This window comes from Schistocerca cancellata, chromosome 2, assembly GCF_023864275.1.
Source record: "Schistocerca cancellata isolate TAMUIC-IGC-003103 chromosome 2, iqSchCanc2.1, whole genome shotgun sequence".
In the NCBI taxonomy this organism is placed as follows: domain Eukaryota; kingdom Metazoa; phylum Arthropoda; class Insecta; order Orthoptera; family Acrididae; genus Schistocerca; species Schistocerca cancellata.
The window spans coordinates 228401999-228546177 of NC_064627.1; the positions used below are offsets into that span (position 1 = coordinate 228401999).

Genomic DNA, 144179 nt, shown 5'->3' on the forward strand with positions numbered 1-144179 from the left:
CAGTTCCATGGTGGAACACAGCCTTTGCCACTAACATACATGATCGTCATCGCGCCTTGCAACATTTTAAGTGGCACTTGTCCTCTGCTGGACTTACTACCTCGAATGTCTTCATGTCAATGCCTGTTCCTAAATCAAACAGAGCAAGTGGGTGTGTTTGGAATGCTTTTTCTCCTCTCTAGGTTCTTTTGTTCCTTTGTCACAGGTGTGGGCTACACTCACAGGGTGTATACGTTGACAAGGAAAAAAAATTCCCGGATTTTTCCCGGTTAAAAATACACTTTCTCCCGGGTGAAAAAACACTTTTTCCGTGTTAAGTGAAATATTTTCCCTGTGAAACTTATCAGTCCTTTGAATGGTTATGATTTTATACACGGGCGTTGAATTTCCCGGCACTTTAGAAAACGAAACTCAGGGAATAAACCACGTTTTGGAAATATCTTTGATGTGCAACAAAATGTACGCTGCGTATTTTCGTATTACGAAAGTATACATTGCAATTGCACCAATCACCGCATGTGACTTTCCGAATCACTGAGATCGAGATTGAGATGCGCTTCTGTAAGCCAGTTATAGCTCATGTCACGTGATCTCGCCAGCCGATGACAGCGGATATTCAGAGCAAGGGACACGTGACGCAGTCAGCCAACAGCAAAATCACTGTTACGTAGCACGAACACACAAACAGGGAAAGTTAATGGTTTAAATTAGTATATATAGTGTTGCTACAAGAAAAACAAAGCGTTCACATATAATATTGGTCTCTAAGGTTAATAAGCTGCAAGAGAAGCTAAGCTTTTGCATATAATGTTGACCTTTTTTGCGTGCCAGTAAAATTTTTAATACTGACATAAATCTCTGATCTTCAGGGTTCGAAATTCTTCTAAATGGCTCGTCATCAAAGAGTTTTAAATGAGAGTCAAACGCTCTGTGATTTAAGAAATTCATGGTACATAGTTCACCTTACGTAAAAGGATATTTACTTTGAAAGTAACGCCTTTCAAACCACCATTCACAATATTTTCCCGCGACTTGTTAGAAGTAGGTTCGTTTCAGCAGTTGCCTGAGAGCGCAGATAACGTGACACCGCACTTGCGCAGCTACCATGACGTAGGAGGCCCGTATGTACGTACGTATAAAACATTGAAAGATAATACATTATGTCATAAAAGAAACAAGACATCAGAGGATACTCCAAGAGCATCGGAATTTCGTGAACCATACTTAAATGTGAACATTTAAAGTGCAAACTTAAAGTGCACATTCGTATGTCCAGATTCCCAGTGAAGTAGACCTCGACCTGATATTAAATTTTTCAGTGTGGTTTTCGGGATTTAAATTTTCTTGGAGCACCAGTACTGTATTACATCGTGTTTGGTTCTTTATTATGGCATAATGCCATACGTGCTAGAAGATGAAAACGTGCACTTGAAATGCAGCGAGCAGTTGAAACTAGCCAGTACTGTGGAATTAAATACTTCGTTTGAAATACATTGACTGCCTCTGCGGAAAAGGTTAATAAAAGTCAAATTTCTTTAGCAAACAGACAAAAATAACTTCACCGTCTGGAAAGGTGGAAATAAAATAAAATCTGAAACTAATAACGTATTTTAGCCTTCTATAATTATGTGAATGTATTTTAATTCACTTGATAGCTCCCGGCCACAGATATCCGTTTTGTTTTCATTTGACATGAGAGTAAACGTAGGAGAAACAGCAAAATCACTAAATGTAAACACCGGTCACTTGGAGACTACCCACTATACCGGTAACTCAGACTGCTCTGCGCATCAGCCCCGGATCTACGATATTTGCTAACCGGGTCAATACTAAAAAAAAACGAATTTTCAGAAATATTTTCATCTTGTAGCAGCACATTTTCCTGAAAAGTCTGAAACACAAAACATATGTGCTCGAGGACATGTAAGACATGTTGTTTGGTCGTAAGTGAGCCAAAGTGCAGTGCCATGCCTCTTCAGACAGCATTCTTCTATCGCACGCTAATGTATTTCGTTCTGCGCAATTGAAACGTGTATATTTTGTAATGGATGCGATCAAACTATATTCAGGACAGTGGAAATTGAAATGTCCTGTGATGCCTCTCCTGCTCCGAGTCAGCCGGTTTGACAGCCTGCCCTCTAAAAAAATCTCGCAAATAATAGCGAATGGGATTATTTGTAATCGGGAGAACAAGAACTGCTAATGTGTTCTAAAGTGATTTCGGATAATTTACCCGTTAATACGTTAATTTGGTGGTCTATAACGTCTTGACGCTCTGTCAGATGTTTAACGCTTTCCTTTAGGTTAGTCTGTGTACGTGCCAATTCAGGAAGTTGAACAATTGCATACGACATGGCGTCTTGCTTTTGTACTAACTGCGGAACCATTTCCACTTGTTCCCGTACAGTATCTATCTTAATAGACACATACTCCTTCATTGCGACACGTACGCGGTGAGTAGATTCCTCACATTGTGCTTCCACCAATTCTATTTGTGCAGTTAATTTTCGTTCCGTCTCTTCGGCCTGATCTTTGAGTTCCTTGGTCTTCGCCTCTATTCGCTGCTCTAATTCGGAAAAACTGTCTTGTAACTGCTGCTTAATCTCAGTCTGGACTAATTTCATCTCTTCTTGAGTTTGAGTGACTGTCACTAATTGTGCTTTAATATCGGTTTTCAGATTTTCCTGCCCTTCAGTAACTGAGGCTAATTTCGCGTTAATGTCGGTTTTCAGATTTTCCTGCCCTTCAGTAACTGAGGCTAATTTCGCGTTAATGTCGGTTTTCAGATTTTCCTGCCCTTCAGAAACTGAGGCTAATTTCGTATTCAAATCATTTTGCCCTTCAGTAACTGACGCAAATTTCGCATTAATGTCGGTTTTCAAAGTATTCATGCTCTCGGTTATCATCTGCATCTGTCTCATGATAATTACCAATGGATCTAATCCCTGCTGCGTACTTGCTGTTACACCTCCAGCAGTGTCTACAGAGCGATCTGTTGCGCTATCTGTAGCCATTGGTCCTACAACACTTCTTACTGCTTCATTAATATCAGTGCTAACAGCTGAAGGCTGGTGCGTGCTGCTTTGCTCTGCTTGACTCATCCTAAACATTGCCCTAGTTAAAACCATATAAATGTCATACTGTCACTGTATATATAACTCCCTTCTACAGTCTATATGTAACTCCCTTCACACAAGAGTACTTCTGTGTCTACTTTCTTAATGTACATATACAGATAAATGCAACTGGGACAGGTCAATCAAAACACTTCCTACATCTAACATGAACACAATTAAACAATGTTCGAATATCAAATAACACTAAACAGAAAAGCGTTTACTTCGACTGCACTAGCAAGCTTTAATATTAAGAGTATGGATTTGGCCTTTTCTCTGCGCCAAACGTGCTGTCTTTCGGCTTTATTTGTAGATCCAATTATATCACCTGCAAGTCTTTCCTCTCTTTTCCAAGCGTCAGTTAGGTTAGCTCGTCGTAGTTGACATGAAACAGAGAACAAAATTATTTTAGCAACGTCCAAAAACGTGTCCTGTCACGGATTGGCCATTTTAATATTTTAATGTTCGGATAATAAGTTGGCGTCTCTTTATCTAAGAATAGATGATGAATGCAGCTAGCCGCTATCTCTGTGTAATGTCTTATCTGTATAGACGTGTATCATCTGTTGCCTTTAAGATCCCTTCACACATAGATCTATACAGTAAAGTAAGGCCCTCCCAGTTCTTGGCTGATCCGTGATAAGACAGGCGAAAAATTGGACTAATGGAGGATTATTAGTATTATCTCTATTTTCATTCGCTCTCTTTCTCGCTCTCTCCTTTATCTATGTACAGTTTTTAATATAATATTTCATTACGTGAAATCAGCCAAATAGGATCTTTGGTGGAGTCCTCCGTCTTGGTAATCAGCGGCTGGCTTGCTGTAAGAGATCTTTACATTTATTATTACTGTTAAACACTGCAGTCAGTCGGGAGAATCAATCGTTTGGACAATTTGTTCCTTTTACGAAAGATTGCGAATTCCAGATGTGTACGAAGCCTTTTTGGACGATTTAACACAGACTCAGTGATTGCAGGCTCTCTTCGACACAGCTGAAACTTCCCCACTAATTATAGGGCCAACGTGATCATCAAATGATTCAGAAAAAACTCATTCGTTCATTCACTCCAGAACAAAAAAGTCACAAACCTTATTTATGGAGGAAATTGTGTATTAAATCCATCTCTATTACATGTCCAGATCTCCGGTGATTCCACGCCTTAATTATTTTCATTTTACAGTCTCTTTCTCTTCAAACAAACCGCTAGCGGCACAAATGTTAATTGGCTCGCTTTAGCGAGAAGAAAAGCAGAATATGTATCTCTCAGAAACACGTCAATCCCTCAACAGATACTCCAGAAGCTGTCCTAGTTACCCCTCTAACAACCATGGAGAATGCATATATGCATCTCTGTTATTTCAAAGAATAAACGCATTAGAAAATACTTTGGCGTCGTCGAGCTGTCGCCGCATATATTACGAGAAAATCAGATCAGATAACTTTTCCAAAGTGAATGAATGTGAATGGTTTGATTGAAAATGATTAATTGGTGCGTGGTAGAGGTTATTTTCTGTGGGGACATTACAAACTCTTCAGAAACTTTGCACTCTTTATTGGCTATTAGCTAACGACTTGCTGTTTTGTGTGGCATAAAATTAAATATAGGATACATAACACCAATAAAGACAAGAGCCTAACAATAAAGGACACATTTCCTCAATTAGCTCCTAGCATTTTTTTTTCTACCTAATCTTGCTACAGCTTTACATGGCGTGCTTTCCTTTCTGCGAAAGAATCAATTACCTCATCAAAGTTCATCAAACGTTTTGCTACATGAAAAATCGAAATGTAGTTATCTAATACTGAAAAAACTGTTAATACAAATAATTCCCAAGACTGGTGTGGTTTCTCGATCTGATTATGTCTATTTTGTCACTGTCTGCTAGATAAAACAAAATAGGCCTTTCTAATATTGCAGCAATTTTGTAACACACATCTAATAAAAGAAACTGTTTTGGCACAAATGGTCATTTTTATAACACGACAGAATATAATTCACAAAGTACCAATATCAAATGCCTATGAGGCCTACTACCGAGCGAGGTGGCGCAGTGGTTAGCACACTGGACTCGCATTCGGGAGGACGACGGTTCAATCCCGCGTCCGGCCATCCTGATTTAGGTTTTCCGTGATTTCCCTAGATCACTCCAGGCAAATGCCGGAATGGTTCCTTTGAAAGGGCACGGCCGACTTCCTTTCCCATCCTTCCCTAATCCGAGCTTGTGCTCCGTCTCTAATGACCTCGTTGTCGACGGGACGTTAAACACCAATATCCTCCTCCTCCTCCTATGAGGCCTACTACAAACAAAAAGCTTTATGTTAGGAAATAGTTTCACATTTCATTCATACGCACCAGTGTCTCAAGCATGAGTTCGAAAAGTAGTATTACGAAATTTTTATATAAATTTGGAATTGTCTTATTCTTCCATAATTTGTGTGATGTCCCCATTTCTTCTCCTTCCTCATTCTAACAAACAATCTTGTCATCACCAATTCTGTACCTATTCCTGCCACTGTCACAATCTATTCGCCGATTAACTTCACTAACCCGGCCAGAATCACAGGTTTAGTTATCCCGCGATTTTTCTCCGGTTAGGCGTTGTTACGTGTTCGTACAACACGTTTTCCGCGTTACTTCCAGAATAGAACTTAAACGGCTGCTAGCCGGGGCCTGTACAAATGGTCCTCACTAGTGTAGCGATCTGGCCAAAAATTTTGTCAAAATTTCATTTTCTTGGATACGCCGAAAAGATAATACGTAGTCTTTCTCACCTGTTATTCCTGTTAGTCGTTTATTTCCATTCTGGTAGTCTAATTCTATGGATTTCGCTAGTCATTATAACAACGCTGATCATTCGCAAACCCAATCAACCACATAATCAGACGGCGATTGGCATTCATCCGTTCGGCTTTACTCCGCTCAGCTCGTATAGCCCCGCCTCCTTTTGTCTGCGGAAAGTTTATTTCTAGATGCAACGAGGATTCTCCTGACAGAGACATCACGTACACTATGGATGCATTCAAAAGTCATCTTATGGTTCATTCAGAAATCAACTTAAAAGGTGTTCAAAAATGTTCAACATGGATGCGTTTCAAAATCAAATGAATAATCGATAGACCAACGTGCTCTGGGTGCTAAGCGCTTTGTGAATCAAGCTTTTTTTCCTTAAGAATATGAATTTGGCGCCCCCTTTTCCCGGTAGCATCTAGCTGCTTGCTGCGACAGCTTGCACAGCCAACAACTACATTCCTGTGCTAGAAGCGGGAGAATCTACTGCTCAAACGCGACTCAACTGCGCATGCGCAAGAGCCCGCTCGTAACTGCTAAAACGAATCTAATGTAAACAGTTGTGACTTCACGCTCATCGGAGGTAATTTGTTGTTATGAAGCATTGCATAGTCTTCCTAAAGCCTTTGACAGATTTTACTGCTGGCACACGCTTGCAAAAGCACTGTGTGTCGTCGTTGTATATGGCGCATTTCCTTTGCAATTTAAGTAATTTTCGTTTTTTTCTCTCGTTTATATTTTATTGTTGAAGTGTTATTCTGCAGTAGCGGGATACAGTAATATCCATTGTTAGAGTATCGGTTCTTACCAGTCAAAATAACAAAAATTTAACAGAAAACTAAAACAATTAAAAATTCCCAGAATTATAAAAAATTCCCGGGTTCTACCCGGTTTTCTCTCGGATGAAAAAATTCCCGGGTTTTTCCCGGATCTTCCGGTTGTCCCGGGTCATATACACGCTGACTCAGCATCTTCCAAGGTTGTTTTTTATTGGAAATTTGTGTTAAGTTCCTATGGGACCAAACTGCCAAGGTCATCGGTCACTAGGCCAACTTAATCTAACTTAAACTAACTTACACTAACGAAAACACACATACACCCATGCCCAAGGGAGGACTCGAACCTCCAACGGGAGCAGCTGCGCGAACCGTGGCAAGACCGCCCCACATGGTTTCCAAGGTTGTCAGCACAGTCTTCCATTCTGGGCATTATCCTTCCAGGTGCCCTTTGTATAGATCCATCAGTTCCTGTGGAACACCTCGTGAACCATTTTGGGATGGTATTGGCGTCAGTCTCCAATCTAGCAGTCTTCCTCCTCCAGAAGCATCTCTTATCAGGCAGAATCCTACAGTGAAGCTTTTATAGAATGGGAGCTTTTTCTGGCCCTTTCTTCTTCCCACGATTCAGCACATGGTCCTGATACCATCAATACCCAGTTGCTTCAACACCTCAAACTTCTACAACCACTGACCTACAGGTGTTTCACATTATTTGGCTCCAAGGCATTTTCTCTTCTCAATGGAGAGACATTGTTTGGTTCCTAACCTTAATCCTGGCTGGGATCTTGGTAGTTACCAGCCAGTCAGCCCTATCAGTGCCCCTACAAGTTACTACAATGGATAGTTGCTCATCAGCTCAATTGGGTCCTTGAATCTCCCATCCTTTTATCTCTTTACCAATACAGCTTTCTGATCAATCATCTGCTTCAATTGCAAACTGAAGATTACAGACCTTTTCTCAGTGCTGCCATCTTGTTCCAGTTTTCGTCGGGCTTCTTAAGGTCGATAACACAGTTTGGCGTCATCGCATCCTCCTTATGCTCTGTAGGTGGGGTCTTCAGGGCCCCTCCCAATTTTTATTCGCCAGGTCCTGTCCCATCAGTCATTCAGGGTTATGGTTGGCACCATTCTCAGCTCTCAGCAGACCCAGGAGAATGGGGTTCCACAGGAGTCTGTAGCAAGTTTCCTTCATTTTCTCATCGCTATTAGTGGACTTGTGGCCACTGCCAGACCGTTGGTTACCTGTGGTCTGTTTGTGGATGATGTTTGTGTTTGGGCTGGTTTCTACCTGGAGGACTCATGGCCTTTTTCGAACAACAACTCCAGGGTGCCATCTGGCGTGCTTCCACGTAGAAATTGTCGCATAGTTTTCAATTCTCTTCCCTTAAGTCGAGGGTGTTGCATTTCTGTCTCCATACTATGGTCCATCCTGATGCGGAACTCTACCTCGACGCCAAACACTTGAGTGTGGTCACCCAGTTCCATTTCTTGAGGCTTCTTTTTGACAGCAAACATATCTGGTTGCCCCATATCCCTCATCTGACGGTTGGCTGTTTGCATAAACTCAATATTCTTCACTTCATTGCCCATACCTCGTGGAGCATGGATCGTTCAACCTCTCTCCACCTTTACTGGGCATTAGTTCTGCCTCGTCTGGACTATGTTGTTAAGTTTATGGCTCAGCTGTGCCTTCCATGCTGCTCCTTTTGGATCCAGTTCACCATCATGTTATCCGTTTAGCCACTGGTGCCTTTCACACTAGCTCTACCAGTAGACTGCTGCTTGATACTTGGATCCCTCCCTTTTTGGTTCATCGGTCCCAGCTCCTGGTTTCCTATGCCTTCACTATCCACTCTTCCTCTGCTCACCCCTCCTATTCTATTCTTTTCGCAGCTTCAGGCTGTCGCCCATCCAATGCCCATCATAGGGTGGGCTTACCTATTGGGCTCTGTCTCACGTTTCTCTCCTGTGATTTCCATCTACCCTCTTTGTCCTTTTGACCACATCCTCTCTTGATCATCGACCCCCCCCCCCCCCCCACCCACCATTGGATATTTCCTCAGCCTCAGATTTAGATGGCTTCTGGGTTTTGAAAGCCTACATCACTCCAATGGTGTTCTATTGCTTGTTCTGAATGCTCTTATGAAAGTTTCAGGATGCTGTTTTCTTACACCAATCGCTCTCAGTCCACTGATCACATGGGTTATGCCTTCTCGTCTTCTGTTGACGTAGAACACCATCTCTTGCCTGCCACTTGTGGGATGTTTATAGCAGTGGAATTGGTTGACATCTACTGGACCATCTGCTTTATTAAATGATCCTTCCTCACCTAAGTTTTATTATGTATGGACTAAATGAGTGGCCTTCAAACTATTGCTTGCTGTTTTTCCTGCATGCCTTGGTCTCAGCCATCCACGACCTTCACGCCAATCTTGGCAATGCTGCTTGTTGAGTTGATTTACTTTGGGTTCCTTGCCACATAGTTATCCAAGGTAATGAACGTGCTGATCTTCTGACTGGGGGGGGGGGGGGGGGCACCTATCCCCCATTCCCCTTGACACCTCTGGGGGCAGATTTGCGGTTTTACATGAAATCCCTTTTTGATCATTCATATGCCGACTCTTGGGATGCTGATGCTACACCTCTGTCTAATAAACTTTCTGCAGTCAAGGGGACTCCCACCACATGGTGTTCTTCCCTCCACCTCTCCTGGTGGAACTCTACGATCCTCTGCCATCTTTTTGCAGCCACACCAGATTGACCCATGACTTTTTACCCCACAAATAGCTGCCCCCTCACAGTGATCCATATTGTGGATAGTCGCACTAAATATGACCACCCACCTTCCTTCTCCTGGGTGTTAGCAGATCACCCTTGCATGGTTATGTTTGTCTTTTGTTTTCTCTCTGAACATGATTCGTTCTCACAGGTTTAAATCCTTGAATTTTCTCTGAGAATTGGTGTCTCTCATCGTTGGCCTTGCTCCCACGGTCACTGGGTTCTCCCTCCCCTTTCTCTCCTACATTTTTCCTGTTTTTTTGTGTCTTCATCCCCTGGTGTTGTCCCTGTTGTGCCAGGACCATGGTATGGTGTGGGATCAGAAAGGGTCAGTGGCACTGCTGGTTCCCCAATGCATGTAGCGTTTCTGGGGCGCCCCTGGCCTCGCCGTTCCCTCCCCACCCCCTTCCCATTCTTTCCTCTTCCTGCTGCCCATCATTCCTTTTACCTCTTTGTCTGCCTGTTTTCCCTTCACCTTGACTAGATTCTGCTACTTGTATTGTTTCTCCCTTGGTTTCTGCCACCGATGACCTTTCTGTTTGGTCTCTTCCTCCCCATCCAATCAACCAACCAGCCACTTCTACACAGTCGAATTGCTCACCCACATTGTGTAATGTTATACTTACCTTCTAGGTACATTTTTCTTCTCCTTCTTCTTCTCTCTCTCTCTCTCTCTATTTCTGTGTGTGTGTGTGTGTGTGTGTGTGTGTGTGTGTGAAGGTACAATTTTCTTCTCCTTCTTCTTCTCTCTCTCTCTCTCTATTTCTGTGTGTGTGTGTGTGTGTGTGTGTGTGTGTGTGTGTATGAGAGAGTGAGTGAGTGAGTAAATGAAAGCTGCTGTTACGTCACTCTGGAGCCTCCATGACATAATAATTGAAAGGCACTAGTTTGCTTTTGGCTGACAAGACAACCAACAGGCAGAACGTGATTAGTGTTGGATATCTTCAGCTGTTTGACGACGGTTACTCCCATTTTGGTATCAGAGGAAGTGACTAACTAGCCTGTGGTAAGCTCCCAGAGACGTAACAGAAGCATCTGGAAAGGTTAACTGGAGAGTGTAATATGGCTGCATGAAAAAAATTACTAACCGTGCAAAGGGATTTTCATGATCAATTTAATTAATTGGTCAATCAATTTGATATCACTCATGTGCTGCCAGGCGGGTAGAAGTATGGGCGAGAGTAACACAGATATGATTCGCGAGTTGGAGTAGTAATCAGGCGTTTTTTCGTTGCTGTGAGATCTTTTTATCAAACTTCAACCTCCTACCTACAAAGGACAGATGACCATTATAATAAAATCAGCTATTTTACCGAATTTATAAAGCAATGCGTAGTATTAATCTGATATTTCCATCTCCTCCGCTTGCTTCCTTAAGAGACTCAGTAGATGATTAGGCATCTTCAGAACTTTAAGAGAGTTCGAAAGTGAGGACACATCCTGTTATAGAGGTAGAACATACTCTTAGCACTCCATCATTAGCCAAACCTGAGTTTAATATTCTAGTCATATGATACAGGACGTGACAGATTTTTTTTTTAATCTGGTGTGCGAATACTTAGAGGAATATAGCCTATCCCATCGACAAGAACATACCCATTTTGGGTTGGATAAAGTGGCTTTTCTAAACTGTGGAGTTTACGTCGAGGGCGGAAACCAAGCCACACCTGTTTTGTGCCGCAGTGTGCTGTAGCAAGCAGCAGGAGAGGGCACAAGGCTTTGGCTGACCAGAAGTTGTGGCTTAGCCTCATGTGACCATCTGTCACAATGACTGCTCTGACCTGTCAACTCCTGCCTGCAGCTGTAGGGACAAGTCATGGTGGTGGCACCCTCTGAATGGGTGAATAGCACAGTAACCAGTATGCTGATTGAGTGGCAACAGAAGCAGACGTATGTGTTGTGTGAGAAGATTCAATACAGTTTCCCAAGAGGGGGGCAAAAGACTCTGAACTAGTCAGTGGGTGACAAGAAAGTGTACATTTTCCCAGAGGGTTGGGGCGGGGAGGAGGGGAAGGGGAGGGGTGGAGGTCTCTCAGAAGGATGGACTATCCACAGGAAGTCATAAATCAATCTCAGGGAGTCATAAATCAAGTAGTATAACAGTAGGTTAAGCAGACAGGATATGCTTTTCCCTGGATGTATGCAACCCACACAAACAAAATAGCTCAGACTCAGCATTGTTCCAGTACTATTACAACATGAGACAGTATATGGCTGTGGCATGTGGTGTTCACCTGATTGTCAACTGATGTTCCTTTGTACACCCTGCCTACACTGCTCAGTTGATACTGGCACAAAATGCCTTTGTTGTTACTTGATTTCGATCTGATCCATTGTACTGTATGGCGCTGTTGTAGTGTAGTGTCACCAAAAGTACTATGTACATTCAATCTGTTGGCAGTCCATAGACTGCAGGTGTTGTGTACAGTTCAATGGTGTACTCAAAAGGTGAATACACAAATATACACCTCCTTTATGGTGCAGCAGCAGGTAATGCATGAGCAGCAAGAAGAAGGTATATGGAAATGTTTCCAAATAGAAGAGTACCAAACCATCAGACTTTCACATCTGTGAACAGGCGTTTTAGGGAATACTCTACTTGTGATGCACTACGGTAAGGCCATCCTCAACTGGATGGATGGAGTGTTGAGGATATCCTGAAAATGGTACATGATGTTCCGATCATAAATAACTGTCACATAACTGCCACAGCAGAGGTTCTTCAATCAACTGTATGGCACCTGCTTCAAAGACAACAATTTCACACATTTCACCTGCAGAATGTGCAGGAATTGACATTTGTCAACTAGTCTAGACATTGGAATTTCTGTCAGTGGTTTATCGAGCGCCATGCTCCTGATCCACTGTTCAGTTATTGAATTGTGTTTATGGATGACAGCCTCTTTACCCATGAAGGTATCATGAACGCTCATAACACGCATGTTTGGGTGGATGAGAATCTTGTGTAACTACAGTAGAGGGACATCAGCATCGCTTTACAGTGAACATTAGATATTGTAACCCAAAAGAAAAATAAATATAATATTCACATTTAGTGTAACCTCCCAACAGAAAGAATCTCGTTTAAGTTTCCAATAAACAATTTCTTTCCAATAATAAAATTTCAAGCTTTAATGTGACCTTCCATTAAAGACTGAATGCATATCGAGAATAATAAGTTTTGACTTCAGCAGTGCTGCATCATGGCCCTGTGAAATCATCCTGAATAAACTAAAAATTCTTACCTCACAATGATGTCGCTGGATAACGCTATCTATATATGTACTCCTATAAGAAATTTTTGGCACAGCCCAGTGCAATGCTGGCCACTAGATTTTCATTTGTAGGAAAACAACTGATTTTCTTTTGCTTAATCAACATGAGTATGCACAGGAAAAATACGTAAAATCTTTAAACTCAAATAAATGACTGGCAAAAGCTTTCTACAGAACAAAAATTATTATTGAAACATTTCTGCAAGGAATTACATGGGACTTTAACATTACAATTATGGTTAAATTAGTTGTGGCAATTAACATATGCGCGCGGCAACAAAGAACAATTATACTGTTTTTAACCTTATACTACATCGCTCAGGCACTGCCATCGTTCTGCACGACCGGCCCAACACAAGTCAACCGCTGGACTGCCCTGTCCGAACTCCGGAACTCAAGTGCTCCGTGCGAGCTACAAAACACGACTCCTTTCTGCGAGCTACTAAACTTGACTTACTGCCAACACTGCTCTGAGGTGCGATTCTATTGTAGCATAGATATTCCATATCGCAGGCAGCGCTTGAGCAATCCATCGAAATTACATCTGCTCAAGTGTGCTAGCGAATAGTAATGAACCCCTTAAAGTATGGAATAGTGAACAGTCAGTTACTCGGTTCACATTTTATTCCAAAGCGTCTAACTGGCAGAGTGTATCAACAGTTTTGGAACATGAATTGGATGGCCTGCTTCACGATGTCTCACTCGCTATACGAATCAACTTATGGTTTATGCACGATGGTGCCCCTGCACATATCAGTTGGGAGGCAAGTGTATCTGAATCTTGCTTATACTGGTAAGTGGGTAAGTCGTGCAGGACCATTTGCTTGTTCCATCACATCTCCAGATCTTGACTCCATGGTCTTTTACCTTTGGAACCATCTCAAGGAGGTTTTGCATAGTGCTGCAACTAAAAAGGGCTGTGCAACAGTACAGAATGAGATGAACGGAGCCTGAAACATTCCGGGAGCAGTAAGACGTCGAGCACCATACTGTCTTCATCTACATGGACATAATTTTGAACATGTTCTGCGGTAAATATACAGTACATAATTGTGTTGAATTTCGGGATCTTTCGTGTCATTGCTCTCTAAGAAGAATTAATTTTGTGTTCTTTGTGTTGCACTTGTGATCCTTACTCTACCACATAACTCTGAAATAAAGCAATTTCAGAGAAAACTTTATGTAACTTTTACGCTTATTTTGATGCATACGCCGGCCCTGGTGGCCGTGCGGTTCTGGCGCTGCAGTCCGGAACCGCGGGACTGCTACGGTCGCAGGTTCGAATCCTGCCTCGGGCATGGGTGTGTGTGATGTCCTTAGGTTAGTTAGGTTTAAGTAGTTCTAAGTTCTAGGGGACTTATGACCTAAGATGTTGAGTCCCATAGTGCTCAGAGCCATTTGAACCATTTTTTTGATGCATACACTACACTCACGAATTGTGTACAGTTACTTTTCAGTCACCCTGTATATGATTATACCTATTACTACACTGCCAGACATAAAAAGTGAAGCATCCAGAGGAAATGGCTGGATGTCAATGTAACTTCGGTCACGTACACACCACTGGCGGCTGCAATAGTCTGTGACAGGTAAAACGGCCACCAGAGTACCTCAGTGTTGTTCATGTTTAGTGCTGTTGCCAAATCTGGCAGGGTAGATAATGGGCGTGAACGGCGTCAGATGTTAAGTGATCACTGTGAAGGACACGGAGATGCAGCATACTCATGTGAGACAATGTTATCAGCATCTAACATAATTTCAAAGGTAATTCATTGTGGATGTCCATTTGGTCGGCTAGTGGAACTGTGCAATATCCAGATTTGTGCGGTATTCAGATGTGACAATGGTCTGATTATTTACTACAAGTGAACTTAAGGCCTGGCGTACGAACCATCAAGGTTTCAGTCGACCACGTCTGACCATCCTAAGGGAACCCCCTCACACCCGCGCCTGCCATTAATGAACAAGTAATGGACTGCCTATAGTAAGTTACTCTGTGTCACCCTGTACTTTGGTCGGAGACTAGCAACATCCGGACTATGGAACTACTGTTCCATGCTTACGCTGCCGTTAACACCGTTACGCAAACGGTTGCGTTTGCTTTGGTGATAGAATCCGGAAGAGTCGCCTGTAAACCGATGAATCACAGTTCTGCACTAACCTGACTGACCATCTTCGCCGAGTGTGGCGGTGACATGAGAAGAGGTTCCATTCTTCCAATCTTTTGGAGACGTACAAGTTTGTTACTTCTGACGTCAAGATGAGAGGAGGCGTCGGGTATGACTTTAAATCACGACTGTTAGTGACTGAGGGATCTCCGATGCCACAACGGTACGTTTCGGACATCCTTCGACCCCATGCGTTACCTCTCACGCGAGAGCACTGAGCTGCCAGTTTTCAGTAGGACAAGGCTCGTCCCTAACTGACACGTGTGCCTATGAATTAAAATGGTTCGAATGGCTCTGAGAACTATGGGACTTAACATCGGAGGTCATCAGTCCCCTCCCTATGAACGGTCTGCGAGATTTTGAGATACTCGCGTGCCCAGCAAGATCATCAGATCTGGCCCTGGTAGAATACGTGTGGGACAAATCGGACGTTTACTCTATCCCAGAGCGGTATCCAGGACATGACGGACCAGTTACAACAGTTGTGGACCAGCTTGGCTCAGGAGAGGATACAACAGCTATATGAAACCGTCCCAACCAAATCAGTGCGCGGCCAAAGGGGGTTCAGTATCACGCTTATAAGTTGGTTCATGCTCGCCAGTTCTTTGTAAATTTGGTTTGATTATGTAATCACTGAAATAACATCACGTACACCCTCAACCGCTGAAGTTTCATTTCACTTCCTCCTCCCGTTCTGACAGCTTTTTCTTTGGTCGGGAAATTTATGACGTAAATTTATGCCTGAGATGGGACCCGAAACCACAACCTCCTCTTTACCTGTCAATGACGCTGCCAAGACAACGAAAACCAACTTCCACAATACATGCAACAATAAACACATGGAAAGCTACCCAGAGTAACTGAACTGATTCTTTGCCGTCGGGAGAGACCTGGAGCTAAGGAGTAAAAAAGAATTTATGTACAATTTGCAAATAAAAATCGCCTTTTTCTTACTGCAATATATTTTACATGTTCCAGGCGCGTTTCACCTTTTACTTTAAGGCATCTTCAGTGGAATCTAGCAATGGTACAGTTCTGTTTGGATAAGCGATATTTGTAGATTATAAAATAGTTCACGTCTTATTTTTACGCAAATAAGCCATTACTTACAGTTATTCCACTTTTTGGTTGGCATCCGCTTTTCCTCTCATCTGGTCACATGCTGAATATCACTTTATAACTTCACTTATGAAACATAAGCATAATTTCATGTTACGTACTTTTTTTCTTCACAATTTTCAAGTTCTTTGCACTAATTTCTGTGGATCACTATTAGTTTTATGTCACTAGTTGTAGATACTTTACCGAAATATGTGATTTTAAGTCGTAACTACTATGTCTTCACTTTATGTCTCTTCCCGTTTGGTTAGTTTACGTACGTGTTGCCAACTTAACGAAGTGTACGCTGCAAACTAACGTCTGTTCATTTCTATTCTTTTTTATCTCTCTCTCTCTCTCAATTGGTGTGTGTGTGTGTGTGTGTGTTTTGGTGTTCAGCTCATTTGAGTTTAGGTTTAAATATTCTGTGAGGTGTTTATGGACGAATGAGTGGAAAGGGGTTAGGTAGTATTATTAGGATAATAATCCTTTGTTGGAGTGCTTTCTATTATTTTATCTATCAATATAAACAGTGACTTGCTTGTTATGCCTACTTGATCATTTAGCAGGGTTTCCTCTCCTGCTTTGGTTTTTTGCATGTGATAATTTTCTTACAGGGGTAGGAGGCGCTTTTTATTGTTGATTCTAATTATTTGCATGTATTCTTCTCCAGAGGTGTTTTTTTGATTGTATTGCCATAGGTGTTCGTAAAAGTGAAGTGATTTGTCCCATAGTTCCAGGTTGTATCTAACAATTTTAGTTACAATATCTACAACTAGTGACACAAGATGAATAGCGCTTCTCAGCAATTACAACATGAAAACTGAGAAGATAAAAGTCTGTAGCTTGAAAATGTTTCATAAGTGAAATTATACTACTGCGACCTCCAGCATGTGACCAGATTAGAGGAAACGTACATGCCAGATTAACTTCAAGTAACCACTTATTAACGTAAAAAACAAGAAGTGAACTGTTTTATAATCTACAAATATCGCATATCCAAACAAAACTGTATCATTCTAGTTTCCATTGAAGATACCCCAAAGTAAAAGGCGAAACACGTCTGGAACAGCCGGCCGCGGTGGTCTAGCGGTTCTGGCGCTGCAGTCCGGAACCGTGGGATTGCTACGGTCGCAGGTTCGAATCCTGCCTCGGGCATGGTTGTGTGTGATGTCCTTAGGTTAGTTAGGTTTAAGTAGTTCTAAGTTCTAGGGGACTTATGACCTAAGATGTTGAGTCCCATAGTGCTCAGAGCCATTCACCACGTCTGGAACAAATAAAATACACTGCAGCAAGAAAAAGGCAGTTTTTATTTACCAACCGGATATTTCTGTGCTTGCTGCGAATGATGGCCACACAAACAGACTTGTTAAACTTATGTTGATAAATTTCACGTTACGTCTGTTTGTGTGGAACTGAATAAAAGCAATTTTATTTTGCCATACGCGTTTCGCCTTTACTTACTGAAGGGCGTCTTCAGTGATAAGGTTTGTAGATGCGCTCTGCATGTGTGCTAGCTTGCTGGTACGCGTATAGCAGTATCTGCAAACCTTGCCACTGATGATGCCTTTCAGTAGGGAAATGCGAAACATGTATGGCATAATAAAAACAGTTTTATTCAGTTGCATGTAGAAAGACATAACCTGACAGTTATCAACGTTGTATTACGTGCAACTGAGCAAGGCAGGACAACTTAATTAGAGTGAAAGTAAAGTCTAAATAACTATCTAGCGGCAACCACTCATCGCATGCAGGACCCAAGCAGTTTTAACAGAGAAAGCTCTCGTCTCACCCTTTTTTAGGGACCGTGAAGAACATTTACAGACGCCACTGACAGATCGGAACATCTTGCTGCACTTAAGCAGAAGAGCTCTCACGATGATGATGCTTCTGAAACCCATCTCGAGTAGATGGTCGATTATGCGTGAAAAACATCCTCGACGTTAGCACTCAGGACCTTAATGACCTGTACGACAGATGGTGTGTCGTTAAGAGGTGATATTCGGCTTATTTTAGACTTCGATGTGGTAGGAGTAGAATACGTGAACAGTTATGCCACACAACTTCTCGAACCCCTCAGAGATTTGAAAGTGTGGTACCTTAAACTTATCTAGGTCACGCTCAGTAAATTCCACGCGCGTTTGCCGATAATGGCTGTTCGCTCTCGCCCAAAGGCGAGAAAGAAAAGTTTAAGAGTTTAACGTATTGTCGACGACCGTGTCATGAGAGACGAAACAGAAGCTCGGATTGAGTTACAACGAAGAAGGAAATGGGCTGTACCCTTTTCAACGCAACTGTCTTGACATTTATCCTTAAACAGTTTAGATAAACCGTGGGAAACCCAATTCTGAATCGCCGGAAGTGGAAATTAATCCTAGCTCTCCCGAATGCGAGTCCGGTGCCGTATCATTGCGACATCTCGCTCGGTGTCCAGGAAATACTGCCGGATGACGTGGCCTCTTGTACGATAAACACATTGTCTTGTCAGACGCGGGATAGCCAAACAGGTTACAGTGGTTCGACTCGACTGACGCTGTAAACAACCGGCACTTAATTGAATCGTATCCACACCTTCGAGTTCCTCGTACAACCCTGAACCCACTACGAAATTCGCTTGGTCATCGATCTCGATTTCATTCTGAAAATCTTCACCACTCGTCTCATCCAAAACGATGATGCGATTAAACCACTTCTGAATTTTTTGAACCACTCGAAACACCGTGTTTTGAGCACGTGTACTGCAAGCTTCGACAAGAATTCGATGCGCTTCTGCAGCAGTTTTCTTCAAACGATAACAGAAAACCATTGCTGTCCGCAAATTTAAGTTCGTAAGTCACAGGGTTTGAAACAGTTACCGATGTATGGAACTTGGGTTACTGTGTGTTGACATTCATCATCAGCCGTTACAGGAAGCAGATGGCGCTGCAGACGCGGCCTCACGAGCCCTGCACTGACGGCTAGCATCACCTACAGAGAAATTCCGGTTTCATACTTCTACACCTGATATTTGCTCGTTCTGGATGCATAAGGGGTGGCTTGTCTTAGGTACTCCATCCTGTGTAGCAGAATTGACATTTATTCAAGGTGTGACCGGAATTAATTTATTTTGAAGACTAACGATGAAAAGGTTCACTTAAATAATGAGATTTACGGAACACGACATATGAATAGATTGTAATCAACCACATTTGTTTTTAAACCAACAAACAAAAGGCTGTTGATATCATTCGTTTTATAACACGCCAGTCTTACTCATACGTGTCTAGGTTCTGCAAGGTCAGGTACGTATTGGCGGGAATCCAGAAATGGTTACAGATGATAGTACGGCGCTACGTCGTGTAAACAGGCTGGAATACATTATGGCCATTGTCTTTACGAATTGTCGGAATAACGATGTTTTTCGAGTCGCGTACAGTCCTTGCGACAAACAAGCACTGTCTTGAATGGTTCCGCTTTTGCACTGCTCGTCATCCGAAGCTCAAGAAATTCTGAACCCCTTTTTAACAGTGCGGCTAGTTTATTGGAACTTTTTCCGTTGTAGACTACTTAATATCAAACACTTATAGTTCTATATGAAGTCAAACGAACTTATGAACGGGGTCTTTCTGTTTACAGTTTGCTCACAAAAATGTGAATAAGACATAAACCTGCCTGTAGAAAATTCAATTTTTGATATCCTTACCTGTGAAATAACTACGACTGCATACCTGTACATACTGTGAATGGACAAATAGTCAGTTGAAAAAAATGGAGGAGGCAGGTATATTATAGAAATTTAATTTCATAAGTCGGTTTAGTGATTTTTATCCATGCCCCAGTGAAATAAATTCAGCAGTTAAAAAAACTGTGTTTGGTTACGAATGTTAATGTGACAGGAACATGCAATCTCTACTCGACCCACGTACGTAATGGTAAAAAAAATCACTTCGCATTTAAAAATTTAAAAAAGTGTTTTGTCAGTAACGAGGGTTGAAGTAATTCTGTAGCCATTACTGAAAAAAAAAAATAAAAATAAAAGATTTCCACTGCGCTGACAGATGAGCGCAGTGTACGTTGTAGTTGGTTTGTTTAACCAAACAAGAAATAATTTTCACCTGGCAAACGATTAATGAATGTGGCATATATGCTATTCATCACAAATGCGAAAGACATTTCATGCTGCCGGCAAGTGTTTGCCTTAGTCCTAACATACATACGTGCACTATACCGACTTCATTGTATGTTTTCCGTGTCTGTTGCAAAGGTTGTTGGAAAATTAACAAGACAGGCAGTTGTATGAACTATTTCTTGATCAGTGCATTACTAATTCCATTTAGGGTTGGGTAAGCCGCCTTCGAGCCAAGCTCAGATAATTCGAAATTGTTTTATCTGTTGTTACTCGGAAAACAGTTTTTTGGAGGATTGGGCCTTAGTTTATTGTAGATAAAAGCACTGCAAATATGGAAATCATCCACTTTGCCGGAATCTGAGGACTTTTTACTGTGGTGTGTGATTAAAGGTGACGTATAGCCACCAAAGATTTAACACATAAAAGTGACAATTGAGAACGCATGAAGCAGTTAACTTGCGACTACTATCCTTTTTACATTGAAGCGCCGAAGACACTGGTACAGGCATGCGTATTCAAATACAGAGATATGTAAACAGGCAGAAGACCGCGCTGTGGTCGACAACGCCTATATAAGACAAGATGTGTCTGGCGCAGTCGTTAGATCGATCACTGCTGCTATAATGGCAGCTTATCAAGATTTAAGTGAGGTTGAAAATGGTGTTATAGTCGGCGCACGAGCGATGGGACACAGCATCTCGGAGGTAGCGATGAATTGGGGATTTTCCCGGACGACCATTTTAGTAGTGTACCGTGAATATCAGGAATCCGGTAAAACATCAAATCTCCGACATCGCTGCGGCCGGAGAAAGATCCTGCAAGAACGGGACCAACGACGACTGATGAGAATCCTTCAACGTGACAAAAGTATAGCGCATCCGCAAATTGCTGCAGATTTCAATGCTGGGCCATCAACAAGTGTCAGCGTGCGAACCATTCAACGAAACATCATCGATATGGGCTTTCGGAGCCGAAGGCCCACTCGTATACCCTTGATGACTGCACGACGCGAAACTTTACGCCTAGCCTGGGCCCGTCAACACTTACTTTCGACTGTTGATGACTGGAAACATGTTGCCTGGTCGGACGAGCGTCGTTTCAAATTGTATCGAGCGGGTAGATGTGTGCTGGACGAATCCATGGACCCTAAATGTCGGCAGGGGACTGTTGAAGCTGGTGGAGGCTCTGTAATGGTGTGGAGCGTGTGTAGTTGGAGTGGTATTGGGACCCTTGATACGTCTAGATACCGCTCTGAAAGGCGACACGTAACGTAAGCATCGTGTATCGTGTCTGATCACCTGCATCCATTCATGTCCATTGTTCAAGCCGACAGACTTGGGCAATCCTAGCAGAACAATGCGACACCCCACACGCCCAGAATCGCTAGAGAATAGCTCCAGGAACACTCTTCTCAGTTTAAACATTCCCGCCTGCCACCAAACTCCACAAACATGAACATTATTGAGCATACGTGGGATGCCTTGCAACGTGCTGTTCAGAAGAGCTCTCCACCCCTCGTACTCTTACGGATTTACTGACAGCCCTGCAGGATTCATGGTGTCACTTCCCTCCAGCACTACTTCAGACATTAGTTGATTCCATGGTACGCCGTGTTGCGGCACTTCTGCGTGCTGGCGGGGGCGCTACACAATATTAGGCAGGTGCACCAGTTTCTTTGGCTGTTCAGTGTATATCTACACACATACTTTGAAAGCCATCATACACCGTATGGCATAGAATATTTGGTCCTATGTCTGCCACGAGATTCCATTCGTGTATAGAAGGAAGGAAACGTGACTGAAAATATGCATCCAAACATGTGTCCATCTCTAACATGGGACTTACGAGAGTCGTGCGACAGAGGAATAGGAATTGTTGCACTTTTTTTGTCTGAATATCTATTCATAAGCGACAGAGCTTCGCGGGAGCAATTTCTTCCTTTTGCCGAAGCTTCCCATTTAAGTTTTCTGATCATATTTGTTACATATCTGTGTGGGATATACCACCCTATTCCAATCTCAGCAACGCGTTTCCGACTTTATTCGACGTCTTCCGTCAGGCCCGCTTCATGGGGCACCGAACACTAGACGTTACTCTAGAATAGGTCGCAATAGAGCACTATATGCATTTCGTTTAGCAGATACGGAATAAATCTGTGTTTTATTCGCCGTTCCTATCACTGATTTCACGTGATTGTTCAATTTAAAAATGTTTTGTACTGTTACTTCAAAAACAAGAAACCTTTGAGAACCACGTCGCTGCTGCTACAATCTTACTATCGTATTATTGCGTTTGTATACTAGCACTGTCTTACATTTAACGACATTTGAAAAGAACTGCAAAGTGGAAATAATTTGTAAGTTGTTCTTTTTTTTCTCGTACCATAGAGCGACGTTACTTTCCTGTTGACAATTCCATCCTCACAATATAATTTAAAAGGGCTGCTCATCCAATCTAGTAACTTGTCTACGTACATATGTTTTGAGGGCATTATCAGTTACGTTACATTTCTTTGGGCCACGCCTGAAGTTACTTAAGCCTTCGTAGAACATTAGCCGTTCATTATAAGGCACTGCTGTTTATTAGTCAAAACGTTTTTCTTTTACGCGGTGTGAAATCGAACGTCTTTCGCAAATCTAGGAAGATGAGCACTTCCCAGGTTTTAAATAGTTACAGAATCTAAAGGTGTACTGATGAAGAAGGGGAACACGTTGAACATAAAAGGAAATGGAGTAAATGTGAAACCATCCAAGAAAGATGAATGTTTTTTTAACATATAATTTTGTTAGGGAAAACGGAATTGCCTGAGACTGCAAGTAAATGGTCTTCATTTTACTAAAGCATAATCGATTTGCAGATTTCTAGCATCATCACATATACCTGATACATACACATCGATGGACGTGCGGCATGTTCACTTTAGGATCAATTCTCACTGACATCAACTGCCATTCACTAAAGTGCACTGTTATGCTGGGGACTCACAGCACCACTCATGAAACATCACCCCAAGCGGTTTATGTGAGACTGGAATAGGCACAAGTGTGATTCAGCAGCCAGCCAAAAAAAAAAAAATGGCTCTGAGCACTTTGGGACTTAACTTCTGAGGTCATCAGTCCCCTAGAACTTAGAACTACTTAAACCTAACTAACCTAAGGACATCACACACATCCATGCCCGAGGCAGGATTCGAACCTGCGACCGTAGCGGTCGCGCGGTTCCAGACTGGAGCGCCTAGAACCGCTCGGCCATCTCGGCCGGCAGCAGCTAGCCAACTGGCATCTGGAAGAAATGGTCCTAGAATGAACATACTGAACACCGATGTATCAGGTACATCTGATGAGACTTGAACCATTGAAGTCGATCATGGTATAGTAAAATGAAGTCCATTTAATTGCAGTCTGCGACAACTTGTATTTTCCCCATTTGCCGTACGAACTGCGTTACTCATAGCCCCAATATAATTTTTTATTTTATAAATTTCTGCAACGCAAAATAAGACTGTATTAAGCAAAATTTTTACGTAGTGCCTCCTTGTCTATGAAGAAAATGACGGCTTTCTTTTCCCTCGCGCTCACGCACGTAGCCGGTTCGCACGGATTCCAGCTGCGTCGTCCTTCGGCGGCAGGGACGAGGCAGCTGTGACGTCAACGCAGAAGACACCGCCTTCGGCTCCAGTTGGCCACTGCGCCGTGAGATGTCGCCGCGGTCAGCAGCGGCTGCGTGGATGACCTGCCAACTTTTCCGCGTGTCCACACGCACCGTAGCGGCGAAGTGGTCTAGATCGTAGTGCTCTCTACACCCGCTGCAGCATGACGAAGTACTTTGCGGCGACATTCGACGTGGGTCAGCTGGTGATGATGTCGGTGCTGTTGCCCCTGTTTGCCGCTGCAGCCACGATTCCTGCTAGCAGTGAGTACTCGCTCATTCAACGGCTGATGCACCTGTTTTCGCTCGCTGCCTTTGTTCATCTCGCTTCATTGGCGGATATCCAGAACGTATATTCGGGAATAACCGTCCTGATCACAATCTTGTTCTGTTAAGAGTTATACGGCCATTGTACACCTTTCTTACTGAGAAAGGCCAGTTACTTGTAGCTGGTGCCCAGGCGAAATGCTGCTTCAATAAGCGGCGAGCAAACGAGATTTGATCTTAAGAAATATTTTCCTAAGAGATATTTACCTGTGTAGCTACAAAGATGCTGGTATCGGATCAAAGTGGCCTCGTGCCACCAAAAGTCACAGATTCATGACAATTTTTTCCTGTCATTCAAACAAAATATTTAGAATGAGGTTAAATTTCTGGAAATATTTACAGTTTTAAACGCTGACGATTGTGCAGTTTGCAACTGTAAGAAACAAATTAGATCTTGACTGCTGATTATCAGCTACCCTCAGTGTGGTGTCGTTGATATGAAGTGACGTACGGTACAAAAGGCATTCCCAAGCCAAGTCGCAAAAATTTAGTCTCCAGACTTTTCTTCCTCGGGTGCTACTACTTCATTCTCACCATTGCCTTGACCTAACAGAACTCAGATGAAAACGCAATCATCTGGTATCATATTTATTTTTTATTTACTTTACCTGGAAAGGTTAGTCACCAGGTTCTAACCTACGACTAACGCAAGTTTTCTTACGTGATACAAATAAAAATAGGTTTTTTTTTTAATGTGTTCAGTAACTGTATTTTGGACTTCATATTATTCATTGGCATTAACAATACTACAGTCAAGTCACTGACTACAATAAACACAAGAAAAGGCACTTTGTAGCTTTCCAAATGTCACGTCTGTAAAAAGGTGTACGCTAATATACGGACCACCTCTGTAAAGCTACATTTGTCTTAAAAAATCTTGGACTATTGTGAGATGAATTGGCATTAAGCTCTAAAGACATTACAGTATTTTCTGGCTTTAGAGCGACAAAGATCATACACAAACAAGGTGTTAAATCTACTTTTTGTGCTATCAGGACAGCTTAGTTAAAATCTCGCCTAAAACTGTACTTTTACGCAGTTCAAATAATCTAAATAGAATCTCATGTTAAAATTCATATTGTCAGGTCTTCGTTCAGTGTTATGGTAGGACTGAAATCCGACCGTTGCATGCGATACGTGTATTGTACCACGTAAACAGGAACTAAACACATCTCTAGTCCTCTGTAGGCATATACCGGTTTATCAATAGCTAATATTTGACGTTATTACTGTGTAGTTTTCAGTAGTAAATGAAGTGTACGACCCTCTTAGGAAAGTGTGAAACGGATAGAAATAACGTCCCTGACTTCGTTCGTTGCACGTCAGCAATGAGTTACACGTACACGACGGCAGATTTGGCACAGTAGCAGATAAAGGTGACGGAAATAGTGAAGAATATGGTAATCGAAAGTTTCCGCGGAAATGTCATTAACGATTTCAAACATATTACAGCCTTGAAAGCATCAGACCACTACGGGAAACAAGAACTTTCGTCAGGGACGTAAAATGTAACTGTGGAATTCTTATTGTGTTGAAAGAAATTGACAAATTTTTTTAGCTTCTACTCGAAACCAAACTATCACCTTTAATCTGACCTAATCTCACCTCTGATTATGCTATAGGTAAGTAATTCACGAAAAAGGTCTTTGCAAATATACGTGTTGACGGAACTTCTGGTCGTGCGGTAGCGTTCTCGCTTCCCGCGCCCGGGTTCCCGGGTTCGATTCCCGGCGGGGTCAGGGATTTTCCCTGCCTCGTGATGACTGGGTGTTGTGTGATGTCCTTAGGTTAGTTAGGTTTAAGTAGTTGTAAGTTCTAGGGGACTGATGACCATAGACATTAAGTCCCATAGTGCTCAGAGCCATTTGAACCATTTGAACGAAACTTCAGTACACCTTATATCTCCCATGTGGCAGGAGACACGCTCGAACTCCTGTCTGACAGTGAGCCATAAGCGTCCGCAGAAATTCTTTCAAGAGGGAGAATAACACTAAAATTGTTAATTTTGATATAACTGGATCGATGTGTTTGAAAACCTGTTGCTCAAATAATTGCATTTGACAAGAAGTACACAGAACTTTTACTACAATACTTTAAACGACTAACAGTTATCCACTTATAAAGGAAGTTTACATTGATCCTGACCGGTAAACATATTTCGATAGTATATGCGAAGTATATGTTTTTACGTTACTAATATGAATGTGGATGCTACATTTTAGATTCAACTATCTGAAATTACATACTCATACGATTACATTCAGGATCCCACAAGTTCTGAAATCAAGACACAAAATATTCACAACTTTGTTAAAATTCCGAATATAACCGGCATAAACTGGAAAAAATAAAAACCTGATGAAAAAACCACAACTGAGTAAATCCCGTTTGATGTCAACAAAAAATGGCAAATTAATACTCCCAGAAGTGGAGTAACAAGGAATACGCTTTGCAACAGGATTACTCAACATTTAAGGCATATGACAGTTTGTTTGCATGCAAAACTTCACATCTGATCATGTTAATGGATTTATTCTCTTATTTTTGTGCTTAATATTTGTCAGCGCTGACTGGCGTAGCTAGAGTCGAATAAAAGGTTTTGAAAGCTTTTTAAGTTGGTCAGGCAAAGTGTACCCTTGAGCCGGCATACGACTAGATCAGAGCAACCAAGATCTCGGCCTGCGGGCCGTGACAAGGAATCAGTGCCAAAGGCTCAGCCTTGTTGCATAATTCACCTACCGCCACGACATGCTGTCGGAGAACGAGGAGAGGGAAGAGGGGAAAACTGCAAACGCGCCGCATTTAAATGGCACAGCCCTTTGCTCGAGTATCATGTCGTTTTTGGAAACTCAGAATCTGCTATGTAGGAATCAACATGGATTCCGGAAACAGCGATCGTGTGAGACCCAACTCGCTGTATTTGTTCATGAGACCCAGAAAATATTAGATACAGGCTCCCAGGTAGATGCTATTTTTCTTGACTTCCGGAAGGCGTTCGATACAGTTCCGCACTGTCGCCTGATAAACAAAGTAAGAGCCTACGGAATATCAGACCAGCTGTGTGGCTGGATTGAAGAGTTTTTAGCAAACAGAACACAGCATGTTGTTATCAACGGATCGTTGCGTAGTTAGGATGCAAACAGTTCGGCTCTCGGAGCTGCTGCTGATCTCCGCAGCATTAAGAGACGAAGCGTTAGGCACATAAACGTGCATTAGGCCCTGACCTAGTGTATGTGACACAAATCATAACGGCCCGAAAATAAACCGCACTTTATATCCGCATTTCATCACCGAAAAGTTAAGGTGCAGCCTGTATCCGCTGTCTTGTCTATTCTGGTAACACTGCTGTAATATATAGTAGACATTCGCAACAACGCAAACAGCATCTGTAGCGGCAAGACATTTTATTGAGCAACAATGCAAAATTTTAGCGGTATTTGGGCATTACACTCGTATAAGTCTAACAACGCTATTTCAGTTGCATACTGGCAATAAAAGCCCGATTTACCTGATTATGCCGATATGAACAACCATTTCTGCTGAAGAGCATTATAAAGCCAGGAATTCGGCGCAGTTAGGATGCAAGCTTCAAACTTAGTTATGCGTTATGCCAAAACCACAGAGGCCGGAAGAAAGTGTGCACTAGTAGAAACTAATGTATGACGTACAGTTGCTTCAGAAGAAAACTGGAAGAAGGCAGTTTCAACGACCAAATAATTAAGGGAACGAATAGCGGCAAATATCCAAAACTCAGAGCTAAGGTTCTTACGTACAAAATCAGAAAACTGGGATGCCTAGCTCAAGAGAAACAATCCAGCTGAAGATCTTGGAAATAGCAAGAGTGTAAAACGTGCCACAAGGAGAATTCCGCGAATTTTGGTTGCTGTCGTCGATTTATGCGGAGAAGTGGCCTTGGTCTCAGGCGAAATAATACGCTAGCACGGAGAATTCCAGCAGATTTCGAGGAGAAACTGGTTAACTTCCAGCGGTATGCCATCCAGTAGCGAAAGTATTACTTTCATTAGTTTGGCAAAGCTAACGAGACGCCAGTATTTTTGAACAAGTCGAGCAGTAAGACAGTATCCATGAATGGGCTATAAAGTACCCCATTAAGAGAAATCGGCAATAAAAAAATGACTTCAGAACTGCAGGTGCTTGATGTGGTTATAAACACGTCATTAAAGGACAGCCTCCGAAACATGTATTAAACTTGAAAGAAGATAATTTACTTACACCATCTGGTAAGACTGGGAAGCTATGTCACCCATATGTACGAGGGGTCTTTGTTCGTGGTCCTCCATATCAGAGAAATGGTGTTTATTGAATGCGTTGGATGACAGAGAGGATGACGAACTATGGGAAGAGAATGACGAAAAGGATGAGACTGAAAGTGATAAGTGTACTCATAGTGATGAGTGAATAAGTGAAAATATGGTACGGTGCGTTAGGTACCAATGTGTTTTATCATGTTAGAACAAATGTTTTCTGTACATACCTGCGTCTTACACGCCAGTACAAGTAAATTTCTGACAATTACTCTCTCCCCAGTCAATGTGGGGCTTATTATCACGCAAAAAATTTTTGTCTTCCTCGAAAATTGGGATGGGGGGGAGGCGGACGGCGGCGGTTTACATGCGGTAGTGTCTTATGGGGCCACTATAGTAATGGAAGTATCAAAGGACCAACAGTGGCATATGAATCGTTGGGAATGATTTTCCCCCCTGTATTTTTCGTAGATTAGTTTCCAGTTTATTTTACGAATTAATGTTTGTAATATTATGTTATTACTTAATTTGTCATAATGTCATCAGTAGTTAACTATGAACTGTCTTGTTGGTTGGTTATTAACTACCATAGATGCTGTGGTTGAGCTTCTGGTGCTATAGATATATCACTGCTGGCTTACAGACATACAGAAGATGCTTTGTGAGCAAGTGGCTGTCCGACATATACGCCTACATTTTCGAATTGTAGGACGCTATAAGTAGTAAGAAATTTCACACACACTTTTACAGACTTAATCGTTGTGCGTTGACTTCTGAGGCAAGTAGGTGAATGTCTGATGTGCCACAGAATTTAGATTCAGACACTTTCCTAAGTTACTAATTCTACACAGTGCACGACTGAGATGCCGTATAGGACTGAAGTCTTCACCGTCTTTTAAGATAACGACGTGGCTACAGGAAGTACATCCGACCACAGAAAGGAAACATGTTCTGCGTCCAGGATGGATGTACGCAAAACACACACACACACACACACACACACACACACACACACACACACACACACACACACACGAAGCAGCAGGAATAAAACAAAATTAGAAAAAAACGCAATGAAAATTTGATAACCGCAAATCTGCGAAAAAATTTTATGGCATGAAAGTTCAAGGTATTAGCACCAGGACTGGAAACGTCATCAAGCACGTGAAAATTAAAGTTTGTATTTGGCGGCAGAAGACCGAAGATACTGCACTAGCGCAGTCCTGTCCTACAGGGTACAGTAGGATGACTTCAGAAGCAGTGTAACTGTGAACAACGGTAAAATTTAGTCCGCTTGTCGCCGTCTGCTTGGAGGGACTACTAAGTAATATCAGAAGGAACTAAACAAGAGTAATGTTGGTGGTTGACGCATTGAGACCCTGTGTGATGATCGTCCGTAGAAATTTATGCAATGGGAGAGGGATTGGTGGAAAGTGGCAAGACTGTAAAATTGCCACTTTTAGCTTCCAGACATGTCATCAGAATAATGTTTTGCAGGTAATGCAAACACCTTATTAGATCTGAGTTCATAATTATTGGTTACTCTTGGTGTATGAGAATTCTGTAATGACTAAGGCAGTGATGTAATACAGTCAACGAAGGAAAGTTACGTCAAAAATACGTGTAGTCGTAAATTTTTGTATAGTGGTAGAAGATTGCTATTAAACATCATAAGTCCTGATTGTTGTGGTGGGGTATGTATAAAGGTAATGTTTTACGTTTTTTAATATTTCTAAAATCGTGGTTTTTAGCGCCAAGGCGTCGTTTTTCCGGAGGTCGGCGTCGTTTTTCCGGAGGTCGGCGTCGTTTTTCCGGAGGTCGGCGTCGTTTTTCCGGAGGTCGGCGTCGTTTTTCCGGAGGTCGGCGTCGTTTTTCCGGAGGTCGGCGTCGTTTTTCCGGAGGTCGGCGTCGTTTTTCCGGAGGTCGGCGTCGTTTTTCCGGAGGTCGGCGTCGTTTTTCCGGAGGTCGGCGTCGTTTTTCCGGAGGTCGGCGTCGTTTTTCCGGAGGTCGGCGTCGTTTTTCCGGAGGTCGGCGTCGTTTTTCCGGAGGTCGGCGTCGTTTTTCCGGAGGTCGGCGTCGTTTTTCCGGAGGTCGGCGTCGTTTTTCCGGAGGTCGGCGTCGTTTTTCCGGAGGTCGGCGTCGTTTTTCCGGAGGTCGGCGTCGTTTTTCCGGAGGTCGGCGTCGTTTTTCCGGAGGTCGGCGTCGTTTTTCCGGAGGTCGGCGTCGTTTTTCCGGAGGTCGGCGTCGTTTTTCCGGAGGTCGGCGTCGTTTTTCCGGAGGTCGGCGTCGTTTTTCCGGAGGTCGGCGTCGTTTTTCCGGAGGTCGGCGTCGTTTTTCCGGAGGTCGGCGTCGTTTTTCCGGAGGTCGGCGTCGTTTTTCCGGAGGTCGGCGTCGTTTTTCCGGAGGTCGGCGTCGTTTTTCCGGAGGTCGGCGTCGTTTTTCCGGAGGTCGGCGTCGTTTTTCCGGAGGTCGGCGTCGTTTTTCCGGAGGTCGGCGTCGTTTTTCCGGAGGTCGGCGTCGTTTTTCCGGAGGTCGGCGTCGTTTTTCCGGAGGTCGGCGTCGTTTTTCCGGAGGTCGGCGTCGTTTTTCCGGAGGTCGGCGTCGTTTTTCCGGAGGTCGGCGTCGTTTTTCCGGAGGTCGGCGTCGTTTTTCCGGAGGTCGGCGTCGTTTTTCCGGAGGTCGGCGTCGTTTTTCCGGAGGTCGGCGTCGTTTTTCCGGAGGTCGGCGTCGTTTTTCCGGAGGTCGGCGTCGTTTTTCCGGAGGTCGGCGTCGTTTTTCCGGAGGTCGGCGTCGTTTTTCCGGAGGTCGGCGTCGTTTTTCCGGAGGTCGGCGTCGTTTTTCCGGAGGTCGGCGTCGTTTTTCCGGAGGTCGGCGTCGTTTTTCCGGAGGTCGGCGTCGTTTTTCCGGAGGTCGGCGTCGTTTTTCCGGAGGTCGGCGTCGTTTTTCCGGAGGTCGGCGTCGTTTTTCCGGAGGTCGGCGTCGTTTTTCCGGAGGTCGGCGTCGTTTTTCCGGAGGTCGGCGTCGTTTTTCCGGAGGTCGGCGTCGTTTGCAAAAAAACACCTCAGAGACCGACTTTTTTCGAGATGTCGATTTTTTCGATATTTTTCGATGCGTCGGTTTTTTTTCTTCCGCGACGACTTCCTGACACTTAACTCGGTGTTAACAAATTCGTCTTCTTCAGAAACGCTTTACTTGCCATTGCCAGTCTACATTTTATATCCTCTCTGCTTTGACCATCATCAATTATTTTGCTCCCCAAATAGCAAAACACCTTTACTACTTTGTGTCTCAATTCCTAATCTACTTCCTTCAGCATCACCCGACTGATAGAAGTCGACCTCTGGAAGATCTGTTTGGATTCAGTAGAAATATTGGAACGAGGCAATACTGACCCTACGACTTATCTTACAAGCTAGATTAAGGAAAGGCAAACCTACGTTTCTGGCATTTGTAGACTTCTAAGAGTAGAGGGGTATGAAAGGGAAGCAGTGGTTGGGAAGGGAGTGAGACAGGGTTGTAGCCTCTCCCCCATGTTGTTCAATCTGTATATTGAGCAAGCAATAAATGAAACAAAAAAAATTCGGAGTAGGTATTAAAATAAATACTTTTCAGACAATGTAAGAGGTTTACCAGCACAGTAATTCATAATTTTTTCGGAGGGGACGTTACACAAGGTGATTGTGAAGAACTAAGTCATTAAAATTGATAAATAAAAGTAAAGAAGAAATAAAATCTTTGAGGTTCGCCGATGACATTGTAATTCTGTCAGAGACAGCAGAGGACTTGGAAGAACAGTTCAACGGAATGGACAGTGTCCTGAAAGGAGGATGTAAGATGAACATCAACAAAAGCAAAAAGAGGATAATGGAATGTAGTCGAAATAAGTCGGGTGATGTTGAGGGTATTAGATTAGGTAATTAGACACTTAAAGTAGTAAAGTTTTGCTATTTGGGGAGCAAAATAACTGATGGTCGAAGTAGAGAGGATATAAAATGCAGACTGGCAGTGGCAAGGAAAGCGTTTCTGGACAAGAGTAGAATAGAAGCTTTCGAAATGTGGTGCTCCAGAAGAATTCTGAAGATTAGATGGGTAGATCACGTAACTGATGAGGAGGTATCGAATAGAATTGGGGAGAAGAGGAGCTTGTGGCACCACTTGACTAGAAGAAGGGGTCGGTTGGTAGGACATGTTCTCAGACATCGAGGGATCACCAATTTAGTATTGGAGGGCAGCGTAAAGGGAGACCGGGAGATGAATACACTAAGCAGATTCAGAAGGATGTAGGCTGCAGTAGGTACTGGGAGAATCTTGCACAGGATAGAGTAGCATGGAGAGCTGCATCAAACCAGTCTCAGAACTGAAGACAACAACAACAAGCGTCGTTACGAAGCAAGAATGATTTCAGTTTCTTAAAACTGTATTTATTGTGTGCTGGAACCATCGATTCACTAGGAAGATCTTAAAACAATTTTATGGTTTTACGTCTATACTATATTTTCCTCCTCTCAGTGAAAGAGTAAGGTCAAGCTACAGGTCGAAGAGCTTATTTTTGTTGGTCGTGTTATGTTTGTGATTGGTACTATTATTTACCAATTTTGACTTAATTCTTCACAACCACCTTGTGTAACGTCCCCTCCGAAAAATTATGAATTACTGTGCTGGTAAACCTCTTACATTGTCTGATTTTTAAACAGCTGAGCAAAACTGAACATACTCAGACATTTCTCTTTACTTATTCTGATCTTCACAAAACTGACACTATTTTTTGCGCAACGCAATCTGACTTTCAATAATCCCTAAAAAAGAATGACCCTGACTAACAGTAACCTATACCTTTCACGAATCACTTACCCACGCAACGCTACGCGCTGTTAACATCCAACTGCCCAACACCACACAAGCGGATGTTCCAAGAATGCCAACCAGTCACAGACTACACACAGCAGTCAGTGGATTTTCATACAGAGCGCTACGTGTCGTTACCAACATAAAAACCTAAACAGCCTACTTAGACTTTCTTTATAAAGTGTGTAATGATGCCGTTAGTAAGCCAGATTTTTTAAATAGTTGTATTCAAGAGATTAGACAGTGGACATTACATGTTATCCTTGCAGCACACTTCTGCGTAAGGCATACTTCAGTATGGGTGTGAAAAGTGACTCAAATTTAGATAATTGCTTCACAAAAATACACACACATACTGCTTAGCTCAAGCGTTAAAAAATATCTAAAATTAATCTGATAATTCAATCCTCGGAAAGGAATATAGTCTCCTTCGATGTGGGACTGGGTCGATTAGAGCCTTCCACAAAGATGAATGATGTCAAATAATACCATAAAAGCATTCTCCGATGCGGATGCCGCCATACCGCTCAATTTTTTCCAAGTAACGGCTTCAATTTTTATCGCAGTGCGCGGACACTTTCGTGCGTCTTAAAACTTAGCCTGTCAGCAGCAGTCAACTTCAGTTATTATACACTCCGTTCAGACACTGCGCTGTCGGTAGCACACGTATATACATCCTCATCTAGCGCTGCAGTATGACAGTAGGGTTAGATGATATGTTTCAGTACACATGCATCTTGTCCCACCAACACCACTTCCGCCACGAATTGTAAACTAGTTTAGAGGACTACAGGAAGAGTCTGACTATAATTTCAATGTCTTGTTGTTTGGTCTTCTTCCAGCCCGGTTAGACTTCTTGACTGTGTGTGTGTGTGTGTGTGTGTGTGTGTGTGTGTGTGTGTCGTGTCTGATGCCCGTCGAATTACTGGTACTGGACCCGCTTTCAGACAGTGAATACTTACCAACATTAGTGACATAATTACTTTCACTTGCATTTAAATTCTGAAAACAGAAGCTTTCATAGTCTTTCATCTTGAAATCTTGAATCGTAATGAAAAGGGGTTTGATTTGGGAAAAAGTGTGTACTGTCTGTGCGTTGCTAAAACACAACTGCAGTCATTTACTAGTTTTCTGGCAGCGAAAATTTTCAAAATACTCTTCTGTGGAAGCTTGTTAATACCTAAAACAGTTCATTGCTTCCCACTTACTAACCTGTTGAATGGTTACCTCGTGGCTGGCACCTGTTGAGAGATTTCACCGTACCTGTAACAATGAGCGTGCAAGAAGGCACCAATAATTGATTTATATTATCGCTCTATTGCTGGAAATCAGTTAGCATGTACGTAACTATTTTGTTCGAAAAGCAACAGAGAAATAAAGTAAATATTAAGCTACAATTAAGAGAGAGATAGCAACTATTTAGTGTGTCTGCGGAGGCAACTTTTTACTTTCCTTTCCGTAGCATCGTTCTTTCTACTTTGTTGAATGTAACTATCTACAGTATGAACACGATTAAGCAATGTAACGATATTCTGTTAATAAAGTATACAAATCATATTTCTAATTTACTTGTCTTTTCTTGGTGAATACGTTTCCTTGTTGAATATTCGTGTTTCCCGTTCTTTATTGTATCCACGGAAATGAATGAATGAATGAGGTGTTTTCACTCGTAGCAGCGGAAATTTCACGCCTGGAATTCAGATGCACAAGAACGCACGTTCGTAACGATATTGTCGCAGTACTACGAAATAACTGTTTGACATTGTGAAGCCACAGAAATACACTTCAGTTTACCCATGGCAGCTTTTCTTTACATTTCACTCCCCTCACCTATTCTGCCGGACAACAGAATTTCGTTTATATGAGAAACACACATTCTGTACAGTGCTAAGCAATGAAACATTGACTGTATACTATCCAGCTAACAACGCAAGACTTACACCAGAGAGATAGTTACTTTCTCAGGTAATAATATGAGTAACAAAGTCGTATGCAACGAGAGGCAGGGGAAGGCAGTTGCTGGCATTCCCTCCTCCCTCCCTGCCCCCAGGGAAAGAAAGGTCTTCGCCAAACAAACTCACACCCTGCGCCAACATACAGACAGAAGAATCAGTTCTGCTTCAGTCTGAAGAAAACCAGAACACGGATACTGAATTGCAGCAACTGTACCCAGACCCAAGTGTCGTAAACTCTCAAATATTTCACTGTTCGCCGCCATTCTCTTGGCAACTGAAAATGCCAGATTGCCTTCGGTTCTGAAACCTTCGTTATCTTTTTCTAATGTTACCAGCCAATGTCAAACATTTCTAAAAAAAAATGTGAATTCAGTAAGTATTTCCTTGTAACTAAACTTCATCTTTCAGTTCACAGCGTCCTACTTAGTAGGTACCTATTATGAACTGCAAGTATTTGCATGTTCGTTGATTAATAAACAAATTTCTCAAAATTTGATTTTGTAAGAAATACTGCTTTGTTTCCGGAAACTAATGATAAATGCAACCCCTCCCATAGAAATCCTCATAGTTCAGATTCTGGATACAATTTATTCATAAACTTTCAGTTAAGATAGCAATTTCGTTACACGTTTACTTTTGGCTTCCATAAAATGTGGTGTCTTTGAATAACGAGGTGACTTAACAATAATTTAGCACCTGTAACTCACTGCATGAAATGTATTCGCAGTTGCGAATATGAACAAACTCCAGCTGTATAATGGAATGACGACATCGAAAACTGGTGCTGGACTGGGACTCGAACCCAGATTTCCCACTTGTCGCGAGCGATCGCCTTAATGACTACGGTTCTTAGAGGACGCATCAGTCACACTGATTTCCATATGTCGTCGTCCATGTGTCTACAACCTGGAATCGTATATTCAATGTGTTCTTTTCCTGTAGAGGGGAAACATTTTAACTGATCGGCGGATATCGTCCTCTATTATTGTAATAACTAATAGCACTTGCTTCTAAAATATCAAGTAATCATTTCCTTGAAACTATATGTGTCAAAATGTGATATACTACGACGTCGTGATTATGTAAAAAAAGGAAAGAGTTCTTCCCCGAAACAATTTTTTCTAAATGTGAAAATATTTACGTACTGTATGAAACAGTTCATATAAAACATCGTAAACGAGCCTTTATTGGCAAAGTGCAGATCTGAATTAATTGTACTGAAAGACTAAGTGCTGAACATTGGCATCCTTGCTGATACCTGTGCTCAGACAGACGAGCTGATCAGTTACAATAATTTCTCAGCCGTTTGTGCAGTATAATTTTTGATCTTATTGTTCATCAACTACGTTCAATTAAACTTGTTTACCTATTCATTAGCTTGCATGTAATCATATTTAATATCAATCCCTTATTATTACAGTTATTCTTTCCATTTCTGTGGATAAGGGGAGAGAAAACAGTGGCGCCCCTGTCTTCTAGTGTTGGATTTAATGGTTATGATCTCTGTAATCATTTTCTATACAATATTTGATACCTTTCGCTGTATGAGGTTAAGTAATATTATTGAAGTTCGTTCCTAATGTCGTGATTTGAAATTTTATCATTAATAAATCCAACACATTTTCCATAATAACATGATGAAATCATAAAGGTGTAAATATTTTATGCTATCGAAGGAAATAACAAAAATAGTTTTGTGTATTTGCACTGGCGTGACAAACCGTCCTGTTGACACAGACGTGACTATTGTCGACAATGTATGCTCCACTGGGAAACTGGGAGCTGAAACCCGGAAGGGAGAGAACTCGAAGTGCGTGTCAAACTACGGGGAGCGGAGAATCTACACCACGGAGTCTAGCACGGCGAGAGCACAAGCGCGACTGATGGAAACTAGCACGGGGAACCATGAGCGCAGCGCGCTGCGAAAGCAGAGTCCGCTTTTGCCAGTCTCAGCATAAGTAGCCCGACCTATTGCCGCCGGCAAGTACGGGTAAACACCTGGGTCAGTGGGTCTGCCCATATTACGCTCCGCGCGCCACCCGTGGCAGGTTTCCGTGTTACTCTGCCGCGAGACAAGGCAGCTCATCTGTGTGCATATGTACAGGGTTAATACAAATGATTGAAGCGATTTCACAGCTCTACAATAACTTTATAATTTGAGATATTTTCACAATGCTTTGCACACACATACAAAAAGTTTTTTTAGGCATTCACAAATGTTCGATATGTGCTCTTTTAGTGATTCGGCAGACATCAAGCCGATAATCAAGTTCCTCCCATACTCGGCGCAGCATGTCCCCATCAATGAGTTCGAAAGCATCGTTGATGCGAGCTCGCAGTTCTGGCACGTTTCTTGGTAGAGGAGGTTTAAACACTGAATCTTTCACATAACCCCACAGAAAGAAATCGCATGGGGTTAAGTCGGGAGAGCGTGGAGGCAATGACATGAATTGCTGATCATGATCACCACGACCGATCCATCGGTTTTCCAATCTCCTGTTTAAGAAATGCCGAACATCATGATGGAAGTGCGGTGGAGCACCATCCTGTTGAAAGATGAAGTCGGCGCTGTCGGTCTCCAGTTGTGGCATGAGCCACGCGTGAAACTTGCCCGCTCGCGTTCAACCGTTTCTTCGCTCACTGCAGGCCGACCCGTTGATTTCCCCTTACAGAGGCATCCAGAAGCTTTAAACTGCGCATACCATCGCCGAATGGAGTTAGCAGTTGGTGGATCTTTGTTAAACTTCGTCCTGAAGTGTCATTGCACTGTTAGGACTGGCTGATGTGAGTGCGTTTCAAGCACGACATACGCTTTCTCGGCTCCTGTCGCCATTTTGTCTCACTGCGCTCTCGAGCGCTCTGGCGGCAGAAACCTGAAGTGCGGCTTCAGCCGAACAAAACTTTAAGTTTTTCTACGTGTCTGTAGTGTGTCGTGACCATATGTCAATGAATGGAGCTACAGTGAATTTATGAAATCGCTTCAATCATTTGTAATAGCCCTGTCTGCCGCTGGAGGGAATGCGGAATACTCCCCAGTATTAGTAAAGTTACTGTAAAAACTGCTTTCATGCCCAACAAAATAGGTTCTTGCCTATGATAAGAGTATCGTGCAACAACAGATGCTAGGACATGCAGAGAATAGGAAAATAATTTCATGTTCACAGGGACCACAATCAGTGTGTGACTTTGAATACCGAAAAAATAAAGATATAAAAATATTACTTCATATGATTTTTATGATCTGTGACACTTACTAACTTACAAAAAAGTTTATAAAATAATAACGTAGGTTTGGTGTAATTTTAAGAAAAAGAAAGTGGTTAAGTCCTCCTTTTATGCTTCCCTTATTAAAAATGTTTACCATATAATCTCTTATAACATTGTTCTTCCTTCTCGATTTCACGTAAGTCTCTGTACCATCCCCATTTCTGAAATCTCTTTCTTATTCTTCGTAGAGCCTTAGAAATAGGTTAACATGAACCCACTGACGTAATTTTTATAGAAGTGCATATCTGTTTCTATTCAAATACATTAATTTCGAATTGACGCTAATAATCTACTGGTAGCTATTAGACACTCTTTCTTCAAATCGGGCGAAGGAAATGTATCTGTGTACAGCAGACTGTTCTAACCGAGCTCAGGGAGCCGGAGCGCTCACTGCGGCACCTCGGAGCCCGCGTGGAGGGGGAAAGCGAACTCACTGCCCCCTGGCCGCATGCAGCCGCAACTGACGCAATAATCCGTGTTCAGTGACAGCTATGACTAGCCGCGGGAGCCCTGTACCTCTATTGGAAGATACTTTTCTATTCATTGAGAGGGATGGTCGTCCTCAGTGTCTTGTATGTCATAAGTATTTAATTCTGCGAAGAGGTACAATATACAACGACTTTATACACGTCTTCACGCAGCGTACTACGATCAGGTAGGAGTTGCACGCAGAGAACTGGTAGCCGGGCTTAAGAACGACATACCAGGAGACGTCAGATTAAAAACGGTTTCGTAATACAGATGGTATCAAAACATGCAACATAGTTCGTGTTCTGTAATGCGTTTATAATTTTCAGGTGAATGAGAGCGGAGAAAACACTACTGAATCTGCTAAATAACCCTTTAGCAATTTCGATCAGTTCAACACACGCTGATACGTCAGTGATGAGTGTCTGTGGAACATTGAAATAGAAGGGTTATGAGTAGTGACGAGCAACTGCTTGAAAAGTGTAATAACAAAGCACAGGATTGTTGCCATCTTGACCTCATGGCCGTAATGGATAGTACAGCTTGGCTTCCATTGTCCCAAAATCAGAACCACCCGTTACAGAAACTAGCACGAGAACTACTCGAGGGTGGCGGCCTCCTCCTAGCTCCAGAGCTGTCACCTGGGATCTCTTTGCGACATACCTTAACAATGTCTGACCGACCCAAGCAGTCTCGACAATTCCGGAAATTGACATCGCTGTGGCAACTTTGACAGCTAAAATCCAACAGGCAACAATATGTGCAGCGACTGATGTGTTTCGTCATGAGCATCAATTTGAAACATTGCCTCCTCAACTCACCGACTTCAAGCATCGCCTGAATACTCAAAGAAAACTATGGCAACGATATAGAAATCCAGAAGGTAGACGGCTACGCCGCCGAGCTGAAGAATGGCGCCAAGACCTCTGGGAAACAGATAACCGAGACCACCAAAGGAGCAATACGAGGCCCGATGGACTCTTAAACGACTCTCTTGGCCAAGCTGAATTGTATGTCGATGTAAATGAACACCACATGACCGCTCCGTCCCCACAGGATGCAGAGCATGCAAGGGAAGAGCACCGTATCAGACAGCGACGATGCGGGTACTCACGCCGTTTTTTCACGATCAGGAATCTAAACCCGTAAACTAAATTAAAACTTATAGGGCAACGGTACAACCCTCTCTGCCGTACGGCTCGACGTCTTGGGGAACAACGTGTGACTAATGTACGTAGTTTGCAACCATTACAAAACATATGTTTGAAGTGGAGTCTAGGCGCCCCACGGTGGGGCAGCACGAGAGAAATACAGGAGCTGACTGGAGAAAAATACGTCGCTGAGAAGATAAAAGACCAGGCAACTCGTCTTTCACAAATTAGACGAGTAACGGGGAAATGTCCGCCAACTTGCGAATGTAGGCCAGGCCCTACCACAACGTTGGCACAAATACAAGGTGCCTCGAGCCATTATTGCACCCCCACAGGACCATCAATGATGATGCAATCTTAAGTTATTCGTGGCAGTTATTGTCCATCACTCGCACGACTACCCCCAGAGGACTCAAGGACGTACAGAGAGCCCAAGCCCCTTTGCAAGCGAATACGCAGTAAAGTAAACCAATACTCACACCTTGCAACTCCAGAAGCAAAAATTGCCAAAGGCGATCACTCATTGGACAAAACATAAAAAAAGTCCTCTGTACAGAAGCAGTAACACCAGAGTAGGTATGTCAGGAGAGCTCAGTGACTTCGAACGTGGACTAGTCATTGGAAGTCACCTGAACAACGAATCCATAGGGGACATTTCAGCACTTCCAAAGCATATACAGCCGACAGCTGGTAGTGCGATTGTGAAGTAGAAACGCGATGGAAAAGCAGCAGCTAAACCCAGAGCAGGCGGATCTCATGTACTGACAGTCGGCGACCGTCAAGCTTGCGAAGAGTGGTTGGAAAAAAAAGTCGCATGTCATGAACGGAAAAATCATTAGACTCCCAAAGTGCTACCGGCAGTGTAGCTAGCACAATGACTGTGAGTGGGAAGTTAGTGGTGAAACGTCCCCTTAGAAAAATTATAGATGACTGTGCTTAAACTAACACAATATTTTTAGCGCAACGCAATCTGACTTTCAATAATCCGTAAAAAAGAATGGCCCTGACTAACAATAACCCATACCTTTCGTGAATCACTTACCTCACAAAAATCTTCGTTACTCGAACTACTGCAATACAGCGAGCACCAATACTGCCAGCTACATAAAATATTCTAACTACTGAAGGCACTAACTACTGATAGGCATAGTTAGCAAATGAAAGATTTTGATAGAGAACAAACAATGTATTTACGTTAATAGTGTTCAAAAGTCATAATATATATATCAGTTCATGACATCCAGTCTCACAAATTTACTGTCTCTGAAGAACACACGTCCAGATCATCCGCTCTAAAAACTCCATTTCTCTCCCCACATCCATCACTGCTGGCGGCTCACCTCCAACTGCGCAACGCTACGCGCTGTTAACAGCCAACTGCCCAACACTACAATAGCGGATATTACGATAATGCCACTCAGCCACAGACTGCACACAGCACAGCCAGTGATTTTCATACAGAGCGCTACTTGGCGTTACCAATATAAAAACCTAAACAGTCTACTTACATAGCTCTCATGCTCCCCATAAAAATTTTACAAAATGTTTTGGGCAATGGCCAATACAAATTTGTTAAAAATTTATATTAACGCTAACAAACATATAAAATGCACACACTTATCGATACAGTGTTGGTCAAAACCTAAGATTTTCTCAGCCTATAAAGACAGTCCTGATCATTCACCACAGTAAAATTGCAGTGTTTTTCTCAAAGTCTGAGCAGTAAAAGAAAATGCACTCGAAAGTAGTGGATTTCCATGCAGTCTTGAAGTAGTAGTGTAGTCTTGTTCTTCCAACAGAATGACAGTGCTAACTCTTGACATGCAGACATTTAATGGGCCACAACAGAGCAAACCCACAGCAGAGTCAGTCGAAGTTGAAGAATATTGGTAGGTAGGTCATCACAGACCAGACCCACTGTAGTCCTGGTAGAGAGTATGGTATTGGTGGGCCACCAGAGGTGCAGACACACTGCAGTTGTAGAAATAATGGTATTGGTGGGTCATCAAAGGTGTAGACCCACTGTAGTCCTTGTAGAGATGGCCAGCAGCCATCTGTTGCGACGTTGCGGGTGCACAGTCACCATTAAAGAGTCTTGCAGAAAATATAGCAAGTTACATAAACTACCACTTGTACACTCACAAACTTAGTGGGGATAGACGGATCGAGAAGCTTTTCGTAAGCCGCACATTTCTGTAATCAGCGCTAAGTGACGCTTGAGGTGGCCTAAAGTGCGCCCCCACTGTGCCATGGATGCACGAGAAAGAGTGAGAGTCGGATGTAAGGATTTGGGTTGGGCGAAAGCCTGCAGAAAGTTACCTGCCGTCTTGTGTGGAGCCACAGTGAAATACGGGAAAGGTGAAGTTATAGCAGGGGGTGTTTCTCGTGGTTCTATGTGATCCCCTTACTGCGCTTTAAAATTTCCTGCCTGCGAAAGGATATGAGCACATTTTACAGCAGTTGAGGGACAGTTCAGAGACTATGATCATTAGTCTGGCTAAGACGATGTGCCCTGCAATAAAGCAGCAACTGTGAGGCAGTAGTTGGTGGACAGTTACATCATTGAAATTGGCTGACCTCCCCGGAGTTCCGACCTGAACCCAACGGAACACCCTTGGATGAGTTACGACGTCGGCTTCGCTCCCGACTTCAGCGTCCAATATCACTACTTTCTCTGGGTTCGATTACTGAAGACGAAGAATGGCCTGCCATTCCTCCAGACATACTCATATATTACATTCACAACAGAATTAAAGCCGCTTAAAGGCGAGGGGTACATGGACCTCATATTAATATCAACAAACGGACGACAGTATTACCCGTCGTCTGAGGGTAGCGTCTGTTATTGCTAAGTGCAAGTCCACGGTCCAGGGTTCGAACCTACCCATCGCTTAAATTTTGGATAAAAATCACGAGCTCTGGCGGCCGAAGACTTCCGGCATAAGGAGTCGCATTCTGCCAATGGCATCGTCAAAGACCGTGATGGAACTACTGAGATTTGGAGCACTCTCTTGCCCTTGGGATGGGAAACTGTCCATAAAGGCGGAAGAATCAGCAGTGCTGAACGACATGAGGATACGGAAGGCAATGCAAACCATTCCATTAAAAACATAGTGTGTATCAACTTGACAAGTGGCCTGTAACTGTCAAAATGTCATGTTGATGACTCCATTGGTAAAAAATTCTGGAATAGTTCCCGAATCGGATCTCCGGGAAGGGAGTGCCAAGGGGGACGTGGCCATGAGAAAAAGAGTGAATAACGAACGAAAAAATAACGGTCAAAGAGTCGGTGGTGGAATGTCGGAAGCCTGAACGTGTTAGAAAAGCAAGAAAATCCGAAATGGGATATGTTAAGGCTCGACCTAGACATACTGGGCGGTTCAGTGAAGTGGAATAGAAAGAAGACAAGTATCTCTGGTCAGATGAGTACATCGTAATACCAACAGAAGTAGAAATTGGTATAACGGGAGGAGAGCGCTTTACGAATAGGAAGGCAGGGCAGTGTGTGTGTTACTGCCAACAGTTTAGTGACGGGTTGTTTTCATCAGAATCGACAGCAAACACCGACAACGGTATTTCAGGTATACGTGCCGACGTTGCAAGCCGAAGAGATAAAGTATATGAGGATACTGAACGCGTAATTCAGTACTTACAGGGAGATGAGGATATAATAGTTACAGGGGACTGTACTACTACTACTACTACTACTACTACTACTACAGTAGTAGTAGTAGTAGTAGTAGTAGTAGTAGTAGTAGTAGCTTTATTCATCCGTAGATATCTTGGTACAAGGATACAGGACATGTCAAAGTATTTACAAGTTACGACCAATTTAAAATAAGCTAATTCGTATGCGCATACATTTACAGACTTCTAGTTAGACAATCATTCGTTTGACTTCTACTATACAATACTTTTTTTACAAGTAAGTTATTAAATAATGTATTGCCACACTGTTCACTCATATCTCACTATCAGTCACTGCACACACTATACACACTATACACACAGTTGCATAACGACACACACACACACACACACACACACACACACACACACACACACACACACGCACTGGTGATCTCTGGGGCATTTCCTGTACCGCATCTTCCCATTTGCAATTCTGAAAAACTGAGTCAGCATCCCTCTGTAATGAGTGAGATGTTGGTACTGTGCTATCCATAGTTTATGGGTAAGTATTTCTACAAAAGGAAAAAGAAGGGGAAAAAACCTAGTGTGAAGTTACGTGCAATATTGGACGTTTTATAATCATTATTGTTATTTATTTGTATGACATTTTTACCAAACCCCTACTGTTTTCTCTAAGTAATTCTTCAATGCATAAAATGTGTTGCATAATAGGTACTTTTAAGCTGCATTTTTAAATAAGTGTATTTTTGCATTTTCTTTAATCTCTTTCGGTATTTTGTTGTACAGTTTTATTCCTTGGTAGAAAATGCTGTTTTGAGTTTTATGTTTACTTTTTCTTGGTAAATGTAAGTTGAGTTCAGCTCTTGTTCCATGATCATGAACAAAGCTGTTCGTGCAGTAATTACCAATGTTTTTTTGATGTCTACAACTGACTGGTAAATGTATTCACATGGATCGGTTAAAATTCCCAGTGGTTTGAACTGATCTTTACAGTGAGATAGACTACTATATTTCGTTATTACTCTTATGGCTCTTTTCTGGAGTTTGAAAATTGTGTTCATATTTTGTGCATTTCTTTCCTATAGTATGCCATAGCTAAGAATTGAGTGTACATATGATTAGTATGTAACTAAAGACACAGCATGTTACACGCTGATGATAGGATTCTAAGGGCGTAACATGCTGATGACATTCAGTTTGCAAGTACCTTTGTGTATTCACACCACTTCAACTGAGAATCAATATTCATTCCTAGAAATTTTGCGTTTGTTACAGTCTCTAGCGGTGCCATCTGCATTTAATTTAACATTGTTAATTTTCCTCTTCAAACTGAAATTCATGGCATTAGTTTTCTTTATGTTCAATGTTACTTTGTTTATTGATCAATCATAAACTTCGTTGAGAGTTTCATTTGCTTTCTCTGCAAGTTCTCTTGTTTTCTCAGTGACCATAAGGTTGCTGTCATCAGTGCATAGAATTTTTTCACCATGAGTAACACTAATGAGAAAGCCATTGATGCATATCAGGAATAGTATTAGTCCTAATATACTACCTTGCAGAACCCCTATATTAATGTATTTTGGTTCTGATAAATGTTTTAGTAAATGTTTAGATCTATTTGAAGTATGTGTTATCTCTACTATTTGTACCCTATCTGCTAGGTATGATCGAAACCAGTCATTAGGAACCCCTCTTATTCCTAATGCTTCTAATTTATTTAATAGAATCTTGTGGTCGACTGTATCAAAGGCCTTAGAAAGATCCAAAAATATACCTGTGATACTCTCATCTTTATCAAGAGCATCAAGTACAACTTTTGTGAATTCTGCTATAGCTCACTCCGTATTTTTGCCTCTTTGGAAACCAAACTGTGATTCGCTTAAAAGATTGTTTTTATTCAGGTAATTCATTAATCTGTCTTTCATAATTGCTTCTACTATTTTTGAAAATGGTGACAGCAGGGAAATGGGCCAGTAATTTTCTATGTATTCTGCATTACCTTTCTTAAGCAAAGGTACAACTCTTGCCTGTTTTAATTGATATGTACATGTCCCTGATGATGTGAAGGATTCATTTATTATATTTGTTAAGGGGCCTTGTGTAATCCATATGCATCGTTTCAGTACACACATTGGTACGTCTAAGCATACGGACTTTTTATTTTTTAGTTTATGAACAGTTTTATTGACTTCATTCCGTGTGGTTCGAAGAACATTATTTTACTTAGTGCAACGTTATTTACAGGAGTTAAATTTGTTTTGGGGAATCTTTGCTGCAACTCCTCTGCAATACTTGAAAAATGCTCGTTTACATAGTTTTCTAAGTGTTGTGGATCATTTATCACCTTATCCTCCTCCCTTAGTAATATGTTACTCTGCGTTTTTTGCCTCTCCCCGTTTCCTTTTTTAGAACATCCCAGACGCTTTTATTCTCTGCATTATATATTATTGTCATTAAATGACTTTCTTGCAGCAATCAGCACCTTCCTGTAGATCTTTTTGTATTTGATAGAAAATTAATAAATCCGGATCATTGCGACACTTTTTCATTGAACCGAGTTCTTTAAGTGTTTGGGAGGACTTAATACCTGCTGTTATCCATCTGTTTTTGTGAGATGCTGATATAGACATGCATACATTCGGAAATGCCTTTTTAAAGTTGAATTGAATGTAGAGTGACAATATAATTTTTTAATGTTTTATGCTGCCACTTGACACCTTTGTACAATTTCCAGGTCAAGACATCCTATAGGGCAAAAGTAAATGCAAAATATCTGTTTGAAAAACAGATAAAAAGTCCCTTGAGGTCTTCGTAAGTGTCAGCATTCCTTCCCAACTACGTCACTGTACACCGGATGTGGCTTGAATTCAAAGAAATAGTACCTGAGGCAATCGACATATTTATACCGAGAAAATCAATAACATGATGCTGATCTCCCATGGTCATAAAATAGGTCGGAACACTGCTGCTGAAGCAACGAAAAAATCATACCACATCTAAAAGGGGCACAAAATCTCAAAGATTAGCAATGTTTCACTGGAGCTCGAAACTTTGTGCCGATTCAGTACGGGATGCTTTTAAAAGCTTCAGCAACAAAGCTCTGTCTCGAAACTTGCTCGTATGTAAAGTACAGTGACGGCTAGGCACTATGGGCTGCCCATTGCGACTCCATCCGTTTGCTCATAGTATTCCCCATTAAGCAGAAAATACGTTGAGGTCAAGACATGCCTAAAGAGTTCGGTGGTCTTCTCGTCAATTTTCTGCCCAATAAGCTCGACTGACTCTCGTAGAGGCACCCTGGTAAATAGTGAAACCACGTCGAAGCTCACTAGGATATCAGTGTCTTTCAGTCTGAAGTTGTCGAAACGTTTCACGAAATCCACGGAATTACGGATATGGTGACGGCATTTACCTGCATAGGCGCTAAATAATTCAGTCAGATATTTTGCCAGCAAGTAAGTAGGTGCCCTAATGTTGCTGACAATCGGACGCATAGGTACCCCCTCTTTGTGGACCTAAGGGAGTCCATAGTCTTGGTGGTACAGGTCCTTGAGGTGACAATTTCTTGTCTCCCTCTTTAGGCATGTCTTGATCTCAACGTATTTTCTGTTTAATTGGGAATACTATGAGCAAACGGATGGAGTCGCAATGGGCAGCCCACTCTCGCCGTTAGTCGGGAATTTGTACATGGAGTACTTCGAGGAGGAAGCCTTGGCGTCATCCAATTGGAAACCTACTTGTTTCTTCCGTTATGTCGATGACACTTTCGTCATCTGGCCCCATGGTAGGGACAAGCTCCTGGATATCCTTACACACCTAACTCCATACATCCAAACATCAAATTCACTATGGAGAACGAAGCAGAAAGAAGATAACCATTTCTGGACGTCATGGTCAAGAGAAGAGCTGATGGTACCCTGAGCCACGGTGTGTACAGGAAGAAAACGCGCACTGACATGTACCTGCATGCAGAGAGCAGCCACCACCCTGCTCAGAGGAATGGAGTACTAAAAACACTGGTACACAGGGCTTGCAGTATCACAGACGCAGAGAATCTGACCCAGGAATTGGAACACCTCAAAACCGTGTTCCGAAAAAAAGGGGTACTCGGAATGACAGATTAGACGCGCTCTCCGTTCCACCACCACAGCACAACCTGTGGAGACGGATGAAGTCACGGAAGAAGAGGCCCCCCAGGGGGTCCACAACTCTTTTGTGGATACGTGCGTGGCGAGCACGGGACCCCGAGCTAATGTGGCCTTCCTTCCTTTCCGGGCTGCATACCTTCCCATTCCGCATCCTTCCCCATCCCTATCTTCGCCCCTCCTCCCCTCACCTCTGGCTCTTAAATTCTCTTTCTCCCCATCTGGGAGTATGGTTTGTGCCTACGTCCGGAGACGGACGCTCGTAAATGTACTGCATTCCTTGCCTTCCTTGCTTTTATGTCTTCTTCCTTCCTTTGTCCTTGTCTTTTCCTTACCTCTTCTCTTTCTCTTTTCTCCGCTGCGGCGTTTGAGACCTCTCTTCCTTCCTTTCCCTTTCTCTTTCTTCCTCCCTGTGCGTGTCTGAAGGCCGACCCACGCCCTTCGTGCGTAGCCGGTGACGGGGTAACGCGTAATTCCCCGCCCCGGGTAGACAGGTAGGACACGTACGTACCCCCTGGTAACGGCCAGGCCCAGGGAGGGGTGATTACCCGAGCTGATACCTTCCGAAAATGCCGATTGGTCCCTCCGTCCGTTTGTCGGGAGGTGTGACCTGAGGTGTGAACAATCACCTAAGGCGGAAGTGCCCTCAGAGAGGGCCCCCACAAGGGAGGAGCGCGCCATCGGAGACGCCGGTAATCATGGGGGATTCTTCCGCAATGGTTTCCTCACCTTCCACTAAGTCTAGTCACAAACGTAAGCATACTGAGTCTCAGCCACAGACGATTCTTCCATCGTTGCCACAGTTCCTTGTTGTTTCTCGGTCTGATGAAGGTCACGACTTCTCCACGGTCAACCCTTTCATTATTCAGAAAGGAGTCGACGCAATAGCAGGTCCTGTAAAGTCTTGTTCCAGATTACGGAATGGCACCCTGTTGTTAGAAACACACAGTGCCCTCCAGACACAAAAATTGCTGCGTACTTCTCTGCTCCACACCTTCCCTGTCCGGGTGGAACCGCACCGTACCTTGAATTCCTCGCGTGGAGTCGTTTATACACGCTCCCTCGATGGATTGTCTGACGAAGAAATTCAGCACTATCTGTCTGACCAGGGCGTAACGGCAGTTCATAGAGTAATGAAACGGGTTGACACGAACATCATTCCAACCCGCACTGTCTTCTTGACATTTGACACAGTTCAACTCCCATCGAAAATCAAAGCAGGCTATGAGATAATTTCCGTTCGCCCTTACGTCCCAAACCCTACGCGTTGCTATCGATGTCAGCGGTTCAATCACACCAGCCAGTCCTGTTCCAATCCAGCCAAATGTGTTACGTGTGGCACGGATGCCCAAGAGGGTGCTTGTCCACCTCCATCCCCTCGCTGCATCAACTGTATGGGTGACCACTCTGCTTCCTCTCGAGATTGCCCCGTTTTTAAGGATGAGAAGCTCATCCAGGAAATAAGGGTGAAGGAAAAGGTGTCGACCTTTGCTGCTCGAAAATTATTCGCCAGTCGCAAGCCCACCGTGCCTCAGACAGGAAAATACAGCACTGTCCTTGCTTCTCCTCGGCCAACAAAGGAGGCGGCCACGCAGACTTGCAACCTCACCTTTAGTACCACGGTCGTCAGATCGGCCAGCGCAAAGATCGCTCGTTCAACCTCACCACTTTCGCCTGCCCACTCTATGGCTCACCCTTCGTCGGGTTCTGCTACATCTCGAGCCCAAAAGTCGGACGCCAAGTCTTCGAAAAAAGAGCATACTCGTGAAGAGTTTTTACGTACCGCAGCTTCACAACCATCGGTTCCTCCTTCATCTAAACAACATTCTTCCAAGAAGGCTACAAAGAAACCCAGTTCCTCTCCTTCTCCGCCAAGGCGTGTCCCATCTACAGCACCACCTGGCGGAAATCGCCCTCGGCCATCTTCTGTGTCGCCGAGGCGCACTGCTGGTGGCCGGTCAACCGGCCGATCGCTGGTGGCAGGGACTGCTCCTGACCAACTTATGGATCAGGATCTTCTGCCTTCGGCTGAATGCCATTCCATGCTGTCGGTTGCTAGCTCCGAGCAGTCTTTGAGTTGACAGCGACTTTGGTCACATTCCTCCATTCTCTTTTCACCCCATGTCCATTATCCACTGGAATATCCGCGGCATTCGAGCCAATAGGGATGAATTGTCGGTCCTCTTACGCTCCTACTCGCCGGTCATCTTCTGTCTTCAGGAAACAAAGCTGCGTCCCCATGACCGCCTTGTTCTCCCTCATTTTCAGTCTGTCCGATATGATCTCCCCTCTGTTGAAGGCTCTCCAGCCCATGGAGATGATTCTTCTCCGTGATACTCTCCATTATCACCCAATCCCCTTAAACACTTCCTTCCAAGCTGTCGCCGTCCGTCTTTCACTTTCCGGATACACGTTCTCTCTTTGTACTGTATACATTCCATCGTCCACACCAATGGCACGAGCTGATCTCCTTCATCTTCTTGGTCAGCTTCCACCCCCCTATTTGCTGGTTGGGGACTTCAATGCCCACCACCCGCTTTGGGGATCTCCACACCCTTGTCCCCGTGGCTCCGTATTGCTAGACGTCTTCCACCAAGCGGATCTAGTTTGCCTCAACACTGGGGTCCCCACATTTTTGTCTGCCTCCACGACTGCCTTATCTCATTTGGACCTTGCGATCGGTACTGTTCCGCTAGCTCGGCGCTTCGAATGGTTCGCCCTTGATGATACACACTCGAGTGACCACTTTCCATGTGTCCTCAGACTGCAGCCTCAACTGCCATATATGCGCCCGCGACGCTGGAAGTTTGCCCAAGCCGATTGGACACTTTTTTCGTCTCTCGCGACATTCGATGACCGTCGCTTTCCCAGCGTCGACGATGAGGTCACACACATTACCGACGTTATCCTTACAGCTGCGGAACGTTCAATACCACGCACCTCCGAATTGCCCCGGCGCACCCCAGTTCCTTGGTGGAACGAGGCATGCCGTGACGCAATACGTGAGCGGCGACGTGCTCTTCGCATTTTCCGTCACCATCCTACTTTGGCCAACTGTATCCGCTATAAGCAGCTCCGTGCGCGATGCCGTCGCGTCATCCGCGATAGCAAGAAGGCAAGCTGGAAATTCTTTATTAGCTCATTTAACACCTTCACTCCCTCCTCTGAAGTTTGGAGTCGGCTTCGACGGTTCTCAGGCGCGCCTAGTTTCTCCCCGGTTTCTGGGCTCACTGTCGCGCATGATACCTTAGTGGACCCCGTCGCAATTTCTAACTCGTTGGGTCAGCACTTTGCTGAGATTTCGAGCTCTTTAAATTACCCGCCAGCGTTTCTCCCGAAGAAACGTGCAGCGGAAGTGCGACCTCTTGCTTTCTCCTCCCAAAATCTCGAAAGCTACAATACTGTTTTCTCCATGCGGGAACTCCAACATGCCCTCTCATCTTCTCGCTCCTCCGCCCCAGGACCGGATGGTATCCATGTCCAAATGTTGCTGCATTTATCCACCCATAGTCTGCGTTACCTCCTTCGCCTTTATAATCGGATTTGGACCGACAGCACCTTTCCCAGACGGTGGCGGGAAGCTATTGTCGTTCCCGTTCCGAAACCTGGAACGGACAAACATCTCCCCTCTAGCTATCGCCCCATTTCTCTCACGAGTAGTGTCTGTAAGGTTTTGGAGCGTATGGTGAATTACCGTTTAGCTTGGTGGCTGGAATCCCGCAGTCTTTTAACACCAGCCCAATGCGGATTTCGGAAGCATCGTTCTGCAGTTGACCATCTTGTCGCTCTCTCCACTTATATCATGAACAATTTTCTCCGGCAACGCCAAACGGTAGCAATATTTTTTGATCTGGAGAGAGCATACGATACCTGCTGGAGGACAGGCATCCTCCGCACACTGTTCTCTTGGCGCTTTCGCGGCCGGCTGCCCCTTTTTCTTCGCGAATTTATGGCAGAGCGCACTTTTCGGGTGCGGGTGAACACTACTCTCTCCCGTACTTTCTCCCAAGAAAACGGGGTACCCCAGGGATCCGTGCTGAGTGTTGTACTGTTTGCCATCGCCATAAATCCAATTATGGATTGTCTCCCTCCTGATGTCTCGGGCTCCCTCTTTGTGGACGATTTTGCGATCTACTACAGCTCTCAACGGACCAGCCTTCTTGAACGACGTCTTCAAGGATGTCTCGATCGCCTCCACTCGTGGAGCATCGAAACTGGCTTCCGTTTTTCACCCAGTAAGACCGTTTGTGTCAATTTTTGGCGACGTACGGAGTTTCTTCCGCCCTCCTTACATCTAGGTCCTATCAATCTTCCGTTTTCAGACGTCGCTAAATTCTTGGGTCTTATGTTTGACAGAAAACTATGCTGGTCCTCCCACGTTTCCTATCTTTCGGCTCGCTGTCTGCGATCGCTTAACACCCTCCGTGTTCTGAATGGTACCTCCTGGGGAGCGGACCGAGTGGTCCTTCTCCGCCTCTATCGCGCCTTAGTGCGCTCGAAATTGGATTATGGAAGCATAGTCTACTCCTCTGCTCGGCCGTCTATTCTTCGGCGTCTCGACTCTATCCACCACCGTGGATTACGTTTAGTGTCTGGAGCTTTTTACACTAGCCCTGTGGAAAGCCTTTATGCTGAGACTGCTGAACCTCCGCTGTCCAATCGGCGAGCAGTCCTCCTGAGTCGTTATGCTAGCCGTCTGTCTTCCATGCCTGATAATCCAGCCCACGACCTTTTTTTCGACGCCTCCTTTGATGTAGGGTATGCAGGCCGCCCCTCCTCCCTACTACCCCCGGGAGTCCGCTTCCGTCAACTGCTCCATTCTCTTTCCTTCCGCTTTCCTAAAACCTTCCTGACAACTTGGGGTACAGCACCGCCTTGGCTCCGTCCCCGGAACTGCCTACTCCGTGACCTTTGTCAATTTCCCAAGGATAGTACCCCTACACTTGTTTATCGTCGGGCATTTGCTGCTCTATGTGCAGAAATGACGGACGCCACATTTATTTACACCGACGGCTCGAAAACATCGTTAGGTGTAGGGAGTGCCTATATTGTTGGCGACACCCCAAATCGCTTTCGGCTTCCCGACCAGTGTTCGGTTTATACTGCGGAGCTTTACGCTGTTCTCCAGGCTGTCCACTACATCCGCCGCCATCAGCGGATACAGTACGTTATCTGCTCAGATTCTCTCAGCTCTCTCCTCAGTCTCCAAGCTCTTTACCCTGTGCACCCTCTGGTCCACCGGATTCAGGACTGTCTGCGCTTGCTTCACCTGAGGGGCGTCTCGGTGGCGTTCCTCTGGCTCCCGGGACACGCTGGTATCTGTGGGAATGAGGCGGCCGATATAGCGGCCAAGGCCGCAGTCTCTCTTCCTCGGCCAGCTATTCAGTCGCTTCCCTTCACCGATCTTCGGAACGATTTATGTCGCCATGTTGCGCATTTATGGCATGCCCATTGGTCGGCACTTCCCTGTAATAAATTGCGGGAAGTGAAAGCCCTTCCTTGCGCTTGGACCTCTTCCTCCCGAACGCGTCGTCGGGAGGAGGTAATTTTAGCTAGACTCCGGATAGGGCATTGTCGTTTTAGCCATCGACATCTTTTAAGCGGCGATCCTCCCCCACTCTGTCCCCATTGCTCTCAGCTGTGGACGGTAAGACACCTTTTAATTGAATGCCCCTATTTTAATCCGTTACGCTCCCGTCTACAGCTATCGCCTGATTTATCGTCGATTTTAGCAGATGACACGCGCTCCGCCGACCGCGTTCTACAGTTTATTAGTGACAGTGAAATGACGTCAGTCATTTGAAGCTTTTTTGGGGACAATCACCCCCTTTCTGTAGTGGATTTTTAAGCAGTCTTCTATTTTTAGTTTCTCCAATTTTCTGACTTTGTTCCCATTGCTGCTGGTTTTAAATTTCGGTTTTTTACTGTCTTAAGTCACGGGCTGGGCGCTAATGACCATAGAAGTTTTGCGCCCTAAAACCACAACAACCACCACCACGGAAGAAGAGGTAGCCACTGCCTTTATTCCGTACAATGGCGCACTATCGGGGAAAATCGGCCGTATATTAAAGAAACACCGAGTTAAAACAGTCTTTTGCCCGCCCAATAAAACACGGGCATTACTGGGAAGTGTGAAAGATGACCTCGTTTGAGGAAGGCCGGCATATACCAAATTCCCTGTGAGTGTGTGAAGACTTACATTGGACAAACAGTACGCACCATCGAAGATCGTTACCGAGAACATCAAAGGTACACTCGACTGAAATATCCGAATAAGTCGTCGGTAGCAGAGCACTGTTTGTCCGAGAAACACTAGATGGGTTATGAACGTACCAAGATCCTGCCTCAGACCTCTAAATATTGGGACAGCGTTATAAGGGAGGCTATCGAAATTCGCACCAGGGAAGATCCTACCAACCGAGATTGCGGCTACAATCTCAACAAGGCTTTGGACTCGGCGTTGAATGTAATTAAGAAGACTCTCAGCAAGAAGTACGAACTGTCGACCAGGGCCGACGTAGCAAGCATATCGACGCTACGACAGATTCCGACGCCCACGTCTTCGTGACCGCCGGCGCGCGGGCGCGGACGGCGAAGAGAGTGGCCCGCGGGGGAAGGGGATTTAAATCGGTCGCCCGCCCTCAGGAGCTCAGTTCGTCAGCGCACCTGACGATGGCGACATGTCTGATCGTCGAAAAATTGGTGCCCGTGGGACACCATGAACCGGCAGTATACCCGTGGACTGTTTGAGCAAGGTTCCTGTCTGTTCGCTGGTCTAAAGCATTGTTGGATGGTAGCACTGTTGTTGTGCTATCCTATCGAGACAATATTTATAATCAGCGGCGCAAACAGTATCAAAGCCACATAATTTGAAAATGAAAAGCGTGAAAGATGGTTGGAAGTGTCCACTGACCGCCGAAGAACCGTGGAAGGCATTACCGTATCCGATCAGTAGGCCACTAAATACAAAACGATTTTGAAAGAACGAGATTAAAATGAACGGTGTTCAAACTATTACAGAAACACTAGATATCGATTTATATTAAACTTTCTGTTTGTACTTCAGCTGTTCACTGTAATTCTTCCGTTGAATTTCATATTTATCTTTATTACATATCTTTCTACTAACTTGAGTATGTTGTCGCAGAGTTGCATAATGCAAAGTGCTTCACAGTGATGCGAGCTCCTTAAAAGAAACGGCGCTGCTCGTCTCTTACCGTTTGTCCTGAAAAACAATGTGAACCAAATCGGAAATTGTCATTATATTTATCAGTGTGTTAGAAAAAGGTAGGATGATCCAGTTAAAAGAATACCGTTCAACGACAACGGACCGTAATTGCACGTATAACTGAGAAATTCACATATGTGTACTTCACAGCAGGAGTCCAGATTGCTGCCCTTGTCCACATGGACAATTGCAACGCTTTCCATCATCTGGATTCACCAGTTCGGTTTCTCCCAGGATCACTAATTGTAATTGTTCTAAAATTCTAGTGATCGAAAAAAATAGGAGAATTAAGATGTACAGCTTTTTCGTTGGTGAAATTCATTTGGCCTGCAGTTCGCATTATGATAGCAGAATGGTGAAAGATGTAATAGGTTGTTGTAGATCGTAAATTATTATTGTTCTTGTTGTTACACACAAATTACATCTTATGTCTTTTAATGGAACGAAGGTCTCTGGGCGGCGTAAAATACTGAATCGTGTATTAGATCTACAACTTTGCCTCCACCGTTTTTCTCGAAGTTCGACGATTTATTGCGAAGAACTTAAAAAAAAAAATTACGATTAGCTTTCGGCTCGCATACGAAAACCACGGCGGAAGAACTGGACGTCTTCTGAGGAGATCCACGAATCGATCAAATTTTGCACTTGTTCATATGACAGGAAATTCTGGTCAACTGGGCTGTGTGCCTTTGATCGAAAAAGGCAGTAGTCAGAGCGAGTGAGCTATGTCTGGACAACACGGCGGGTAAGCTAGGACTTGTAATTTCAACGTCTCCAAGTACGTTCTGACGATTTTTGCGTCATGTGGTCGAACACTGTCATGCTGCAAAATCACCTTCTCATGTCTATCGGTGGACTCTAGCCCTTTGTCTTTCAGTGCTCAGCTCAAACTCAACAGTTTCTTGGATAACGATCTCCTGTGATTGGTTCCGTCGGTTTCAGTAGCTTTAGAAACGTTCTCTTTGACCGCCATGCCTCTTTTAGATACGAAGATCGCCGTTCTTGAAGCGCTGAAACCATTCTCTGCACGCTTCTTCACTAACAGGTTCCTCACCAGAGGGCTTACCCAGCATTTTATGAGCCTCAGGCGAAGATTTCTTCATGTTTAAGCAGAAAATTGAAGCTTCCCGCAAATAAGTACGGGGCTTGTCCGTTGACGCACCTGCATCACCACTTGCCGCTACTGCCATCTATTGGAAAACGGCGGAAGCAAAGATTCAGGTCAAATTTACACACAGATTAAAAGAAAGTGGAAACCCCTGGAGACGGTACACTTAGATACAACATTGAGTATCTGTCTAAATGTCCCGTTCTTCACAAAGTAAAATGTTTCGTACTACGTTGGGTTTTTATCTCACCGGTATTGTCACAGTAACATAGTACAGAATGAGTAGCGCCTATGTAGAGGGGCTGACAGAGGAAACACGCCCAGTCGTTGGCAGGATGTGGTCCCAAACAGCGGATGTGGCAACAGTGATTGCAATGAAGAAACAGACAGCGCTCACAGAAAACGGACAACGTTTCAGACACAGATATTTAATCAACCACCATTCCCGAGGACATGCAGCTTTACTGTATGGATAAATGGTGATGGCGTCCTCTTGGGTAAAATATTCCGGAGGTAAAATAGTCCCCCATTTGGATCTCCGGGCGAGTTCTACTCAGGAGGACGTTGTTATCAGGAGAAAGAAAACTGGCGTTCTACGGATCGGAGCGTGGAATGTCAGATCCCTTAATCGGGCAGGTAGGTTAGAAAATTCAAAAAGGGAAACAGATAGGTTAAAGTTGGATATAGTGGGAATTAGTGAAGTTAGGTGGCAGGGGGAACAAGACTTTTGGACAGGTGAATACAGGGTTATAAATACAAAATAAAATAGGGGTCATGCAGACGTAGGTTCAATAATGAATAAAACAATAGGAATGCGGGTAAGCTACTACAAACAGCACAGCGAACGCATTGTTGTGGCCAAGATAGACACGAAGCCCACGCCTACGACATCAGTAAAAGTCTGAATGCAAACTAGCTCTTCAGATGACGAAGAAATTGAAGAAATGTATGATGAGATAAAAGAAATTATTCAGTTAGTGAAAGAAGACGAAAATTTAATAGTCATGGGTGACTGGAATTCGATAGTAGGAAAAGGAAGAGAAGGAAATGTAGTAGGTGAATATGGACTGGGGTAAGAAATGAAAGAGGAAGCCACCTGGTGGAATTTTGCACAGAGCACAACTTAATCATAGCTAACACTTGGTTCAAGAATGATAACGGAAGGTTCTGTACATGGAAGAAGCCTGGAGTAACTGACAGGTTTCAGATACATTATATAGACAGAGATTTAGGAACCAGGTTTTAAATTGTAAGACATTTCTAGGGGCAGATGTGGACTCGGACCACAATCTATTTGTTATGAACTGTGGATTAAAACTGAAGAAACTGCCAAAAGGTGGGAATTCGAGAAGATGGGACCTGGATAAAATGAAAGAATCAGAGGTTGTACAGAGTTTCAGGGAGAGCATAAGGGAACAATTGACAGGAATGGGGGAAAGAAATACTGTAGAAGAAGAATGGGTAGCTTTGAGGAATGAAATAGCGAAGGCAGCAGAGAATCAAGTAGGTAAAAAGACGAGGGTTAGTAGAAATCCTTGGGTAACAGAAGAAATATTGAATTTAATTGATGAAAGGAGAAAATATAAAAATGCAGTAAATGAAGCAGGCAAAAAGGAATACAAACGTCTCAAAAATGAGATCGACAGGAAGTGCAAAATGGCTAAGCAGGGATGGCTAGAGGACAAATGTGAGGATGTAGAGGCTTATTTCATGAGGGATAAGATCGATACTGCTTACAGGAAAATTAGAGACCTTTGGAGAAAAGAGAACCACTTGTATGAACATCAAGAGCTCAGATGGAAACCCAGTTCTAAGCAAAGCAGGGAAAGCAGAAAGGTGGAAGGAGTATATAGAGGGTCTATACAAGGGCGATGTACTTGAGGACAATATTATGGAAATGGAAGAGGATGTAGATGAAGATGAAATGGGAGATATGATACTGCGTGAAGAGTTTGACAGAGCTCTGAAAGACCCAAGTCGAAACAAGTCCCTGGGAGTAGACAATATTCCATTAGAACTACTGAAAGCCTTGGGAGATCCAGTCCTGACAAAACTCTACTATCTGGTGGGCAAGATGTATGAGACAGGCGAAATACCCTCATACTTCAAGAAGAATATAATAATTCCAATCCCAAAGAAAGCAGGCGTTGACAGATGTGAAAGTTACCGAACTATCAGGTTAATAATCACGGCTTCAGAATACAACGCGAATTCTTTACAGCCGAATGGAAAAACTCATAGAAGTCGACTTTGGGGAAGATTAGTTTGGATTCCGTAGAAATACTGGACCACGCGAGGCAATACTGACCCTACGACTTATCTTAAAAGCTAGGTTAAGACAAGGCAAGCCTACGTTTCTAGCATTTGTAGACTTAGAGAAAGCTTTTGACAATGTTTACTGGAATACTCCCTTTCAAATTCTAAAGGTGGGTGGGGTAAAATACAGGGAGCGAAAGGCTATTTACAATTTGTACAGAAACCAGATGGCAGTTATAAGAGTCGAGGGACATGAAAGGGAAGCAGCGGTTGGGAAGGGAGTGAGACAGGGCTGTAGCCTATCCCCGATGTTATTCAATCTGTATATTGAGCAAGCTGTGAAGGAAACAAAAGAAAAATTTGGAGTAGGTATTAAAATCCATGGAGAAGAAATAAAAACTTTGAGGTTCGCCGACGACATTGTAATTCTGTCAGAGACAGCAAAGGACTTGGAAGAGCAGTTGAACGGAATGGACAGTGTCTTGAAAGGAGGATATAAGATGAACATCAACAAAAGCAAAACGAGGATAATGGAATGTAGTCGAATTAAATCAGGTGATGCTGAGGGAATTAGATTAGGAAATACGACACTTAAAGTAGTAAATGAGTATTTCTATTTGGGGAGCAAAATAACTGATGATGGTCGAAGTAGAGAGGATATAAAATGTAGACTGGCAATGGCAAGGAAAGCGTTTCTGAAGAAGAGAAATTTGTTAACATCGAGTATTGATTTAAGTGTCAGGAAGTCGTTTCTGAAAGTATTTGTATGGAGTGTAGCCATGTATGGAAGTGAAACGTGGACGATAAATAGTTTGGACACGAAGAGAATAAAAGCTTACGAAATGTGGTGCTACAGAAGAATGCTGATGATTAGATGGGTAGATCACATAACTAATTAGGTATTGAATAGAATTGGGGAGAAGAGGAGTTTGTGGCACAACTTGAGTAGAAGAAGGGATCGGTTGGTCGGACATGTTCTGAGGCATCAAGGTATCACCAATTTAGTACTGGAGGGTAAAAATCGCAGAGGGAGACCAAAAGAGGAATACACTAAGCAGATTCAGAAGGATGTAGGCTGCAGTACATACTGGGAGATGCAGTGTGCACAGGATACAGTAGCATGGAGAGCTGCATGAAACCAGTCTCAGGACTGAAGGCAACAACAACAACACATCAACTGTAGACGCACGCCGGCCTGTGTGGCCGAGCGGTTCTAGGCGCGTCAGTCAGGAACCGCGCGACCGCTTCGTTCGCAGGTTCGAATCCTGCCTCGGGCATGGATGTGTGTGATGCCCTTAGGGTAGTTAGGTTTAAGTAGTTCTGAGTTCTAGGGGACTGATGACCTCATATGTGAAATCCCATAGTGCTCAGAGCCATTTGTAGACGCAGGCGCACGTTTCGGTGACGGCTAGTCAGGTCCACATTCTAGTCTTCAGTCGGCCCTAGGATTTCTTCTTCCATTTATCACTTCATTTCATCTCTAGCAATGATTTGCTCGCAATACCAAGGGGCAAGAGGTATTGGGGCGGGGGGGGGGGGGGGGGGGTGAAAGTAGAGTACTCCATGCCCAGCTTGTGAAAACTCTTTTGTGATCACGAAGTCGCTAGCAAGGCCTACACGTTATTGAAATTGCTTTCATATTGCTAAGAGCGTGCTAAGAGGTATTTTCAGGTTCTGGACCATATTTCGACATCAGTACCTTTTTAAAAATATTATTTTGATAATAGAATTCAAAAGTAGTTAACGAATTTCTTCTTTTCTTTTTTCGGGTGGACACAAACTACCACATATTCCTCCCCTCTCTGATACTGCGCAAAAAAATTCGCCCGTAGCTACACATCTCAAAAGCTTCGATTCTCTTATATTCCGGTTTTACCACAGTCCATATTTCACTACCATACAATGCTGTGCTCCAAACGTACATTCTCAGAGATTTCTTCCTCAAATTAAAGCCTATGTTTAAAACTAGCAGACTCCTATTGGCCAAGAATGTCCTCTTTGCCGATGCCAGACTGCTTTTGATGTCCTCCTTGCTCCGTTCGTCATTGGTTGTTTTGCTGACTTGGCAGTAGAATTCCTTAACTTCCTCTAGTTTTTGAGCATCAATCCTGACATTATGTTCCTCGCCGTTCTCATATCTGCTACTTCTCAGTATTTTTGTCTTTCTTCGATTTACTCTAAATCCATACTCTGTACTCGTTAGACTGTTCATTCCATTCAGCAAATCATGTGATTCTTCTCCACTTTCACTCTCGATAACAGTGTCATCAGCGAATCGTATCATTTACATCCTTCCTTTTTGTTTCCGTCATGGCTGCTTCGATGTACAAATAAAACAGTGGGGCGAAAGGCTACATCCTTGTCTCCCGCTGTTTAATCCGAGCACTTCGTTTTGGTCGTCCACTCCTATTACTCCCTCTTGGCTCTTGTACATATTGTGTATTGCCCTTCTCTCCCTACAGCTTAATCCTATTTTTCTCAGAATTTCGAACATCTTGCACCATTTTACATTGTCGAACGCTTTTTACAGGTCGAAAAATCCTATGAACGTATCCTGATTTTTCTTTGGCCTTGCTTTCATTATCAATCGCAACGTCAGAATTGTCTCTCGGCTGCCTTCACCTTTCCTAAAGCCAAACTGATCGTCATGTAACACATCCTGAATTTTCTTTTCCATTCTTCTGTTTATTATTCGTGTCAGCAATTTGGATGCATGATCTGTTAAGCTGATTGTAAGATAATTCTCCGCACTTGTGATCTCTTGCAGTCTTCGTAATTGTGGGGATATTTTTCCTAGTCAGATGGTATGTCGCCAGTTTCATACATTCTACACACTAACGTGAATAGTTGTTTTGTTGCGACCTCCCCCAATTATTTTAGAAATTCTGATGGAATGTTATCCATCCCTTCTGCTTTATTTTTGATCGTACGTCCTCCAAAGCTTTGTAAAATTCTGATTCTAATAGTGGGTGCCCTATCTCTTCTAAATAGGCTCCAGTGTCTTCTTCTATCACACCTGACAAAGCTTTCCCCTCTTAGAGCCTTTCAAAGTACTCTTTCCACCAATCCCCTCTGTCCTCTGCATTTAACAGTGGAATTCCCGTTGCACTCTTAATGTTACCACACTTGCTTTTGGTTTCATCGAAAGTTGTTTTGACTTTCGTTTATGTTCAGTCAATCTTTCCGACGATAATTTGTTTTTCAGTTTGCTCAAATTTTTTATGCAGCCATTTCGCCTTAGCTTTCCTGCACTTCCTTTTATTTCATTCCTCAGGGACTTTTATTTCTGTATTCCTGAATTTCCTTGAAAGTTATTGTACTTTCTTCTTTCATCGATGAACTGAAGTATGTTTTCTGTTATCCACTGTTTCTTCGCAGATACCTTCTTTGTAGCTATTTTCTTCATTCCAACTTCTGTGATTGCCTTTTTAGAGATGTCTCTCTTCAGTTGTACTGCCTACAGAGCTATTCCTTATTGCTGTGCCTATCGTCTTAGAGAACTCAAAGTATATTTCGTCATTCCTTAGTACTTCCGTATCCTATTTCTTTGAGTATTGATTCTTGGTCGCTAATTTCTTAAACTTCAGCCTACTCTGTACCACTACTAAATTATGATTCGAGTCTATATCTGCTCCTGGGTACGCCTTAGAATCCAATATCTGATTCCAGAATCTGTCTGACAATGATGTAATATAACTGAAACCTTCCCGTACCACCCGGCATTTTCCACGTATTTTTTCTCCTCGTGTGATTCTTGAACAGAGTATTCGCTATTACTGGCTGAAATTTATTACAGAATCAATTAGTCATCCTCCTCTCCCATTCGTTGTCCTAAACCCATATTCTACTGTAGCCGTTTCTGCTGCTCCTTCCCCTAGAATTGCATTCCAGTCATCCATGACTATCAGATTTTCATTTCTCTTTACGTACTGTTACCCTTTCAGTATCCTCATATATGTTTTCTATCTCTTCACCGGCATGTATACCTGAAATATCGTTGTCGGTGTTGGTTTCCTGTAGAGTCTGATAAAAACAACGCTATCACTGAACTATTCATAGTAACACTCCCTGCCCTACCTTTCTATTCATAACGAGTCCTACTCCCGTTGAAACCTTCCCGTCTCCTCTCTTTTTTTGTTACGCAACGTCCCCTTCTACAGTAACCTATGAAACCTTCCCTTAGGATTTCTATATCTTTCTTAATAACAACAAATGAAATCTTCCCTTTGAAATTAATTCTCTTGATCAATTTTCGCATACAAATTTAAATGCTGCTTATTAAAAGTGATTTGCTGATTATTTCGACGAAACATAGAATGTGTCGTCGTCGCGTGGCCCTCAGTCGTTACCTGCAATAACGCAAAACTGTTCCTTACCGTTTTTTACTGTTACTGGATCGCCATCTGTCTGCTACATAGAACTTAGTCATGAATATAATTACTCTGTTTTGCTATATTCTATTAGCTGCTGGTGGGTTTTCATAATAAGTGGCTGTATTTATTACGAAAGCTGACGTTATTCTTTAATTAATTTGAAGTTACGTAATTCATATTTAAACTTCTCTTGACAACAATAAAATTTTTCAAAGTTTTACGTTGATGGTTTTTGGGATTGATTATAATCAGTAATGCAATATTGCTGGCAAAAATTATTCTGAATGAAATGATTTTACAAACGTTCGAATGGGACGTACTTTTTACAATAATCTTACAACTAACATTGCGCAAACGCTCGTGGTCGTGCGGTAGCGTTCTCGTTTCCCGCCCCCCCGGGTTTCCGGGTTCGATTCCCGGCGGGGTCACGGGATTTTCTCTGCCTCGTGATGACTGGGTGTTGTGTGATGTCCTTAGGTTAGTTAGGTTTAAGTAGTTCTAAGTTCTAGGGGACTGATGACCATAGCTGTTAAGTCCCATAGTGCTCAGAGCCATTTGAACCATTGCGCAAACATACCTTCAATAGTCTTGAGTTTCTCAAAAAATAATTCAATAATATTAGTTCCTCTTATGATAATAGTTATCTGATGTCTCCGTACATCCGTTTATAATCTCTTCTTAATCATAGCTGGTGGCTGGCAGGCACACCGCTCCTCCCAACCTCTCGCTTCAGACCTGCTACCGATTTTCTTCACTTCTCCCTGCCGCCGTTGGATAAGCAGCTGCAGCAGCAAGTCGTATACTCCTAGCTCACTCATTTGTTACATAGTTTTTCTTAATTTCTTTGCGTATTTTTCGTACTTGCATTATTTAATTCATAAAATTCGGGCGTATTATAGTATTTGAGAGTTGTAGCATCGCGTTTTAGTACCTGAATAGTGTAAATTCGCGTAGTCTCCTTCCGCCGCCGAGCAGTGTGTCAGCAGTGCACAAGTGGCAGCATTCCCCCCAGGGGGTCCACAACTCTTTTGTGGATACGTGCGTAGCGAGCACGGGACCCCGAGCTAATGTGGCCTTCCTTCCTTTCCGGGCTGCATACCTTCCCATTCCGCATCCTTCCCCATCCCTATCTTCGCCCCTCCTCCCCTCACCTCTGGCTCTTTCCTTCCCTTTCTCCCCATCTGGGAGTATGGTTTGTGCCTACGTCCGGAGACGGACGCTCGTAAATGTACTGCATTCTTTGCCTTCCTTGCTTTTATGTCTTCTTCCTTCCTTTGTCCTTCTGTCTTCTTCCTTCCTTTGTCCTTCTGTCTTCTTCCTTCCTTTGTCCTTCTGTCTTCTTCCTTCCTTTGTCCTTCTGTCTTCTTCCTTCCTTTGTCCTTCTCTGTCTTCTTCCTTCCTTTGTCCTTCTCTGTCTTCTTCCTTCCTTTGTCCTTCCCTGTCTTCTTCCTTCCTTTGTCCTTCCCTGTCTTCTTCCTTCCTTTGTCCTTCTCTGTCTTCTTCCTTCCTTTGTCCTTCTCTTTTCCTTACCTCTTCTCTTTCCCTTTTCTCCGCTGCGGCGTTTGAGACCTCTCTTCCTTCCTTTCCCTTTCTCTTTCTTCCTCCCTGTGCGTGTCTGAAGGCCGACCCACGCCCTTCGTGCGTAGCCGGTGACGGGGTAACGCGTAATTCCCCGCCCCGGGTAGACAGGTAGGACACGTACGTACCCCCTGGTAACGGCCAGGCCCAGGGAGGGGTGATTACCCGAGCTGATACCTTCCGAAAATGCCGATTGGTCCCTCCGTCCGTTTGTCGGGAGGTGTGACCTGAGGTGTGAACAATCACCTAAGGCGGGAGTGCCCTCAGAGAGGGCCCCCACAAGGGAGGAGCGCGCCATCGGAGACGCCGGTAATCATGGGGGATTCTTCCGCAATGGTTTCCTCACCTTCCACTAAGTCTGCTCACAAACGTAAGTATACTGAGTCTCAGCCACAGACGATTCTTCCATCGTTGCCACAGTTCCTTGTTGTTTCTCGGTCTGATGAAGGTCACGACTTCTCCACGGTCAACCCTTTCATTATTCAGAAAGGTGTCGACGCAATAGCAGGTCCTGTAAAGTCTTGTTCCAGATTACGAAATGGCACCCTGTTGTTAGAAACACACAGTGCCCTCCAGGCGCAAAAATTGCTACGTACTTCTCTGCTCCACACCTTCCCTGTCCGGGTGGAACTGCACCGTACCTTAAATTTCTCGCGTGGAGTCGTTTATACACGCTCCCTCGATGGATTGTCTGACGAAGAAATTCAGCACTATCTGTCTGACCAGGGCGTAACGGCAGTTCATAGAGTAATGAAACGGGTTGACACAAACATCATTCCAACCCGCACTGTCTTCTTGACATTTGACACAGTTCAACTCCCATCGAAAATCAAAGCAGGCTATGAGATAATTTCCGTTCGCCCTTACGTCCCAAACCCTACGCGTTGCTATCGATGTCAGCGGTTCAATCACACCAGCCAGTCCTGTTCCAATCCAGCCAAATGTGTTACGTGTGGCAAGGATGCCCATGAGGGTGCTTGTCCACCTCCATCCCCTCGCTGCATCAACTGTACGGGTGACCACGCTGCTTCCTCTCGAGATTGCCCCGTTTTTAAGGACGAGAAGCTCATCCAGGAAATAAGGGTGAAGGAAAAGGTGTCGACCTTTGCTGCTCGAAAATTATTCGCCAGTCGCAAGCCCACCGTGCCTCAGACAGGAAAATACAGCACTGTCCTTGCTTCTCCTCGGCCAACAAAGGAGGCGGCCACGCAGACTTGCGACCTCACCTTTAGTACCACGGCTGTCAGATCGGCCAGCGCAAAGATCGCTCGTTCAACCTCACCACTTTCGCCTGCCCACTCTGTGGCTCACCCTTCGTCGGGTTCTGCTACATCTAGAGCCCAAAAGTCGGACGCCAAGTCTTCGAAAAAAGAGCATACTCGTGAAGAGTTTTTACGTACCACAACTTCACAACCATCGGTTCCTTCTTCATCTAAACCACATTCTTCCAAGAAGGCTACAAAGAAACCCAGTTCCTCTCCTTCTCCGCCAAGGCGTGTCCCCTCTACAGCACCACCTGGCGGAAATCGCCCTCGGCCATCTTCTGTGTCGCCGAGGCGCACTGCTGGTGGCCGGTCAACCGGCCGATCGCTGGTGGCAGGGACTGCTCCTGACCAACCTATGGATCAGGATCTTCTGCCTTCGGCTGAATGCCATTCCATGCTGTCGGATGCTAGCTCCGAGCAGTCCTTGAGTTGACAGCAACTTGGGTCACATTTCTCCATTTTCCTTTCACCCCATGTCCATTATCCACTGGAATATCCGCGGCATTCGAGCCAATCGGGATGAATTGTCGGTCCTCTTACGCTCCTACTCGCCGGTCATCTTCTGTCTTCAGGAAACAAAGCTGCGTCCCCATGACCGCTTTGTTCTCCCTCACTTTCAGTCCGTCCGATATGACCTCCCCTCTGTTGAAGGCACTCCAGCCCATGGAGGAGTCATGATTCTTCTCCATGATTCTTCTCCATGATACTCTCCATTATCACCCAATCCCCTTAAACAGTTCCTTCCAAGCTGTCGCCGTCCGTCTTTCCCTTTCTGGATACACGTTCTCTCTTTGTACTGTATACATTCCATCATCCACACCAATGGCACGAGCTGATCTCCTTCATCTTCTTGGTCAGCTTCCACCCCCCTATTTGCTGGTTGGGGACTTCAATGCCCACCACCCGCTTTGGGGATCTCCTCATCCTTGTCCACGTGGCTCTCTATTGCTAGACGTCTTCCACCAAGCGGATCTAGTTTGCCTCAACACTGGGGTCCCCACATTTTTGTCTGCCTCCACGACAAATTTATCTCATTTGGACCTTGCGGTCGGCACTGTTCCGCTAGCTCGGCGCTTCGAATGGTTCGCCCTTGATGATACACACTCGAGTGACCACTTTCCATGTGCCCTTAGACTGCAGTCTCCACTGCCATATATGCGCTCGCGACGCTGGAAATTTGCCCAAGCCGATTAGACACTTTTTTCGTCTCTCGCGACATTCGATGACCGTCGCTTTCCCAGCGTCGACGATGAGGTCACACATATTCCCGACGTTATTCTTACAGCTGCGGAACGTTCAATACCACGCACCTCCGAATTGCCCCGGCGCCCCCCAGTTCCTTGGTGGAACGAGGCATGCCGTGACGCACTACGTGAGCGGCGACGTGCTCTACGCAATTTCCGTCACCATCCTACTTTGGCCAACTGTATCCGCTATAAGCAGCTCCGTGCGCGATGCCGTCGCGTCATCCGCGATAGCAAGAAGGCAAGCTGGAAATTCTTTATTAGCTCATTTAACACCTTCACTCCCTCCTCTGAAGTTTGGAGTCGGCTTCGACGGTTCTCAGGCGCGCCTAGTTTCTCCCCGGTCTGTGGGCTCACTGTCGCGCATGATACCTTAGTGGACCCCGTCGCAATTTGTAACTCATTGGGTCAGCACTTTGCTGAGATTTCGAGCTCTTCAAATTACCCGCCAGCGTTTCTCCCGAAGAAACGTGCAGCAGAAGTGCGACATCTTGCTTTCTCCTCTCCAAATCACGAAAGCTACAATACTGTTTTCTCCATGCGGGATCTCCAACATGCCCTCTCTTCTTCTCGCTCCTCCGCCCCAGGACCGGATGGAATCCATGTCCAGATGTTGCTGCATTTATCAACCCATAATCTGCGTTACCTCCTTCGCCTTTATAATCGAATTTGGACCGACAGTACCTTTCCCAGACGGTGGCGGGAAGCTATTGTCGTTCCCGTTCCGAAACCTGGAAAGGACAAACATCTCCCCTCTAGCTATCGTCCCATTTCTCTCACGAGTAGTGTCTGTAAGGTTTTGGAGCGTATGGTGAATTACCGTTTAGCTTGGTGGCTGGAATCCCGCAGTCTTTTAACACCTGCCCAATGCGGATTCCGAAAGCATCGTTCTGCAGTTGACCATCTTGTTGCTCTCTCCACTTACATCATGAACAATTTTCTCCGGAAACGCAAAACGGTAGCAATATTTTTTGATCTAGAGCGCGCATACGATACCTGTTGGAGGACAGGCAACCTCCGCACACTGTTCTCTTGGGGCTTTCGAGGCCGGCTGCCCCTTTTTCTTCGCGAATTTATGGCAGAGCGCACATTTAGGGTGCGGGTGAACACTACTCTCTCCCGTACTTTCTCCCAAGAAAACGGGGTATCCCAGGGTTCCGTGCTGAGTGTTGTACTGTTTGCCATCGCCATAAATCCAATTATGGATTGTCTCCCTCATGATGTCTCGGGCTCCCTCTTTGTGGACGATTTTGCGATCTACTACAGCGCTCAACGGACCAGCCTTCTTGAACGACGTCTTCAAGGATGTCTCGATCGCCTCCACTCGTGGAGCATCGAAACTGGCTTCCGTTTCTCACCCAGTAAGACCGTTTGTGTCAATTTTTGTTGACGTAAGGAGTTTCTTCCGCCCTCCTTACATCTAGGTCCTGTCAACCTTCCGTTTTCAGACGTCGCTAAATTCTTGGGTCTTATGTTTGACAGAAAACTATGCTGGTCCTCCCAGGTTTCCTATCTTTCGGCTCGCTGTCTGCGATCGCTTAACACCCTCCGTGTCTTGAATGGTACCTCCTGGGGAGCGGACAGAGTGGTCCTTCTCCGCCTCTATCGCGCCTTAGTGCGCTCGAAATTGGATTATGGAAGCATAGTCTACTCCTCTACTCGGCCGTCTATTCTTCGGCGTCTCGATTCTATCCACCACCGTGGATTACGTTTAGTGTCTGGAGCTTTTTACACTAGCCCTGTGGAAAGCCTTTATGCTGAGACTGCTGAACCTCCGCTGTCCAATCGGCGAGCAGTCCTCCTGAGTCGTTATGCTAGCCATCTGTCTTCCATGCCTGCTAATCCAGCCCACGACCTTTTTTTCGACGCCTCCTTTGATGTAGGGTATGCAGGCCGCTCCTCCTCCCTACTACCCCCGGGAGTCCGCTTCCGTCAACTGCTCCATTCTCTTTCCTTCCGCTTTCCTAAAACCTTCTTGACAACTTGGGGTACAGCACCGCCTTGGCTCCGTCCCCGGATCTGCCTGCTCCGTGACCTTTGTCAATTTCCCAAGGATGGTACCCCTACACTTATTTATCGTCGGGCATTTGCTGCTCTATGTTCACAAATGACGGACGCCACATTTATTTACACCGACGGCTCGAAAACATCGTTAGGTGTAGGGAGTGCCTATATTGTTGGCGACACCCCAAATCGCTTTCGGCTTCCCGACCAGTGTTCGGTTTATACTGCGGAGCTTTACGCTGTTCTCCAGGCTGTCCACTACATCCGCCGCCATCAGCGGATACAGTACGTTATCTGCTCAGATTCTCTCAGCTCTCTCCTCAGTCTCCAAGCTCTTTACCCTGTGCACCCTCTGGTCCACCGGATTCAGGACTGTCTGCGCTTGCTCCACCTGGGGGGCGTCTCGGTGGCGTTCCTCTGGCTCCCGGGACACGCTGGTATCTGTGGGAATGAGGCGGCCGATATAGCGGCCAAGGCTGCAGTCTCTCTTCCTCGGCCAGCTATTCAGTCGCTTCCCTTCACCGATCTTCGGAACGATTTATGTCGCCATGTTGCGCATTTATGGCATGCCCATTGGTCGGCACTTCCCTGTAATAAATTGCGGGAAGTGAAAGCCCTTCCTTGCGCTTGGACCTCTTCCTCCCGAACGCGTCGTCGGGAGGAGGTAATTTTAGCTAGACTCCGGATAGGGCATTGTCGTTTTAGCCATCGACATCTTTTAAGCGGCGATCCTCCCCCACTCTGTCCCCATTGCTCTCAGCTGTGGACGGTAAGACACCTTTTAATTGAATGCCCCTATTTTAATCCGTTACGCTCCCGTCTACAGCTATCGCCTGATTTATCGTCGATTTTAGCAGATGACACGCGCTCAGCCGACCGCGTTCTCCAGTTTATTAGTGACAGTGAAATGACGTCAGTCATTTGAAGCTTTTTTTGGGGACAACCACCCCCTTTCTGTAGCAGATTTTTAAGCATTCTTTTATTTTTAGTTTCTCCAATTTTCTGACTTTGTTCCCATTGCTGCTGGTTTTCAGTTTCGGTTTTTTACTGTCTTAAGTCACGGGCTGGGCGCTAATGACCATAGAAGTTTTGCGCCCTAAAACCACAAACAAAAAAAAAAAGTGGCAGCGTTACTGCATTTACTAGGCAATCTTGTATTTTAATAACCGTTTAAATTTTGTGTCGATTTGTTGGCGCTCTCTGTAGATTAGTTCAGACGTTCTTTGCACAACAGTTTTTAGCATGGATAAGGATTGCAACTGCTGTGTTCGGATGCAGGCTGAGTTGGCAGCTTCAGGCAGTGTTGGCTTCGGTCACACAGCTTGAGGCTGTTGCCAATGGGCATCACTGTGGGGGTCCGGATGGGGGTTTGTCGGGGACGGCCAGCTCGTCCCACGCATTCCCCGATCGGACTACGGCTGTGGTTGCCTGGGATACTGCCCGCATTGAGGCTGATCCCTCACCTGTGGTAGAGTGGGAGGTCGTCTCAAGGTGTGGCAGGGGGCGAAAGACATCCCGGAGGGCTGAACGGAAGGCCTCTCCAGTTTGTCTGACGAACCGGTGTCAGGCTCTGTCTCAGGCTGATACTGATCTTCGGCCTGACATGGCTGCTTGTCCTGTTCCAGAGGTTGCCCCTCAGTCTGCAAGATCTGGGCGGTCGCAGAGGGTGGGATTACTGGTAGTTGGGAGCTCCAACGTCAGGCACGTAATAGGGCCCCTTAGGGATATGGCAGCAAGCGAGGGGAAGAAAACCAAAGTGCACCCCGTGTGCATACCGGGGGGGAGTCATTCCAGATGTGGAAAGGGTGCTTCCGGATGCCATGAAGGGTACAGGGTGCACCCATCTGCAGATGGTCGCTCATGTCGGCACCAATGATGTGTGTTGCTATGGATCGGAGGAAATCCTCTCTGGCTTCCGGCGGCTATCTGATTTGGTGAAGACTGCCAGTCTTGCTAGCGGGATGAAAGCAGAGCTCACCATCTGCAGCATCGTCGACAGGACTGACTGCGGACCTGTGGTACAGAGCCGAGTGGAGGGTCTGAATCAGAGGCTGAGACGGTTCTGCGACCGTGTGGGCTGCAGATTCCTCGACTTGCGCCATAGGGTGGTGGGGTTTCGGGTTCCGCTGGATAGGTCAGGAGTCCACTACACGCAACAAGCGGCTACACGGGTAGCAGGGGTGTGTGGCGTGGGCTGGGCGGTTTTTTAGGTTAGATGGCCTCTGGCAAGTACAGAAAGGGCAACAGCCTCAACGGGTGCGGGGCAAAGTCAGGACATGCGGGGACCAAGCAGCAATCGGTACTGTAATTTTAAACTGTCGAAGCTGCGTTGTTAAAGTACCGGAACTTCAAGCGCTGATAGAAAGCACCGAAGCTGAAATCGTTATAGGTACAGAAAGCTGGCTGAAGCCAGAGATAAATTCTGCCGAAATTTTTACAAAGGCACAGACGGTGTTTAGAAAGGATAGATTGCATGCAACTGGTGGTGGAGTGTTCGTCGCTGTTAGTAGTATTTTATCCTGTAGTGAAGTAGAAGTGGATAGTTCCTGTGAATTATTATGGGTGGAGGTTACACTCAACAACCGAGCTAGGTTAATAATTGGCTCCTTTTACCGACCCCCCGACTCAGCAGCATTAGTGGCAGAACAACTGAGAGAAAATTTGGAATACATTTCACATAAATTTTCTCAGCATGTTATAGTCTTAGGTGGAGATTTCAATTTACCAGATATAGACTGGGACACTCAGATGTTTAGGACGGGTGGTAGGGACAGAGCATCGAGTGACATAATACTGAGTGCACTATCCGAAAATTACCTCGAGCAATTAAACAGAGAACCGACTCGTGGAGATAACATCTTGGACCTACTGATAACAAACAGACCCGAACTTTTCGACTCTTAAGTGCAGAACAGGGAATCAGTGATCATAAGGCCGTTGCAGCATCCCTGAATATGGAAGTTAATAGGAATATAAAAAAAAGGGAGGAAGGTTTATCTGTTTAGCAAGAGTAATAGAAGGCAGATTTCAGACTACCTAACAGATCAAAACGAAAATTTCTGTTCCGACACTGACAATGTTGAGTGTTTATGGAAAAAGTTCAAGGCAATCGTAAAATTCGTTTTAGACAGGTACGTGCCGAGTAAAACTGTGAGGGACGGGAAAAACCCACCGTGGTACAACAACAAACTTAGGAAACTACTGCGAAAGCAAAGAGCTTCACTCCAAGTTTAAACGCAGCCAAAACCTCTCAGACAAACAGAAGCTAAACGATGTCAAAGTTAGCGTAAGGAGGGCTATGCGTCAAGCGTTCAGTGAATTCGAAAGTAAAATTCTATGTACCGACTTGACAGAAAATCCTAGGAAGTTCTGGTCTTACGTTAAATCATTAAGTGGCTCGAAACAGCATATCCAGACACTCCGGGATGATGATGGCATTGAAACAGAGGATGACAAGCGTAAAGCTGAAATACTAAACACCTTTCTCCAAAGCTGTTTCACAGAGGAAGACCGCACTGCAGTTCCTTCTCTAAATCCTCGCACAAACGAAAAAATGGCTGACATCGAAATAAGTGTCCAAGGAATAGAAAAGCAACTGGAATCACTCAACAGAGGAAAGTCCACTGGACCTGACGGGATACCAATTCGATTCTACACAGAGTACGCGAAAGAACTTGCTCCCCCCCCCCTCTTCTAACAGCCGTGTACCGCAAGTCTCTAGAGGAACGGAAGGTTCCAAATGATTGGAAAAGAGCACAGGTAGTCCCAGTCTTCAAGAAGGGTCGTCGAGTAGATGCGCAAAACTATAGACCTATATCTCTGACGTCGATCTGTTGTAGAATTTTTAGAACATGTTTTTTGCTCGAGTATCATGTCGTTTTTGGAAACTCAGAATCTACTATGCAGGGATCAACAAGGATTCCGGAAACAGCGATCGTGTGAGACCCAACTCGCTGTATTTGTTCATGAGACCCAGAAAATATTAGATACAGGCTCCCAGGTAGATGCTATTTTTTTTCTTGACTTCCGGAAGGCGTTAGATACAGTTCCGCACTGTCGCCTGATAAACAAAGTAAGAGCCTACGGAATATCAGACCAGCTGTGTGGCTGGATTGAAGAGTTTTTAGCAAACAGAACATAGCATGTTGTTATCAACGGAGAGACGTCTACAGACGTTAAAGTAACCTCTGGCGTGCCACAGGGGAGTGTTATGGGACCATTGCTTTTCACAATATATATAAATGACCCAGTAGATAGTGTCGGAAGTTCCATGCGGCTTTTCGCGGATGATGCTGTAGTATACAGAGAAGTTGCAGCATAAGAAAATTGTAGCGAAATGCAGGAAGATCTGCAGCGGATAGGCACTTGGTGCAGGGAGTGGCAACTGACACTTAACATAGACAAATGTAATGTATTGCGAATACATAGAAAGAAGGATCCTTTATTGTATCATTATATGATAGCGGAACAAACACTGGTAGCAGTTACTTCTGTAAAATATCTGGGAGTATGCGTGCGGAACGATTTTAAGTGGAATGATCATATAAAATTAATGGTTGGTAAGGCGGGTACCAAGTTGAGATTCATTGGGAGAGTCCTTAGAAAATGTAGTCCATCAACAAAGGAGGTGGCTTACAAAACACTTGTTCGACCTATACTTGAGTATTGCGCATCAGTGTGGGATCCGTACCAGATCGGGTTGACGGAGGAGATAGAGAAGATCTAAATAAGAGCGGCGCGTTTCGTCACAGGGTTATTTGGTAATCGTGATAGCGTTACGGAGATGTTTAACAAACTCAAGTGGCAGACTCTGCAAGAGAGGCGCTCTGCATCGCGATGTAGCTTGCTTGTCAGGTTTCGAGAGGGTGCGTTTCTGGATGAGGTATCGAATATATTGCTTCCCCCTACTTATACCTCCCGAGGAGATCACGAATGTAAAATTAGAGAGATTAGAGCGCGCACAGAGGCTTTCAGACAGTCGTTCTTCCCGCGAACCATACGCGACTGGAACAGGAAAGGGATGTAATGACAGTTGCACGTAAAGTGCCCTCCGCCACACACCGTTGGGTGGCTTGCGGAGTATAAATGTAGATGTAGACCACTGACTTCCTACGAACGCTAAAGTGCGGTCTCTACCGCCAACAACGTTTTCTGGTGCAGACAATCCCTGCTACCATTACAAAACGTATCAGTGCCCGGTCTTTGCCGCTCTTTTTTAAAATGTATCCATACACGGTCTTTCCCGCGCTTTTTAAAATTATATCTATGTGCGGTCTCCTGTCAACAATACCTTGGTGCAGACATCCCCTGCTACCACAATTATTTCGAACTTGACAAATATTAATTATTCCTACTTAACCTATTAATAAAATATAAAAATCTTTCATAAATTGTCTTGACAATAGACAATAGAAATATACACGTCTTACACCGTTATACCATTTTCTGCTGCCGTCGATATCATTCCCGTACTCATCCGATCTGAAGTCCTTGTCTTCTTTCCATTTCATTTCACTGACCCCTAGAAAATCTAGATTGGGCCTTTGCATTTCCCTTTTCAGATTTTCTGGCTTCCCTACCCTGTTCAGACTTCTGACATTCCACGCCCCGAGTTTTAGAACGTTATCCTTTCGTTGGTTATTCAGTCTTTTTTTCATGTTAACCTCCCACTTGGCAGTACCCTCCCAGAGATCCGAATGGGGGAGCATTACGGAATCTTTCGCCAATGGAGAGATCATCATGACACTTTCTCAATTACAGGTCACATGTCCTGTGGCTAAAAGCTATGTCTCTTTAGTGCAGGGGTTTCCACTGCCTTCTAAATCCTCATGCCGTTGATCATTGCTGATTCTTCTGTCTATAGGGCAGTTTCCCACCCCAAGGACAAGTGTGCCCTGAACCTCTGTCTGCTCCTCCACCGTCTTTGACAAGGCCGTTGGCAGAATGAGAGTGACTTCTTATGCCGGAAGGCTTCGGCCACCAATGTTGATCATTAATCAAAATTTAAGCGCTAGGGGGTTTAGAACCCGGTAGCGAGGACGTTTTTGTGATTACTAAGAATCTGCCCCTCGACCGTGGTATACCACACAGATATAGGTGCTTTAATCTAATTTAGGGGGAGTACCAATTCGGCTTAGGAGTGAATGGTAATTTGGATTGAGGAGGAAGGCATGCTAGGGTAGTTCTTGTACTTGTGCAAAGTCACTGTGCCAGGCTGGCATAGTGGGTGGCACATCTGCCTAGTCAGTGGGAGACCTGGTTTCGAATCCCGGGCTTGGTACAAATTTTGGTTTTAGTCGCTTCAGTCTGCAAATATACAGATGTTTGTTCCTCTGTATGAGATACCACTGATGAGTTATAAACCCGAAAACCGGTTTAGGTAAATAAAGCTTCTAGTACAATTCAAAAGACATAGAAGACATCCTTCGAGAAACAGACCATTCGCCTTTCTTACTACCGACCTTGGTTGCTATCTGAATTTCATGTCTCTTTGGTACGTTACGCCTATACATTTCATTGACGTAACTGTCAAACAGTACACCACTAGAAATGTATTGGGACATTACACGACTGTCTCCCTTACTCATGTGAATTAACTCACGTTTCTCTACATTTTGAGCAAGCTGCACATTCTTCACGCCAAACAGAAATTCAAAGTCACCCTGTATCATACTACGGTCACTCAACGATGACACTTTGCTATACACTACAGAGTCATCAGTGAACAGTGGTAGATTGCGTAAAGAAAGTTGCTTGATGTAGATACTTACACTCCTTCAGAAAAGCAGTTTTCGAGCACGGCAAATGCTGAGAGCGCCCATATTCATAATTACTTTCCACTGCCAGGTACCAACGTGACTCGCCCGACGTTCGACTCGTGCTTCGGTTGCATCTGTGAGGCGTCTTCGCAGTGCAACCCGAAGCTGGGCTGCAACAACGGCGTGTGCGGCCTGTTCCAGATCACCAAGCCGTACTGGCTCGACGCTGGCTCACCCATTGTTCCGGGGACCTCGCCGGATGCCGAAGATGGTGAGTTACTCAAAAGTTCTTTTTTACTTCCGGTACGTGAAGTTCAGTTCTTAAATATCATTCCTGAAGCAGGCCCATTCGACTCTCAAAATTCTCGAGAAACAGTGCTTCCAGAGTGTCATTACTTACGCAAAGCAAGTTTCTGTTTTCGATATTGTGTATGGTTCTGTCGCAGAATGTTCGCCTGAAAAGTGAACTGCTAGGATTAAATTCCTGGCTGTCGTAAATTAACTTCAATAAATTTATTAAATTATTTTTAATTAAATATTCTACGACCCTTCTCTTGAGACATCGTGGGTCAGCTATCTACAGAACGTGAACTGCATTTAATTGCAGTGTTGCACCAGTAGCACAGGAAGATTGTAGGCACCTTTGAGCCAAATTTCAAACTTTGACGTCGCATTTGGGGACGAATTACGGGTTTCCTAAAAAGTAATCCTTTGTGTTGCACAGTGTACATTGATCGGTGCAGAAGGAAGTCCTCTTTTTATCAGGATAGTGCACCTGCCCACTCGGGGCTTTGGCTGTGGGGAAGACATTTACCACATCCAGCATGTATATCACTGTGCCATTCCCCCTATCCTATCTTCTAAGGAAATCATGCGTGGTAAATGTGTAGACCACAGAAGAGGATAATCGCACTGCTAGTATCGAATATACTCACTGGAAAACGTTATACAGAATGTGTCGAACCAAACGATACTAACAATATGTACATGACAACTCTGCAATTCACACTTAAGTGGTTAGCAGAGGGTTCATAGTGCCATTTTCAGAGCGTTTCGATTGCTACACTTGGAATAAATCTGTTCGTGCAAGATCTGATTTCTCTAATTATATTACTATTATTATTTAGGTGGGATTTAAAAAAATTCATTCGGAGGAGAAAGCTGGTTACGGAAATTTCGTGAAAGGATGTCGCTGCAAAGAAAAAAAGGCCATTGTTTTAATGATTTCCACCTCAGCTAGCGTATCATGTCCGTAACACTATCCCCGATTTCGCGATAGTACAAAGCGTGATGCTATTTAGAGTTTTCCGATGTCCTTCGTCAATCCTACCTGGTAAGGGCCCCATATCGCGCAACAATCCTCAGAAGAGAACGGCCAAGCGTAGTATAGGCAGTTTCTTTAGTACATATGTAGTCTCTAAGTTCTCTACCTGTAATAAAGTCTTCGGTTCGCCTTCCCCACAACATTTTCTATGTGATGCTTTAAATTTAAATTGTTTGTAATTGTAATTCCCAGGCATTTAGTTGACTCGGCAACCTTCATTTATGTTTGATTTACCGGGTAACCTAAGTTTAATGGATTTTTTTAATGCTTTCCTCACTCTATATAGTTCGGGTGCAATAGCCACCGTTCGTACCATACAGATGTTACGTCTAAATCATTTTGCAATTTGTTTTGATCTTCTAATGACTTTATTAGATAGTAAAGGAAAGCGTCATTTGCAAACAGACTGCGGTCTGCTCAGATTGTCTCCTAGCTCATTTATACAGATGGAGTGCAAAAAGTGCTTGTAACGCTTTCTTGGAACGCCAGATATCAAGTCTGGCCGAGTCGATGACTCAATCAGTTACTACTAACTTGGATCTTTCTGACAAGATATCACAAACGCAGACGCACAACTGAGACGATACCCAATAGTCGTGCTATTTTATTACAAGCCGCTTGGCAAGGTAAAGTTTCGATACCATAACGGAAATCTAGAAATGGAGAGCCAATTTGAGATACCCTGTCGATAGCGCTCATAAAGAGCCAAAGAACGGTATTTTTTGAATACGTGCTGGCTATGTATCAACAGATTGTTTTCTTGTAAGTGTTAACGATGTTAGAACGCAATGTGCTCCAAAATCCTATTGCAAATGTATGTCAGTGACATGGGTCTGTAACTCAGATGATTACTCCTATTTCCTTTCTTGTGTGCTGATGTGACCCGGGGTACAATGAAGTCTGCGTTAAATTTAGAGCTTCTGTAAAACGTCGGCCATATTGGAGATTCTGCTTTTCTCTTTTGTTTTAAACAGGACATCTCTTTCTTCTGTGGTATTGTTCTGACGTGTTTTGTATACCATGGAGAATCTGCTCCGATTCTCAATATTTGATTGGCATGAAACTCACATTTTCTGTCAATTCTATTTCTTTGAATTTAAGCCACATATGATCTACGCCTACATAGTTTGAAAGAAACAAACTGTGTGTTAGGAAGGCGTCCGGCATATTTTTATCAGATTTCTTATGCAGTTGTATTTGCATTTATTTTGGGTGAATTTGAATGTTATGGTATTAGGTCTAGCTACAATCAGCATGTTGTCACCAATCTCTGTACCTATTATGATGATCTGTATTTCATCAGGATTGTTTGTTAACAGGTAGAGGATGTTACGGCAACCACGTAAACGTCGTATGGGGTCCTGTTCGAAACAATTTTTGGAGAAAGTACTTAGTAAAATTTCAGACGATGTTCATGCCTACCACCTGTTTTAAACATGTAGTCGCGTCAACATATCGAAAGCAGATGGGTTTCACAACAAACTATAGCTGTCTCGTATGAGTCTGTACATATTCGAAATGACTCAAATTTTCCTTGAACCATTGAGCATCTATATCACCTGAGTCGGGGTGGTCGTAATTCTATTTCTAATTTGTTGTTGTCGTTGTTGTTGGATATAACCTCTGCCCATACTAAGTCTTGTTTGACATGCACGCTTCGAGGCTGAACCCCTCTCTTTTAAGTTCCGAGGACCTAAAAGCTAAAAGTCTACAAATACATCCATTTACGACCTGGAAACTGTCTTTCTGTGCCATACAGCTATATTTTGAACTTTCCTTCGATACAGTTCAACAACCAAGATAAATGTACATTGTTTATCAAACATTTCCTGTGATCGACGTCATATGACGACTGCTTCAGTGACCACTGACTACTGAAAAAGAAATCCACGTCTATAGATAGTAAATCAGACGTAAAAATATTGTTTCAGTAGTTGTATTTTCTTGTTAACTGAAAGAAAACCGTTACAGAGAAACGTGAATCGTTCCAGTTCCTTGAAGAACGTTTTCATTTCAACCAACAGTCGGTGTTCTACCACATCCACTATCAACAAAAAACTGTTATATTTGCTTTACCTGAAAGTATTGCTAAGATGGATGACGCAGTGGCAGACACCCAGGACACACGTTCAATAAAAATTGGGCTCGCATTTCCCTCCGGCTGTCCGCATTTCCCTCTTCCCTTAGTTCCTGAGGGCGGAACTCTGGCGTGGTTCCTTGGAAATGGCGACAGCTTCTTCCTTACTCCATTCTCCTCAAGCTAAGCTGATGCTCTGCCTCCGAAGAAGAGACATTAAACTTCATACACACGAAATATAGTTCTGATGCTTTGTAGAAAAAGTGGAATTCGGTACCCTACGTAAGATGTTTTTTTTTCTATAAACATTTATAGCATATGGAGTACCCAGTTAAGATAATTTGAGGGAAGAACTATCAGTCCGTAACTTCACATTACAAATTAAAATCGAAGCATTTATAAGATGAGGATTATGTTGATCAGTAATGTGCTAACCAGATATGATCTAGATGGTAGTGGTACATCATTACTTCCCTAGGGCATGTGAACCAACTTAAACAGAAAGTCCTTCTGATAACGAAGGCTTCTTATGGAAGCTGAAACACGCTACAGCTTTACAGTGCATTTTTACGATTCCAGTTAGATTACAGATGCACGGCATGCCGAATATAACCTATGACACGTGGCATGGGACAGACACAGGAGACCCCTTCTACGTATGTTTACAATTTTAATGAAATTTTTCATGAACATAACAATATGGCTATAATTACAGATGGGTAGCAGAGGGACTGACTTCGCTGTTCAGTATGCGTTTATCGTACAGATTTGTTTAACAATTTACCATACTACCTGCGGAATCGCTTGCAATCAAGATATTAATAAATTACCTTGATTGTATTGTAAACTTCTTGAAGGGGTTTGATAGGAAAAGTAACATAAAGGTCCAGTTAGCTACCTATAATGTAGCATCATTAGTAAATTGGCAGTCTTAAGTTTCTCAAGATGGCAGTACCATTATAAATATTCGCACAACGCGCGAAAGTAAAAAACGTTAGACTGTACTGTGGTAAACTGATTGTCAGCTCACGATGCACAATTAGTCACATTAGCTAACATAGCCACATGTACAGCCAGAAACAGTAAAAGAAAACAATGAGGCTGATTAAAAATAATACTACTCAAGATTTTAAAGAAAGCTTAAAAAGTGGCGACCAAGGTGAAGTTCACAATGAGCCTGTTGCTAGCTCTAAGTTAAAGACATTTCTTAAACATTTTGTATCAGTATTTGAAAGTAGTTTCCCTAAAAAGAATATTAAATGTCATAATGGGAATTCATTAAGGAAACCATGGGTCACTATCGGTATCAGACTCCTCACAACGAAAAAAACGCTTGCACAAAACGCCCATAAATAGTTGCGTAATGCAAACAGTACTGTAACATCAAGAAATTGTTGCAAATCCTGTACCATGCACATCCTTGTTGGAAACTGATTGATCGGCAATAAAATCAAATCTTTACATAATATGGTCAAGAGAGGGACAAAAAAAGAAGCCATAGAATATTACATTATTTCTGTTAATGCTGATGGGATCATTGTAAAAGTCATTTCATGTTTAGAAAATTATTAACATTTACTTCTAAAAAGATTGGTGTGCAAATAGTTCGGAACAGATAGCAGGACATTAAACTGAAGCAATACAGAAATTATTCAGTGAAATAAAAATTAATCTCACATCCTCATCTGAAATAAGGAAGATCATCATGTCTCTAAAATGTAAATTGTCCTGTACTCTTACATGATTTATTTTCGCTGTTGAGGTATGCTTAGATAAGAGTAGATGGAAGTGACAGACAGTAAGTTTCGGTTAAATCAACATCGACGCTGTTCGGCCACTGGGACGAGATGTACTGCACTTGCCTTGGAATAGGGCGCAGCAGAATGACCAGTGGTTCCTTCCTTTGGCAGAAGGCCCCTCAAAAGTGTGGTACTACTGGCATACAGATTTCATTTCGCCACAGTTCACCTAAATGTGTGTTGTGTTCGTAGGAGGAGGGCAGAGATTAGTGTCAGTTTATATACCGTCTGTTTCAGCAGACGATAAGAAATTGTGGTAAGACTTAGATATTGTGTGGGCTCTGACTTCTTCGATAAACTATTAGGAAGGGTAGTAGAGGAGGTAATGGCAGAAGTGAAGCTGTGATGGTGGGTTGTGAGTCGTACTTAGATAGTTCAGTCGACAGTGCACTTTCCCGCGAAAGGCGAAGGTCCCAGGGTCTAGTCCCGGTCTGGTACATAGTTTTAATCTGCCACAAAGTTTCATATAAGGGAGGTGGTTTTAATGTACTGTCAGGAAGGCTGATTCATTGTGGTATTTTGTAAGTGATGATCCAGCCACTTCAGTGAGCTTTTCTTTTTCTTTTTAGCCTTTATTCTAATCTCCCAGCTGGGAGATACTGGTATATCAACTACATATTTGGCCGTTTCGTGGGCTCAGAAACGCCTGTGATGACATCATCGTGCTCTGCAGAAACACACAGCAGTGCAGCGCATTTGACGAGGGAAATACCAGGTACCGAAATCTGGATACAAACCTCGGGAAACCGTATATGATTCATACTGATGACGACTTTATATACATATTTATCTGAACTATATCAAGCGATTTTTTAAACAAAAATTTTGCGTCCATTCGTTTGGCTGCACTCACCGTTGTTGTTGCAGATGTCTTACTTCTATATAGGTAACTCAATAGCTGTCAAAGAGAACCATTGTTGATAGGCACGATATTGTATACTGCTCATAACTCATACTTTGCGTCTTTGAAAATAGTCTCTTCCCTAGGAGATCAGTGGAAATCACATTTTTACTTTTGTTATTGATAAGCGACGTGTAATAAGTGTGCTTCGTGTTCCAGCTTTCGAGCGCTGCACCACACACACTTTCTGCGCCCTAGAGACCGTGCAGCTCTACATGGCGCGGTACGGCAAGGTACGTCGCTCTATTATCAAAATAAATGAAAAATGCAGCTTTGTGTGTGTGTGTGTGTGTGTGTGTGTGTGTGTGTCAAAGGAATTACAGACATTGGCAGCGAGCAGGCATTGATGGAAATAAATGGAAAAAGTTGAAAATTTGTACCGTACCGGGAGATCCGGGTTCGAACCCTTGTCCGGCAGAAATTTTCAACTTTCCCCATTTCTCCCCAGGGGGCCCACAGTTCCTTTTGTGGGTACGTGTGTGGCGCGCATGGCGCCCCGAGCTATTGCAGTCTCCTTCCTTTTTCCAGACTGCATTACCGTCCCTGTTCCTCTCCTTACCTGTCCTTGCTCCTTTCTCCCTACCCCCTCCTTTCCCTCTTGGTGGACTTCTTTATATCGCCCTGCCTATCCTCCCAGCTTTGTTTTTATATGAGCTATTGTTTAGTTTGCTGTTTCCATCTCCTTTTCGACGTTTTTGCTCCCCTTGGGGTTTGAGATCTATTTCCAACGTTTTCTGTTCAGTGTGAGCCATTTGGGGATGAACTCCCAGCCTAGATTCCATGGTAAAGGCTCCTCACTCCCCCTCCCCTTCCCTCCCCTTGTACCCTAGCCCTCTTCCTGCTAGGTCACCAGCACAGTAGCCATTCCATGTGGTGGGGCTGTTAAGTACCCACTTGGCTGAGCCCCCTGACAACACAGGGATCACACTGCTAGTACCTGAGCTGTTAATGCCTCGTGTATGCCAAGGTGTTGCTCATCAACTTGGGGCGTCAGAACTCCTGGAACATCCATTCTCTGGCCGTCTCTAAGAGTGATAGAAGACATGGCACTCCATCTGCTCCTTTGGCCTTCCCCTCCCTGGCCACCCCCTGGGAAGAGGGTCAAGCTCGCCGGCTTGGGTTGAAACCTTTCCCTCAGTACCTGGCTTGTACCAGGACAGATTGCGAAAGTTTTGCCATGACCAAGCCTTTGTTTTTCGTGGAGACGATTGAAGATAAGTATGGGCGAAGTGGAATCCATGAGTAAAATGCGGTCCAGTTCTTTGCTCATAAAGACATCTTCTGCTGCCCAATCTGTAGCACTGCATACTTGTGACCATCTCGGTGATATCCCAGTCTCTGTCGCTCCCCACCAATCTTTGAACTCGGTACAGGGCATCATTTTCCACCAGGATCTTCTTCTCCAAACTGACGAGGAGCTCCACAAAAACCTCGAGTGGCGAGGAGTCCAATTTATCCACCGTGTACAGTGAGCCCCTAAAAGCAATCACACAGATACAGGCGCCTTAATCCTCGCCTTCGAGAGGGATACCCTCCCAGAGAAGGTAAAGGCGACGGTATATCGATGTGATGTAAAACCCTACATTCCACCACCGATGAGATGCTTTAAATGCTTACGGTTTGGACACAAGTTTTCCCCCTGCACCAATGATCCCCTCTACTGTGACTGTGGGCACCCCCTCCATGGGGGGGAGTGCCTGTGCTCCCCTGCCAGTGTGCATAAATTGTAATGCACAGCATCCTCAATGCTCGCCAGCATGCCCAGTCTCCGTGAAAGAAAGACAGATTTAAGAGTAAAAGATCTTAGATCGACTTGCCTACAACGAGGCTTGTCGAAAGTATGACCAGCTCCACTCCATGCCTATAACTTCTACTTTTGCTTCAGTTACATCCATTCCCCCTTCTCTTCCCAGCCCTGCCCATTCGCCCCACACCTTCCGCCTCAACCTCACTCTCCTACTCTCCCTCCACATCAGTACTCACACCCACCCCTTAGAGTGCTGCTCCCCCTCCACTGCTGGAGAAGTGCTCCCCTTCTTCGGCAGCCACTGGTACTGGAGCTCCCTCCTGGGACTCCTCTTCCCAGCACCCCCCCTCCCCCTGAAAGGCGATCTGCAGCCCCACATTGGCCACACGACTGCAGCTAGTGGGCGCCAAGGTCGCCAGGTGTAATTCCGTGCCAGACGTAGCTGCAGTCTGCCCTTCTCATCCTTCATAAGGGAAGAAGCAGAAACACAAGAACAAAGGCAATGCCTGTCTGGTACCCCCTGAGGTGCTGCCTTCCCCTCCTCCAGCCAGTGAACCAACAGAGTCGGAACCCAACTGTATGGACATTACCCCATCCTTATCAGTGATGAATGAATGGTGACTCAGCGGCATGACCAGCTCTGGTCCATTCGCTTCCCATTTGGACCCCACCTTGAGAATCTTCCAGTGGAATTGTAATGGCTATTTGTCACCTCCCAGAGTTGCAGCCCCTTCTTTCCTCCTACTCTGCTGCTTCCATTGCTCTCCAGGAGACCCATTTTATCAATTCTTACTCATCCACCCTTCGTGGGTTCCACACTTCCTGTCGAAAATGAATTGGCCCCTTGCAGGCTTCTGGTGGTGTTTGCACCTTGGTCTGCAGGGATAGTAAATGGGTTCCCCTCCATACCACTCTGGAAGCAATTGCTGTCAGGGTCCATCTGGCCACCCCAATCACAGTCTGTAATCTCTGCCACCCACCTGACAGGCTGCCCACATCCCTTGCCCTAACCACCCTTCAACTACTCCCTTCTCCCTTCCTGCTTCTAGGGGACTTCAATGCCCGCAACCCTCTTTGGGGTAGTCACACAACTACTGCCCTGGGCAGGACAGTTGAAGCTGTTCTGACTGGCCTTTACCACTATCTCCTAAACACCGGCACTTCCACACACTTTAGTGTGGCACACAGCACTTTCTCTGCCATAGACCTCTCTATCTGCAGTCCCGGCCTTCTTCTCTCCATTCATTGGGGTGTCCATGATGATTTAGGTGACAGCGATCATTACCCAATTGTTTTGATCTTCCTTCAGTATATCTTGCTCAGTCACCCTCCCAGGTGGGCTTTCTCTAAAGCTGATTGGGGTGCCTTCTCCTCTGCTACCCCTGTACTAACACAGTACTATTGATGAGTCTACAGACTTTTGACTGCCGCCATTGTTTTCGCAGCTGTTTCAGCCATCCCTTCTCCATCAGGTTCCTCTCATCGGAAGATGGTGCCTTGGTGGACCCCGGAAATTCCTACAGCCATAAGACCACCACTGTGCTCTTCAGTGCTTCAAATGGCACCCTTATACTGCTCTCCTTCTGGTCTTTAAACGATTCCTCGCCTGGGCCCATTACCTTATCAAATTTCAGAAACGGATTTGCTAGGAACAGTATGTGGCTGCCATAGGTCCGCACACCCCCTATTCACAAGTCTGGGCGAAACTCAGGCGAATTTTTGGCCATTGTCCTCCCACTGGCATTGCAGGAATCTCTGTGCATGGTGTTGTCCTTACCCATCCGGACTTTGTCGCAGAGCATTCCGCTGAACACTTTGCCCAATCATCTGCATCGACTGCATACCTTCCTTTTCCACATCCTTCCCCACCCCATCTTCCCTCCCCTCGCATCTGCCTCTTCCCTTCCCTTTCTTCCCCCCCCACCAGGGGGTCCACAACTCTTTTGTGGATACGTACGTGGCGAGCACGGGGCCCTGAGCTATTGCAGCCCTCTTTCTCTCCAGGGCTGCATTTCCTTCCCCTTCCCCTCCTTTCCCATCGCCCTCTCCTCTCCTCTCCTCTCCTCTCCTCTCCTCTCCTCTCCTCTCCCTCTCTTGGTGTCCTTGCTTATGTTGGCCCCTGCTATCCTCCTGGTTCTGTTGGTTTTACAATTCGGCTTTGTTGCATAATCATCTCCTCCTTTTGGCATTCCCTGATCCCCCTCTGGGGTTTGACCTCCATTACAAAATTTCTCCTCCGTAGTGTGAGCCATTTGGGGAAGAGCACCTTACCTAGTGTCTCCGATGTGCACCCTCCTAGTCCATTCCACCTTTTCTTTCACGTCATTGTCTGATGCTAGGGTGCATAGCCAGCTCGGTAGCCAGCCCGTGTGGTGGGGTCGCTATGTACCCTTGTGGTTGAGCGCCCTGAACACACAGGGATCACACTTATGATACGCCAGACGGCCCTTGCTGTGGCTGGGTGGCGCCCGTTAGGAGAGCCCCTGATTGGAATGGGTGGTATCAGGGCAGACGCTATGCAAATGAAACGTATACGGGTCCAGAACTCTGGCCGTTCTTCTGCGGCCGTCTCTCTGTGTGGAACTGATTCTTTGAGTACTGCTTCTCTTGCCCCTTCAGCCTTCCCTTCCATGGCTACCCCCTGGGAAGAGGGTCAGGCCTGTCGGCTAGGGGCGAAACCTTTCCCCCGTTACCTAGTTTGCACCAGGACTGATAGAGATACTTTCACCAACCAAACCTTTATTCTTTGTGGAACATATTGAAGACAAGTTTGGCGAAGTGGACTCCCTGAGCAAGATGCGGTCTGGTTCATTGCTGATCAAAACTGCTTCAGATACCCAATCTGCGGCCCTTCATGCCTGTACCCATTTTGGCACAATTCCTGTGTCAATTACCCCCCACCAGTCTCTAAATATGGTACAAGGTGTGATTTTTCACTGGGACCTGATCCTTCAAACTGATAAGGAACTTGGGGACAATCTCGGACGGCGGGGTGTTCACTTTGTTCGGCGTGTTCAGAAGGGTCCTAAAGACAATCGCATTGATACTGGTGCCTTTATTCTGGCCTTTGAAGGGGATACCCTCCCTGAGAAAGTTAAGATTATGGTTTATCGGTGTGATGTGAAGCCATACATCCCACCTCCTATGAGGTGTTTTAAGTGCTTGCGTTTTGGACAAGTCTTCCCGCTGTTCACAGTCCCCTCTCTGTGGTGACTATGGACGTCCACTCCATGAGGGGAGTCCCTGTGTTCCCCCTCCAGTATGTGTAAATTGTCATGGTAGTAATTCTCCACGTTTTTCCAGATTGTCCAGTATATAAGAAGGAAAAGAAGATACAGGAGTACAAGTCCCTCGATCGTTTAACCTACACAGAGGCCTGTAGGAAGTATACCCATCTTCACCCTGTGTCCATGACATCTAGTTATGCTTTGGTTACATCTTCACCCCTTACCCCCATTCCGGACCCCTCTCCTCCCCCCTCCCCTGCGGCTCCCACACCACCTCTGGGCGCTGCTCCCCCTCCCCAGCCAGAGAAGTGCCCCACTCCTTCAGCGTCTGCCTGTCAAGGGCGCCTCTCCTGGGATGCCCCTCCCCGGCACCTTCCAGGCCAAAGGTCTGCTGCCTCGCGACGACCGCGAGAGCCGCAGTCTGTCAGCCTCCAGGTCGCCCGGTCTCTTTCTGTTCCTGATCTTGCTGCAGCTGGCTCATTTATGCCACACAGCCCTCCTCGATCTCAGCCTGAAAAGAAGAAGAAACGTAAGTCCCGGGACAAAGAGCCTCTGGTGTCACTGGAGGTCCCAGCCCCGACTTCACAACTGGATTCTGACCTGTCGTTCATGGATGTCGCCCCCTCCTTGTCGGTGATGGGTGGGGACCCGGCGGTATGACTGGCTTTAGCGTGTTCAGTCCCCATTTAAATCATCGTTCTGTGGTTCTCCAATGGAATTGTAATGGATACTATCGTCACCTTCCGGAATTGAAATCCCTTCTTTCGTCTTACTCTGCAGCTTTGTGTGGTTCTCCAGGAATCTCATTTTACTGACGCTCACTCACCGACCCTCTGTGGGTTCCGTGTTTTCTGTCGAAATCAGGTCGGACCCCTGCGGGCTTCTGGTGGCGTTTGTACGTTGGTCTGTACAGACATTGCTAGCATGTGGATTCCTCTTCAAACTCCATTGGAAGCGGTTGCTGTTAGGGTCCACCTAGACTCTGCAGTCACGGTTTGCAATCTTTATCTCCCTCCTGACAGGACTCTTACACCAGCTGCCTTAACTGCCCTTCGTAAACAACTTCCTCCTCCTTGGGGATTTTAATGCTCATCATCCCTTGTGGGGCAGTGCCGTGCCTTTCCATCTAGACGAGGTCTTCTCATAGGCCAGTTTATTGCAGACCACGACTTGTGCCTTCTTAATGATGCCCCCCTACTCATTTCAGTGCTGGTCATGGTACCTTTTCTGCCATTGATCTGTCTCTTTCTTCTCCCTCTCTCCTCCCTTCATTACACCGGTCGCCACACGACGACCTTTGTGATAGTGACCATTTCACGTTGATTATCTCGCTCCCTTCCCGCTCCCTGGTGGACAGGTTACCTCGTTGGTCTTTCCAACGCGCCGATTGGCCTCTATACACTGCACAGGTCGTGTTTTCTCCTTCTTTGTCGGGTTGTATTGATGACGTCCTACGTGACGTGTCTGACGCGATTGTTCGCGCTGCTAGCATTGCTGTCCGGCACTCATCTGGACCATTTCGTCGCCGGCATGTCCCGTGGTGGAGTACGGCCATTGCCATTGCCATCACCATCACCATCCGTGATCGCCGTCGCCATCCGTGATCGCCGTCGAGCTTTACAACACTTTAAGAGGCACCTATCCATAGCCAGCCTTACTACCTTTAAACGCCTCCGCGCTAAAGCCTGTTATTTAATCAAACAGAGCAAGCGGATATGTTGAACGATTCGTTTCTCCCCTTGGTTCTACTGTCCCTCTGTCACGGGTATGGGCTACACTTCGCTCTCTCCAAGGTTGCCATCGGCAGTCCACCCTCCCAGGCCTTCACCTCCCAGATGGCCTTTGTACGGACCCATTAGTTCTTGCAGAACATCTTGCGACCCATTTTGCCGTGGCATCAGCCTCCTATCCAGCTGCTTTCCTTCACCAGAAACAGCGGGCTGAAGCTTGCACCTTATATTTTACCCCTTGTGAGTCAGAATCTTAAAACGAACCTTTTACTGAATGGGAATTTCTTTCTGCTCTATCTTCTTCTCATGATGCGGCCCCTGGCCCAGATTCCATTCATAACCAACTGCTTCAACATCTCAGTGCTCCACAATGGCAACATGTTCTTCGGGTGTTTAACCGTATGTGGCTCCAGGGTGACTTTCCTTCTCAGTGGAGGGATAGCATCGTGGTTCCTGTCCTTAGGCCTGGTAAGAACCCCCTATCTGTTGACAGCTATCGGCCAATTGGTTTGACCAATGTTGTTTGTAAGTTACTTGAACAGATGGTAGCCCGTCGGCTCAATTGGGTCCTCGAATCTCGGGATCTGTTGTTCCCTTACCAGTGTGGCTTTCGAGAGGGACGGTCTCCAATCGATCATTTACTTCACTTGGAATCCGCAGTTAGGCAGGTTTTTTCCCAGCGCTGCCATTTGGTTGCAGTGTTTTTTGACCTTCGAAAGGCCTATGACACGGCCTGGCGTCATCACATCTTACTTACCCTTCATCAGTGGGGTCTTCGGGGCCCACTCCCGATTTTTATCCGCCAGTTCCTGTTCCATCAGTCATTCAGAGTCCGAGTTGGTACTGTTTTTAGTTCTCCATGGACCCAGGAGACAGGCATCCCACAGGGTTCTGACAAGTGTGTCCTTTTCCTCATTGCTATCGATGGACTTGTGGTCTCTGTCGGTCCTTTGGTCGCCCCTGCCCTGTATGTGGATGATTTCTGCATTTGGTTTAGTTCCTCCTCGATGGCATCTGCAGAATGGCAGCTCCAGGGAACTATACGGCGTGCCTCTGCATGGACCCTCCCATACGGGTTTCAATTCTCTCCTTCACAATCGCGGGTGGTCCACTTCTGTCGCCGTACTACGATCCACCCTGATCTAGAGCTCTATCTCAATGCACGACGATTGCCTGTGGACCCGCAGTTTCGTTTCCTGTGTCTTCTTTTTGACAACAAGCTCACTTGGCGCTCGCATATCAGACATCTGAAGGTAGGATGTTTCTGTAAACTCAATGTCCTTCGCTTCCTTGCCCACTCCTCTTGGGGTGCGGACTGTTCCCTCCTTCTCCGTCTTTATCGTGCTCTAGTTCTGTCTCGCTGGGACTATGGTTATCAAGTTTATGGTTCAGCTGCTCCTTCCACACTGCACATGCTGGATCCAGTCCACCATCGTGGTATCCGTTTGGCCACCGGTGCCTTTCTTACTAGCCCTGTTGATAGTCTCCTGGTTGAAGCTGGGATCCCCACCTTTTCAGTTCGGCGGTCCCAGCTTCTGGTGTCTTATGCAATCACTATCCGTTCCTCTCCACTCATCCTTCCTATTCTATCATGTTCCCAGACCATGGACGTCGCCCACCCGACTCCCGCCCTCGGGCGGGTTTACCGGTTGGGCTCCGCCTTGCGTCTCTTTGCCGTGATTTTCAGCTTCCTTCTTTGTCCTGTCTTCCTCACTCCCTCCCCTCCACCCCTCCTTGGTTAGTTCCTCGGCCTCGAATTCGGATGGATCTTCGCCGAGGTCCGAAAGATTCCATTCAGCCCAAGGGTGTTCTGTTCCTTTTTCCGCCAAATTTTATGGTAGTTTCTGGATGCTGTTGTTTTTACACTGATGGCTCTAAATCTGCTAATCATGTGGGGTATGCCTTCACGTCCTCTGTTGGAACGGAAAATCATCTGCTGCCACCTACATGTGGGGTGTTTACTGTGGAATTGATGGCAATTTCCCAGGCCCTTACCTTTATTAAACAGTCCCAACACAGCCGCGTTTTGTTATGTATGGACTCGATGAGTGGCCTTCTTACTATTGACCGGTGTTTTTCGCACCATAGCTTGGTCTCTGCCATCCATGACCATCTTGCTGATATTCACCGTGCTGCTTGTTCCATTGACTTCCTTTCGGTCCCTGGCCATGTGGGTATCCCGGGTAATGAGCTCGCTGATAGTTTGGCTGGGGGAGCAGTCACTTACCCCCTGTTTTCTGTAACCCCTCCTGCAGCGGATTTATGGCTTGACATCAAATCCCACTTCGCACAGTCATGGGCCAATTCTTGGGAGGCTACTCCCCTCTCTAATAAACTTCATGCAATTAAGGTGACACCAGGCCCGTGGCATCCTTCCTTTCACCTCTCCGAAAGGACTCGACCACACTGTGTCATCTCCGCATTGGCCATACCAGGCTGACCCATGGTTTTCTTTTGCGTGATGAACCACCCCCACTTTGTGGTTGTGGAGCCTTCGTCAGTCGCCCACATTTTGGTTGACTGCCCCTTTCTTTTGGCTCTGCGTGCTAAGTACAGACTCCCCCAAACTTTACCTTTGATGTTGGCTGACGATTCCCGGTTGGTCTCTCTGGTTCTTGGTTTCCTCTGGGAAAGTGGTTTTTATTCTCAGTTTTAAGGTTTTTAATCTCTCTGGTGTTCGGACAGGGCGGTGAGTGTTTGGGTGTCTCCCACTATAAGCCGTGTTTGGAGATTCCCGACTCACCTCCCTGACAGATCCTCTTTTCTTCCGCTTTTAGTCTGTTTTTACCCCCTTTTTTTAAGGATTGGTTAGTCTCCTTTTCCCATATGTACTTCTACATTCTAGCGGTTGCACCTTCTAAGTCACAGGTGGTCTTGCCTATACTGCTTCAGCATAGTGCTGGGTTCGTTCTTTCGCTGACTTCCCTCATTTTGTTTTTGCCATTGACAACATGACTGCCCTTTTACGTTTTTAGCCTTTTCCCTTTTATTGTTCTGACTTTCCTGAGATGTCACATTAGCGGAATGGACCACATTTGAAACAAGGGACTGATGATCTCGCTGTTTGGTCCCTTAAACCCCAACCAGCCCACCAACCTTTCTCCCCATCTGGGAGTGCCTACGTCTGGAGAAGGACGCTCGAAACTGTAAATCGGTCTCTCTTCTATGCTTTCTCTGCTGGCAAGTCTGTCCTTCCTTTGTCCTTCCATTTTTCCTTACCTCTTCTCTTTACCCTTTTCTCCGCTGTGGCGTTTAAGACCTCTATTCTTTCCTTTCTTTTCCTTTTCTTTGTTCCTCCCTTTCTCTTTTTATCCTCCCTGTGCATGTCTGAAGGCCGACCCACGCATTTCTATGTGTAGCCGGTGACAGGGTAACGCGTAATTCCCCACCCCGGGTAGACAGGTAGGACACGTACGTACCCCCTGGTAACGGCCATGCCCAGGGACGGGTGATTACCCGAGCTGATACCTTCTGAAAGTGCCGATTGGTCCCTCCATCCGTTTCTCGGGAGGTGTGACCTGAGGTGTGAACAATCACCTAAGGCGGGAGTGCCCTCAGAGAGGGCCCCCACAAGGAAGGAGCGCGCCATCGGAGACGCCGGTAATCATGGGGGATACTTCTGCAATGGTTTCCTCATCATCTACTGTGTCTGCTCACAAGCGTAAGTTCAATGAGTCTCAGCCACAGACAGTTCTTCCATCGTTGCCACAGTTCCTTGTTGTTTCTCGGTCGGACGAAGGTAAAGAGTTCTCCACAGTCAACCCTTTCATTATTCAGAAAGGTGTCTACGCAATTGCAGGTCCTGTAAAGTCTTGTTCCCGTTTACGAAATGGCACCTTGTTAGAAACAGTCAGTGCCCTCCAGGCACAAAAATTGCTGCGTGCTTTACTGCTACACACCTTCCCTGTCCGGGTGGAAGCACACCGCACCTTAAATTCATCACGTGGGGTCGTTTATACACGCTCCCTCGACGGATTGTCCAACGAGGAAATTCAAAACTACCTGTCTGACCAGGGTGTAACATCGTTCCAACCCGAACTGTCTTCTTGACATTTGACAGAGTTAAACTTCCATCGAACATAAAAGCAGGCTATGAGATAATTTCCGTTCGCCCTTACATCCCAAACCCTACACGTTGCTATTGGTGTCAGCAGTTCAGTCATACCAGCCAGCCTGTGTGGCAAGGATGCCCATGAGGTTGCTTGTCCACCTCCATCCCCTCATTGCATCACCTGTGTGGGTGACCACGCTGCTTCCTCTTGGAATTGCCCCATTTTTAAAGACGAACGGCTCATTCAGGAAATCAGAGTGAAGGAAAAGGTGTCAACCTTTGCTGCTCGAAAATTATTCGCCAGTCGAAAGCCCACTGTGCCTCAGACAGGAAAATACAGCACTGTCCTTGCCTCTCCTCGACCAACAAAGGAGGCGGCCACGCAGACTTGTAATCTCACCTTTAGTGCCACGGTCGTCAGATTGGCCAGTGCAAAGATTGCCCGTTCAACGTCCCCTCTCACCTGCTCACTCCATGGCTCACCCTTCATCGGGTTTTGCTAAATCTCAAGCCCCAAAATCAGACACCCGGAGTTCCAAAAACGAGCCTACTCGTGAAGATTTTTTACGTACACCAACATCACAACCATCGGTTCCTCCTTCATCTCAACGTCCAGTTTCCAAGAAGGCTAATAAGAAACCCAGTTCCTGTCCTTCTCCGCCACGGCGTGTCTCATCTACAGCACCACATGGCGGTAACTGCCCTCGACTGTCTTCCGTGTCGCCGAGGCGCACTGCTGGCGGCCGATCAACAGGCCGATCGCTGGTGGCAGGAACTGCTCCCGGACAACCTATGGATGAGGATCTTCTGTCTTCAGCTGATAGCCGTTCCACGCTGTCGGTCGCAAGGTCTGAGCAGTCGTTGAGTTGAGGGCAACCTTGGTCACATTCTTCTCTTTTCTGTCCACCCAATGTCCATTATCCATTGGAATATCCGCGGCATTCGAGCCAATCGGGATGAATTGTCGATCATCTTACGATCCTACTCGCCGGTCATCTTCTGTCTTCAGGAAACAAAGCTGTGTCCCGACAATCGCTTTGGTTTTCCCCCCATTTTCAGTCAGTCTGATTTGACCTCCCCTCTGTTGAAGGCACTCCAGCCCATGGAGGAGTCATGATTCTTCTCCATGATTCTTCTCCATGATACTCTCCATTATCACCCAATCCCCTTAAACAGTTCCTTCCAAGCTGTCTCTGTCCGTCTTTCCCTTTCTGGATACACGTTCTCTCTTTGTACTGTATACATTCCATCGTCCACAGCAATGGCAAGAGCTGATCTTCATCTTCTTGGTCAGCTTCCGCCTCCCTATTTGCTGGTTGGGGACTTCAATGCCCACCACCCACTTTGGGGATCTCCGCGTCCTTATCCGCGTGGCTCACTATTGCTAGACGTCTTCCACCAAGCGGATCTTGTTTGCCTCAGCACTGGGGACCATACATTTTAGTCTGTCACCACGACAAATTTCTCTCATTTGGACCTTTCGGTCGGTACTGTTTCGCTAGCTCGGCGCTTCTAATGGTTCGCTCTTGCTGATACACACTCCAGTGACCACTTTCCATGTGTCCTTAGATTGCAGCCACAACTGCTATACATACGCCCGAGGCGCTGAAAGTTTGCCCAAGCCGATTGAACACTCTTTTCGTCTCTAGCGACATTCGATGACCGTCACTTTCCTAGCGTCGACGATGAGGTCACTCATATTACAGAAGTTACTCTTACAGCTGCGGAACGTTCAATACCTTGCACCTCCGAATTGCCCCGGCGCCCCCCAGTTCCTTGGTGGAACGAGGCATGCCGAGACGCAATACGTGAGCGGCGACGTGCTCTTCGCGTTTTCAGACACCATCCTACTTTGGCCAACTGTAACCGTAAGATGCCGTCGCGTCATCCGCGATAGCAAGAAGGCAAGCTGGGTCTTCTTTACTAGCTCCTTTAACACCTTCACTCCCTCCTCGGAAGTTTGGAGTCAGATTCGGCGGTTATCTGGAGCGTCTAGTTTCTCTGCGGTCTCTGGGCTCACTGTCGCGCATGATAAATTAGTGGACCCCGTCGAAATTTCTAACTCATTGGGTCAACACTTTGCTGAGATTCGAACTCTTCAAATTACCCGCCAGCTTTTCTCCCGAAGAAACGTGCAGCGGAAGTGCGACCTCTAGCTTTCTCCTCTCAAAATCGCGAAAGCTACAATACTGTTTTCTCTATGCGGGAACTCCAACATGCACTCTCTTTTTCTCGCTCTTCCGCCCCAGGACCGGATAGTATTCACATCCAAATGTTGCTGCATTTATCATACCATAGTTTGCGTTACCTCCTTCGCCTTTATAATCGAATTTGGACCGACAGTACTTTCCCCAGACGATGGCGGGAAGCTATCGTCGTTCCTTTTCCGAAACCTGGAAAGGACAAATATCTCCCCTCTAGCGATCACCCCATTTCTCTCAAGAGTAGTGTATGTATGGTTTTGGAACGTATGCTGAATTGCCATTTAGCCTGATGGCTGGAGTCACGAAGTCTTTTAACACCTGCCCAATGCGGTTTACGAAAGCATCGTTCTGCAGTTGACCATCTTGTTGCTCTCTCCACTTATATCATGAACAATTTTCTCAGGAAACGCCAAACAGTAGCAAAATTTTTTGATCTGGAGAGAGCGTACGGTACCTGTTGGAGGACAGGCATCCTCCGCACACTGTTCTCTTGGGGCTTTCGAGGTCGGCGGCCCCTTTTTCTTCGTGAATTTATGGCAGAGCGCACATTTAAAGAGCGGATGAACACTACTCTCTCCCGTACTTTGTCCCAAGAAAACGGGGTACCCCAGGGCTCCGTGCTAGTGTTGTACTGTTTGCCATTGCCATCAATCCAATTATGGATTGTTTCCTTCCTGATGTCTCGGGCTCCCTCTTCGTGGACGATTTTGCGATCTACTACAGCTCTCAACGGACCAACCTTCTTGGACGACGTCTTCAAGGATGTCTCGATCGCCTCCACTCTTGGAGCATCGAAACCGGCTTCCGGTTTTCTCTCAGTAAAACCGTTTGTGTTAATTTTTGGCGTCGTACGGAGTTTCTTCCACCTTCCTTACATCTAGGACCTGTCAACCTTCCGTTCGCGGACGTCGCAAAATCTTGGGTCTCATGTTTGACAGAAAACTGTGCTGGTCCTCCCACGTTTCCTATCTTTCTGCTCGCTGTCTGCGATCCCTCAACACCCTCCGTGTCCTGAATAGCACCTCCTGGGGAGTGCACCGAGTGGTCCTTCTCCGCCTCTATAGCGCTTTAGTGCGCTCGAAATTGGACTATTGAAGCATAGTTTACTCCTCTGCTCGGCCGTCTGTTCTTCGGCGTCTCGACTCTGTCCACCACCGTGGATTACGTTTAGTGTCTGGAGCTTTTTACACCAGCCCTGTGGAAAGCGTTTATGCTGAGACTGCTGAACCTCCGCTGTCCAATAGGCGAGCTATCCTTCTGAGTCGTTGTGCTAGCCATCTGTCTTCCACGCCTGCAAATCCGGCCCATGACATATTTTTCGACGCCTCCTTGGATTTAGGGTATGCAGGCCCCCCTTCTCCCTACTACCACTGGGAGTCCACTTCCGTCGACTGCTCCATTCTCTTTCCTTCCACTTTCCTAAAACTTTCTTGACACCTTGGGGTACAGCACCGCCTTGGCTCTGGCCCCGAACCTGCCTGCTCCGTGACATTTGTCAGTTTCCCAAGGATGGTACCACTTCTCTTGTTTATCGTCGGGTTTTGCTGCTCTATGTGCACAAATGACGGACGCCACATTTATTTACACCGACGGCTCGAAAACATCGTTAGGTGTAGGGAGTGCCTATATTGTTGGCGACACCCCCAATCGATTTCAGCTTCCCTACCAGTGTTCGGTTTTTACTGCGGAGCTTTACGCTGTTCTCCAGGCTGTCCAATACATCCGTCGCCATCAGCGGATACAGTATATCTGCTCAGATTCGCTCAGCTCTCTCCTCAGTCTCCAAGCTCTCTACCCTGCCCCCCCTGGTCCACCGGATTCAGGACTGCCTCCACTTGATCCACTTGGGGGCGTCTCTGTGGCGTTCCTCTGGATCCAGGATATGTTGGTATCTGTGGAAATCAGGCGGCAGATATAGCGGCCAAGGCTGCAACCTCTCTTCTTCAGCCAGCTATTCGCATGATTCCCTTCGCTGATCTGCGGAGTGTTTTATGTCGTCGTGTTGCTCTTCTATGGCACGCACATTGGTCGACACTTCGCAATAATAAGTTACTGGATGTGAAAGCTCTTCCCTGTGCTTGGACCTCTTACTCCCGAACTCATCGGCAGGAGGTAATTTTAGCTAGACTCCGGATAGGGCACTGTCTTTTTAGCCATAGACATCTTTTAAGTGGCGGTCCTCCCCCACTCTGTCCCCACTGTGGACGGTGAGACACCTTTTACTTGAGTGCCCCTATTTTACTCCGTTATGCGCCGGTCTACAGCTGTCGCCTGATATATCTTCCATTTTAGCAAATGACACGCGCTCAGCCGATCGCGTTCTCGAGTTCATTAGTGCCAGTGAGATGACGTTAGTCATTTCAAGCTCTTATTGGGGACAAACAACCCCCCTTCTATAGTGGTTTTTTAAGCTTTCCTTCTGTTTTTAGTTTCCCCAGTTTTTTGAGTTTCGTTCCCATTGCTGCTGGTTTCCAGGTTGATTTTTTTACCTTTTCGTAAGTCATAGACTGGGCGCTAATGACTGAAGCAGTTTTGCGCCCTAAAACCATAAAAAAAAACAGTCCACAGGGTTCCGTGCTGAGCATCCCTCTCTTTCTCGTCGCCATTAATGTACTGGTGGTGGCTGCTGGGCCGACAGTGAACCCCTCTTTGCATGCTGACGATTTTTGTATCTACATCAATTCCTCCATCATGGGCGCCATCTACAGGGGGCAATCTACCGGGTGCGATCTTGGGCACTCTTCTGTGGCTTTCAGTTTTCGGTGGCCAAGTCATGTGTCATGCATTTCTGCCATCGCTGTACAGTCCATCCCCATCCAGACCTGTTCCTCGATGGCCAATCCCTTGAGGTGGTGGACACCCATTGCTTCTCGGGTCTGGTCTTCGGTGCCTGGTTGACATGTCTCACTCATCTTTGACAGCTGAAGAGGATGTGCTGGTTACATCTCAGTGTTCTTAGATGTCTGTACAATACTACCTGGGGTGCAGACCCCTCTATTCTCCTACAATCGTACAAAGCGCCGGTTCAGTCTCGTATAGACTATGGGATTCCTGTCTATGGCTCTGCATTACCTCTGACATTTCAGATACTAGACCCCATTCACAAATTGTGAGGTACGACTTGTGACTGGTGCCTTCTGGACTAACCCTATGATTAACCTTCTTGCAGAGGTGGGGATTCCACCACTGCGAGTTTTGCGCCAACAACAGCTGATACCTTACACACTCCACATTCACTGTACCCCAAAGGACCCTAATTATGGTCTCCTTTATTCAGACATGGAGATCAACCTCCCGCAGCGGCGGCCACAGTGTGGGCTTACCAATGGCTGCCCGCATTCAGTCGCTCTTTTCTGAGCTCCAACACTTCCCTTCACCGCCTCTTTTCTATGCTCACTCATGTACCCCTCCATCGTGCGTCTCTTGGCCACAGCTCTGTCTTGATCTCTCCATCAATTCAAAGGATTCTGTCCCTCTGGAGGCCATTTGCCACCAATTCTACTGTCTCCTCAGTTCCAGGGTTCAGATTTATACTGATGACTCCATGCTTGCTGGTCACACTGGTTATGCTAACCCCTATGCGAGACACACGGAACTTCGTTCCTTGCCAGATGGCTTTAGTGTTTTTACTGTAGAATTGGTAGCCATCTTGTGCACACTGAACCATGTCCGCTTCTCAGGACTGTCCTTCACTATCTGTAGTGACTCCTTGAGCAGCTTGCAAGCTGTCAGCCAGTGCTTCCCTCACCACCTGTTGGTCATAGCTATCCAGGACTCCCTTTTTCTCCTTGATCAATGTGGACGCTCAGTGGCTTTCATTTGGACCCCAGGCCATGTTGGGATCCCTGGCAATGAACGTGCCAGTCAACTGGCTAAATTGGCTACTTATGGTCCTCTCTTGCTATTGGCAAAACCTTCGCTTGGCATTATATCGTCAGGATTTGGAACTTCGAGATGCAGAGTAGCACTCTATTTCTTTGCCGAACAAGCTCAGGGCAATAAAGGATTCTACAACAATGAGGCGGTCTTCCTTACAGGCCTCTCGTAAAGCCTCTGTCGTCCTTTACCAGCTCCGCATCGGCCATACTTGGCTGACTCACGGTTATCTCCTCCATCATGAGGACCCCTCTCCCTGTCGTTGTGGATTGATGTTGACTGTGGTTCACCTCTTACTGGACTGTCCCAATTTAGCCGCCCTGTGACAGACTTTTAGCTTTCCTGACTCGCTGCCTCATCTGCTGATCTAGTTTTACGATTTCTTCGTGATAGGGTTTTTATCGCTTTATTTAAGGGTGGGACCTTCAACCTTAGCGGTGGGTGGAGAGGATGGCAGGCTGTCTTGTTCCCCCTTTCGCCCATATTGGACTGGCTTCGACTGGGCTTGGTGGCTCACCCCCGCCCTCTGCCTTCCCACTCCTTTCTTTATGGGGTCTGTTTTATCTTGAGTGTCTATCTTGTTTACCTGTGCTTCTTCCTTCATGCCCCTTTCATTAGTCACTTTCTTTTCCTCCTCTCTTCCTCCGCCTTCTTCCTTCCTTCTCTGTCAATAATTTGTAATTTTATGCTCATTGTTGTTCCCTCTTACAGTGTGAGGTTTTATCGGTTTGTTATTCCAAGGTTGGAGAGACTGATGACCGCGTAGTTTGGTCCCTTCTCCAATCCAACCAACTTTCCCCATTTATTTCCATCAATGCCCACTCGCTGCCAATGTCTGTAATTCATTTGCGTCTTAATTCAGAGTGGCTGCTGGATCAAAAAAGAATTGTTCTTTTGGCATGTCAAAAAGAAGACGCCACATGTACAGATATTGTGTCCGGAGTTCCACCTTATTTCAAGTGTGTTCGAATGCACAGTACTAGGGCGCACGAGAAGTGCTAAACGAAGATACTTGCTCAAACAATAGTGAGAATTGTATCTATGTTGAGGATGTCACAGAGAAATAAAAAGTAATGAAAGTAAAACAGACAATAATAAAAGTAAATAGTAAATCATCGAACTAGCACTATCAAAATGAAGAGCCCGTGTAGGTGGCCAAGGAATTTTATCGTTACTAGTGACGAAAGGTCGGTCGAATTGGACAGGAATATTACTAGCACCGCCAGGCGAAAATTTGACAGTGTTAATTACAGATGGTGTGGCTGTGGTAACGATATTTGGATCAATTTCGCTGCAAGTGAAGTTCTACAAGCCGTCAGTTAAGAGCTAAAAACGAACGTGGAGGAAAGCCTTAATGCTTGTCTCAATCTTTGGGAAGGCCGAAACAAACACGCTCATCATCAGTTTCGTGGAAACCAGGTTAATTAATGGTAATATAAGCGCACTTGACATTGAAGCAAGAGGTACCTAGCTACAGATAAGTGTGTGAAGGAAAGTTTGACGCCGGCTGCTGTGACAGAGCGGTTCTAGGCGCTTCAGTCTGGAACTGCGCGACCGCTACGGTGGCAGGTTCGAAGCCTGCCTCGGGCATGGATGTGTGTGATGTCCTTAGGTTAGTTAGGTTTAAGTAGTTCTAAGTTCTAGGGGACTGATGACCTCAGATGTTAAGTCCCATAATGTTCAGAGCCATTTGAACCATTTTGAAAGTTTGTCGTGGCATTACAGAACAGCATCATCTTGTCTTAAGTGCATTATTATTCAACTATCTTAACGAACTGCAGAAATTTCTCACCATAGACATAATTAGCAATATCGAGCAAACAGCTGTGATGCAACGTGCCGTTTACATTTACTTGGGTTGTGTAGACATTGTCAACCGTGTTTTGCCTCAAACTAAGATGGCACAGATTCATTCGGCAGCCGCGACGTATGGAGGCCACCAGAACCAGTGAATCTGTAATCAAATCCCTTACAAGGCCAGAATGTTTTCAGTGAATTCGTGGCGGTTTGGGGTTAGAGGCTCCATACGTATGCAAACTAAATGTAGAAGACTGCAGAGGATACAGCTAAAGATACTGAACAGTAGCTGGAAAAGGATGGATTGGATATTGCGTTGCCCAGGGCTCAAGGTTGCGACAGTGCCGCGTCATTCCTTGAATCTTTTTCGAGTTCATGTATTCTCATGTGTTCCCTCTAGCATCATCGGTTTTGGAATTGCAGAGAACTTATATTTTTTTCGTTCTCATCTTCTCCATCAAGATGGGACTTCGTTGTAGGAACCACTGTCTGATACTCGCTGGAACGCTCATTACAATTCAGCTTGTGGGCACTGCGGAAGATAAGCACGATACATCCGTAGATACGTTCTTCCAGCTTCCCATAGGCACACAGTGCGACCCCGTTCAAGTAGCGGACACTGTTCAACAAGAGAACGAACTCGTCGATGGGACATCGTTGTATCCTAGAATGAATGCTGCAAACACGGTTCACCTCTAAACTCAGCACAGCTACTGCCTGCAAAATCGGAGGACGCACAGACAGGCATCCTGAGCGCCATGACGTGGTAAATGAATCTGTAACATTACAACCCCTCACAATCACGCTTTGTACCATGGTGCAACTGATCAGTCCTTTTAGGGTATTGTTTTTCAGCATAATATATTACATTTTCTACAGTGTAAGAGCGCACATTACATATATATTTCTTATCAGCCATTATGCTGGTTCTACCACAAATTTTAAACACAAATATACCAGTTTGTAAGCAGACAGCAGGCCTCATTTAGGTTAGCCGCTCTGGGCATCTGACAGCGTAGTCGGCATCTCAAAGCAACTAACGTAATATAGAACTAGTGCTGATGAAAGAAACCAGAACCGTCTCCTATAAAAACATACAAACATTTCCAACATCAACACAGGTTCATAAACTCAAGAAACAGCTCTGTTGGGATATGAGCGTAACATAGCGCTCAAATCCCAGCACATGTTTCGTGACATAATTACTGGAAGGCAGAAACTCAATAGACCTTCATGCACTCTGTTCATGTTGTTTACTTTAGCAGCGGTAAAAGAATCGTGATGTAAGTCGAATTGATTTCTCCATTTGATTTCCATACCACTTTCTGTAGACTAAATTTTGATCAATGTAATTTATAAAAAAAGTAACTATTATGGATTTCGTAATTTTTAAGGACAGTTCCAGATTATTCCATTATTGATTGTAAAAACTGTAATGAAATTGACTTAATGGCGCTAGTATGTCCGATAAATGAAGACGCAAACAGTGAGTGGTTAAAATTAATATGGAAGACGCTAATGGTGAAGGTGGTTTGCGGAAATAAACAATTATTCCTTTCTGCGTGAATGAAGTATTTTGTGCTTTGGTAATACATTAGAAATGCCTATATAATATTTCGTTCTATCTACTATTGTTCCACGACTATTCAGGGTTTGAGTACAAATTGTGTTTTTGTAGCACAAGAACGAATATAAAAGCCACTATGTTACTACCAAACAGTTATCACAGGATTATTTTATTAGTTGGCCCACAGGCGTAGTTGAAATTACTCATTTAGTGCGTATTTAATGCAATACTTCATGATGTTTGTTAGTGGCAGAATTTCCAGTCCAAAGACCTTGAGTTCAGTCTTCGGACAGTTACATTCTTTTTCCCAGTGACCACTTCCTTCATACCTGGCAGTGATTAGTTAACGTGTCAAATCTGATTCGTATCTTGAGATATGTCTGCAGTAATTTTTACAACTTACAGATCGCATTTTTTTAATTTACAGACTGACTGATTGACATTAAAAGGGTAAATTGCTGCTTACGAAAAATGAAGGAAAGGCGTACAGATGACAGTGGGTATTTCGCCAGTGTATGTAATGTAGGAATGTATGTAAGGTGGGAATTTAAGGAGATGGGACCTGGATAAACTGACTAAACCAGAGGTTGTAGAGAGTTTCAGGGAGAGCATAAGGGAACAATTGACAGGAATGGAGGAAAGAAATACAGTAGAAGAAGAATGGGTAACTCTGAGGGATGAAGTAGTGAAGGCAGCAGAGGATCAAGTAGGTAAAAAGATGAGGGCTAGTAGAAATCCTTGGGTAACAGAAGAAATATTGAATTTAATTGATGAAAGGAGAAAATATAAAAATACAGTAAATGAAGCAGGCAAAAGGGAATACAAACGTCTGAAAAATGAGATCGACAGGAGGTGCAAAATGGCTAAGCAGGAATGGCTAGAGGACAAATGTAAGGATGTAGAGGCTTATCTCACTAGGGGTAAGATAGATACTGCCTAGAGGAAAATTAAAGAGACCTTTGGAGAAAAGAGCCACTTGTATGAATATAAAAAGCTCAGATGGAAACCCAGTTCTAAGCAAAGAAGGGAAAGCAGAAAGGCAGAAGTAGTATATAGAGGGTTTATACAAGGGCGATGTACTAGAGGACAATATTATGGAAATGGAAGAAGATGTAGATGAAGATAAAATGGGAATACGATACTGCGTGAAGCGTTTGACAGAGCACTGAAAGACGTGAGTCGAAACAAGGACCCGGGACTAGACAACATTCCATTAGAATTACTGACGGCCTTGGGAGAGCCAGTCCTGACAAAACTCTACTATCTGGTGGGCAAGATGTATGAGACAGGCGAAATACCCTCAGACTTCAAGAAGAATATAATAATTCCAATCCCAAAGAAAGCAGGTGTTGACAGATGTGAAAATTATCGAACTATCAGTTTAATAAGTCACAGCTGCAAAATACTAACGCGAATTCTTTACAGGCGAATGGAAAAACTGCTAGAAGCCGACATTGTGGAAGATCAGTTTTGATTCCGTAGAAATATGGGAACACGTGAGGGAATACTGACCCTACGACTTATTTTAGAAGCTAGATTAAGAAAAGGCAAACCTAAGTTTCTAGCATTTGTAGACTTAGAGAAAGCTTTTGACAATGTTGACTGGAATACTCTTTCAAGTTCCGAAGGTGGCAGGGCTAAAACACAGGGAGCGAAAGGCTATTTACAATTTGTACAGAAACCAGATGGCAGTTATAAGAGTCGAGGGACATGAAAGGGAAGCAGTGGTTGGGAAAGGAGTGAGACAGGGTTGTAGCCTCTCCCCGATGTTGTTCAATCTGTATATTGAGCAAGCAGTAAAGGAAACAAAAGAAAAATTCGGAGTAGGTATTAAAATCCATGGAGAAGAAATAAAAACTTCAAGGTCAGAGACAGTAAAGGACTTGGAAGAGCAGCTGATCGGAATGGACAGTTTCTTGAAAGGAGACTATGAGACGAACATCAACAAAAGCAAAACGTGGATAATGGAATGTAGACGAATTAAGTCGGGTGATTCTGAGGGAATTAGATTAGAAAATGAGACACTTAGAGTAGTAAAGGAGTTTCGCTATTTGGGGAGCAAAATAACTGATGATGGTCGAAGTAGAGAGGATATAAAATGTAGACTGGCAATGGCAAGGAAAGCGTTTCTGAAGAAGAGAAATTTGTTAACATCGAGTATTGATGTAAGTGTCAGGAAGTCGTTTCTGAAAGTATTTGTATGGAGTGTAGCCATGTATGGAAGTGAAACGTGGACGATAACTAGTTTATACAAGAAGAGAATAGAAGCTTTCGAAATGTGGTGCTACAGAAGAATGCTGAAGATTAGATGGGTAGATCATGTAACTAATGAGGTGGTACTGAATAGGATTGGGGAGAAGAGGAGTTTGTGGCACAACTTGAGTAGAAAGAGGGATCGGTTGGAAGGACATGTTCTGAGGCATCAATGTCACCAATTTAGTATTGGAGGGAAGCGTGGAGAGTAAAAATCGTAGAGGGAGACCAAGAGATGAATACACTAAGCAGATTCAGAAGGATGTAGGTTGCAGTAAGTACTGCGAGATGAAGTAGCTTGCACAGGATAGAGTAGCATGGAGAGCTGCATCAAATCAGTCTCAGGACTGAAGACAACAACAACAACAACTTGTAATGTGAATCAGTTAGGCATTGTTATTGCTGTGTCAGTGTAGAAACTAAAACTGTTCCGTTATAAAAAAACCGGCTAATGCAAAACTTCTTTCCTACTTTTATGTTTTAGCTTCCCTAAACGTCAGTACAGAAACACTTTTTCTGATTCTCTCCCCCCCCCCCCATAAAAAAGCCATTAGGTCCACAATGACTAACTGAAAATACATAGTATAGGAACGAATAAAGGATATTCAGCAAATAAAAACGGTTCATATATTCCAAATTAATTATATAGGCATGTAGGAATGGAATTACCATCAGCCATGTAGCAAATAAGTTGCAAGTGCTGCTGTGATGTCCTATGGCTTACCTCTCTTAAGTTTCTACATACTAGTGGCGGGATATTAGGGGTACCTTTTCATTGATACGCATAGTAACTACATTCACTTCGGGTGCAGTGGCATAGGATTTGAGATTGGATTCATTGTAAATTAAATGAGAAAAATCTACTTCCCCTTCGCCTTTCTAGGCCCTATCACTAGCATTAATTCAAAGTGCTACGGTTAAGATTTTGTTGCTGACATTAGTTTAACAAGTAAATATTATGGCACTCCCGGCATCGTTGTTCCAGGACTGCAACAATAACGGCAACGTGGACTGCCACGACTTCGCTTTGATCCACCACCTGGGTCCTTCCTGCGACGGCAAGCCCGGCCAGGTGTACATCGACGAGTTCGAGAACTGCCGCTTCAACTTCGAAGTGCTCAACCAGCCTTAGAAGGACTGTTCACGTGGCCTGTGGTCTCTGCCATATGGGGGCTTATTTCTTTGGTTGGCACAGTTTTACGTCCAGCAATTAGAGCGACAAAGTCTCCTGGACGAGAGCTTCTCAGATACACTTGCGTAGATTATGGTTAAGAAATATCTACTCATAAATAAAAGTCTGTAAAATTGTATCTAAACTCAGTTAAAAAGCTCAGTCACCGTTTCTGCCGACATGTATGTTAAGTTTAGATAAGTTTTTTACATATTTAATGACCGAATTTTTCCCACAGATCACTTTTACAAGGAGATTCGACATGATTGCCTGTGGCCTTAGAGAAGTTACCCTCACCACATTTTCCAGAAATAATTAAACGAAGAAACGAAAAATGTAATTCAGGATGGCCTGGCGGAGATTTCATCCTTCTAAAGACAAGATCAGCAATGCAGCCTCATTCAACTTTGCTTGCAGGAAACTTACCTAACAATGTAAAAAGTTACTGCTACACTGTACATTAATTTCCCAGTACTGATAACTGTACCCATTACACACCCAATTTTATAATTCACGCTATTCACGCTATAAGGAACATGACAATGAACATTTTCCATTTTGTGTACCGCAAATTCCTATTTATGTCTGGAAAATTAAGTATCCCTCAAGAATTAAAGAGATGTTGATCAGAAAGAGGATGACATGTTAGTAATATGCACTGGAGAGCTTTCGTCTAAGATTTTCCACAAAAGAAAAATAAATTGTGGAAAATTGTCTTATGAATTAAGACATGTTTTATTTTTATTTACTTGTGTTAAATTTTCATCAAACCCTACTGACTTCTCTAATAAACCCTTCACTGTATAGAGCATATTGCTTAACGGATACTTTCTAAATGCTATTTTTGATAACTTTGTTACCTCTTTATCTCCTTCTGCCAATTTATTTTGTAATTTTATTCTTGGTAGAAAGTGCTATTTCGAATACTGTGTTTATTGTCGCTAAATGTAAGTTTAGTCTAGATATATTTGTGGTAATGGACAAGGCTGTTTGTACAGTAAGTATCTAGACTACTTTTCACTTGTATAACTGATTGGTAAATATATCTACATAGTATAGTTAAAATCCCAAGTATTATGAACAGATTTTTACAATCAGCTTGATTCCTATTTTTTGTTACTATTCTTACAGCCTTCCTCTGAAGTTCATAGTTTAATTTTGCTCTCTTGCACCCCTGAAAAAATTTCAGAGATAAAAATTGAGAGTACATACGAATAATGTGTAATGAAAAGTATTTGGCTATTACACTCTGATGATAAGATTCTGAGGGCACAAAAAGCTGATGACATTCTGGTTTATTAGAATTTGGCTGTACAACCATAAACTACCTTTTCCTTTATCTAATATTTTGGCCATATCTTCAGAATGAGCCACTTGACTGAAGTTAAAGAACTCCTCCATCCTTTAAAACACCAGGACAATGCCATTGTGCATGCACCCTACATAAACAAGGGCCAGATTATAAGTCCCAAAAATCCGTAAGTAAGGGATTCCTATGGGACCAATATTGAGTAACATTCACTCCCCAGTTATGACAGTGGCAAAAACATATCCTCGTTTTAAAGACTGGTTGTGCCGGCCGTTGTGGCCGAGCGGTTCTAGGAGCTGCAGTCTGCAACCGCTCCGGTCACTGGTTCGAATCCTGCCTCTGGCATGGATGTGTGTGATGTCCTTAGGTTAGTTAGGTTTAAGTAGTTCTAAGGGTCTGATGACCTCAGATGTTAAGTCCCATAGTGCTCAGTCATTTTTTAAAGACTGGTTGTCAGAAAGTATGCTCATCATATACATAATTATGCAGGCTTTTTCCAAACTTAAACTGCACATACTGAAAAATTCTGTTTCATTAATACGTTTTGATGAGGTTTCCTTATTCATTACGGTTTCCCTTTCAAATTCATTCTCTCTCTCTCTCTCTCTCTCTCTCTCTCTCTCTCTCTCTCTCTCTCTCCCCCCTCTCTCTCTCTCTCTCTCTTTCTTTTTCTAATTGATAAAGAGGTTACAGCGTTGTTTAAACATATTGTGATCTAGACATATTTTTATTAAATAAGTATTTTTTAATAGTGATAGTGTAGCCTTGGACAGAGCCTTGTCACCCTTCGTGATCAGTTTGTTTACAAGTGACTCTGAGCAAACAGTGCTGGCCTCTGCTAGTTTGTAGATAAGTTAAGGACATCTTTGTAGTGTGCCCCTATGGTCAGGACGAATGACATGAATTTTTAAACCATATACACCTGGCTGAAAATGACTTAAAAGCTCGTGGCACCTTCCATCAGTAATGCTGGAATTCAGCATGGTTGTGGCCCACCCTTAGCCTTCATGACATCTTCCACTCTCTCAGGCATACATTCAATCAGGTGCTGGAAGGTTTCTTGGAAAATGGCAGCCCATTCTTCAGAGTGCTGTACCGAGGAGAGGTATCGATGTCAGTTCGTGAGGCCTGGCACGAAGTCAGCGTTTCAAAACATCCCAAAGGTGTTCCATAGGATTCAGGTCAGGACTCTGTGCAGCCAAGTCCATTATAGGGATGTTACTTTCTTGTAACTACCCCGCCACAGGCTATGCATTATGAACAGGTGCCCTATCATGTTGAAAGATGCAATCGCCATCCCTGAATTGCTCTTAAACGGTGGGAAGCAACAAGGTCGTTAAGAAATCAATGTAGGCATGTGGTGTGATAGTACCACGAAAAACATCAAGGGGTGCAAGCCCACTCCATGTAAAACACGACCACACCATAACACCACCGCCTCCGAATTTTTCTGTTGGCGCTACCCGCACCCTGCCAACGGATCGCCACGTTGTGTACTGTGATTCGTCACACCAAACAACGTTTTTTCTGTGTTCAATCGTCCAATGTTTATGATCCTTACACAAAGCGAGGTGTCATTTGGCATTTAATGGCGTGATGTGTGGCTTACAAGCAGCCTCTCGCCCGTGAAATACAAGTTTTCTCACCTCCCACCTAACTGTCATAGTTCTTGAAATGGATCCTGATGCAGTAATTCCTGTGTGATGGTCTGGATAGATGTCTGTCCATTACACATTACGACACTCTAAAACTGTCGGCGGTCTCTGTCAACAGACGAGGTCATCCTGTACGTGTCCCTTAATGTTTCCATTTCACTGTCATCTGAACAGTGGACCTATGGATGCTCAGGAGTGTGGATTCTTGTGTACAGACGTATGACCCAAGTGACACCCAATCACATGACCACGTTCAAAGTCCGCGAGTTCTGTGGAGTGCCCCATTTTCCTCTCTCACGATGTCTACTGACTAATGAGGTCGCTGATACGGAGTACATGGCAGTAGGTGTCAGCACAATGCACCTAATATCATAAACGTATGTATTTGGGAGTGTCCGGATACTTTTGATAGTAGTGTAAATTTAACCCACGAAACATTAAATTTGCAGTGTAAATTGACAAGGAGAGCGGTTTTCCTTTCCTGAATAGGGTGATTCATCACAATGACGAGGGCACTGTGGGACACACAGTTTATTAGAAGTAGAGTCTTATGGCCTTGTACTTACATTCAAATAAGTGCCACTATCTTTTAGCTTTCAGTGTCCTGTCGACAATGATGTCACTAGAGATGGAGCACAATCTCAGATTAGGAAATGATGAGCAAGGAAATAGGCTCTGCCCTTTCAAGGGTGTCATTGTGGTATTTGCCTGCAGTCATTAAGCGAAATTACAAAAATCCTAAATCTGGATGACCACTGCCTTTCTAAGACAAAGGTGTTCTCAGAATGTTGGCTCAAGAGCACATGACATTGCTGATGAGTAATCTGTAGGATGAGCATTCACACTTCAAAGGAGTTTTTGAAATGAATGAATGAGTACTGTCAACAGATATGCAAGATACTAAGATTTAGGAACAAGTTGACATATTTAAATTCATGTGTTCCCTGCCACACATGGGACATTCACAAGATTAGGTCATAGGCTCACAAAGCACAAAATAAAAGCCTTCTACTAATGACAGCACCTTTGGTTTCGATTAAGTATGACTTGTTCACAAGATACCTTGCAAGTGCAAAACACAGAAAGATGAAATTTGCCGTAACACTCAAAGTAAATTTGGCTTACAGCCAAATTAATGGGTTGTGGCAGAGCACTGTATAGAAACTGGTCGCACTATACTGTATAATGATGTCGAAATTCTAGAGTTGACTTAATGTTAATGGGACATGGTGCTAAAGGAAACAGTGGAAATTTGTTAGGCAAATAATTTAATAAAGCGAGATAGTGGTTTGTTTAGACAAAGTATGGATCAGGTGTTTTTCTTACTCATCTCTAAGACAGGTCGCCACAGTGCAGTTCCTAATAATTCATCTATATACCAGCATGTGCCAATCCAATATATGCACAGTTCATTACTATCAAACATATCTAACCTTTGTGTAGACCTGTCTGTGGCCACATGTGCAGTGGCACAGACTGGATATAAGAAAGAGGGATGCGAGTACTGTAGGTATACAGCTGAATACATGAGATGATGAAATATTCTGCTGTTGTATGCCTATTCTTTGTGCTACAGAACTGTGACATTCTATTTGCAATTATCTGTGTATTCACACTGCTTTAACTGATAACCAGTATGCACTGCAAGAAATTTTGCAGCAAATACAGTGAAGTGTTTTTTCCCTTCAAACTGAAATTCATGGCTTTTATTTATGTTTAATTTAGCTTTGATGCATACTGACCAGTTGTAAACTTCCTTGAGGGTTTGATTTGCTTTCCCTGCAAGGATTTCTCTTGTTTATTCAGTGACTGCAACGTTTCTGTAATCAAAAAGAAACTTTTCTTCATGACTAGCACTACTGGTTGTGTTGTTATAAATATCGGGAACAGTGTTGGCCCAAATACCTCACCTTGTGGTACTCCCATGTAACTGTTTCACCATAAGTTAAGTCATACCTGAAGTTAATCTTCTCATCTACACTCCTGGAAATTGAAATAAGAACACCGTGAATTCATTGTCCCAGGAAGGGGAAACTTCATTGACACATTCCTGGGGTCAGATACATCACATGATCACACTGACAGAACCACAGGCTCATAGACACAGGCAACAGAGCATGCACAATGTCGGCACTAGTACAGTGTATATCCACCTTTCGCAGCAATGCAGGCTGCTATTCTCCCATGGAGACGATCGTAGAGATGCTGGATGTAGTCCTGTGGAACGGCTTGCCATGCCATTTCCACCTGGCGCCTCAGTTGGACCAGCGTTCGTGCTGGACGTGCAGACCGCGTGAGACGACGCTTCATCCAGTCCCAAACATGCTCAATGGGGGACAGATCCGGAGATCTTGCTGGCCAGGGTAGTTGACTTACACCTTCTAAAGCACGTTGGGTGGCACGGGATACATGCGGACGTGCATTGTCCTGTTGGAACAGCAAGTTCCCTTGCCGGTCTAGGAATGGTAGAACGATGGGTTCGATGACGGTTTGGATGTACCGTGCACTATTCAGTGTCCCCTCGACGATCACCAGTGGTGTACGCCCAGTGTAAGAGATCGCTCCCCACACCATGATGCCGGGTGTTGGCCCTGTGTGCCTCGGTCGTATGCAGTCCTGATTGTGGCGCTCACCTGCACGGCGCCAAACACGCATACGACCATCATTGGCACCAAGGCAGAAGCGACTCTCATCGCTGAAGACGACACGTCTCCATTCGTCCCTCCATTCACGCCTGTCGCGACACCACTGGAGGCGGGCTGCACGATGTTGGGGCGTGAGCGGAAGACGGCCTAACGGTGTGCGGGACCGTAGCCCAGCTTCATGGAGACGGTTGCGAATGGTCCTCGCCGATACCCCAGGAGCAACAGTGTCCCTAATTTGCTGGGAAGTGGCGGTGCGGTCCCCTACAGCACTGCGTAGGATCCTACGGTCTTGGCGTGCATCCGTGCGTCGCTGCGGTCCGGTCCCAGGTCGACGGGCACGTGCACCTTCCGCCGACCACTGGCGACAACATCGATGTACTGTGGAGACCTCACGCCCCACGTGTTGAGCAATTCGGCGGTACGTCCACCCGGCCTCCCGCATGCCCACTATACGCCCTCGCTCAAAGTCCGTCAACTGCACATACGGTTCACGTCCACGCTGTCGCGGCATGCTACCAGTGTTAAAGACTGCGATGGAGCTCCGTATGCCACGGCAAACTGGCTGACACTGACGGCGGCGGTGCACAAATGCTGCGCAGCTAGCGCCATTCGACGGCCAACACCGCGGTTCCTGGTGTGTCCGCTGTGCCGTGCGTGTGATCATTGCTTGTACAGCCCTCTCGCAGTGTCCGGAGCAAGTATGGTGGGTCTGACACACCGGTGTCAATGTGTTCTTTTTTCCATTTCCAGGAGTGTATTTGTACCCTATTTGATAGTGTGATCCGAAACAGTCATTAACTATCTCTCTCACTGCTAATGATTTTAGCTTATTTAGTGGAATCGTATGGTCAATTGTATCAGAATGCCTTAGACAGATGTAAGAATATGCTTGCTACATACTAACCCTTGTCAAGAGCATAAAAGTTTTTAAATTCGGTTTTGGCTAATTCTTATGACTGCTGGAGTAATACTGGTTGAAGTAACACACATATGGGCAAAATGCTAATAAGGTAAGAGTGCACTAAGGAGTGACCATCTTAGCTGTCTGTAGCCAGCTTCAGTCTCTCACATCACTACTTCACCTGTAGTGTGGACTGTAGATGCATGTAAAGTGTGACGTTAGAGCCATGGCATGAGAAATCTTGCATTCTGGATAGGTGGAAAAAAGAAAGGATGCACATCCTTAATGCCAAAGTGTCTAGTGTTAAATGGTCTCAATGAAGATGAACAATTGGAGGTACTGAACTCAGAAGTGCCTTAAAATCCCACTTGAAGATGAATAGACAATTTCATAATTATGTACATATTTCACACAGCAGACCAAGTAGAACTAGGACACCATGTCGTTTTAGTAAAAACTCATCTACAGACAAATAATTTCAACTTCTATATCATAGAATACTTATATTTAAGGGTCTTGGTTTTTAATGAAATGATTATCATTTCATGCTGTAAACAAAAACCTAACCCATCACAAAGTACTGCTACAAAGGCGATGAAAATCAATGTCTTTCATATGTCCATGCAATGATAAGTTTGAGACATATACCACAAATGTAAGTAGCAGCTTTTAACCATTGGTGAAGGATGAAATTTCACTGTTCATGAGGGACTGATAATACAAATTTCGTCTGTGCATAGTATTCTAAGGAGAAAGTATTTTTATACTCTTACTTATAGTTTGTACGAGAATGAGAATTTAACTGTATTGCTGTATTGCCAGGTGGAACAAATAGTCACTGATGTTACCATTCATTATGCATTATCTTCTTTCCTCCAGTTTCAGTCTGCTGCAAGTACATTAGTTGTAACACCATTGCTTCCTCTAATGTATGTTCATGATTTCATTTGTCATATTGCACATTGCTCGAGCTATCTGAAGACTCACTCATACCGGCTCACACATAGGCAAAGTTGATGCTTTAACATCTTTTTGTCGTATTTAATTATACAAATGTACTTCTTTCACACTGTCATTTGTTTACTCATTTGTAATTCACATAAAATGACTTCTGTACAATAACAAAAACTTCTAGGATTTAATAATTACTTCACATTGGTTCTAAAAATTAATGAATTTTAACTTTCACAATCTTGATTAGACTTTCCATTGAAACACTAAAAGTAATAGTTACAAAATGTTAAAGTTGACTGTTTCAGGTTGTGGATTGGAACAAGTATTCTGATTTATTGAAAAATTATGAAATTTCCGTTAACTGTTTGATAAAAATACTTACTTAAAAAAGCTGTCTGTTAACAATACTTAACTGTAATTTCATAGATAACCAGCCAAGTATGTACGATTACTCAGGTATTTATTTATTACAAGCTTCTTATAGTCCATCTCTTTCTACCACCCCTAGCTCTGTCCATATTCCTATCCTCTCTTTCTGCTTAGCCATGCCCATCTGAATGAAAACCCCCTTGTACACTTGGCAATTGGGAGATCATCTTGCCCTATACAAGGCTGCATGCAAACTGCATATGGGGAGTACCTTTTCAGATTGTTTCGAAGCAGAATTTTACTTTGAGCAGTGATAACTGATGCATTCATTTAGAAATAGTAACTGCTCTTCAAAGCAAAGATTTCAGGTGCGTGTGTTTGAATACTTCTAGTTTTTCTGTGTACTTAACGAGTCATTTTCAACTTCCTGTGTTCATGAGCTCATGGTCTTAATGCATTGTTGGTTCCAACTTAAACTACATTATCATACAGAACATATGGAAGTTTTGTTGTAAGTGAAGTGGAGAAATGCTCTGAACTGTGAATTATACATAATAACAAGCATTAACTAATTTTCAGGGTTGATTGTCTCCATTTTACATGGTAATAGTTGCTTTTATATAGTTCATTCTATTACTTTCACCTGCACATTTATCTTTGTATAAATAATAGTAAATAAATTTTGCTTGTGTGACTTGATGACGGTTCTCACAGTGAGCATTGTCTTTAAATTATTTCCCACCTACAGTTTTTGAGCATTTAATTGACAGTTTCGGGATTTGCAGAGACATGAGGTCACAGACAGAAATGATCATAACTGCTCATACATCATTCCAGCTGGTTGGGACTCGGCTCACAACAGCGAAAATCCAGTTGGTCGAGTCAGGGTTACAATCTAGTGCTTTTTAAATGCATCTGGTGCCAGATTTATGCAATTAGCACCATGGCAAAATCTGGTGTTTTTTCTCAAGTAATTATCATTTAATCTAGTGCTGCTGAAAATATGATATTGCATAATTTCTGTTGATACTGCAAGCAAATGAAAACAGTGCCTAATTGGCTCTTATAGAAACATTTTTTGCAGTCCCCTCGTGTATTGATTGTAAAACATATAACTATGGCTTTATTTGACGGGTTACAGCATACCTTACACATTCAGAAACTGGGATAAATAGTTTGTGATGAGATATTTATGTTTCTAGATATATTTTGTTAGTATTACTATAATTTTATTGGTGTGACACGTATCATGGGGTTTAGAAATTTGTTTTTCCACTATTTGTAAATTAGAAGAGTAGAAGTTTTTCTTACAGTTTCCTCATGTTTATGTATTTCCAGAAGAGAGAGGGAACTGATAGATTCCTTCCTTTTAGGTGGGATGCCAATTTTAGGCAGGATGATCGTTGTAACTTTGATATGACTATACTTTGTCATGGAGGAGTACTGAATACAGTTCAGAACCAGCCTCAAAATTCCAGAAAATTGTTCTCCAGATAGCTGTGTGAGTGAGTGAGTTCCAGCGGAAGTGCGAGTACCAAGAATTACTCTCGTATGGTAAATTGAGACCACAGCTGAATCATTGAACAGGTAGTACCACAACACTAGTATGAAGGAAAGAGAATGGTTGGATAGTGGAGGGAAGTTAAGGAAAGCTGTTTGGCACAGTGGATAGCAGTGACACACAAAATCTGAAGAGCTCAATGGACCAAATACAGGTAATGTCAGACACCTACTAAAATAATAGCGGAATATAGCATACTATGCAGCTCTCAAACACGGAGTAGATTCTGTTAAATAATGCCTAGGTAGTACAGGAGCTGACTATGGAATCAGTATAGTACATGTGAAATACCATGCACACAATAAATAACCTAGAAAGAGTGCAGGTTCCATTAAGTGAACTGGACAGACAAATCACTGTACTTAGGACATTGCAAGTATTGGCTAATAGCCTCAACAATGCGAGAATGGAAGTAGTAAAACTGCAAGAAGCAGTTTGGGAAACTGAGTTCTGCGCTGATGCTTCCGCAACAATTCTTATCAGGATTAAGAGATTGCCAGACAAAAAGAAATTTCCAGCAGAACTGTGACTAGTGGCAGAATTAAGTGTGGCACTATTGTGCATATAGCGACTGTCAGTCACTCCTGATAGAGCAAAAACTACGTCAATCAGATTTCCAAAAGTGGGCATGAACAGAAAATACCAAAGTTCTACAGTTCACTCATATCCAGTAAAGTGGTGGAACTAAAGGCAAGTGAAGACGAGTACGAATTCAAGAAGTGTTAATAATCAGAGCAGAAGGCAGCTTACATTCTCATCTCATGAGTTTCGAGAATGTCTGAGTGAAAGCTTTACAATTTTTCCAGTCTGAGCAGTACAGAGTAACTCACTGACACATGTTTTTAGGGAAAACGGAAGCACAGTGTTGTAGAGAAGTGTGGACTTGGGAGCACAATGGGTTTATTCAGTCTCTCACCAAAGTCGTAATCATGAACTGTCAAGATTGGAAAACCCAAAAGCATAACAAAAATAGAATTACGAAACAGTGGTATAGTGATAAAAGGTACGAACCGTGGTCCAGCAGGAGTGCAGTTTTGCCTTCCAGCTACCATCACTACTACAATCAATTTATCACACCCTGTATTATGTTGGCCGGAAATACCACTGAGTGTTACCAGCACAAAACCCCACTTCAAGAAAGAACTCCTTGAACCCCCGGCCTATGATTCATTGGATGAACTTACAGCATTGCAGAGAGGACGAATTTCTGTGAAACAAATGTTCCACCATATCTAACAACACTGAGAGAAACAAAGTTATCACATGAGTATAAGAATTGCAGCTGCCAGTGTTGCCACTCTTCTGCTAGCAGTATATGTAGGCCTACTCTACTTCTCCTGTAAATGTAAAACTCCAATCTTCCATAGTTACCAGTTTATATATATAAACTGTCGTGTGGCTTACTAATATAAATAAGGAACAAAAAGTGTAACATAAAACTATGGAATTGTTTTAGCATTATAAGGAGTCGACAAAGACAAGATAGAAGAAAAGTAAGTATCTTAGGAACCAGTTTTCATGGACATCTAAATGTGTGTACAGAACATGATTATCAACGAAAAATGTATGTAATGTGTAGAGACCGGATTATATGCATCATAAAAACCTTAAAATATGCATGCAATTATGCACGAAAATGTTTAAAAATCATTTTTTGAATACTTTCTGGTACAGGTTAGGAAGAGGAGCCTTTCTGGGACTTTCTAAAATTTGCAAAATGGGGACGAATACCGCGTTTAAAGAGCTGTTCCTTCTTTGCTGTTGTAGGCAACAAGCGGATGCGATGCGAGTCGCAGCGAAACAGTCGATATGTACAGGACCAACTTAGAGATATATCGCACGCAGAAGGGCATGCTCAAAAACAAGTGATCTGTCTGCCTGTTCCTGCTCTTCTGTAACGATTTCGCTAGGCATTGGCCCACCGATTGCGCTCAGTTCTAGGTCGCGTTCAGTCTGAGACACATCAAAACTAGATCGAGCTAGAGACCGCGGGATAAATTTTTAAGATCATGCAAACATAGGGTGAAAATATAAGTCACTAGTTTTTAGTTAAAATATGCAATAACCGGTGAAAAGCAGCCAAATTCGCAAATGCATATGCATATAATCTGGCGTCTAGTAGCGCAATTTTTTCAGAACAAACCTGAAAAAAAATTTTCTGAGGAAAGGAGTGTCACACCACAAAGGAATAATGGGTAATGTAAAACTCAGTTTTTTTTTCTTCTGACAAGTGCAGAGTAGAGCCAACACTGGCTCTAGCACAGTATCACAATGAGAATGTAGCAAATAGCAAGGCACACAACACTCTAAGCTGAGAGGACAAAGTGCAACCGCAGAAGAATGACCACATCGTAATGTCATTCTGACAGCACTGAAAGATGCCATAACACACAAATCTGATGCAATGACGATTTTTAGCCTGCTGACATAAAGTGCCAAGCTGAAGAACTGAAAGCCACAATTGAGACACCACAGAAAGGTGTAAAGTGCTGATGAACTTACAAAACTGGGCCAAATTCGGTCATCGTCACAGATTACTAACATTATCAGCATCAGCCAGCCCGCATAATTACTGGGACTTGCAAAGAATACATTCGATTGTGTTCAGTTGTCAGCAGTCCGGCATCAGTTGGTGTGACAGTCTTGTGAGTTACAGTGGATCCACGTCAAAGCTGTTACATGATGTGCTGCCAAACATTCGCGTTGACACTTCAACTGAGAAACAACTGCCGCACTATACTGTCGTGGAATCCTACCACTGATATTAAGACCTGAGTGTCTTCAACCAGCATCCCACTGGCATCAATCGAAGGTGATCTGCTAGCTGCGACCAAGTGAGGTGCTGCAGTGTTCAGCACACTGGACACATTTGGGGGATGACGCTTCAAACCCATGTCTGGCCAACCAGATTTAGGTTTTCCGTGAATGCCCTAAATTGCTCCAAGCAAACGCCAGGATAGTTCCTGCAAAAGGGCACGGCCAATTTCCTTCCCCACTCTTGACACAATCCGAGCTTGTGCTCTTTCTCTAATGACAACAATGTTGACAGGACTTTAACACAATATCAGTGTGGTGTATTTGTGCTTACCCCCTAGGTCTACCGGTGAGCAACTACCAGAGTCTTGGATATCTCTCATTGGGAAGCCAGGACATACTTTTGCATGGTTACCATCGTTCCTTGCGGAGCTGTTGGCTACTGACCTGGATGCAAACTCTGATATCTCTGAGAGCATATTGGTACAGTAACTCTCACCACTGCTGGCGTCCCGGCTGAGCAGACAGTGTCTGCAGACCTCCAGGTTGGCATTCTGCATGACACTGCCCCTGCTGAAGGTGTGGTCTCTGACCTCAGACTGTAATATAGAGGCCACTGAGCTGGAAGAGTCAGCAGCTCCTGGCCATGTGTGCTGCTGCCACAAGAATCTCGAAAATAAACATATTTACAGCCAACATTATATCACAGGCGCCCTCAATTGTTTCAGTGGACTCCATTCAGAGTTCAGCATCCTGCGTCTATGGAGACAACAGATTCCTGGGTCTCCTCAGAACTTAGTATTTCTCTGAAGTTTATGGTTACGTGTGGATGTGTGGTGTGGGCGATAGAAGTCCGTGATTGTGTGTCTACGCTCACTCTTAGATACTGAGTCTCGCCCAAACAGTCTCGCGTGCAGCTTCAGTTTCTCTCGGTGGACTGTCTGCCTACTGCAAAAGACACATGACCTTCGCTTCCCATTAGCCTATCCTCTCCATCTACACACAAACTTTCTCCAAAAATCTCACTATCTGTTTTCTGAATATACTAGTAACATGTAAGCTATGTGGCAAACAGCAGTGTTCATTGCAAAGATGTCTGAGAGGTAGTAAGAAGCTGTAAATAGGACCCAGTACTTACAGATGCTGATAAACATTTCCTTTGCAATATACCATTGCAAACAAGTAAGTAGTAAGCTAGCAACAGCAGATAAAGAGCAGTTGTACAGCCTGAGATGGCGCCAGCATTTTTCAGAGTAGCAGCTCTTCTGATTTACTAAACTCTATTGAAATGGTGGAAGTGTGAATAGTACTAAGCAGTAGTGATAAGATTATTTACTATACAGTTCACAATTAAAGTTACCTCATCTGTCGTTAATGTTTAACTTGACTCAGTCCACATCCTTAATAGTTCACCTTGTTGACAGGATCAACAGAACATGATGAACGTAAGAGATCATGCACAATCTTTCTTCACTGATAAATTACTTAAAGTGCTTAAATATTGCAGAAACATTAGCGCACAACTCTAAATTGCGATTATTGACAAATGCGATGGGACTGCATGATGATAGGGATGTAAGTTCCATGCTTAATTTTGCCACCAGTTGCAGTGTAGCTATTAGCAAACATCCTTTAAAAGTATTTTTGAAGCAATCCTATTATAATAAGAATCATTTGATGTAAAATGTAACTTTAGCAAAACTAATCTTGGGATTATATATTGACATGTTGCACCTGTACGAAGAAAGTCTGTCCTAAAAATGTTAAGCACATATAAGACACCGTCGGATGCAGATTTAACTTCATACATGTACATACTGTCAGTGGGTACGTAAATGGTTACAGCTGCCATTCTCTGTGACAGAACGGCCACTGGAGCGCTATAGTGTTAGTCTTTAGCGTTGTTACCAGGCCTGGTACGATACATATGGCGGCGCGAACAGTATGAGATGTCGAGTGGTCATTGATGGACACGTGGGTGCCATTTGCTCATTTGAGACTCCGTTGTCAGCATCTGAGTGTTGGAAGATCTCATTGTGGATCTTCATTTGGTCGGCTGGTCAAAGTGTAGTTTAACTTCTCTCCCCATTAAGTCCAGAAATTAATCTCTCAAAATAAAGCATGAACGACCGTTTCACAGGCTTTACTGATTTCCCAGAATACAAAGTTGCCTAAGAGTTACGACACATCAAATGATGTCCCGAGCCACAGACAAGTGAAAAGTTAAAATGACCAAAGAATCAAACGTAACATTTCCATTCATGAAATTATATTTTTCTATAAATGAGCTTCATAGGTACATTTCAGGGTACATTATCCTCTTGCTTGAGATGAAATATCATAGTTAATCAAATTACATTCCGCATTCAAAATGGCAGCTTCCAACAATACCGCTAAATTACAGTTCCGCTGCGATCATACTCTCCGCAATTGCTAAATCAGAAGCAGCACACGTAATGTTTCACATTATATCCCGAGTTTTTATATCATGAGGAAGAGATTCTCCCTTTCTCTCGTAACGAGTCTTTGATCCATACAGGCTACAGCAGATCACTTGCGCAGTTACACACAAACATTTGGGCTTAAGCAGACAAAGTAACACGAAAAGGGTGATACTGCAAACACCCCTCGTGGTAGCAACAAACTTAAAATGCTAATGAAATTTGGTTGCTACCAATTAAAAAGGGATTGTCCAATATTATAAATTTACTGAGAATGAATAGCTATTAACCATGTTCATTTGCAAATAGGCCAAAATTTGGTACCTTAACCATTTTCAAAGAATTTCTATACATTCTCTTTAGGATAGTATGGGTTTTCGGAAAGCTACCTCATCTGGTACAAGGTTGCTGACTTCAACGTGTGGAGAGGCTTATATCTAACTCTACCATACAACCGTGGAACATCACAATAAATTCAGGTAGGGAGCTGTATTCCAGACGGAAACCATGGAAAACTCTGGGATATAAATCCGCAACCTTGACATATTTGCGATATATAGAAAACTTGGATATTAAAATTTTGAAAATTACACACAGAAAAGTGAAAACTAAAATAGCATGTACTAATTGCCTTGGATATTTTAAAATCTTAACTAATTTCGTTTGGTAAAGAATTTGAATGTTCAGATTACTAGTAGGGCATAAACTACAGTTTGTGTGTTCACAGTTCAGTGAACAAATACAAAATAACAATCTATTGGCTTGAATAGACGGAATTGACGAATGTTGATGGAGCTGGATGGAGTTAATCGGCAGATGGAGGGATGGATGGATGGATGGCTGGATGCTAACTGGAACTGTTGAGGGGTGATGTAGGATGATTCTTGCGTGAACCTGGAACCAGGCTGTAGGAAAGTGGGATGATATCGAACCTCAGGTCACCAGATAGGACCAACAGGACATGAAATAGTTTAAGACATTTGATCAGTCAGACATTTTACTTTAGACACTGCTAAAGAACGAGTTAGTAGCACATTTATCAATCGTATTCTTCACAAATTCAGTAGATTCTGGAGAGGTATGATCCACTGCTGTGTACTTTTCATACAATCGATTTTACCTATTTTTAAATAAGTCTTTCCAAAGTAAATCACTGCTCATGATCGTTTCATTACATTCGGGTGCTCCTGTACTATATTAAGTAGGCATATCATCCAATACTTTCTCTAACTTATACCACATAACTCGACATATACGAATTTTTCGTATGAGCCAATATTAAAGAAAGATTATCCTTCGATTTAGGAATCCGTCTCTCTGTGCGTCGATATCCCATATCATCCTTCATAGTAACAAAAGACAATTTTTCGTTTATCCAAAGTGAATATTTCGCTAGGGAAATATTTTCAACGAAGACTATAAATCATCTTGCCTTCGCACCACTTCTATTCTTTCATCACACATTTCTCTCTCAAACTCCTATGCCTTCTTAATTTCATTCCAAACCACGTCCGAATCTGAATTCACTTTAGAGCAGATAGATAAATTAATTCTTCTTACCTTAATGATTATTTGAAATCAAATAAATTATGCAAACATGTCTCAAGTATTTCATTTTCCTGAAAGAAAAATTCATCAAACCAATCCCAATCTACATCTTATGTACCAACCAACTTGCATCTACACTAAGTGGCAAGAATGTAGCCAACTTTAACTGTTCATTATCGATGATTCCTGCAAGTCCCTAAAATGTCAACCTCATTATAAGTCAGAATACTACCTTCAGGTAAGCTCAGTCAATTCAGGTGCATTTCCTCCCACGCAAAAGACTAACTTATGATGCGTGAACCTGAATGGATAAAGCACATAAAAACATTCTACGATCCTAAAAATAAAGAATTAACTTGGTTATCAATAAAAATAATTAATTCACTAACTAGATAAACACTATCATTACTTATCTAAAGTGCATGCAGTGCATAGTCTCTTATTAGTAACTCTGATCTCGCGATGAGTGCGTCAAAGTCCAATACCAAACACAATTACTATAAATTTAATCACTCCTCATTACGTAATTTCTAGTCATTATGAGTTAAATCATCGTAGCCCTTTTCACACGGTTAACCACTTCACATGATATTTCTTAATATCCTGATGGGGATACAATCCTCTGATACTTAAACTTTCTGGATACGCCATTAAATACGCACCAGTGTTTCGAACCTTCACAATTACGAACTGTCCAGTGTACAATAATTGCCACTTCTTGTTCTTTTCGGAAGATAATGAGGATTGCGGATGTGTTCGCGTCAACACTTTCTCACGAATCCTGAATGTCTGCATCCGTTTGAGTTTGATGTCATAATTCTTTTTTCTGATCTTGGCCATCTCGGTGAGATTAACTAGAGCTTGTCTAATTTTCCCTTCCCAAGATATTTCAGTATCTTCTGTCTTCGGAGATTTATCTACCAATCCATTTCTTTCTTTTTTTCTAATCAGCAGTTCAGCAGGCATTAATTTGGTTGACACACAAAGTAAGTTATTCATAATTTCCTCAAATTCCGCCGGCCGTTGTGGCCGAGCGGTTCTAGACGCTTCAGTCCGGAACCGCACTGCTGCTACGGTCGCAGGTTCGAATCCTGCCTCGGACATGGATGTGTGTGATGTCCTTAGGTTAGTTAGGTTTAAGTAGTTCTAAGTCTAGGGGCCTGATGACCTCAGATGTTAAGTCCCATAGTGCTTAGAGCCATTTGAACCATTTATGAAGCTCAAATTCCTTACGACGCCAGAGAACCGGATAGAAGCTGTCCTTTGTGCATAACATTAAGGTGACAACGCATATCCTTTGATAATTCCGGTCTAAGGCGCTGCAGGTGGGTGTGGTGGGTGGGTGTGTGTGTGGTGTGTGTGTGTGGTGTGTGTGTGTGGTGTGTGTGTGTGGTGTGTGTGTGTGGTGTGTGTGTGTGTGGTGTGTGTGTGTGTGTGGTGTGTGTGTGTGTGGTGTGTGTGTGTGGTGTGTGTGTGTGTGTGGTGTGTGTGTGTGTGTGTGTGTGGTGTGGTGTGGTGTGTGTGTGGTGTGGTGTGTGTGTGTGGTGTGGTGTGGTGTGTGTGGTGTGTGTGTGTGGTGTGGTGTGTGTGTGTGGTGTGGTGTGTGTGTGTGGTGTGGTGTGTGTGTGTGGTGTGGTGTGTGTGTGTGGTGTGGTGTGTGTGTGTGTGTGTGGTGTGTGTGTGTGTGTGTGGTGTGTGTGTGTGTGTGTGGTGTGTGTGTGTGTGTGTGGTGTGTGTGTGTGTGTGGTGGGTGTGTGTGGTGTCACACACATTTTAACTTTGTTGTTGTTGATAATTCCGGGTTTTTCTTTAAAACACTCGAATGAGATTATAGGAGGCTTGATAATTGCTGCTGTTCCTCAGTGAGGTGAATAGGTTCATTTAATTTCTCATATGTATATACACACCTAAATAATTTGAACAGTAATTTTATTTCTAGTTATAGCAACTGCATTTATAGATTAGTTGATCTGAAAATGCAGATGCTTTCATTGTGTTCTGGGAAAACATTTTTCGGCGTTTATTATTTGTGATGATCAAGCTTAAGCGGGCAACACAGCCGTACCGCTCATGAACTCCTCCTTTCTGTATTACCTTCACTAAAACACAGTCAACACAAAATTTCGCTTGCCCCGATAGTCGACGCTTCCGCCCCCCTCTCGTATGCTAGTAATGAGAAGGATACAATCCACAATCAGTTTTACAAAAATCAGGCATGCGCGTGTAATTGCTGTATTTCCCAATTCCAGTTGTATCCGCATCCTGATACTTGTGGAACTTGTGCTTAAAGACTCCTCTAATTCTCCAGTTCTCCACTGGCGAAACTGGTAGTTTTACTTTTCGCGATAGCTTTTGGAACAAAGCACTCGATATCACATTGGCTGAAGCTCCCGTGTCTAATATTAGTGCCTGGAATTTCTTCGATTGTACGAGGCGCTTTTTAAGTAAGTACTGTTTTGAAATTAAAAAAAGATGTGCTAAGATATCTCAATAATTTTATTTTTACATGAAAGCCTGTATCTTAATCTACTTTTCTACACAATCCCGTCAATATTGAGGCACTTGTCATAATGTTGTACCAGTTTTTGAATACCCTCCTCATAGAAGTCTGTCGCCTGACTTGTTAACTACTGCATCACCATTGTTTTGACTTCGTCATCGTCTTGAGGACCGTGACCGCCCGGGTGTATCTTGAAGTGCAGGAACAGATGGTAGTCACTGGACGCAAGATCGGGGCTGTACGGAGGATGATCTAGACTCTTCTAGAGTTTCCCATCTAAAAGATGTGACGAGATCTTTGGTCTGATTCGCCACATCGGACACGCATTGTCTTGCAGCAAAACAATGCCCTTGCTCAACTTGCCACGTCTTTTGTTCTGAATTGAACGGCGCAGATTGTGCAATGTCTTACAGTAAGCTGCCGCATTGATTGTCTCATTACGAGACAGAAATTCCTTTTTTGTCCCAAAACACTGAGCACACGATTTTCTGGGCAGAAATTGTTTCCTTAAACTTCACTTTTCTGGATGAAACTGAATGTCCCCATTCCATGGATGGTTGCTTTGATTCTGCTGTGACGTAGGCCACGCATGTTTCATTGCTCGTAACAGTTTGGCTTACGAAAATATCACCATCGTTGTGGTACCACTCAAGGAAAGTCAATGCACTGTCTAAACGTTTGGTTTTGTGCACATCCGTCAACATTTTCGCACGATTTTCGGTAATTCAAGTGCTCGGTCACAGTGTCATACAAAACACTACGAGAAAGATTAGGAAAGTCATCCCGCACAGAAGAAATCGTAAAGCGTCTGTTTTCTCTCACCTTATTGTCCACTTCCTGCACCAAACATTCATTAACGAACGAAGGACGCCCACTCCGTTGTTCATCATGCACATTTGTGCGGCCATCTTTAAATGCTCTCATCCACTTTCTTACCATTCCATCACTCATAATGTTTTCTCCGTAAACTGCACAAATCTTACGATGAATATCGATCGCTTTTAGGCCTCCTGTACTTCACAGTCGGCGGGATTCACGGTTATCAGAGGCATCTTAAACACTCAGTACACAACGTAAACAAGGAAGAATCATACTGTAATGGCGTCAGTGCGTAGACAACAGATGTAGGTACCCAGTGCGCATGCGCTGTACGTCGACCGCAGCACTACGGCTGTGGTGTGGCAAAACGGTACTTAAAAAAACACGCGTCGTAGTAAGGATTTCCGACACTGGCACGGAAGGATAAACCTTGTTCCTTGGCATTGTTATACCGTAGCATCTGCAACTGCTGGTCGTAGCCACTATTCGAATCCCTGACCGCGTCTCTGGGGCTCATGGCGGTCCAGATTAGTTTGCTGGACACGCCACTATTTGCGCTGTCTGCTATCTCCGTAATTTTGGTCGCCTGCCATGTCAGTCTCCTGGCATAGACTGCGGCTGGTTCTGTTGTTGCTGTTGAGGCAAGCTTTTGTTCCAAAACTGACTAGTTGATGGTTGCTGGTTATTAGGATGGGCTGGATTGTAACTCTGGTCACCTCTATTAAATTTGTTTCTGGTAAGTCGGAAGCCACTACCATTTCCATTTTTGTTCTTCCAACTATTGTTCGGGTTACCATTTGGTACATTGCTTGGATGTGCTTTATCCATTTGGTTGGTACTTTGTGCATTATTAACATTTCCAAGGCCACTTGGTGAGTGATAGACACCAGTGTTCGCATTATTATAACCTATATTCGATCCTGACATGGACTTCATGTCTTCTTGAATCAAGTCGAATGGATCTAACGCAGAAAAAAATTCCTCCGAATTTTCGCCTGACGCTAATTTCTGACACTGATTATGCTGTTGTCGTAACGGGTCGTCCAAGTAACGACTTTTCTTTCGGTGTTTTTCGAAATGCTTTCTTAACGACCCTTGCTTGAATGAGAATTGTTCAGGGTAAAATACTTCGTGACGCAACCTTTGTTGAATTCCGCGCGACCAGTATTTTGCTAAGAACGCTAAGTCCGACAAGATTCGCATGCGTCTATTGCCCATAGCGCACCTTCTCCTTGGATATAGCCTGATACATAGGTTACCTCCTGTGCATTAGTCCAGTTCCTGGGCAAAGCTTTCCAGAAGCTTCGCACGAACACTACGGGATTTATCGTCCTCTCATCGAAATTAAATATCTGAAATTGCGGATACTCCAGCATTTTCTCTTCGACATTAGCTGTAGAATACAAGTACTGGCCCATAGCGGCTTCTTTAGGACTATATGGGGGACGATAGTATGGCGATCACAGGTTTAGATTTCCGTAACTGGATGTGTGGCCCGAAGTTTTCTGTCGTGGAGCTTGACATACCTTACTACCACAGTTCACCGCCCCCTCGATGCTCTTCTAGCTTTCCTTTGGTCATCTTAATAGATTCCTCGATTTGCTCCTGCCATTTCTGAAAATTGGAGTCTAGCTGAGTTGTAACATCTTCTAATCCTTTCTTAAAGAAATTCTCTTCTGCCCATTCATCTGGGGATAAGTATGGGACAGCAGATCTGTTATCATCTGATTCAGCTGCTGTTCCTTCGCCTTTGCCCAGTTATCGATCTCCTCCGAAAAGTAACGCTTACATAATTTAAAAAAAATTTTTTCCCCCTATCTTTAGAAAATGTCTTGCACTGTTCTTCTGATGCTAGCATTTGTTTCTTCTACTTCATTCTGTCGATTCATAATTCCATTCACAGCATCACCTGTTTATTCGATCTCTATCGGAAATTTGTCTTGAGCCTGTCGCAATTCTTGTAACTCATTCGACGTGGCCTCGTGTTTTCTGATAAGATCAGCTATCATCTCTAGCATTTCTTTTTGATTTTGAATTGAGTCAACTTGTGTCTGGATTTCAGACAGCGCCTGTGCCATGGTTGACTGGGATTGTGCCATCTGATCGACTTGAATTACCATATATTTTTGCGCTTGTGCCATGGTTGACTGCGCTTGTGCCATGGTTGACTGCGCTTGTGCCATGGTTGACTGCGCTTGTGCCATGGTTGACTGCGCTTGTGTGATATGAGACATATTATCAGATAGCAAACTAAACTTCTGCATAATTGCAGTGAGACGGTCAATCGTGGGTACTGAGGATCTACTAGATCCTGCGCCGCACCTGAGAGGTCGTCTGTAGCGCCTGTTAAGTTAAGTGACTGCATTTCACTTTCTTGATCCGCTTGCATTTTAAACTGCGCGCTAGTTAAAACCATGAGATGCTGCCAACGTTTCTGATTAACCCACTCGACAAACTCAATCACTATTTTACACGCAATTAAAATCTCGTACCGCTTCACAAACTATAGCTACGGAAGTTCGTCTACAGAATGACAGCGACAATGGAAAACTATTCTTTACATAGAACAGCAACAGAGTCCTTGCCACTTCTACTCACAAGAACCAAGTTGGTGGCGTAAAAGATGCAGAAAGATAATTGGTGAAAAAGGTCCTGCCTTTACAGGATGTCTTCGTCGAGTTTCTGATCTGAACTTTGCATGTGATGGACCTTCGTAGTCTGCACCCTATGTCGTAGCAGCAGTACGGTACTCGTCGTGGCATGAAACAGATACCGTAGGGCCCACACGCAAATATTATACAGAGTCCTGGCCTAAGCGATCGCCAATGTAACTTCTCTCGCCATTAAACTGAAGTTAATTATGACTGTATAATATCTTGTCACTTGAACGGAAAAGATTTGGGTGACAGAAGTCGCTTCCTTAATACTTCGCCGGCCGCGGTGGTCTAGCGGTTCTGGCGCTGCAGTCCGGAACCGCGGGACTGCTACGGTCGCAGGTTCGAATCCTGCCTCGGGCATGGGTGTGTGTGATGTCCTTAGGTTAGTTAGGTTTAAGTAGTTCTGAGTTCTAGGGGACTTATAACCTAAGATGTTGAGTCCCATAGTGCTCAGAGCCATTTGAACCTAATACTTCAACACAAATATCTCCCACACTCCAAGGTATAAATGTAATTTCTGTTTGAATTCTCAAGTCTATAAAACAAAATGATTAGGCAGTAACATTTCGTAATCATTTTCCGGCTGCCTCTCTATGTCAAAGTCAACAACTGAAATGAAATTTCTGTGGCTTGGCAGAATTCCAGCGATGGACATTCCAGCGACTCTGAAAATTCTTAAAACAGACAGAGCTACAATAGTACGCCGTAGGGAAGCTGTCGTGGGTGCTATGACGTTTTCACTCTGCAGCATCAGTGTCCAGGTAGTGTATTAATTTCGACGAAGTCCAGAGATTAATCTCTCAAAATAGGGCATAAACGACCGTGGTGCAGGCTTTACTGGTTTCTCAGAATACAAAGTTGCCTACAAATTACGACACACCAAATAATGTTCCGAGGCACAGACGAGGGAGAAGTTAAAATAACCAAAGAATTAAACGTACCTTTTCCATTCATGAAATTATAATTTTCCATAAATGTTCTTCATAGGTACATTTCAGGATACATTATCCTCTTCTATGAGATGAAATGTTATCATAATTAACCAAATTACATTCCGTATTCAAAATGGTAGCTTTCAACAATGCCGCTAATTACAGTTCAGCTGCGATCATACTGTCCGCAATTGCTAAATCAGAAGTAAGTAAGTCCGTAGCACAAATAATGTTCCACATTACATCCACAGAGTTTTTATACACGGGAGAGCCAAAGAAACTGGAGCACCTGCCTAATACCGTGTAGGGCCCCCGCGAGCATGCAGAAGTGCCGCAATAAGAGTAGTGCTGGAGGGAACGGACACCACGAATCTTGCAAGGCTGTCCATAAATCCGTAAGAGTACGAGGGGGTGGAGACCTCTTCTGAACAGCACGTTGCAAGGCATCCCAGATACGCTCAATAATGTTCGTGTCTGGGGAGTTTGGTGGCCAGCGGTAGTGTTTAAATTCAGAAGGGTGTTCCTGGCGCCACTCTGTAGCAAATCTGAACGTGTGAGGTGTCGCATTGTCTGCTGGAATTGCCCATGTCTGTTGGAATGCACAATGGACGTGAATGGACACAGGTGAAAAGACAGGATGCTTGTGTACGTGTCACCTGCCAGAGTTGTATCTCAGGGTGTATACGGCCCGGGAGATCCGGGAAAAACCCGGGAATTTTTTCATCCGGGAAAAACCCGGGAATTTTTTCATCCGGGAAAAACCCGGGAATTTTTTAGAATTCCGGGATTTCTCATTGTTTTAGATTTCAGTTAGTTTTGTAGGTTTGACGTGTAAGATCAGATACGCTGACAAAGAACTTTAGTCCACTACTGCTGAATAATACTGCAGCAATGAAACATAAATCAGAGAATAACACCAAAATAAAAGTTTAGTTGGATAGAAAATGGGTAATTTACACAATGCACAGACCAGTTTGCCGACACCGAAAAGTGTCAAAGGCTTTAGGTCGAAGATTATGCAGTACGTCCGTAACAACTAACGTGCATTCGATGTGCGTGACGTCACAATTGTTTAAACTTCTAACAGATCACCAGAAAATATTACGAATAGTGGCTTGAGATGCGTTACTTTCAAAGTAAATTTCCATGCAAGATGATTTATGTTACGTGTGAGAATGTGCAATGAATTTCTTAAATCACAGGGCGCTATAACTCTCATTCAAAACGTAACACTTTGAGGATCAGCCATTTGGAAACTGTCGGGCCCAGAAGATAAGTCATTTATGCCACTATTTAAAATTTTACCGGCACATTTGTATTTGATATGACTTAAGATGTAACACACGCTAAAAAAAGACCGAGCTTCAGGTTAGATTTCATATTTAATGTTGTTCTTTCACAGATAAAAAATTATGCAATCGATGCCAAAAAGTGTAATTGACCTTCAAAAAAAATGAGCATAATGTGTTACTGAGCAATGTCACAAGTCTCTTCATGCCAGAACACTTAGACTTTTCTACGCAACTGATAATCATTTTGGCACGATTTTAATTGCCAAATTAGAGCCTGTTAGTAGGCCTACGGACTTCCTATCATTGTAGGACTAATAACAGTGGATGCCAATAGACGATGCAATTCTCATTCGTACATACGGTACACATCTGCTTACGAGTTAACCGGTGTAGAAACGCACTTAGCTGAGTTGAGCGAGCTCGGCGTAACTTCGTAACGTACGCGCCGCGGCCTGTCTTTCTCGTAGGCCTCGTGCTCTGAATAACTGCCGTCATTCTGTCTTTCTCGTAGGCCTCGTGCTCTGAATAACTGCCGTCATTCGCTAGCGAGGTCACGTGACATGAGCTATGACTGGCTGACAAAAGTGCATCGCTCAACGCAATCTCTATTTTAGAGTTTCGGAAGCTACCGTGCTGTAATTTGTGTAAATATTTTCGCAATACGAAAATAATTGTCTCGCATCAAACAACTTTCCAAATGCATTGTTTTTTCAGGATTTCGTTTCCTAAAGTGGTGGGACGTCCTCCGCCGGTATAAGACCTTTACGATTCAAAGGACTGATACGTTTTATAGCTCCGAGGGAAAGTATACTGTTACTTAACCTGGATGTATTCTCACCCGCTTTATACGCAATTTCATCCGGCAGAAATTTTGTTTTTAACCGGGAAATCCGGGAAAAATCCGGGAATTTTTTTTTCTTGTCCACGTAGACACCCTGAATCTAGATATTTATGGGGTCCCATATCACTCCAACTGCACACGCTCCACACCATTACAGAGCCACCACCAGCTTGGACAGCCCCCATGCTGACATGCAGGGTCCATGGATTCATGGGGTTGTCTCCATACCAATACACGTTCATCTGATCGATACAATTTTATTGTAGGTGGTCTTGGTCTTCGATAGTATCTCTATTGCCATCGCGCAGATAAGGCATTGATTGTTTCTTGCCGCGAACATACTTCACCTACGACCAGAATCTCTTTGGATTTTCTGCCAGGTTTCGAGAAGAAGTTTCATTGTGGAAACTGTTACAAGCATCTCGCATTGAAGTCCGCGCTAAATTTCGAGCAACTGTAAAAGACGGCCAATCTTGGGGATTTTGCGTCTGTTCAAATTTGGCATGTTTGTTTCGTTGTTTCTGCGACAATGTGCTAAACCGTTTTGTGTACCTAGGAGGATCATCTCTGTCGTTTGTTAATTTTTTTGGTATAAATCTCTCAATTGCTCCCGATACTATTTCTTTGAATTCGAGCCACATCTGGTCTACACTTTTATTATTAATTTGGAATGAGTGGAGATTGTCTCTCAGAAAGGCGTCAAGTGAATTTTTATCTACTTTTTTGAATAGGTATATTTTCCGCTTATTTTTGGAGGATTTGCGGATTACAATATTCAGTCTCGCTGCGACAACCCTGTGTTCACTAATCCCTGTATGGGTTTTGATGCTCAGGATAATTTGTTGCTAAGAGGTCAACCGTTTACTATTCGTGTGGGCTCATGAACAAACTGCTCAAATAATTTTCAGAGAATGCATTTAGCACAATTTCGGATGATATTTTACGCGTACCTCCGGAATTAAACATGCATTTTCGCCAACATATCGAGGGTAAATTAAAGTCACCACCAACTATTATCGTGAGTCGGGGATGTGTTTGAAATCAAACTCAAGTTTTCTTTGAACCTTTCAGCAACAGTATCATCTGAATTGGGAGGTTGGTAAAAGGATCCTATTATTATTTTATTCCAGTTGCCAACAATGACCTCTGCCCTTACTAACTCACAGGAAGTACCTACTTCAATTTCGCGACAAGTTAAACTACTTCTGACAGCAACAAACACGACACCGCCAACCGTGTTTAACCTATCCTTTTGGAACACGGTTAGGTTCTTCGCAAAAATTTTGGCTGATCTTATGTCCGGATTTAGCCAGTCTATAACGATTTGAGCATCAGTGCTTTCTATTAGCGCTTGGAGCTCTGGTACTTTCCCAACACAGCTATGACAATTTACAACTGTTATACCAATGGTTCCTGTGTCTAGGTTCTTCCTGTGTTTAGCCTGCACCCTTTGTGACTGCAGCCCTTCTTGTATTTTCCTGAGACCCCCTAACCTAAAAAACCACCCAGTCCATGCCACACAGCTCCTGCTACCCGTGTAGCCGCCTCCTGCGTATGAACTGACACCTGACCTATTCAGCAGAACCCGAAACCCAACCACCCTTTGGCGCAAGTCGAGGAATCTGCAGCCTACACAGTCGCAGAAACGTTTGAACCTCTGATTCAGACACTCCAGTCGGCTCTGTACCACAGGTCCGTAATCGGTCGTGTTGACTATGCTACAAATGGTCAGCTCTGCTTTTATCTTGCAATCAAGACTGGCAGACCTTACCACTTCTGTTAGCCACTCGAAACCAGATAATCTCTTCTGATTGAAAGTAACACACATCATTGGTACCGACGTGAGCAACCAACTGCAGTTAGCTGCACCCTATGCTCTTCATGGCATCCGGAAGGACCCTTTCCACATCTGGAAAGACTCCACCCAGTATTCACATGGAGTACACATTGGTTTTCTTTCCCTTCTTGTCAGCCAGATCCCTAAGGTGCCCCATAACGCGTCTAACGTTGGAGCTCCGAACTACCAATATTTCCACCCTCTGTGATTGCCTGGATCTTTCAGGATGAGTGGTTTCCTCTGAAACAGGACAGGCGGCAGCATCTGGCTCAGCGACAGTGTCCGCCACAGACAGCACCTGGAACCTGTTTGTCAGACAAACCAGAGAGGCCTTACGTGTGGCCACTTGGGAAGTCTTTCGCCACGTGCTTCGCCCTGTGGCTTGTCAGGATGGTGTTAGCCATCAATATCTCATCTCGGTGCATGCCATCATCTCATTTTCTGACAGATGCATCATGCATCAGTGGGAGACTGAATGGCTACAGGTGACAGAAAACACACTGTGGTCACTCAAATTGACCAACCAGGAATGGTGGACTTCGTGTCAGCCTCACTGCTGGAAGGATATTCTGCTTACCAAGCTGCACATCACACATAGCCCTTTCACACACCTCCCTCCTCCCGTGGGAGGATCCACCACTTTGTGAGGTTTGTGGTGTACCACTTTCAGTTCAGCATATTTTGGGAATGTGTGACCTGTATAGTGATATTAGGGCAACAACAACAACAACAACAGCAGCAGCAGCAGCACCGTTTTCATTACATATACATTTTCATTTACTTTTTCAGTTATTAACACAATTGTCACAGAAATGAAATGTAGCCTCTAGCTTCTTCTCATGATTCACAGCCATCAAACTAATGAAGATTTCATCTGGTGACATAAAATCCCCATGCCACACAAATGATCACCGTTAACTTGCACTTGATCTCTGCACTGTTTTTGCAACACAGAAATGTACAGCAAACACCTTGTAGTTTTTCATATAAAATTGCTACTACATAAAAATAATTAACATGTATAAAAATAAATTATGAATATATTGTACCATATATTGTGGAGGAAGCAGAACTACACAGAATTACATCAACATCCAATGTATCACTGCATAACACTGGGTCAGAGAGAGAACCACTAGGGAGGTGTAACTTGATGGCCTGACATGTGGAACATTTGCAGACAAGGTCTACCATGTCAGAATCAGTATAAGATCACAACACTTGTCATTTTGCCAAACTTCCCATCCAGAACATGCCCCCGTCAGCAGTGTGCAGTAAGTGCAACACTCGGGGCCAAAAAGAGGCAGGAATCAAATATGGTAATGGTGCTCCTCAGAGACCCCAACAGATTTTTCCCTGATAGTCAGAGCAAAAATTGGGCCTAGCAGAAGCGTGCAGCCACCAGTGTTGCACAATTTATTGAAAGAGCTAGTACAACTTACATTTACATCTACATCTACATTTACATGGCTACTCTGCAATCATAGACAGTTCTTTGAACATTCTCAATAATTCTCTATTATTCCAGCCTCAAACGGCATGCGGTAAAAATGAACACCTATATCCTTCTGTGGGAGCACTGATTTCCCTTATTTTAGCTCAGCATCAACAAAATATTTTCACATTCGGAGGAGAAACTTGGTGATTGAAATTTTGCGAGAAGATACCACTGCAAAGAAAATAGCTTTTGTTTTAATGATGTCCTTGCCAAATCCTGTATCATGTCAGTGACATTCTCTCCTATTTCTCAATAATACAGAACATGCTACTCTTCTTTGAACTTTTTCAGTGTACTCCATTAATCATATATGGTAAGGATCTGACACCACCCAGCAGTACTCCACAAGAGGATGGGCAACCATAGTGTAAGCAGTCTTTTCAGTAGATCTGTTGCATCTTATAAGTGTTCTGTCAATAAAACACAGTATTTGTTTCAGCTTCTTCTCAACATTTTCTGTGTGTTCTTCACAATTTAAGCTGTTTGTAACAGTAATTGCAAGGTATTTAGTTGAATTTACGACCTTCAAATCTGACTGATTTATCATGTAACTGACGTTTAATGGATTCCTTTTAACACTCATGCGGACGACCTCACACTTTTCATTATTTAGGGTCAATTGCAATTTTTGCAAAATACAGATATTTTTAAAAATCATTTTGCAATTTGTTTTGCTCTTCTGATGACTTAGACAATAAACAGCATTATCTGCAAAATACCTAAGACAGCTGCTCAGATTCTCTCCTAAATTATTTATATAGATAAGGAACAGCAGAGGTCCTATGTCACTATCTTGCAGAGTGCTGGAAAACACTTCTGTTCTACTTTATGATTTTCCACCAGTTACTCTGAACTGTGAACACTCTGACAGGAAGTCATGAATCCAGTCACATAAGTAAGATGATATTCCATAAGAATGCAATTTGACTACAAGCCACCTGATAAGTACAGTTTCAAAAGCCTTCTGGAAATCTAGAATTATGGAATCAATCTGAAATAACTTGTCAATAGCATTTATACATCATATGAGTAAAGAGCTAGTTGTATTTCACTAAATCTGGGTTGACTATGAGTCAATAGACTATTCTCTTCAAGGTAATTCATAATGTTTGAACACAATATATGTTCCAAAAGCCTGCTGCCTTTCATGAATATAGGTGTAACCTGTACAACTTTCCAGTCTTTGGGTACAGATCTTTCATTGAGGAAGCAGTTGTAAACGATTGTAAAGTATGGAACTATTGCACCAGCAAACACTGAAAGGATCATAATTGGTATACAGTCTGGACCAGAAGACTTGCTTTTATTAAGTGATTTAAGTTGCTTCACTACTCCCAGGATATCTATTTGTAATGCACTCGTGTTGGCAACTATTCCTGGTTTGAACTCTGGAATATTTACTTCATCTCCTTTGGTAAAAGAATTCTGGAAGGCTGTATTTAGTACCTCTGCTTTAGCAATACTGTAATTGATAGTATTTCCATTGCACGCAGAGAAGGCATTGATTGTGTCTTGCCAGTAGCATACTATACATATGACTGGAATCTCTTTGGATTTTCTGCTAGGCTTCGAGACAAAGTTTTGTTGTGGAATCTGTTGTAAGCATCTCATATTATTGAAATCCATCTAAATTTCGAGCTTCTGCAAAAGACTGCCAATCTTGGAGATTTTAATTCGTTTGAATTTGGTATGATTGTCTTGTTGTTTCTGCAACAGCATTCTGACCCATTTTGTGTACCAAGAGGGAGCAGCTCCATCATTTGTTAATTTATTAATACTTATTTCAGCTGAAAAACATTGTTTCTGAAAATTGTCCAAACGGAATTTTGTTCTGTATCATTTCTTTTTAAAAAATTAGCTGCTGTTATCACATTAACTTACAGCAGACATTCTGGTACAGCAATCAAAAATGTACATGTTGATAGCCCCATATTTGCTATGCACAGCTAATGCGTTTGACTGTTTATTTTGAATTTATTTTCAATTGCATCTGAGACCACTACAGCTGATAAGAAAACCTGATAGCTGCACTTCTAGGATGTGGTTCTTACATAAATACTGTGAGAGGTTGAATACCTGACCAGAGAGAGCAGCACAGTTCAGCACTTCTCAAGAAGCTTTGAGATCCACAACAATCTGGCTATTTATCTCCAAATTCTTGAGTAAGACAAATTTATATTCCTAGTCGACATTGAGTGACTAGAATAACATGCCATCATTCAACTCATCTTCCAGTAAAAGAGCCAACAGAAATTAGTCCCAAGTAGTAAAGATCTATAAGGACACTGGTCCTCAGTTTTCCAAAGTTTAGAATTAATGTCTCAGTTCAACCAACTCAAAAGTAATTCATATGAAGCACATTCCAAACCTTCAAACGCAGATGAAAACAAACAGGAAGCATTCAGAATTGTTGGGCAGTTGGTGATTACGGGCAGGCCTATATGAAATAGACTACAAAAAGAGAGTATGTTATGCCACAATAATTCCTGATATTTTAGAGAAAGGAGAAAACAATATATCATAATTTCTTAAAATTTAAGACATTTTTAAAAAATCTTTTAATTATGTAGATCATTTACATATTTTGAAATTAAAATATGATGACCAGACAAGTTTCAGTTGTTAGAGAAATCATCTTCATATCTGTGAACTAGCACAAAAACAGAAAGACACTTTAGGAAAAATTTCTGTTGTAATGTGCAATCTTTAAGCTTAAAATATTTGAAAGGAAACATAAATATAATGCTAATAATCCGCCACGTGTGGAAAAAATGTCAGCATACAATTCATTCTGCACATTATACTCTGGCATTTTTACCTTGAATAGTAGGTTATTACCTTTACATTTATGTTTCCCTTTAAACATTTTAAACTTTTTGCTAACACCCCTCCCATCCATAGTCTTAAATGTTACAAAAATACATTTAAGTGTGTAATGTAGCTGTGGTTGTCAATGGGAGAATTACTTTCATGTCTCTGAAAAGTCTTTTTGTTATGTTTAACTTCAGTAGAAATATTTGCTGCCATGGTTATGCTCAAGCTAAGTGTGCCACAATGTCGAGTGGACTGAATTTGTGGCAGTGTTAGAGATCTTCTTGGCTGTGTGACTGCAAGTTCATTGCTGTCAGAATCTTCCCTGCACCAGTATCATGCTGTGTCCCTCTGAAAGCTTAATTTACTTTTAATAATACTTGATACTTGTCAGATGGAAGGCAGATGACAACAGAGAGATGAAAACAAAGTTGAAAGTACTCATCAGTATAATTAATGAACTGACCATAAAAGTTGATGATGAATGTTTGTTGGAATTTAATGATCCAATTCACCAATTTAATGATATACTTTCTATACCAATACAGAGTCTCTCCCAGATAATACATCATAATCTCTCCACATTAAGGAATGACAGTTGAATGTAGCAAGGCATAATATGTTTCACAGGGCATAAAATGTCACTGCACATTAGTATAGTCATTGGTTAACAGTTGTTCACTTCATAAATGTATACTTACAATCAATAACAGTTCACTCACTTGCTGTACAGGTGATAAAATGGTATTACAGAATTGTGATGTCACAGCTTGAAGATTATTTGGTAAAAAATATCTTTCCTAAGACAATTTAGGTTTTGTGCTTTTTTTGCAGATCTGAGGATGGTTGCACTGACAACTGAAACTAGTCTAGTCATCACAGTTTAATTTCTATACATGTACATGATTTACATAATTAGAAGTTTTTTAAAATTTTAAGATTATATTTTACACTAGGAGCTAAATATGAGAATGTTTTGTGCAATGTTTCAGTTCTGACAGAATGACAAACATTTTATGAGTTGTAAAAAGGAGTTCTTGATATTGATTACATTGCAAAGGACAAATGAGTAATTCATGAGCACCATACAAGTGTTTTGGACCATCTTGAGGAATAAATATGTGAGGAGGGCTGGAGCACAAAAGAAAAACAGGTTTTCATCATTATAATGAAAGGTGCTATGTCATGGAAAAGTGAGAAGCCTGAAGTATGAATTGTTGGAAATTTGTCACGCTATGACTTCCACTTAGCCCACTTTTGGAAGCTCGTCAATGAAGAATGTTTCATGACTGAAGATCTTACAAGAGCTATAGACGAGTATTATGCAGACTTTCCATGACTGTACTTCAAGGAATGGAAGCTACTGCTTGGGGGAAAAGAGCATGAATACATGTCTACCAAGTTGACACTCGCAATAAAATTTATCATGATAAAGTCCAGGATCCAAACACTCACATCACAGCACCCCAAATGTACCCAGTAACACTGAGACTGAATAATCTTCAGTGGCTTATAAGTATCAGCATGTACACCAAACTACCCTGAAACAATTTAGCAGGGGAAGTAATTTGGATTATCTAGCTGAATAGTGGGTAGCAGGGTACTATAAGAAAACTAATGGTAGAACATAATGTGCTTCTAAATCACATTACAGTAAAACTGTGATTTTTGATGCCAATTTCGTTTCACATTCCTCATTTTTAAATATATTACCACTACTGAGCCACTCCGCACTATGTTTTTTGATTTTATATTTAAATAGTGTAAAAATAATTTATCACAAGAAATGTTACATTAAAATTCCACCTCTTACCATCATTTTTCATCATGTAGATTCAGAATTCCACTAATTTTAATTTTATAAATTAGTTTTAATAACATTTAAGCCAAATATGTTGAAAAATGTTTTTACTATCTTGTCCTTTTTTAATTAAATATGAACACTGAGGATGACACACAGTGTAGCTATCACATCTGCCTCAAGTGAGAGGCTTATAAAATACTTGCTCCAAAGGCTAAACTGTTAGAGGAAAATTATTTCCTAATCTGACGATGAAATGCAATGTGTACTTGATCTTGGTACAATAAACTTACAATTCAGGTGCAGATGAACTGGCAAAGAAGAAAAGGCTTATTTTAATACTGTCAGTATGTAATACATGTAAAGTGTCTCTCTGGTATTTATGATAATTTAATTCAGACAGAGCACTGAAAGACCTGAGTCAAAACAAGGCCCCCGGAGTAGACAACATTCCATTGGAATTACTGACGGCCTTGGGAGAGCCAGTCCTGACAAAACTCTACCACCTGGTGAGCAAGATGTATGAAACAGGCGAGGTACCCTCAGACTTCAGGAAGAATATAATAATTCCAATCCCAAAGAAAGCGGGTGTTGACAGATGTGAAAATTACCAAACAATCAGTTTAATAAGCCACAGCTGCAAAATACTAACACGAATTCTTTACAGATGAATGGAAAAACTAGTAGAAGCCAACCTCGGGGAAGATCAGTTTGGATTCCGTAGAAAAATGGGAACACGTGAGGCAATACTGACCTTATGACTTATCTTAGAAGAAAGATTAAGGAAAGGCAAACCTACGTTTCTAGCATTTGTAGACTTGGAGAAGGCTTTTGACAATGTTGACTGGAATACTCTTTTTCAAATTCTAAAGGTGGCAGGGGTAAAATACAGGGAGCGAAAGGCTATTTACAATTTGTACAGAAACCAGATGGCAGTTATAAGAGTCGAGGGGCATGAAAGAGAAGCAGTGGTTGGGAAGGGAGTAAGACAGGGTTGTAGCCTCTCCCCGATGTTATTCAATCTGTATATTGAGCAAGCAGTAAAGGAAACAAAAGAAAAATTCGGAGTAGGTATTAAAATCCATGGAGAAGAAATAAAAACTTTGAGGTTCGCCGATGACATTGTAATTCTGTCAGAGACAGCAAAGGACTTGGAAGAGCAGTTGAACGGAATGGATGGTGTCTTGAAAGGAGGATATAAGATGAACATCAACAAAAGCAAAACGAGGATAATGGAATGTAGTCGAATTAAGTCGGGTGATGTTGAGGGTATTAGATTAGGAAATGAGACACTTAAAGTAGTAAAGGAGTTTTGCAATGGCAAGGAAAGCGTTTCTGAAGAAGAGAAATTTGTTAACATCGAGTATAGATTTAAGTGTCAGGAAGTCATTTCTGAAAGTATTTGTATGGAGTGTAGCCATGTATGGAAGTGAAACATGGACGGTAAATAGTTTGGACAAGAAGAGAATAGAAGCTTTCGAAATATGGTGCTACAGAAGAATGCTGAAGATTAGATGGGTAGATCACATAACTAATGAGGAAGTATTGAATAGGATTGGGGAGAAGAGAAGTTTGTGGCACAACTTGACCAGAAGAAGAGATCGGTTAGTAGGACATGTTCTGAGGCATCAAGGGATCACCAATTTAGTATTGAAGGGCAGCGTGGAGGGTAAAAATCGTAGAGGGAGACCAAGAGATGAATACACTAAGCAGATTCAGAAGGATGTAGGTTGCAGTAGGTACTGGGAGATGAAGAAACTTGCACAGGATAGAGTAGCATGGAGAGCTGCATCAAACCAGTCTCAGGACTGAAGACCACAACAACAACAAACAAACAACATCAATGAATGACTGCTGACTGAAACAGCAATGCAGCACTTGCACTTTTTTTTTTTTTTTTTTTGCTTTAAATCTGTACAAGCGATTGAACATGAGAGTATAAGGCTATTCAGAAATTAATGAACAAGAGTCTCATCTTTATAGCACAGTGTATCATGTGCTGTACGTAAATAATGATTACAAGAAACAAATAAGTAAAACTTCCTGGCAGATTAAAACTGTGTGCCGGACCGAGACTCGAACTCGGGACCTTTGCCTTTCGCGGGCGGTAGAGCACTTGCCCGTGAAATGCAAAAGTGTGAGTTCGAGTCTCGGTCTGGCACAGAGTTTTAATCTGCCAGGAAGTGTCATATCAGCACAGACTCCTCTGTAGAGTGAAAAGTTCATTCAACAAATAAGTATCCTAGCTTGTTCTGACCGAAAGTAATTACTGCACCTCAATATGCCAAAAAAGCGAGTAATGTGCCTAAATATGTAAAATAAACTATAGAGCTCCTAAGCAGCATCATGCATACTCAATTTGTAAGAAGTAGTTCAGAGGGGGTAGTTAAATGAAAATATTATTTAAAGGAATCATACAGAGTCAGCCAGAATGAGTAAAGAGGATTTAAAGTGTGCAGTCCCATTGTGGTTTTTATTTAATTAACCGAGTGTTACACTACTTAAAAGCCTCAGCTCCTTTTACTAATTTAGTTTACAGTGGAAACATACAATCCTGTAGAAGGACAATCACTTCACAATGACAATTACTGGTGACCACTAATTTTGCTTAAGGTTAATTTTTCCTAAACTTCATTCAAGTGATGCTCTACAGAGATATTGTATCCCAGTATAACAAATGGAGCAGATACTATCTTATTATTACATGAGAGTTTGTTGAGCAATTTTTTTCATTCTGTCGGTGTGCTGCATGCTAATTTTCACTACATGGTTCCTGCCAGATAGGTAGTAGTTGTCAGTACCAGTCTTACCTGCCAACTGTAGTGTGGCATCCTAAACTGCACCACCCACAGCCTCAAACTCTCCAAGGAAGAACTAAAAAGTATCAGCCATATATGTGAAAACATCATAATTCATTAACAAAAGCACTAGTTTGTGTTCTTTGACGGATTTATTTACAGAAGAAATCATATGTGAAGGTGCCACATAAGTTACCAGTAACTCTTGAATAACATTTTAGTGTTTTGGAGGTCCTATGGGAACACAAATGGGAATTGCTGGAGGGAAGGTGACACTCTTTTCAAAGAACCCCACTGACAACCTTGATTTGAAGCTGCAGAATTATTCTACTTCCTGGCTCTATCTGCCTACCCCCATGAACCATGGACCTTGCCGTTGGTGGGTAGGCTCTTGTGCCTCGATGATACAGATGGCCATACCATATGTGCAACCACAACGGAGGGGTATCTGTTGAGAGGCCAGACAAGCGTGTGGTTCCTGAAGAGGGGCAGCAGCCTTTTCAATAGTTGCAGGGGCAACAGTCTGGATTATTGACTGATCTGGCCTTGCAACACTAACCAAAACGGCCTTGCTGTGATGGTACTGCGAACGGCTGAAAGCAAGGGGAAACTACAGCCGTAATTTTTCCCAAGGGCATGCAGCTTTCCTGTATGGTTAAATAATGATGGCGTCCTCTTGGGTAAAATATTCCGGAGGCAAAATAGCCCCCATTCGGATCTCCGGGCAGAGACTACTCAAGAGGACGTCATTATCAGGAGAAAGAAAATTAGCGTTCTACGGATCGGAGCATGGAATGTCAGATCCCTTAATCGGGCAGGTAGGTTAGAAAATTTAAAAAGGGAAATGGATAGGTTAAAGTTAGATATAGTGGGAATTAGTGAAGTTCGGTGGCAGGGGGAACAAGACTTTAGGTCAGGTGAATATAGGGTTATAAATACAAAATCAAATATGGGTAATGCACGAGTAGGTTTAATAATGAATAAAAAAATAGGAGTGCGGGTAAGCTACTACAAACATCATAGTGAACGCATTATTGTGGCCAAGATAGACATGAAGCCTATGCCTACTACGGTAGTTCAGGTTTATATGCCAACTGGCTCTGCAGATGTAGAAGAAATTGATGAAATGTGTGATGGGATAAAAGAAATTATTCAGGTAGTGAAGGGAGACGAAAAGTTAATAATCATGGGTGACTGGAAATTGAGAGTAGGAAAAGGGAGAGAAGGAAACATAGTGGGTGAATATGGATTGGGGGAGAGAAATGAAAGAGGAAACTGTCTGGTAGAATTTTGCACAGAGCGTAACTTAATCATAGCTAACACTTGGTTCAAGAATCATAAAAGAAGGTTGTATATGTGGAAGAATCCTGGAGATACTAGAAGGTATCAAATAGATTATATAATGGTAAGACAGAGATTTAGGAACCAGGTTTTAAATTGTAAGACATTTCCAGGGGCAGATGTGAACTCTAACCACAATCTATTGGTTATGAACTGTAGATTAAAACTGAAGAAACTGCAAAAAGGTGGGAATTTAAGGAGATGGGACCTGAATAAACTGACTAAACCAGAGGTTGTACAGAGTTTAAGGAAGAGCATAAGGGAACAAATGACAGGAATGAGGGAAAGAAATACAGTAGAAGAAGAATGGGTAGCTTTCAGGGATGAAGTAGTGAAGGCAGCAGAGGATCAAGTAGGTAAAAAGACGAGGGCTAGTAGAAAACCTTGGGTAACAGAAGAAATATTGAATTTAATTGATGAAAGGAGAAAATATAAAAATGCAGTCAATGAAGCAGGCAAAAAGGAATACAAACGTCTCAAAAATGAGATTGACAGGAAATGCAAAATGGCTAAGCAGGGATGGCTAGAGGAGAAATGTAAGGATGTAGAGGCTTATCTCACTAGGGGTAAGATATACGGCCTACAGGAGAATTAGAGAGACCTTTGGAGAAAAGAGAATCACTTGTATGAATATCAAGAGCCCAGATGGAAACCCAGTTCTAAGCAAAGAAGGGAAAGCAGAAAGGTGGAAGGAGTATATAGAGGGTCTATACAAGGGCAATGTACTTGAGGACAATATTATGGAAATGGAAGAGGATGTAGATGAAGATGAAATGGGAGATATGATACTGTGTGAAGAGTTTGACAGAGCACTGAAAGACCTGAGCCGAAACAAGGCCCAGGGAGTAGACAACATTCCATTAGAACTACTGTCAGCCTTGGGAGAGCCAGTCCTGACAAAACTCTACCATCTGGTGAGCAAGTTGTATGAGACAGGCAAAATACCCTCAGACTTCAAGAAGAATATAATAATTCCAATCCCAAAGAAAGCAGGTGTTGACAGATGCAAAACTTACCAAACTATCAGTTTAATAAGTCACAGTTGCAAAATAGTAACACGAATTCTTTACAGACAAATGGAAAAACTGGTAGAAGCCGACCTCGGGGAAGATCAGTTTGGATTCCACAGAAATGTTGGAACACGTGAGGCAATACCGACCCTACGACTTATCTTAGAAAATAGATTAAGGAAAGGTAAACCTATGTTTCTAGCATTTGTAGACTTAGAGAAAGCTTTTGACAATGTTGACTGGAATACTCTCTTTCAAATTCTAAAGATGGCAGGGGTAAAATACAGGGAGCGGAAGGCTATTTACAATTTTTACAGAAATCAGATGGCAGTTATAAGAGTCGAGGGGCATGAAAGGGAAGCAGCAGTTGGGAAGGGAGTGAGACAGGGCTGTAGCCTATCCCCGATGTTATTCAATCTGTATATTGAGCAAGCAGTAAAGGAAACAAAATAGAAGTTCGGAGTAGGTATTAAAATCCATGGAGAAGAAATAAAAATGTTGAGGTTCGCCAATGACATTGTAATTCTGTCACA

At 43.6% G+C, this 144179-nt stretch overlaps 1 protein-coding gene across 1 annotated transcript; it reads left to right on the forward strand.

The window, feature by feature from the left end:
* Positions 1-23801: 23801 nt before the first annotated feature.
* On the forward strand, positions 23802-105511 carry LOC126144816 (invertebrate-type lysozyme 6-like). The gene is made up of 4 exons (XM_049915514.1): positions 23802-24024; positions 75737-75919; positions 81909-81982; positions 105187-105511. The coding sequence occupies exons 1-4, from the start codon at positions 23925-23927 to the stop codon at positions 105331-105333; spliced, it is 504 nt and encodes a 167-aa protein (XP_049771471.1). The 5' UTR covers positions 23802-23924; the 3' UTR covers positions 105334-105511.
* Positions 105512-144179: the final 38668 nt, after the last annotated feature.

Coding starts and splice junctions, on each gene's coding strand:
- LOC126144816 (XM_049915514.1), top strand. CDS start 23,925: ATGACGAAGTACTTTGCGGCGACATTCGACGTGGGTCAGCTGGTGATG. Junction 24,025..75,736: donor AGCCACGATTCCTGCTAGCA/GTGAGTACTCGC, acceptor TTCCACTGCCAG/GTACCAACGTGACTCGCCCG. Junction 81,983..105,186: donor ACATGGCGCGGTACGGCAAG/GTACGTCGCTCT, acceptor TCGTTGTTCCAG/GACTGCAACAATAACGGCAA.